The 144,179-nt window shown below is 39.4% G+C and overlaps 1 protein-coding gene and 1 long non-coding RNA gene across 3 annotated transcripts; both read right to left on the bottom strand.

The window, feature by feature from the left end:
* Positions 1 to 53,597: 53,597 nt before the first annotated feature.
* Positions 53,598 to 80,767, bottom strand: LOC118636485. Its single transcript, XR_004960657.1, has 7 exons — positions 80,740 to 80,767; positions 75,390 to 75,546; positions 73,119 to 73,304; positions 66,460 to 66,569; positions 63,484 to 63,583; positions 54,548 to 54,665; positions 53,598 to 53,730 (listed from the first exon to the last, which is right to left on the bottom strand). It is a non-coding gene; the product is annotated as an uncharacterized LOC118636485 (long non-coding RNA).
* Positions 80,768 to 99,435: 18,668 nt separating this feature from the next.
* Positions 99,436 to 105,980, bottom strand: VMA21 (vacuolar ATPase assembly factor VMA21). 2 transcript variants are annotated; one of them, XM_036271003.1, is made up of 3 exons: positions 105,826 to 105,980; positions 101,427 to 101,536; positions 99,436 to 100,865 (listed from the first exon to the last, which is right to left on the bottom strand). In XM_036271003.1, the coding sequence occupies exons 1-3, from the start codon at positions 105,933 to 105,935 to the stop codon at positions 100,723 to 100,725; spliced, it is 363 nt and encodes a 120-aa protein (XP_036126896.1). In that variant the 5' UTR covers positions 105,936 to 105,980; the 3' UTR covers positions 99,436 to 100,722. The 2 variants fall into 2 exon arrangements, with proteins under 2 accessions (XP_036126896.1, XP_036126895.1); XM_036271002.1 differs by lacking the exon at positions 105,826 to 105,980 and adding an exon at positions 105,581 to 105,747.
* Positions 105,981 to 144,179: the final 38,199 nt, after the last annotated feature.

Here is a 144,179-nt window from a genome sequence, read left to right as displayed (position 1 = left end):
AAGCCAGTCAGAGAAAGACAAGCACTTATATGTGGAATCTAACAAACAAAATAAACTCACAAAGTGAAGTGAGACTTGTGGATACATAGAACTAACTGATAGCTGTCAGAGAGGAGGGGATTAAGGGCTGGGTGAGAAGGGTAAACGGATTAAGTAAAGAAAAAAAATAGAAAGACTCATGGACACAGGCAACCCTGTGGTGATTGCCAGAGGGAAGAGGCAGGTGAGCAGAGGTAGAAGAGGGTAAAAAGGGAACAAATGGTGATGGAAGGAGACTTGACTTGGGTTGATAAACACACGATACAATATACAGATGATGTATTGTAGAATTGCATACCTGAAACCTATAAAATTTTATTAAACAATGTCACCCCATAAATTCAATAAAAATAAGTAAATTAAAAAATGTATCTTTTTACATGAGACATGTGCCTAAAGTTTAGTATGCATTTCTGTTCAAATGGATTCAATTGTAAATGTTATGGGGGACAATATTATTGAAAACAACCTATAGCAATTCATTGTGAGAAGATTCTTTCCATAATTAATACATATAAGAAATATTTCTTGTACATCTACTAAGTGTCAGGCACTGCTCCAGGTACTGGAGAACACAGCAGTGAATAGGGCAGACATGAATGAAGCTGGCTTTCTTTAAAGAGTAAAACCACATGAATGTTCATCTGTTTATAAGGTCATGTCTTCAGTGGGTAGGTTCTCTGAGAGTGCATCATACAAGTGCTCTAGAGGTGTTTCTTTGGGACTTGACATTTAGTAAATGTGTTCCACTTTCCAGAATCTTATCCTTTGCTCAATATACCAGAGATTTATAGAGCTTGCCTGCTTTTTTAAAGCTGATAATAGTGTCAGACAACTACAACAAGCAAGGTGCCTGGTACCTTTCTAAGGATACATTTTTTTTTAAAAAATTCAATGACAAATGTAGTAGCACCATTAGTAATATCATTTTGCATTCACATTTTTCAAGATTAAAAAAAAAGTCAAGATGGTTTGAGCTTCAGATCATATCAAGACTTACTAAAGAAGAGTAATTTAATGTTTAAAGTAGGTTATAAAGTACAAAACAGAAAAAAAAAACTGGAATGAGGTCCTGACATAAAAGTAGATAACCTTTTGGATTTTGTTTCATAATAAAGAATAATCAGACCAATACTTGACTATGCAATTTAATTGTACCGATAAATATAGCTATCATTGATTTCTGAAGAGGCTATTGCAAACGGGCTGTCAACTATCTGAGTATGTTTGTTTTGAACACCAACTTTCCTTATCATAAAATCTCTTTTAAAATGAAGAATGTGGAAACAATTTTTCCATTTTCTCTATAATTTTATTGAGTTTTTCAAAGAATAGCATTAATTTTTTTTAAAAAGAGAGAGATTAAGGTGAAGTCCAGCTAAAAGTCCAAACTGCAAAAATGTAACTCCAAAGAAAATATTCTTCATCAACAAAGTCAAGATAATACCAGAAGTTAGAAAAAATTTTAAATTAAATTTATTGGGATGACATTGGTTGATAAGATCAGATAGGTTTCAGTGTACATTTCTATGATAAATGATCTGTACATTGCATTGTGTGCCCACAACCCAAAATCAAATCATCTTTCCTCACCATATATTTGGCCCCCTTTACCTTTACTAACCCTCACTCTCTTCCTTCTGGTAACCACGGTCTGTTGTCTGTGTCTCTGTGTTTCAGTTTTATATCCCACATATGAGTGAAATCAAATAGTTCTTAGCTTTTTCTGACTGATTTATCTTGCTTAGCATAATATTCTCAAGGTTTATCCATGTTGTCGCAAATGGCAGTATTACATCTTTTCTTATGGATGAGTAATATTCCATAGTATATACGTACCACATCTTTTTTTAAAAATTAATCCTCACCCAAGGATATTTTTCCATTGATTTTTAGAGAGAGTGGAAGGGGGGTTGGGGGTGGGGAGAGAGAGAGAGAAAAAAATTGATGTGAGAGAGACACATCGATAGGTTTGCCTCCTGCACACACTCCAACTGGGGCCGGGGTTCAGAGCAGCAACCCCGGTACTTGCCCTTGACCAAGAATCAAACCCACAACCCTCTGTTGGGTGGATCAATACCCTAACCACTAAGCAACACTGGCCAGGGCTGTACCATATCTTATTTAGCCAATCCTCTATCAAAGGACACTTTTGTTGTCTACATGTCTTTGCCACCATGAATAATGCTGCAATGAACATAGGGGTGCATGTATCTTTGCAAATAAATGTTTTCTAGTTTTATTGGGTAAATACTCAGAAGAGGGATTGCTGGGTCATATGGTAACTTTATTTTCAATTTTTTAGAAACTGCCATACTCTTTTCCTTTGTGGCTGTACCAGCTTACATTTCCACCAGCAGTGATTGAGGGTTCCTTTTTCTCCACAATCTCTCCAAGACTTGTTACTACCTGTCTTGATAATAGCCATTATAAAAGGTGTGAGGTGGTAATTTTTTGTAGTTTTGATTTGCATTTGCCTAATAGCTAGTGAAGTTGAACATCTGTTGATATATCCATTGGCCATTTGTATGTCTTCTTGGGAGAGAAGTGTCTGTTTAGGTCCTTTATCCATTTGTTTTGTTTTGTTTTGTTTTGTTTTGTTTTGTTTTGTTTTGTTTTTAATAAAAGTTTATTGATTTCTAGGGAGAATGGAAGGGAGAGGGAGAGAGAGAGAGAGAAACATCACTGTGAGAGCGCAACATTGTTTGATTGTCTCTTGCATGTTCTCTACTGGGGATTAAACCTGCAACCTGGGCATGTGCCTTCAAAAAAATAAATTTAAAAAATTATTTTTCAATTGCAACAAAAAGAATCAAACAGGCAACCTTCCGATTCATGGGATGATGCCCAACCAACTGAGCCACACCGATCAGGGCTACCCACTTTTTAATTGGATTGTTTGTTTGATGTTGAGCTGTATGAGTTCTTTATATATTTGAGATATTAACCCCTTTTTGGAGCTGTTGTTTGAAAATAGCATCTCTCATTCCATTGGTTACCTTTTTGTTTTGTTGGAGTTTCTTTTGCTGTTCAGATGCTTTTTAGTTTGATATAGTCCCATTCATTTATTCTTGCCTTTACTTCCCTTGCATTTGGGGTCAAATTAATAAAATCTCTAAGATCAAGGCACATAATTTATTGTTTTAGGTCTCATTTTTAGGTCTTTGATCCTTTCTGAATTAATTTTTGTACATGGGGACAAACTGTAATCTCGTTTCATTCTTTTGCATCTGGCTTTCCAGTTTTCCCAGCACCATTTATTTAACAGGCTTTACTTTTTTCCATTTTGTGTTTTTGGACCTTTTGTCAAACATCATTTGCCCACATACATGTGATTTTATTTCTGGGCTCTCAGTTCTGTTCAGTTGGTCTGTGTGTCTGTTTTTCTGCCCATGCCATGCTGTTTTTATTATTGTAACTCTGTAGTGTAATTTGAAATCAGGTAGTCCAGTGCTTTACTATATACTAACAATGAAACTTCAGAAAAATAAATTTAAAAAATTATTTTTCAATTGCAACAAAAAGAATAAAATATCAAGGAATAAACTTAACAAAGGATGTGAAGGACTTATATACTGAAAACTACAAAGCATTATTGAAAGAGACTGAACAAGACACAATGAAAGGGAAAGATATTCCATGTTCATGGACTGGAAGAATCAACATAGTTAAAATGGCCATATTACCCAAAGCACTGTACAGATTTAATGCAATTCACATCAAAATCCCAATGTTATATTCTAAAGAAACACAACCAAAGAAAAAAGTAATCATATTGGTATGGAACCACAAAAGACCCTGAATAGGCAAAGCAATCCTGAGTAAAAAGAACAAAGCCAGAAGTATCACACTACTAGACTTCAAATTATTCTACAGAGCTACAATAATCAAAACAGCATGGTATTGGCAGAAAAATGTGTTGCTTACATTTACAGTCAAAATTTCTAACAGTGTCAGTCTACACTTGACTACTTTGCAGAGTAGTAAACAGGTTTTTTAAAAATTATTTAATCTCTACTGCCTTTTTTTTTGTATGTGCCCCTAGTGGGAACTGAACCCAGGACTCTCTGGTCCGCAGGCTGATGCTCCAACCACTGAGCCAAACCGGGCTCCATTGGCCTTCTTGAAGCAGATGGGAGGGCCACTAAAATCCTGTAAATGTAAACATGTAAATGCCTAAGGAGAGAGATGAAGAAGTATGTCTTTGAACAGCAAGGCTAATTCATCAGACATGAGATTTGTGTTTCCATAGGCCATATACACTGAGATTCTCTGCTGGATGGGATCTTGAATTTCAGCTAGCTCAACACCCTCAATTCCTCAGAAGAAAACTATCTTTGAATAGTCAATCAATGCAGAGCAACAAAACAGGCCCTTAGAGTTGAATAAACCTCACTTCAATAAGAGCCAGTATAGGAAGGCAAAATATCTGGGTAAGAGATAGGTAACTCTGACAGCTGGATTATTTTTCTATGTGCCCAAATCAGGACCTTCTTGACCCCTCACTGCCACAATGTGGCAGAGACATTCATTAAACAGTGGATTATAGGTGCAAATGAAGAATGAGGAAGTTAAGCTAAGAGATGTTGCTTTAATATAATAGGTTCTGCCCTGGCCAGTTTGGCTCAGCAGTTAATAAAGTGTTGGCCTGAGGACCAAAGAGTCACAGTTTTGATTCCAGTCAAGGGCATGTACTTTGGTTGCGGTTTAGTCCTGGCCCTGGTGGGGTTGTGTCGGAGGCAAACAACTGATCTCTCTCTCACTCTATTTTGCTCTCTCTCTCTCTCCCTCCCTCTTTCCTTCCCTCCCTCCCACTCTGTCTGAAGATAAATGGAAAAATATCTTCAGGTGAGGGATTTTAAAAAGTATGTATATATGTAATAGCTTCAATGATGTTTTTCCGAGGTATCAGATGCAAGTGAGGAAACGGACAGATTTTTATATTTTCCTGTTTGATTTTAACATTGAGTGATCATAATTATGAGAAGGTTAATGCATCCAGAGATATGAAATGCCAGAAATTTTTAAAAATATCGACACCATGTCAGTCTTTTAAATTGTTAAACATTCTTTAAAACTATAGGGCTTGGTTGCAAATAAACTAAATAATGAACAGTGACATAAAACAGTGGGAGAACTGCAACTTAACTATCTTTACCTCATGACCCAAGGTTCATTGAAAGAAAATAAAACCATAATTCAATCCTCTCTAGATGTAGAAACTAAGACCCAGGGAGGAAAAGGGTTTTGCTCAAGTCAATAGCAGAAACAAGACCGGAACCCAGACCTTTGTGGATGCTAAGTCAGTACTTTGGAAGCCCTGCTGCACCCATAAGTCATCAAAGATCACCTTCTCTTATTAAGGGTGCATGAATTCTAGCACATTACTAATCAAAATTTATTGAGCCATCAATTTCTACAGTAAAAAGGTCAGCTAGATTATCTTTTAAATAAAAGTATTAAAAACACCATTCGAGAGAACATTGCTTATTTGCAATATCTTCTCCTGCTAAGGCTGATTTAGTGGTTAAGCAGAGAGATCTAATGCTATATAAATCTCAACAGTAAATAATTCAAGTTTCAAATCAGAAAAGGTATGAATTCAACTTCTAGATTTGTGTTTCTTTCTCTAATTGTCAATGCAGCCTTTGCTGCCATTTATACAGGGAATAGTGTGTCTTACTTATAAACAAACACACTTTTTGAATTAAATACTACTCAGTTCCCTTCTGCTTTGAAATTTTATTTAAAAATAAAACACAATCAGAATCCACAAGTTTTTCACATTCAGGCAGACATTTATTTTTATTTTTATTTTTATTTTTTTTGCTGAAGTGTTTTTGTTTTTTTTTTTTAATTTATTTGTGGAGGTAGAAAAAATCCACAGAGTTTTGAAATCTGAACTGTAAGTGAAATTCTAAACACTTACAGAAAATATTAAATGTTTGGATGCTGCATGGCATACACTCAAAACTTGTCTGATTTCCCAGGAGCTAATGCAGAGAGCAAATTTCAATCATTTTCTCATTCTGACTCTGGCTTTCCATGTCAGCAAATGTTTTCTGACTGCCCATTCTGAGCAAGGCACTATTACAGATCCAGAGATGAGATGTGGAGTTGGGGTGGGTACAGGAAGGATTGTGAACTGGTAGAGAGACAACTAAACAATGTCTTAGTCCTCCCATCACTTTTGGTCTATAAAGAGTATTAAAGGGACACATGCATCACTCAGGATGACCAATGGAGGGTGGAATTATTCCAGAGCAGAGTTTCAGGAGGGCCCTTCAGAGGATAAGGGACAGAAACATGGGAGAATTTCAGTAGACATACCTGAGAGGGCTGGGAGCAAGAGAATATTCTAGGTGGAGGGAACAGCAAGAGCAATGGCACAGAGATGGGAAAGGGCAGATAAGACAGGGCACTGGCCCTGGCCGGTTTGGCTCAGCAGTTAGAGCGTCGGCCTGCAGTCCCGAGAGACCCGGGTTCGGTTCCCGCTAAGGGCACGTACCTCGGTTGCAGTTTGTCCCTGGCCCTGGTTGGTCGTGCGGGTGGCAGCCACTCGATGTGTCCCTTCACGTCGATGTTTCTCTCTCTCTCTCTTCCTCTCTCTCCCTCCCACTCTATCTGAACAAAAAATGTCCTCGGGTGAGGATAAAAAACAAACAAATAAACAAACAAACAAAAAAACGAGACAGGGCACTGAATGGAAACAAGCCCATAATCTTTGATTTACTGTGTTTGATAGGGGCCATGTATGCCCCCGTGGCATTAAGATAAGCAGGAGGAGAGTGGGAGCAGGGAGAAAGGGGTCAATGGGGGAAAAAGGAGGACATCTGTAATATTTTCAACAATAACAACAACAACAAAAGATAAGGTACAGGCAGCTCACAGTCCAAGGCTGACTTTGTGACTCTAATCCATCTAGTGGCAATGGCTTATGGACTATTATCTAGCTAAGCCCCACTGGAAGTTTCTACCAAAGCTAATAATGAGAACTGAGAGCTACAAGGACCTGGGACAGATGTAGAGCCTTCCTTTGTGTCTGACATGGTACCACAATTCTTGTTTGCTTGGAACTTGGCAAATTCAAAACAGAGCACGCCAAGACAATTTGTTTCATTTTTATGGGCCCCAAAAGAGTGCTGAGGGAACCCTCAAGCTGCAAGCCTCCAAAATAACATTGACTGATTTCAGAATGTGCAAAGATAGAATCTGGAAGTCTGAGGCTGGGAGCTTTAATTATCTACAACTGCTCTCTAAACAAACCCACAGATGTAAACTGGAGAAAACTATTAGAAAAATCAAGAAAAGTTTGTATGGCTAAATCTGTACTATAGGCAATTTTTTAAAATCCTTCCAGAAATTTCTATCTTTCATTTTCCAACTGGGCACAGCTAAAAGCTGCCCTCTTCTACACATGAAGCACAGCTACAAATGCCACAGCAGTAAGGAACAGATCAAAGAAACATTCATCATTCCAATACTGTCAAATGCTTTGTGTGACTGCTTTCATCCACATGCTATTTCCTCAGAAAAACCATCAAAATCTGTGATAATCACACATTGTACATTTGACAGCAGTGGTTCAGATTGGAAACCACTTTCAGACTCTAGCCCTTGGAATCAAAATAAAGGGTCTTTACTATTTTAAAAGAGACCTAGGAGCAGAAACTTGATTCACAAAGACATTGGTTATCCCTTACTACAAATACAGAATTATGTTTATTGATTCATTTATTTTCATTTAACTAGTATGTGTTCTACCCCAGCAACATGAAGAATGGGCTATATAATATTTTAACTTAGATTTATTGAAGTATAATTTCCACACAATAATATGCACCCTTTTTAGTATATAGTTCTTGAATCTATAGATTGCTTTGGGCAGTATGGACATTTTAATGATGTTAATTCTTCCAATCCATGAACAAGGTATATGCTTCCACTTTTTTATATCTTCCTCTATTTCTTTTTCCAAAGACTTGTAGTGTTTTTTGAAGAGGTCCTATACTTCTTTGGTTCAGTTTATTCCTAGGTATCTTAATTTTTTTGCTGCGATAATAAATGGGATTGTCTTTTTTAGTTTCTCTTTCTGTGATTTCATCATTGGTGTATAAGAATGCCATTGATTTCTTGTCCATGTTCATTGTTGATGCATACATACATATAAGTTTTGTGGTTTTTCTCTCCCCCCAACCCCGTCTTCTGAGGATTGTCAGTCTGTTCCCCACTTCCACATTGCTGGGACTACCCCATTCCTCAAACAGTTATGTTCATTATATTCCACAAATAAATGAGATCATGTGATATTTGTCTTTCTCTGCTTGGCTAGTTTCGTTTTAGGATAATACTCACCAGGTCCCTCTATGTCATCTCAAAGGATAAGAGATTTTTTTCTGACAGCTGCATAGTACTCCATTGTGTATATGTACTACTGCTGCTTTTTTTTTATCCATTTGTATACTGATGGACAACAAAGCTGGGAATAGGGCAGGGAGGGGGGGAAGGGGGTATCTGTGGGGGAAAAAGGAGAAACATCTGTAACAAAAATAAATTAAATTATTAAATTTAAAAAAAGAATGCCATTGATTTCTTGACGTTAATTTTGTATCCTGCTACTTTGCCAAATTCATTTATTAAGTCTAGTAGATTTCTGATAGTCTTTAGGGTTTTCTATGTACAATATCAGGCCATCTGCAAATAAAGACATTTCACTTCCTCCTTTCCAATTTGGAACCCCTTTATTTTTTCTTCATGTCTAATCACTGTGGCTAAGACCTCCAGTACTATGTTAAATAAGAGTGGCGAAAGTGGGCATCCCTGTATAGTTCCCGTTCTTAAGGGGAATGCTTTTAGTTTTTGCCCATTGAGTATGATGTTGGCTGTTGGTTTTTCATTTATGGTCTTCATTATATTGAGATATGTTCCCTCTAGTCCCATATTGCTGAGCCTTTTGATAAAAAATGGGTGCTGGATTTTCTCGAATGGTTTTTCAGCATCTATTGTTATGACCATATGGTTTTTATCTTTCCTTTTGTTTATGTGGTGTAACACATTTATTGATTTGTGAATATTGTACAATCCTTGCATGCCTGGGATGAAACCCAATTGGTCATGATGAATAATTTTTTTGATATATTGCTGGATCCGATTTGCTAATATTTTGTTAAGGATTTTGGCATCTGTGTTCATCAGGGATATTGGCCTGTAGTTTTCTTTCTTTGTAGTGTATTTATTCAGTTTTGGAATTAGGATTATGTTGGCCTCATAAAATTAGTTGGGAAGTGTTCCGTCTTCTTGGATTTTTTGGAATAGTTAGAGGAGAATGAGTATTAGATCTTCTTTGAATGTTCTCTAAAACTCCCCCGTGAAGTTATCTGGGCATGGGTTTTTGTTAGCTGGGAGTTTCTTGATTACATCTCCAATTTCCTCTGTTGTTATTGGTCTGTTCAAGTTTTCTATCTCTTCCTGGTACAGTTTTGGGAGGCTGTGGTATCTAGAAATGTGTCCATTTCTCCTAGATTGTTCAATTTGTTGGTGTATAATTATTCATAGTATGTTTTGATGATTCGTTGTATTTCTGTGGTGTCAGTTGTTATTTCTCCTCTTCCATTTTTGATTTTGTTTATTTGGTTTCTCTCTTTTTGTTTCTTTGTTATTCTGGCTAAGGGTCCATCGATCTGGTTTATCTTTTCAAAGAACCAGCTTTTTGTTTCATTGATCTTTTGAATTGTTTTTTAGTCTCTCTGTCGTTTATTTCTGCTCTGACCTTTACTATGTCCTTCCTTTTACTAGGTTTGGGGTTTGTTTTGTTTGTTTGTTTACTTTCTAGTTTTTTAAGTTGTAGGGTTAGAAAGTCAATTGGAATCTTTCTTGTTTCTTGAGGTAGGCCTATAATGCTATGAACTTCCCTCTCAGGACTGCTTTTGCTGTGTCCCACAGACTTTGTGTTGTTGTGTGTTTGTTTTCATTGGTTTCCAGGAAGTTTTCAATTTCTTCTTTGATCTTGTTAGTAACCCATTCATTGTTTAATAACATGCTATTTAGCCTCCAAGTTTTTAAATGTTTTTTTGTGTTTTTATTGTAATTGAGGTCTAGTTTCTTGCCACTGTGATCTGAGAAGATGCTTGATATGATTTCAATCTTCTTGAATTTGTAGAGACTTTCTTTGTGTTCTAACATGTGGTCTATCTTTGAGAATGACCCATGTGCACTTGAGAAGAGTATATTCTACAGCTTTGGGGTGAAATGCTCTATAAATATCAATTAAGTCCAACTTATCTAGTTTGTCTTGTAAGGACTCTATGTCCATGTTAATTTTTTGTCTAGAAGATCTATCCAGTGGTGTCAGTGGTATGTTAAAAGTCACCCACTATGATTGTGTTACTATTGATTTCTCCCTTGAAGTCCTCCAGAAGTTTTTTTTTTAATATGTTTTAGTGCTCCCGTATTTGGTGCATATATGTTTACCAGGGTTATATCCTCTTTTTGGATTGCTCCTTTTAATATTATGTAGTGACCTTCTCTGTCTCTTATTATGGCCCTTGTTTTGAAGTCTGTCTTGTCAGATATGAGCATTGCTACAGCAGCTTTTTTTTTTTTTTTTCATTTCCATTTGCTTGGAAAATTTTTTTCCATCCCTTCACTTTCATCCTGTGTGTTTTGTTGTGAGGTGGGTCTCTTGTAGACAGCATATATGTGGGTCATTTTTTCTTATCCAATAAGCTACTCTATGTCTTTTGATTGGAGCATTTAAGCCATTTACATTTAAGGTAATTACTGATAAATAGTTATTAGTTGTCATTTTACTTTTATGCCTGTTTTCTCTCTCTCTCTTTTTCTTCTTCTTCTTCTTCTTCTTCTTCTTCTTCTTCTTCTTCTTCTTCTTCTTCTTCTTCTTCTTCTTCCTCTTCCTCTTCCTCTTCCTCTTCCTCTTCCTCTTCCTCTTCTTCTTCTTCCAACAGTCCCTTCAGCATTTCTTGGAGTGCTGGTTTGGTGGTGGTAAATTCCTTTAGGTTTGTTTTTTTTTTAATCTGTGAAGCTCTTTATTTCTCCTTCAATTTTGAATGATAGACTTGCTGAATAGAGTAGTCTTGGATTCAGATTCTTGCCTTGCATTACTTTGTACATTTCATGCCACTCTCTTCTGGCTTGCATCATTTCTATTAAGAAATCAGCTGACAGTCTAATGGGAGCTCCCTCATAGGTAACTTTCTGTCTCTTTCTTGCTTCCTTTAAGATTCTTTCTTTGTCTTTAATGTTTGCCATTGTTATTATGATTTGTCTATCTGTGGGTCTTCTGGGGTTCATCTTGCTTGGGACTCTCTGTGTTTCCTGGACTTTTGTGACATTTTCCTTCACCAGGTTAGGGAACTTTTCTGTCATTATTCCTTCAAACAGGTTCTCTATTCCTTTCTCTGATTCTTCTACTTCTGGTATCCCTTTAATGTGAATGTTGTTAGCTTTTGTATTGTCACACAGCTCCCTTAAACTTTCCTCCTGCTTTGTAATTTTTTTTCCCTATTTGCTGCTGTATTTGGATGTTTTTCTCTACTTTGTCTTCTAAGTCGTGGATTCGGTCTTCAGCTTCTTCTAATCTACTATTGGACCTTTCTAAGATATTTTTCATAACCGCTATGTCATTCTTTATTTTTTCTTGATTTTTATGTATAGCTTCTACCTCTTTTTTTAAGCTGAAGTAGTTCCCAATGAGTTCTTCCTAATTCTTATTAAGTTGCTTGTAGTTCTCACCAAATTGTTTGAGCACCCTTAAAATCATTGCTCTGAATTCTTTATCTGACAAGTTGCTGTCTTTCATTTCCTGTAGTTTCTTTTCTGGCAATTCCTCTTTTTCTTTCTTTTGAGTGCTGTTTTTTTGTCTCTCTGTTTTGGACATCTGGTAGCTCTAGATTTGCTGAGGGATGTTTGGATTTGTAGGCAGCTCACTGTATATCAAATAAAGCTACTGTGCCTCCCAGACTGTTTTGTTGCATGTTGCCTTTTGCCTGCTGTGGATTTTGGAGTATTGATTATTGGGGGCTGGTAGTGGTGTGTGCTGGTAGGTGCTGCTGCTGGATTACGTGGGCCCCTCTGGAGCTGAGTTCCCAATTGGTTGCTGGTGCCACTTGTAGCTGTATAGTTCAGGCCCTGCTGGAGCCTCACTCCCTGCCCATACCATGGGCAGCTGGATTGCACAGTCCCTTTGGAGATCGACTCCATGCCTATCTTGTGGGCAACTGGGTCACAGAAGCCTTTCTGGTGCCCCAGTCCCCCACAGGTCCTGTGGGAAGCTGGATTGCTCAGTCCCTTTGGAGACCTGGCTTGATACCCATCTTGTGGGCAGCTGGATTGCACAGCCCTCTCTGGTGCCCCAGCACCCCACAGTTCCCACGGGCAGATGGATCACATGGGTTCTTCTTGCGCTCTGTCTTCCCACCACTCTTGTGGGCAGCTGGGTGGCACAGGCCTCTGTGGAGCCCCAGGTCTTGCCACTGGCGGCTGGGGAGTGCTTCTGCCCCATGGGGCTCAACTCCTGCTCAGCCTTTGCTGTAGTTTTTGAGGATGGCCTCAGCAGCTGGTCTGTGCTTCTGTTGCCTGGGCATGGATGTCTGCTCTCCAGCCTCTGTTGCTGGGGTTATGTCCTGACTCTGATTGGGCTGCTACTATGGGGGATGGTGCTGGGCTCCCAGCCATTTGAGGCTTCTGCAACTGGCACCTTGGCAGCTACACTACTGTTGATACAGGGTGTGCACTGTTCCGATTGTGCCAGGTGCACTGGTTGATTCAGTTTGCTGGGCCCTAGCCACTCCCACTGCCTCCTCCCAGGGAAGATCCAAGATCTTCCAAGATGGTGGGACCTCCCCGCAGCACACTGTGAAGCACCCTGAGGAGCCTCTTACCATAGTAGCTGGCTGCTCCCTGTCCACAGCACAGAAACCTTCTGCTCTGTGTCTCTGCACTGCAGGAGTTTGATTGTCCCCCTTCAGGTCCATTCACACTGTCTCACACACTAGTTCATTCTCTCACACACTCACCCTCCTTCTGGTCCTGCCCACCGCCATCTTTCCATGGGCCACCAAGAATATTTTCAATACCCCTCAAAATTTACTCGTTCCTCTGTGTAGTCAACCCTTACAAAAATCCCCATTTGTTGACAAATAGTGATCTGTTTTCTGTTTCTTTAGTTTTTCTTCTTCCAGAATGTTCTGTAAATGAAATTATGCAATATATAGCCATTTGAGTCTGGCTGTTTTCACTTTGCATAATATATTTGAGATTCATCAATGTGGCTGTGCATATCAATAGTTATTCCTTTTCATTGATGTATAGTATTCAATTGTATGGATGTACCACAATGTGTTTATCCTTTCATTTGGTAAATGCCATTTGAGTTTTATCCCATTTTGAAAGTTATGAATAAAGCCTTTACAAGCATTCACACACAAGGTTTTGTGTGAACATAAGATATCTCAAACTCATCTGGCCAGTGTGGCTCAGTGGATTGAGCATTTTCTCATGGACTGAGAGGTTCCAGTTCAATTTCTGGTCAGGGCACATGTCTGGGTTAAATCAGATCAAGTCACTCTTTTGTTTCCCATTTCATTGAGAGGAAAACTTCAAGCCCTTAAAAAGTTTTGTAAGGCCCTACACTATCTGGTTTCTTTTTCTGTTACCTGTCTGATCTTCTTCTGCCACTTTCCTTGCTCTCTCTGTTTCAGCTACACTGGTTTCCTTGTTGTTCTTCAAACATGTGTTTCTCATTCCCACCTTAGTACCTTTACATTAATGGTTCCCATTTCCTAGAATGCTCTTTCCCCAGAATTCATCAGGTTAACTTCTTCATCTCCTTCAATTATTGGCTTAAATATCATTTTCTCAATGAGGCCTATCCAAACCATCCTATTTAATGTAGCATCCTACCCCAACTTCACCACATTCCATACACTCATATATTGTACTCTCAATCTACCTTACCTTGTTCTACTTTTTCATTTTATAGACATTTATCTCCTTCCAATAAACTATCATAATATTCATGTCTGGATCATGTTTACTTGTCTTCCCCTATAAGAATTTATATTCCAGAAAGGAAGAAGCTTTACTTTATTCATTTATATATTTTAATCACTTAGCACACTCCCTGATGCTCAACAAATATTTGCTGGATGACCAAAAGAACTTCCTCAAGAACAATTTTCTGTGTGCAGTTTACTAATACTCAATTCCATGCTGGTCTTTATAAAGGTCCTCATGAGCTGTAGTAGCCTAAGTGTCATGTGAAGAGGAAATGGGCAATTTGGAGAGCTGGGGAAAGGCAATGCCAAGAATCTACTGTTTCCAAGGTTAGAAGTGAACATCAACGAGGTCTCTGAGTATTACAGTGCCAGGCCCTGGAACATCTGGCTTATCTACATTAAGTTCTATCCTCCATGCTTCAAATAGCAACTCTCTTTAGAACCAATGACTTTTTTGGACTAAAGTGTCAAATGTGTTCCAAGTAATAATAGTAGAAGAGGAAAACTATTCCATATGTACAATGTCTCCAAGGGGACAAGGTAAATACCAGCAAGCCACAACTTGAAAATAACCAAATGAACACTTGGGCTGGGTAATCCAACTGATATCTTACTTGAGATCTCAAAAATATGAGAAGATTCCCACACTAAATAAACCCTCCTGACCATCTACTGGTTGATATAAAAGTATTCTTTCACCCTTGCTGGTTTGGCTCAGCAGTTAGAGTGTTGACCCATGGACCAGAGAGTCCTGAGTTCAGTTCCCACTAAGGGCACATACCTCAGTTTCAGTTTGTCCCCGGCCCCAATTGGAGTCGTGTGGGTGGCAACCACTTGATGTGTCTCTCTCATGTCGATGTTTCTCTCTCTTTCTCCTTCTCTCTTTCCCACTCTATCTGAAGGTAAATGCAAAAAAAATGTCCTTGGGTGAGGATAAAAAAAAAAAAAGTGTTGTTTCAAGGAAAAAAAAAATGACTTTATGCAGTTGGTGATGCTTTCTGGTAAATATTGTGATGTTCTTGAAATTGTCTGCTGCCCAAAAACACAGATCCTGGAATACATAATCAATTAGTATTGATGGAGTGAGCAAATTAAACTCTAGAATCATGGAATTTAGTATATGATGCAGAAATAGCATTAGATTTAAAGAAACAAAACCTGAATTTTATTCTAAATAGTACTATTTATTATCCTTGTGATGCCACATCTTTGACACTCATTTTTCTCACCTGTAAAATAGCATAATGATTCTTGCCCTATCATGCAGAGTTAACTGGAGGAGGAATAAATGAGAGAAAGGATATGAGAGTTATTTGTAAACTTTGAAGCATGGGACACATGTATGTTATCTATTTAGAGCTAACGAGTCATCTAAAGTAATCCTCTTATTAAACAGACAATGGTATTCTGAGACTTACAGAGAGGCAAATGCATAATCAAGGTTACACAAGGAGGCAGTGGTATGGCACAGGCTAGAAACCAGGCCTCTTGACTCACAAGCCCGTTCTCTTTCCATTACACCAGTATTGTTTTGGGTTTCCCTGAAAATGAGGAAGAATGCTAATAGTTTGAGGAGACTAAAGCAACTAGAATGGCTAGAACAGAGTGCCAAAGAGGAAAGATTTTCACAGAGATAGAATTATGAAGATTCACAGAGGAAACCCCTCAAGTATTCAGTAGAGTACTGGTCATCACATAACTATGAGAAAACTAGACAAGGCTAGAGAAAGAACACCCCCCAAAATTAAGAGAATCCATATATATGGAATTATCATAGGGCTGGGAAATATAGTTTCTACAAGCCACACTGGAAACATCATAATTTGCAGTGCATAGCCTAGAGTATTCAGAAAGATATTGGCTCAGTGGTAAAATAAAATAGCTAATTGGAAAATATGATTCTCTGTTTCCTGTGAAACATTTTATTATTATTATTATTAATTATTATTATTTAATTAATTTAGTTATTTTTGTTACAGATATTTTCCCCGCACTGATTCCTACCTCTTCCTCCCCACTCTGTTCCCAGCTTTGTTGTCCATGTCCATTGTTCATGCACACATGTATATAAGTTCTGTGGTTTATCTCTCACCCACCACCCCCTCTTCTGGGGATTGTCAGTCTGTACCCACTTCCACATCTCTGGGACTACCCTATTGCTCAGACTGTTATGTTCATTATATTCCACAAATAAATGAGATCATATGAAACTTGTCTTTCTCTGTTTGGCTTGTTTCACTTGGGATAATACTTTCCAGGTCCCTCCATGTTGTCTCAAAGGATAAGAGATCTTTTTTTCTTACAGCTGCATAGTACTCCATTGTGTATATGTCCCACAGCTTTTTTATCCATTCGTCTACTGATGGACACTTGGGCTGTTTCCAGATCTTAGCTATTGTAAATAGTGCTGCTACGAACATGGGGGTACATATATTCTTTCTGTTTGGTGTTTCAGGCTTCTTAGATATATTCCAAGAAGTGGAATCACTGGGTCAAAAAGGCAGTTCAATTTTTCATTTTTTGAGGAAACACTATATTGTTTTGTATAGTGGCTGCACCAGTCTGCATTCCCACCAGCAGTGTACTAGAGTCCCCTTTTCTCCACATCTTCACCAATGCTTGTTGTTTGATGATTTGTTGATGGCTGTTTGTTGTATGCCTGTTCTTGTGCTAGCAGCAGGCTGTTTTGATTACAGTGGTTTGTAGTAGACCCTGAAATATGGTAATGTAATCTCTCCAACGTTGTTCTTCTTTTTCAAGATTGCTTTGACTATTCGAGGTCTTTTTGGTTTCATAGGAACTTTTGAAGTATTTGTTCTAGTTGTGTGCAGTATATTGTTGGTATTTTGATGGAGATTGCATTGATCTACACATTGCTTTGGGTAGTGTGGACATTTTAATGATGTTAATTCTTCCAATCCATGAACAAGGTATGTGCTTCCACTTTTTTATATTTTCCTCTATTTCTTTTTACAATGACCTGTACTTTTCTGCGAATAGGTACTTTATTTTTTTGGTTAAGTTTATTCCTAGGAATCTTAATTCTTTTGCTGTGATGGTAAATGGGGTTGTTTTCTTCATTTCTCTTTTTGTGAGTTCATCATTGGTGTATAAGAATGCCATTGATTTCTTGACATTAATTTTGTATCCTGCTACTTTGCACAGTACATTTATTAAGTCTAGAAAATTTTTGATGGAGTCCTTGGGGTTTTCTACGTATAGTATTATGTCATCTGCGAATAATGACAGTTTTACTTCCTCCTTTCCAATTTGGATCCCTTTTATTTTTTCTTCCTGTCTGATGTATGTGGCTAAGACTTCCAGTGCTATGTTAAAAGTGGGCATCCTTGCCTTGTTCCTGTTCTTAAGGGAAATGCTTTTAGTTTTTGCCCATTGAGTATGATGTTGGCTGTAGGTCTTTCATATATGGCCTTTAATATGTCTAGATATGACCCTTCTATTCCCAGATTGCTGAGCGTTTTTTTTTTTCAGAAATGGGTGCGCCATTTTGTCGAATGCTTTTTCAGTGTCTATTGATATGATCATATGATTTTTATCTTTCATTTTGTGTATGTGGTGTATCACATTTATTGATTTGCAAATATTGTACCAGCCTTGCATCCTGGGATGAATCTGACTTCGTCATGGTGAATAATTTTTTTGATGTATTGCTGGATCCGATTTGTTAGTATTTTGTTCAGGATTTTGGCATCTATGTTCAACAGGGATATTGGTCTGTAGTGTTCTTTCTTTGTAGTGTCTTTTTCTGGTTTTGGAATTAGAATTATGCTGGCCTCATAAAACGAGTTTGGAAATTTTTTTCCTTCTTGAATTTTTTGAAATTGTTTGAGGAGAATGGGTATTAGTTCTTCTTTGAATGTTTGGTAAAATTCCCCTGTGATGCCGTCCAGGCCTGGGATTTTGTTTGCTGGGAGAGTCTTGATTACATCTTCAATTTCTTTAGTTGTTATTTGTCTGTTCAAGTTTTCTATCTCTTCCTGGTTCAGTTTTGGGAGACTATGTGTTTTTAGAAATGTGTCCATTTTGCTAAGATTGTCAAATTTGTTGCGATTTAATTGTTCATAATATTTGTTAACGATCTGTTGTATTTCTGTGGTGTCAGTTCTTTCTTTTGGTTTCTTGGTGAGTCTAGCTAAGGGTCCATCAATCTTGTTTACCTTTTCAAAGAATCAGCTCTTTGTTTCATTGATCCTTTAATTGTTATTTTGGTCTCTATGTCATTTATTTCCGCTCTGATCTTCACTATTTCCTTCCTTCTACTTGCTGTGGCATTTTCTTTTTGTTTACTTTCTAGTCCTTAAAGCTGTGAGGTTAGATAGTCTATTAGAAATTTTTCTTGCTTCTTGAGGTAGGCCTGTAGTGCTATGAACTTCTCTCTCAGAACTGCTCTTGCTGCAACCCATAGATTTTGTGTAGTTGTGTATTCATTTTCATTGGTTTCCAGGAAGTTTATAATTTCTTCCTTGATCTCCATGGTAACCCATTCATTGTTGAATAATATGCTGTTTAGCCTCTATGTTTTTAATTGTCCATGCATATTCTTGTTGCAATTGATTTCTAGTTTCATGCCATTGTGATCTGAGAAGGTGCTTGATATGATTTCATCTTCTTGAACTTGTAGAGAGTTAGTTTGTGCCCTAACATGTAATCTATCTTTGAGAATGTTCCATGTGCACTTGAGAAGAATGTGAATTCTGCAGTTTTGGCTTTTAATTTTCTGTATATATCCATTAAATCCATTTGATCTAGCGCTTAACTTAGAGTCTGTGTTTCCTTGTTAATTTTTTGTCTAGAAGATCTATGCAGTGATATCAGTGGAGTATTGAAGTCCCCTGTTATGATTGTGTTGCTGTTGATATCTCCTTTAAATTCCTCCAAATGATTTTTAATATGTTGGTGCTCCTATATTGGGTGCATATACGTTTACCAATGTTATATCTTCCTGTTGGATAGATCCTTTCAATATTATGTAGCGGCCTTCTTTGTGTCTTGTTATGGCCTTCATTTTGAAATATACTTTTTCAGATATGAATATTGCTACCCCAGCTTTTTTTTAAATTTTTTTTTTTTGCTGTTTGCTTCACAGATTTTTATTCATCCCTTCACTTTCAACCTATGTGAGTCTTTTGTTGTGAGGTGGGCCTTTTGAAAACATATATGTGAGTCATGATTTCTTATCAGGTCTGCTACTCTGTGTCTTTTTATAAGAGCATTCAACCCATTCACATTTAAGGTGATGATTGATATGTACTTATTAATTGTCATTTTTGTTTGGTGTAGTTCTATTTTTCTTCCTATGTCTTCTACTAATTAGAGCATTCCTTTAGCATATCTTGCAATGCTGGTTTGGTGTTGATATTTTCCCTTAGCCTTTTTTTTTTTTCCGTCTAAGAAGCTCTTTATTTGACCTTTTATTTTGAATGATAGGCTTGCTGGATAGAGTAGTCTTGGATTCACCTCCTTGTTTTTCATGACCTTGATTACTTCTTGCCAGTCTTCTGGCCTGTAATGTTTTTGTTGAGAAGTCAGCTAAGAGCCTTATTGGTTTTTTTTGTAGGTAACCTGTTGCTTATCTCTTGCTGCATTTAGAATTCTCTCATTGACTTTAATTTTTGCATTTTAATTACTATGTGTCTTGGTGTGGGCCTGTTTGGGTTCTTCTTACTTAGAGCTCTCTGTGCTTCTTGAACTTGAATGCCTTCTTCCTTCACCAAATTAGGGAAGTTTTCTGTCACTATTTCTTTGAATATGTTCTCTACCCCTTGCTCATTTTCTTATTTTTCGGGGACTCCTATGATGCGAATATTATTACGTTTCTGGTTGTCCCACAGTTTTCTTAAGCTGTCTTCTTGTTTTTTAATCATTTTTTCCTTTTGGTTTTCTGATTGGTTGATTTTTTTTCTATCCTGTGTTCTAATTCACTGATCCTGTCCTCAGCTTCCTCTACTCTGCTTTTTAGACCTTCCAATGTGTTCTTTATTTCTGATATGTCATTTTTTATTTCTTCTTGGCGGTTTTTAATTTCCAATTGGTTTATTTTCAGCACCTCTATGTCCTTACTCATGCTGTTGAGTTTCCTCAAGATCATGACTCTGAATTCTAGTTCTGTTAACTTGCCTAACTGCTCCACATTGATTTCATCTTCAGTGGAGGTCTCCTGTTCTTTCATTTGGCTTTTGTTTCTGTGTTTCACCATTTTGGCTATTACAGTGGGCTTTGGAGCCTGTCAAATTTTTCCTGTGGGTGTTGGTGTTTTGCTGTTTGTGGCTCCCTCTCCTGGGTTTAGATGAGCAAAGGAGGACCCACGTTAAATACCACTGTCAAGTCTTACTGCAATTTCCACCTTTTCTATGCCTATCTTGTGCACCGCTGGGTCGCTCAGGCGTTTCTGCTGCCCTTGCCACCTCAGGTCCCGTGTGTAAGTGGATTGTACAGTCCCTTTGGGTACCCAGCTCTATGCTTATCTTATGGGCTTGTGGGTTTCACAGGCTTCTCTGGTACTTCAGCACCCCTCATGTCCCATGGGTAACTGTATCACACAGTCCCTGCTGGGTCGCACTGGCCTCTCTGGTGCTTCAGCACCCCCTAGTTCCCATGGGTAACTAGATTTCACAGTCCCTGATGGGTCGCACAGGCCTCTCTGGTGCCCTTGCACGCTTCGGTTTTTACGGGCAGGTAGCTGGATTGCACCAGTCTCTCTAGGGCTCAGGCTTCCCACCTCTCTTGTGGGATGCTGGACCTCACAAGCCTCTGTGGAGTCCCAGGTCCCTCCATTGGCGGCTGGGGAGTGCTGCTTCACAGTGGGGCTCATCTCCTGCTCAGCTTTTGCTGTAGGTTTTGGGAATGTTTCTCTGCTGCTTGGTCTGTTTTTCTGTTGCCTTGGGATGGATGTCTGCTCCTCAGCCTCTGTTGTAGGGGTATATCTTTACTATGATCAGGCTGCTACTGGGGGATGGTGCTGGGCTCCTGGCTGTTTGTGGCTTCCGCAACTGGTACCTTGGCAGCACCTCTACTGTGCACTGGTCTGTGTTGACACAGGGTGTACACTGGTCCGATGGTGGCAGGTGCACTGGTGGGCTCAGGTTTCTGGGCCCTAGCACTTCCATTGCCTCTTCTCAGGGAAAACCAGGCATCTTCCAAAACAGTGGGACCTCCCCGTGGTGCAGTGAGAAGCACTGTGAAGTGCCACTTATCACAGTGGCCAGCTGCTCATGTTCACAGTACAGTGACCTTGTGCTTTGCATCTCTGCACTGCATAAGTTTGGTCATCCACTTTCATATCCACTCACACTCTCTCACACACTAACTCACTCTTGCAGGCATTCACCCTCCCTCCAGTCCTGCCCACCGCCATCTTTCTAAAGTTTATTTTAAAATACCAAGAAAGATCAAACTATTCCAACTAATCTAGTTGTATACCACAAAAAAAGTTAACGAAGAATGCAAAGATATCCAGCACAATCTATAAACTATAGGTAAACTGAATCTAGACATATCAAATGAGCAAGTGGGATTTATCTCAGGAATGCAAAGTTGGTTCAACATCTGAAAAACAATTAATGTAATATGTCCTATCAATAGAATAAAAAGCAAAAGTCACATAGTATTCTCAGTAGATATAGAAAACATTTTACAAAATCCAATACCCTTTTATGACAAAAACACTCAATAAACTAGAAACAGAAGGGAACTTCTTCACCTGGTCATGGGCATCTATGAAAAACCCATAGCTGAGTAGACAAGCCACAGACTGTGAGGCAATATTCACAAAAGATATATCTCATAAAGGATGTTGTTCAAAATATGTTTTAAAAATTCTTAAAGCTCAGCAATAAAACAACCCAATTGAAAAATGGGATAAGAAGCTTAATAGATACCTCACCAAAGAAGATATACAGATGGCAAATAAGCATATAAAAAGATGTTTCACATCATATGTCATTGGAGAACTGCAAATGAAAACAACAATGAGATATCACTACACACCTATTAGAATGACCAAAATCCAAAGCACTGAGAACACCAAATGCTGGCAAGGATGTAGAGCAATGGAAACTCTCATTCACTGTTGCTAGGAATGCAAAATGACACAGCAGGTTTGACAGACAGTTTGGCAGTTTCTTACAAACCTGAACATACTCTTACCGTGCAATCCAGCAATCATACTCCTCGGAATTTACCCAAAGGAGCTGAAAACTTATGTCCACACAAAAACCTGCAAAAGGATGTTTATAGCAGCTTTATCTATTAATTTTTAAACTGTTTTCTTTATTGCCCTGGCTGGTTTTGCTCAGCGGTTAGAGCGTCAGCCTGCGGTCCGGAGAGACCCAGGTTTGGTTTCCAAGGGCACGTACTTCAGTTGCAGTTTGTCCCTGGCCCTGGTTGGCCGTGCTGGTGGCAGCCACTCGATGTGTCCCTTTCACGGCGATATTTCTCTCTCTCTTTCTCTCTTCCTCTCTCTCCCTCTCTATCTGTACAAAAAAAAAAAAAAAAAAAGGAAAAATGTCCTCGGGTAAGGATAAATAGATAAATAAATAAATAAATAAATAAATAAATAAATAAATAAACTGTTTTCTTTATTAATTTTAGAAAGGGAGGGAGAGCGATAGAAACATCGATGAGAGAGAACACCAACTGGTCACCTTCTGCATGCCCCCCCCCCTGGGTATTTGGTCCACAAGCTGGGCCTGTGCCCTGACTGGGAATCAAACCAGCAACCTCTTGGTGCATGGTTCAACCACTGAGCCACACCAGCCAGGCTATAGCAACTTTATAGAAAATTGCCAAAACATGGAAGCAACCCAGATGTCCTTCAATAGGTGAATGGATAAACAACAGTAGTACATACAAACAGTGGTTCAATGAAATATTATTCAGTGCTAAAAAGAATTGAGCAATCAAGCTATGAAAAGACATGAAGGAATCTTCAATGCATAGTGTTAAGTGGGGAGGAAAAAGCCAATCTCAAAAGGCAAAGCAATGGAGACAGAAAAAGATCAGTGGTTACAGAGGTTCATGGGGAGGGAGGGAGAAATTAATAGGTGGAGCACAGGGGATTTTTAGGGCAGTGAAAGTATTCTGTATGGTACTGTAATGGTAAATACATATCATTATACATTTGTCAAAACTCATAGAATGTATAACACTAAGTGTAAACCCTAATGTAAAATATGAACTTTATTTAATGATAATGTTTTGATATTGTCTTATCAATCATAACAAATGTACCACACTAAGGCACATTGTTCATAATAGGGAAAACTGTAAGGGGGAGGAAATAGGTTAGGGCACATATGGGTACTCTTTGTGCTTTCCACTCAATTTTTTATAAACTTAAATCTGCTCTTTAAAAATCTATTATGTTAAAAATACCTTTTATGTTATTTAAAAAATAAAACTCTTAGTAATTATTCTAACAAACTATGTGCCAGTTCTTTATGAAGAAAATCGTAAAACTTTATTAAAAACTCTTTTTAAAGTGCATAAATAAATAAAAAATAAAGTGCATAAATGAAGAAGCATATCATTGTCTTGGATAGGAAAATTCAATATTTTACAAATATCAAATTTGTACCAAACATCTATATATTAAATACAAATCCAATAAAGTTCTCAAGGGTTTTGTGTTTTGTTGTTTTATTTTGCTTTATTTTTGTGGAATACAACAAGCTAATTCTAAAATTTATGCTAAAAATCAAAGGGTCAAAAGTAGCCAAGACATTCCAAAAGAAAATTATCCAGATAGGATAATAAAGTCTGCCAGATATCAATATTCATAGTAATCAATAGAAATAATGTTTTATAAACACTGGGTGCTTATGATTCATTTCTGATAAGAAATAAGGAATTGTAAGATGAGAAAATTGCTACCTGATATTACATTAATACCTAAAAATAATTGTATTTATGTGTTTTTATTACATCTTCCTAATAAGAATAGTTCAAGAGGGAAAACTATAGTAATTAAGATGCTGTGGTATTAGTTCATGGGTAGATAAATAGTCCATAAGAATAGAGTCCAGAAATGCATACATACACAGCATCTTTTTTAAATAATTTTTTATTTTTCAATTACAGTTGATATGCTATATTAGTTTCAGGTGTACCCAGTGATTAGATATTATAAAACTTATTAAGTGATCATCCCCCCAAAATCTCATCCCCATCTGACACCATCCATAGTTATTAGAATTTTTTTAAATCCTCACCTGAGGATAATATTCCCATTGATTTTCAGATAGAGTGGGAGGGATGGAGGAAGGGAAAGAGGAGGATTGGGGGAGAGAGAGAGAGAGAGAGAGAGAACTATGTGAGAGAGACACAGTGATTGGTTGCCTCCCGCAATGACCCAACCAGAGCTGGGATTTGAACCACACACAACCAAGGTACATGGCCTTGACTGGAATCAAACTCGCAACTCTTTGGTCCTCAGGCCAATGCTCTAACCACTGAGCAAAACTGGCCAGGGCAGTTACTAGAATATTATTGACTACATTCCCTGTGTTGTAATTACACTATAACTACTAATTTCTACTTCTAAATCCCTTCACCTTTTTCACCCATTCTCCCAACCTCCACTCCCATCTGCCACTGTCAAAATGTTCTCTGTATCTATGAATCTGTTTCTGATCTGCTTGTTTATTTATTTTGATTTTTAGATTCAATTGTTGATAGATATGTATTTATTGCCATTATATTGTTCATATTTTTTATCTTTTTTTTCTTCTTAAAGAAGATCCTTTAACATTTTGTGTAATACTGGTTTGGGTGTGATAAACTCTTTTAGCTTTTGCTTGTCTGGGAAGGTCTTTATCTGACCTTCAATTCTAAATGATAACTTTACTGGATAGGGTAATCTTGATTGTAGGTGCTTATTTTTTTTTTTTTTTTTTTTTTTTTTTTTTTAGCAGGAGGGAGAGAGGGAGGAAGAGAGAGAGAGAAATATCGATGTGAGAGAGACACATTGAGCAGTTGCCACCCACATGACCCCAACCAAGGCCGGGGACAAACTGCAACCAAGGTACATGCCCTTAGCAGAACCAAACCCTGAACTCTCTGGTCCAAATCATCCAGGGCTGTAGGTCCTTACTTTTAATCACTTTGAATATTTCTTTCCACTCCCTTCTGGCCTGCAAAGTTTCTTTGAGAAATCTGCTGACAGTCTTATGAGAGCTCTCTTACAGGTAACTAATTGCTTTTCTCTTGCTGATTTTATGATTCTCTCTTTGTCTTTAACCTTTTGCATTTTAATTATGATGTGTCTTGGTGTGGGCCTCTTTGGATTCATCTTATTTGCCACTTTCTGTGCTTCCTGGACTTGTATGTCTATTTCTTTCACCAGGTTAGGGAAGTTTTCTGTCATTAGGTTTTTCAAATAGGCTTTCAAATTTTTGTTCCCTCTTTTCTCCTTCCAGCACCCCCATGATGTGAATGTTGGTATGCTTGAAGTTGTCCCAGAGGCTCCTTAGACTATCTTCATATTTTTGGATTCTTTTTTTCTTTTTGCTATTCTGATTGTGTGTGTGTGTGTGTGTGTGTGTTGTTGTTGTTGTTGTTTTTGCTTCTTCATATTCCAATTTTCTGATTTGGTCTTGGTGTCCTCAACTCCACTGTTGATTCTTCATTTCATTTAGTGTATCCTTCATTTCTGACTGGTTATTTATTTATTTATTTTTATGTTGCTGATGTTCTCACTGATTTCCTTAAAATTCTCACTAAGTTCCTTAAAGTTCTCACTAAGTTCCTTGAGCATCCTTATAACCATTGTTTTGAACTCTGTATCTGGTAGTTTGCTTGCTTCCATTTCATTTAGTCCTTTTTCTAGAGATTTCTCATGTTCTTTTATTTGTAACATGTTTCTTTGTCTCCACATTTTGGCTGCTTCTCTGTGTGTGCTTTATGTATCAGGTAGAGCTGCTACGTCTCCCAAACTTAGTAGAGTGGCCTTGTGCCACTCTAGGTGTCCTGTAGGGCCCAGTAGCTCGGCTTCCCCAGACACCTGAGCTAGGCACTCCAGGTGTACCCCTGTGTGGGCTGTGTGCACTATATTATTGCATCTGAGCCTTGGTTTCTGTTGTCATCACTGGGAAGGATTGAGCACCAGCTGTGACTACAGCTGAAGAGCTGCTGTGTAGGACCCCCCTCTATGGAGCAGGACTTGCTTCAGTGGCGCTTTGGTGTTCAAGTCTGCCCCTTGAGTGTGTCTCTTGTGGAGGTGGTAGGGTTGTAATCTGGCATGGTCAGAAGCTGACCACTGGGTGCACCAGCTCTGGGGCCACCCAGGAGGTGCAAAGTCAGTCAGTCACTGCCTGTGCCCTGCGTGGGGCCAGCCAGCATGGGCTCCAGAGAGATCTGCAGGTGGCTGCTACTTGTGTTGGACTTGGAGGTGCCCAGGAGAAGCCAAGCTGTGAACCAAGGTAGGCTGCTGCTAGGGCCTGGACTTTGGCCACTTAGCAAGAGGTATGGGGCATGCTGAGGCCAGCTGCTGCTCGTTTGAGGGGTGTTAGGAAAGTCTGAAGCATGAACCAAGACAGGCCATTCATATGGAAAAGCCACTGGAAACAGGTTAGATGAGTCTGCAAGTTGGGTGGGGCAGGGTCTCAGGGAATCACCAAGGTGAGGCGAACAGTGTGAGCCAGGTTAATAGAGGCTCAGATATGGTATCTGCCTGTCTAGCTCTTTGGTGAGGAGGGCTCAGCAAAGGAACAATGGCCTCAGCCAGCACTATTGTTTGGGAGAGTTCTGCCCCACCCCCCAGCTCTTGTCCTGATGCTAGAGAAGTTAATTCCTCCCTGTATATCCTTGGCTCCTTTCAAGCTGCTGCTCCAGTGGTGGAGCTCAGAGGGAGTGAATCTGAATAAGTCCATGTGTAGGCCATTTAGGAGGAACTGCCAAGGATTCCAGCAGTCTCCCTTTTTCTCATCCTCAATCCCCACTGGTATTTACAGCCCAAAGATATGGGGAATTCTCTTTCTTGCACTGGAAATCTGGGCTGAAGTGTCTGATGTGGGGCTGGGACCCCTCACTCCTCATGGGGGGATATCCACAGCCAAAATATCCATCCCAATTAAAAACCTCCACACGTGGGTGTGGGACCAACCCTTTCTGTGTCTCTGCCTCTCCTACCAGTCTCGATGTGGCTTCTTCTTTAATTCCCTAGTTGTAGGACTTCCATTCAGGACAGCCAAATTTCAGGTGGTTCTGAATGATGGTTGTTCTGTAGTTTAGTTGTAATTTTGATGTGTTTGTGGGAGGAGGTGAGAATCACTTTCACCTATGCCACCATCTTCACCCTCCTCCACACACAGTATCTTGAGTGAAGTTAGAGAAAGATTTTCAGATCATTGAAGATGGACTATAATACAAATGGTTCTGGGAGAACAGTTTATCTATATTGCAAAAAGAAAAGAACATAAAAGAAATAACTACCTCACACCATATGAAAATCACAGGTGGAGTGAAGACAAATGTAAAATGGAAAACTATAAAATATTTAGAAGATTCCATACAGCATTACAACTTTATGACCTCGGATTAAAGAAACAAGTACAAACCAGTAAGAAAAATAATAAACTCAACTACATTAAAGTTAAGAACTTCTGTTTATTAAAAGAAACCTTAAAATGTAATAAAGAGAAACCACATGCTGAAATAAGATATTTAAGTACATAAGGTGATACATAATTAATATCTAGCATACATAAGGAACTTCCAGAAGTCAATAAGAAAATTGTAACCTAAAAAACTGGACAAAAGACACATTTTGAAGGAAATGAACTGTACAGGGTCCATAAACATATAAACATATGCTTTAAATTATTTTATTTTATTTATTTTTAATTAATTAAAATCATTTTAATAAAGAACATATAAAATAATAAAAATGAGATATTTTATACATATCAAATTGACAAAGGTAAAAAAAAATGTAAGAGAATAGTTGTTGACAAGATGTGGGACAGCAAGAACTTGCTTCTAGTGCTTAAAGTAATAAAACAAATACTTTGGAAAAGTTTGGCCTCATCTACTAAAATTGGCCTGCTTTTACTATATAACCCAGCAATTATATTCCTTGGTTTTGTGGGCCCTGAGAAAAAAAAAACATACCTACCAAGAAGGGCTCCTGGTGGTTAATTGTGTTCAAATAATAAAAAACAACAAAAAACAGAAACTAGCAGTCATTCCTGAGCAGGGGCCTTTCACACAGCCAGGCTTCAAAGACAAGCCTGTACTGAACTGCCTGCCTAGTGCATTGAACTGCCTGTCTACATTGTGTTCCTGCCATCTGAATCAGCCTTTATAAGAAGTTCCTGGAATTCTATTTCAACCAATAGGACCAAGACTTCCCCAGTCCAATCTAAGGTGTGCAGCTATAGCCTCATTAACATATTTACCAACCAACCAGAGCAGCTCCATACCTACCAATCAGTGCTTTTTGGACCAATCAAACCATGAGGATTTGGAGTTTTCATTTGCATGAGGACAGACCAATTAGGGACTAGGGGTAGGGACTTCTCTCTAAGTAAGTCAGCTCCCTTCTGGCAGGGGAGTACACTTTCCCTTTCTACCTGAGACTGAGGAAGACTTACTATGGCAGAGCAGGATGGACTGGGGCACATGGAGCAGACCAGAGCTGTCTAGGTGGAGAGGGGCAAGAGAGAGGAGAGAACTACCTCCCAGGAATGCTGTTCCACAGTCAGGCTGCTTTATAAAATGGAGCTAAAACACAGTTGAGCTGTTATACAGCCATGCTGTTTTCACAGCTGTGCTGTATCACAATTGAGCTATTTGCACTAAATAAAGTTCCCTTCTTTATTGCACTTCAAATTGGGGATTCCTGTTGGCAATGAACTGGCATCAACAACCATCTCTTAACAGTTTGGAGAAGCTCTTTATATGTGCACCTAGAGGCATATAAAAGAATAGTCGTTGTAATATTGCTGGAAATGTGTAAAAACCTGAAATAATTACCCAAGTGTCTATTAATAGTTAATAAATTGTGGTATAGTTGTACAGTGAGATACTACACAACCATAAAAATAAATAAATTATAGTTACATGCATCCCACAAAGCTAAATTTCAGAAACATAATGAGCAAAAGAAGCAAGTCACAAGAGAAAATATGAAGAAAACAGGTGATATGGTTCCATTTATATAAGAAACAGGCAACACTAAACAGTCTATGGTTGGGGTACTTAAACAGGAAAACTATAAGGAAAAGCAGGTGAATGATTAACCTAACATTAAGAACAGTGTTTACTTGTAGTCTTTGGGAGATGAAGAATGATGTGATTGGGAAGAGGTTTACAGGAGCTTCCAGGGTATTAGTTAGGTGTTCATTGTATAATTTAAGCTGCACATAAACAATTTACATATTCTTTTGTATGTATTATATGAAAGAAGTATTTAGAACACTTATTCCTGAAAAAGGAATAGAATATATAACAAATATATTTAAAACTTTATTAATCAATACTGAAAAACAAATATATGTTTTATCATTAATTTATTTATTTTTGTTACAGATGTTCCCCTTTTTCACCCACTGACTCCCCCCTCCCCATCTCTCCCCACCCTGTCCCCACCTTTGTTGTCCATGTCCATTGTTCATACATGCATGCATATAAGTTCTGTGGTTTATCACACCCCCCACCCCCTCTTCAGGGGATGGTCAGTCTGTACCACACATCCATCTCCCTGGGACTACTCCGTTCCTCCCACTGTTATGTTTGTTATATTTCACAAATGAGTGAGATCATGCGATATGGGTCTTTTTCTGCCTGGTTTGTTTCGCTTAGGATAATACTTTCCAGGTCCCTCCATGTTGTCTCAAAGGATAAGAGATCCTTCTTTCTTACAGGTGCAGAGTAATCCATTGTGTATAGGTACCACAGCTTTTTTATCCATTCGTCTATTGATGGACACTTGGGCTGTTTCCAGATCTTAGGTATTGTAAATTGTGCTGCTATGAACATGGGGGTACCTATATTCTTTCAGATTGGTGTTTCAGGCTCCTTAGGGTATATTCCTAGAAGTGGGATCACTGGGTCAAAGGGAAGTTCAATTTTTAATATTTTGAGGTAACACCATATTGTTTTCCATAGTGGCTGCACTAGGCTGCATTCCCACCAGTAGTGCACTAGAGTCCCCTTTTCACCACACCCTTGCCAACACTTGTGGTTTGATGATTTGTTGATGGCGGCCATTATGACAGGTGTAAGGTGATACCTCATTGTTGTTTTAATTTGCATCTCTCTGATGATTAGGGATGTTGAGCATTTCTTCATATGTCTCTTAGCCATTTGTATGTCCTGTTTGGAGAGGTGTCTATTTAGTTCCTCTGCCCATTTTTTAATTGGGTTCTTTGTCTTCCTTATGTTGAGTTGAACGAGCACTGTCTATATATTGGAAATTAACCCCTTATCTGATATATCATTGGCAATTATGCTCTCCCATAAAGTGGGTAGCCTTTCCATTTTGATGATTGTATTTTTTGCTATGCAGAAGGTTTTGAGTTTGATGTAGTCCCATGTGTTCATTTTCTCCTTTGTTTCTGTTGCCGTAGGTAATGTATCAGTAAAAATTCTGCTGTGTATGATGTCTGAAATTTTGTTACCTACATTTTCTTCTAGGATATTTATGTGTTCATGAGTAACATTTAAGTCTTTCATCCATTTTGAGTTTATTCTTGTGTATGGTGTAAGTTGATGGTCTAGTTTCATTTTTTTTTGCATGTAGCCGTCCAATTTTCCCAACACCATTTATTAAAGAGGCTGTCTTTACTCCACTGTATGCTCTTGCCACCTTTGTCAAACATTAATTGAGCATATTGCCTTGGGTCCATTTCCGGATCTCTGTTCTGTACCACTGATCTATATGTCTGTTCTTGTGCCAGTACCAGGCTGTTTTGATTACAGTGGCTTTGTAGTATAACCTGAAATCTAGTAATGTGATCCCTCGAACTTTGGTCTTCGTGTTCAAGATTGCTGTGGCTATTCGAGGTCTTTTTTGGTTCCATATGAACTTTTAAAGTATTTGTTCTAGTTCTGTGAAGTATGTCGTTGGTATTTAATGGGGATTGCATTGAATCTATAGATTGCTTTGGGTAATACACACATTTTAATGATGTTGATTCTTCCAATCCATGAACAAGGTAAGTGCTTCCACTTTTTTATATCATCCTCTATTTTTTTGTTCAATAACCTGTAGTTTTCTGTGAAGATGTCCTTTCTTTAGGTAAGTTTTTGCATAGGTATTTTAATTTTTTTGCTGCAATGTTAAATAGGGTTGTTTTATTAGTTTCCCTTTCTGTGAGTTTATCATTGGTATATAAGAAAGCCATTGATTTCTTGACATTAATTTTGTATCCTGCTACTTTGCCAAATTCATTTATTAAGTCTAGTAAGTTTTTGATGGAGTCTGGGGTTTTCTACGTGTAGTATCATATCATCTGTGAATAATGACACTGTCACATCTTCCTTTCCCATTTGTATCCCTTTTATTTTTTCCTCCTGTCTGATTGCTGTGGCTAAGACTTCCAGTACTATGTTAAATAAGAGTGGGCATCCTTGTCTTGTTCCTGTTCTTAAGGGAAATGCTTTTAGTTTTTGCCCATGGAATATGATGTTGGCTGTAGGTCTTTCATATATGGCCTTTATTATATTGAGATATAATCCGTCTATTCCAAGTTTGCTGAGCATTTTTATCAGATGGGTGCTGGATTTAGTCTAATGCTTTTTCAGTGTCTATTGATATGATCATATGATTTTTATCTTTCATTTTGTTTATGTGGTGTATCACATTTATTGATTTGCAAATATTGTATCAGCCTTGCATCCCTAGGGTGAATCCCACTTGGTCATGGTGAATAATTTTTTTGATGTATTGCTGGATCCGATTTGCTTGTATTTTGTTCAGGATTTTGGCATCTAGGTTCATCAGGAATATTAGTTGGTAGTTTTCTTTCTGTGTAGTGTCTTTTTCTGGTTTTGAAATTAGAATGATGCAAGACTCATTAAATGAGATTGGAATTCTTCCTTCTTCTTAAATTTTTTGAAATAGTTTGAGGAGAATGGGTATTAGTTCTTCTTTGAATGTTCGCTAAAATTCCCACATGAAGGTGTCCGGGCCTGGGCTTCTGTTTGCTGGGAGAGTCTTGATTACATCTTCAATTTCTTCTGTTGTTATTGGTCTGTTCAATTTTCGATTCTTTCTGGTTCAGTTTTGGGAGACTATGTTTTTCTAGAAATTGGTCCATTTCACTTAGATTGTCGAATTTGTTGCCGTATCTTTGTTCATAATATTTTTTAACAATCCTTTGTATTTCTGTGGTGTCAGTTATTAGTTCTCCTCTTTCATTTCTGATATTGTGTATTTGGGTTCTCTCTCTTTGTTTCTTGGTGAGTCTACCTAAGGGTCCATCAATCTTGTTTAACTTTTCAAAGAACCAACTCTTTGTTTCATTGATCCTTTGAATTGTTTTTTTGGTCTCCATGTCATTTATTTTTGCTGTGATCTTTACTATTTTCTTCCTTCTACTTGCTCTGGGGTTTTCTTTTCTTTTCTTTTCTTCTTTTTTGCTTTCTAGTTCTTTAAGTTGTGAGGTTAGATTTTCTGTTAGAAATTTTTCTTGTTTCTTGTGGTAGGCCTGTAGTGCTATGAACGTCCCTCTCAGAACTTCTTTTGCTGAATCCCACAGATTTTTTGTTGTTGTGTGTTCATTTTCATTGGTTTCAAGGAAGTTTATAATTTCTTTCTTGATCTCCATCGTAACTGATTCATTGTTCAATAACATGTTATTTTGCCTCCATGTTTTCAAATCTATTTCATGTTCTGGTTGCAGTTTATTTCTACTTGCATGCCATTGTGATCTGAGAAGATGCTTGATATGACTTCAATCTTTTTGAACTTGTAGAGACTTAGTTTGTGTCCTAACATGTTGTGTATTTTTGATAATGTCCCATGTGCACTTAGAAGAATGTGAATTCTGCAGTTTGGGGGTGTAATTCCCTGTAGAGAGCTATTAAATTCATTTGCTTTAGCACTTCATTTATAGTCTGTGTTTCCTTGTAAATTTTTTGTCTAGAAAATCTATCCAGTGATGTCAGAAGTGTGTTGAAGTCCCCTACTATGATTGTATTGCTGTCAGTTTTTCCTTTGAAGCCTGCCAAAAGATTTTTAATATATGTTGCTGCTCCCATATTGGGTGCCTAGGAGTTTACCAAGGTTATATCTTCCTGTTGGATAGATCCTTTCAATATTATGTAGTGGTCTTCTTTGTCTCTAGTTATTGTCTTCATTTTGTAATCTACTCTATCAGATATGAATATTGCTACTCCAACTTTTTTTTGCTTTCTGCTTGCTTGAAAGATTTTTTTCCACCCCTTCACCTTCAACTTATGTGAGTCTTTTTTTGTGAGATGGGTCTCTTGAAAACAATATATATGTGAGTCATGCTTTCTTATTCAGTCAGCTACTCTGTGTCTGTGTCTTTTTATCAGAGCATTCAAACCATTCACATTTTAGGTGATAAATGCTATGTACTTATTTATTGCCATTTTTTTTTTTTTTTTTTTTTTTTAGTGTGGTTCTTTTTTTCTTCCTATTTCTCTTGCTAATTACAGCAGTCCTTAGCATATCTTGCAGTGCTGGTTTGGTGTTAATGTATTTTCTTAGACTTTTTTTGTCTGGAAAGGTTTTTATTTGACCTTCTATTTTGAATGATAGCCTTGCTGGATAGAGTAGTCTTAGACTCAGATCCTTGTTTTTCATGACCTTGATTACATCATGCAACTCCCTTCTGGCCTATAGTGTTTTTGTTGAGAATTCAGCTGAGAGCCTTATGGGGTTTCCTTTTTAGGTCACCTATTGCTTAACTCTTGCTGCCTTCAGGATCTCTCTTTGTCTTTAATTTTTGGCATTTTAATTACTATGTGTCTTGTTGTGGGCCTGTTTGGGTTCTTCTTACGTGGGGCTCTCTGTGCTTCTTCAACTTGAATGCCTTCTTCTTTCACCATGTTATGAAAGTTTTCTGTCATTATTTCTTTAAATATATTCTCTAACCCTTGCCCATTTTCTTCCTCTTTAGGGACTCCTATGCTGCATATGTTATTATGCTTCCAGTTGTCCCACATTTCTCTTAAGCTATCTTCCTGTTTTTTAATCACTTTTTCCTTTTATAATTCTGATTGGTTGAGTTTTTCTACCCTGTCTTCTAATTCACTGATCCGGTCCTCAGTTTCATCTACTTTGGTATTTAGACCTTCCAACGTGTTCTTTATTTCTGATATGTCATTCTTCATTTCTTCTTGTGGTTTTTAATTTTCAACTGGTTGATTTTGAACATTTCTATGTCTTTACTCATGGTGCTCATGTCCTTACACATGCTGTTGAGCTTCCTCAAGATCATGGCTCTAAATTCTATTTCTTTTAAATTGCTTAACTGCTCCACATTTATCTTATTTTTGGTAGAGGTCTCTTGTTTTCTCATTTAGCATTTGTTTCTGTGTTTCACCATTTTGGCTATTACAGTGGGTTTTGGAGACTGCCAAATTTTCTCTGTGGGTGTTAGTGTTCTGCTGTTTGTGGCTCCCTCTACTGTGTTCAAATGATCCTGGGTGGACCCACGTTAAACACCAATGTCAAGTCTTACTTTCCTGGGTAGATTTGCAAGCCCAGGAAAGGTTCAGTTATCCTCTAGCTTTTTCCTGATGGCTGTAGTCTCAGTTACTCAATGCATTAGAATGTAGCCCTGGTGTTCTGCCTAAGAGGATTTCCAGAGGGTGAGATAGATGGTGTTTATTAATGATCCTCACTTTTTATTTCTTTGCTTCAACTGGGAATGGCTGAATCTCTGAGGGGGTGAGGCTGCTCTTTTCCCCACAGCTAGGAGAAGGAGCACACTGGCCAACATCCTTAGTGGCCGCAACTCAGCAAAAACTCTGAGTGCCCTCCAAATCCCGGGAGTCCCCACAGAGTTCCATCCCAGTCTGACCTCCCTCTGCCATAGCCCCCAGGTGAGTGATTGTGGCTATTTTAGTGCTCTGTCCTGGCTCTCTGCGCTGTGGAGCGGGCTTGGTCTTTATTCCCTAGGGCACTGCTGACAGCTAGGACTGCCGCTGTCCGTGGGCTCCCAGCCTGCCACCCACTAGCGCCGCTGCAGATCCTGCCAGTGTCCCTGTCCTGCTCCTCTTCTGTTGCTTTTTTCTGAGGATTTGTCTTTATTTTAGTTGTAATTCCCGTTTGGTCCTGGGAGATTGTCTGTGTAGCCTCTATTCACTCTGCCTTTTTTTTTCATATTCTCTAAGTTTATCTTGTGTGCCACTAGGTCGCATAGGCCTTTCTTGTGCCCCTGCACCCTGCAGGTCCCGTGTGTAATTGGATATTACAGTCCCTATGGGGACCTGGCTCTATGCCTATGTTCTTTGCTGCTGGGTTGCACAGGCCTTTTTTGGTGCTTCAGCACCTCGCAGGTCTTGCATGCAACTGCATGGCACAGTCCTTGCTAGAATGCACAGGCCTCTCTGGTGCTTCAGCACCCCACAAGCTCGTGGTAACTAGATCGTGCAGTCCCTGCTGGGTTGCACAGTCCTCTCTGGTGCTTCAGCACCTCAAAGGTCCTGGGGGCAACTGGATGGCACAGTCCCTGCTGGGTTACCCAGGCCTTTCTGGTGCTTCAGCACTCCACAGGTCCTGGGGTTAAGTGGATTGCACAGTCCCTCCTGGGTGGCACAGGCTTCTTTGGTGCCCCTGATCCCTGAAGTTCCTGAGGGCGGGCAGCTGGATCACACCAGTCTTTCTCGGGCTTGGGCTTCCCACTGCTCTTGTGAGCTACTGGACAGCACAGGACTCTGTGGATCCCCAGGACCCACTGCTGGCGGCTGGGGAGGGCTCAACTCATGCTTAGCTTTTGCTGTAGCTTTTAGGGATGGGTTTCATCTGCTGGGTTTGTGCTTCTGTTGCCTGGGGATGGATTTCTGCTCCCCAGCCTCTGTTGCTGGGCATATATTTCAACTCTAATTGGGCTGCTACTATAGGGGATGGTGCTGGGCTCCGGGCTGTCTGCAGCTTCCGGGACCTGCACCTTGGGAGCTCCATTACTGTGCACCAGTCTATGTTGACACAGAGTGTCCACTCGTCAGATGGTGCCAGGTGTGCTGGTGGGCTCAGGTTGCTGGGCCCTAGCCGCTCCCACTGCCTCCTCCCAGGGAAGACCCGGGATCTTCCAAAATGGTGGGACCTCCCCACAGCGCAGGTAGAAGTGCCCTGAAGGGCTGCTTACCGTGGTAGCTGGATGCTCCATCCATAGCATAGGAACCTTCTGCTCCGTGGCTCTGCACTGCTTGGGTTTGGTAGTACACCTTTCAATCCACTCATACTCTCTCACACACTCACTCACTCTCTCACTCACTCACCCTCCCTCCTGTCATGCCTGCTGCCATCTTTTTTTCTACACAAATATATTTTAAAAATTGTGCAAAAAATAAAAACAAGATTTACAGAAGAGAGAAGCTGAATAAACTGATGAAAATATGTCCAGTCTCACTATTATTCAGGAAAGTGGTATTTTAAAACATACTTCTCCAATTGGTAAATTTTTTAAATCATGATAGTATCCAAATTTTGATTCAAATGTGAGAAATTAGAACTCCCAAGTACTATTGCTCTTTGCGTAAATTGTTATGGCAACTTTGGAGAGCAATTTAGAAATATGTAAAGTTTAATATATGCACATCCTGTAACCCAGAAATAACTCTGTTAGATATATACTCTATAGCAGTGGTCCCTGCTGGGGGGTTCTGAGAATCTTTAAGGGAATCTGCTAGATCAAGAATACTTTCATGATAATATTAGGCATTTTTTTTTTTTCTTATGAGTGTGCAGTGGACTTTTCAAGAAGCTACATGACATATGATATCACAGTAGAGTGAGTGGAAAAACAGGTAGAAAAAGCCAGATGTCTTCTATTAAGCCAGATGTTAAAGAGATTTTCAAAGAAATAAACAATGCCAATATGCTAAATTATTTTTGTTTTGGAAAATAGTTTTTTCATAAAAAATGTTATTTCTAAATGAATAAAGAAATATTTAAATTTTATCAACTTTAATTTCAATTATGTTAAGTAGCAATAGATAGAATCCAAATTAGAAAAGCACTTTGGGATGGTCAATAATCCATGAGTCTCCAGATGACCTCATTCACCAAATGTTTGTTAAGCATCTTCTAGGTGCCAGGCCCTGGATGGGTTTTTTTATGGCACAGAGAGGGCACTCACTTCATAAATGACACACACAAACCCCAGCTCCATTCACCCTGAGGCTCTAGCTGGATCTGGTTGATACCTCCATGGGCAGGTAACCCCACAGAAGCCTCAGATATTTTATCCTAACACTGAAGGATTTGGCTACTTTCCCTTCTTTCACTGCTGAGATATTGGAATTCCCCAGTTGATCCATCATAATGTTAGCACTGTAGTCATCTACCAACCTCAGGGCAGAGAGCCTGGAAAAATTCCAATTAATTCCAGTGGCATCTGTGCTTCTAATTTCATTCAGAGTAGTTGCCAAGGCAAAGGAGAAAAATGGAAACAGACCACATCTGCGCCTATATTTAATTGCCAACCATGCTCAACTAGTTACCACTGCAGAACCTTTGATCTAGATGCTATTCCTTATTAGTCATATATCTCACTCATCTTGGGACCTTTAGATGTGACTTCAGAGAGCTATAGTTATTAAGATTACGGGATTCTTCACAAGCACCAATATAATATCACTGTTGAACTCGTCTGAGCACATTGGCATTGTTAGCTATCTAGAGGACTGTGTGATGCACTCAGAGTTTTTTTAATTCATTCCACAAATGTTTGGTTCATCACACTTTTCTGAAGGTCTCCTGTGTATCAGACTCTGGGAGATGTACTCTATTCAAATAAATCTCAACACATCAGTGGTATTTTCTTCACCCAATCTTTGTATTAGCCCTGATAGTTAATGGCATCATCATTGTACATACTCAGCAATCACTGTTAATGCTAATATTGCTCAGTTGCTGGTGCTATTTGAAAAAGGGAGCCATCATCTATTGGTAATAATGATAAGAAAAACCTGATGTCATTGATGTTGTGTACTGCCTCTTTGTGGAGAAGACTATTTCTCCAAGGTTTTCCTATCTATCCATCAACTATCTATTATCTATCTATCTATCTATCTATCTATCTATCTATCTATCTATCTATCATCTATCCAATCTGCCTATATAACTATAAATGTGTTCTGATAGACACACATATATGAATGTGTGTGCATTTATATGTACATATATGTATGTTGTTCTCTCATTTGATATTCCTAAAAATGGGTATTATACCCGTCATATAGATAAGGAAGGACCTAAAGGCAAACACTTTGGCTAAGTCACTTGTCCAAACTCATAAATTGCCTAAGTGGTGGGTCATGATTTCATGCCCCGTCTTTTCTGACTTCCATAAGCTTTCTTGACATAGTCTTCCAACCCCACCCTATAGCCTTCTCTGACTCCTAATATTTCATGCACTATTATACCTTCATGACTTCAGAGTTCCTCTCTAAAAATTAATTCTTGAGAGCTCTCCCCACCCAAAAGGCTGGTGTCCCATGAAATGAGATTACCCATAATGGGGCTGCATATTAGAAGAAGGCCTTTGCACCCCCAGCTTCCTCTGCCTGTAATACCCTTTGCCCCTTCACCTGGCTAACTCTCACTTATCTGTACTTCAGGTCCCAGCATGGACTCATGTAGATCTTCAGTGTTCTCCCGCACTCCCCAGCCTTTCCCTGTAGCACCCTACTGAATGAGGTATCCATCCTTTGTGTGTCCGTCCTGGTGCCACTGTCATTGTTTACTGCCTGTCATGCCCTAACGGCTTAGGGCTTATCTGCTTTATTTACTATTCATCCCCAGTGTCTGCCACAGGGTTGACACTGAATGAATAAATTGTTGAAAAATAAATGAATGAATATTTGAAAAAAAGAGAAAATGAAAGAGTTCTTAACTGAATGGATTGATATAACATGTCCAGTTTGAAAGATAATATTGTTAAAATGTCAGATCTCTCCAAGTGATCTGTAGATTCAAAGCAATCGCAATAAATATCCCAGAAAACATTTTAGTAGTTATATTAAAGTCAAAAAATAAATTATAAAATTTATATAGATAGATAAAGGAACTAGAATAATAAAAAGGGAAAAGAAAATAAAGAGAGAAAGAAAGAAAGAAAGAAAGAAAGAAAGAAAGAAAGAAAGAAAGAAAGAGAAAGAAAGAAAGAAAGAAAAAGAAAGAAGAAAGAGGAAGGAAGGAAGGAAGGAAGGAAGGAAGGAAGGAAGGAAGGAAAAGAAAGAAAGAAAGAAAGAAAGAAAGAAAGAAAGAGAAAGAAAGAAAGAAAGAAAGAAAGAAAGAAAGAAAGAAAGACAGACAGAAAGAAAGAAAGAAAGAAAGAAAGAAAGAAAGAAAGAAAGAAAGAAAGAAAGAAAGAAAACAAAGTCTAAGGACTGACATTATCTGGTTTCAAGGGACCATGGAACATATACCAAGATAGACTATATCCTAGGCCCTAAGACAAACAGCAACACATTTACAATAATTGAAGCCATACAGAATGTATTCTTTGACCAAAATGGAATCAAACTAGATATGAATAACAGAAAGATAACAGGGAAATCTATGAACACACAGAAGCCAAAAATTAAACTTTAAAAAAAAATTTCTTTTAAAAAATTTTATTTTTGACACTATTAGAGATGTCTCCATCCCCCCCCTCGTTTTTGTCCACCTCCACCCAGCCCCTGCCACTCCTACCCTGGCCTTTACCACTTTGTAGTCTGTCTATGGGCTATATATATATATATATATATATATATATTCTTTGGCTACTCTCTTCACCTTCTTTTATATAGTCCCCCACCCACCCACCTTCCCTCTGATTTTGTCTATCTGTTCCATGTATCTATCCCTCTGGTTCTATTTTGTTTGTCAGTTTATTTTGTTCATTGGATTCCACATATAAGTGAGATCATATGGTATTTATCTTTCTCTGACTGACTTATTTCACTTAGCATAATACCCTCTAGGTCCAACCATGTTGACATAAATGATAAGAGTTCCTTATTTTTTATAGCCACATAATTGATTCATGGGTCAAAAAGAAAGTCTCAGGGAAATAAAAAATATATATACTAAACTGAATGAAAATAAAAATAGAACAGCTGAGCCACTCAGCTCTGCTACCTGTTGCTGGGAGGACTGGTGCCCCGGGTGTGCAAAGCTCTTGTTTTCCTTCCTTCCTTCCTTCCTTCCTTCCTTCCTTCCTTCCTTCCTTCCTTCCTTCCTTGTTTCCTTGCTTGTTTCCTTCCTCCTCCTCTCTCTCTCTCTCTGTCCTTCCTTCCTTCCTTCCTTTAAAAATAAATATGCCCTGGCTGGTTTCGCTCAGTGGTTAGAGCGTCGGCCCTTGGACCAGAGAGTCCCGGGTTCGGTTCCCGCCGGGGGCACGTACCTCAGTTGCAGTTCATTCCAGGTCCCTGTTGGGGTCGTGTGGGTGGCAGCCAGTCGATGTGTCTCATGTTGATGTTCCTCTCTCTCCCTTCCTCCCTCTCTCCCTCCCACTCTATCTGAAGATAAATGCAAAAAGTGTCCTAGACTGAGGATAATATATATATATATATATATAACAGGGGAAGCAGTGCTGAGAGGAAAATTTATACACTAAATGCATATGACAAAAAAGGAAAATTCTCAAATCAATTATCTCAACTCTCACCTAAAGAACCTAGAAAAAAAGAGCAAAATAAACCACAAGCAAGCATAGGAAGGAAATAATAAAGATAAAAGCTATAATTGATGAAATTGAAAACAGGAAAAAGAAAAGAACACAGTGAAAAAACTGTTGCAAAGTTAAATAAAATTAACAAACTCCCAGCAAGACTGACAAAAAATAAATATAAATACAAAACGAAAGTGATCAATATCAGGAAAAAAACAAAGGATATCATAACAGCCCCTTCAGACATCAATATGATAATAAGGGGTTACTAAAGACAACTCTACACACACACATTTGATAATTTAGACAAAATGTACAAGTTCTTAGAAAAACACAACTCATTCAATATAAAACATATAATTTGAATAGTCCTATAACTATTAAATAAATTACATCATAGTTTAAAATCTCCCCCAAAAAGAAATATCCAAGCCTAAATAGTTTCACTGGAAAAATTTTACCATAATATTTAAAGAAGATTTAGCACCAAGGATAAAAATGGCAGTGGAGTGAATGGAAGCTACACAGACCATCTCCCAGGACTAAACTGGAATTACAACGAAAATAAAGACAAATTGTCAGGAGAAAGCAACGGAAAAATAGCTTGGAGGACCATATAACCAGAGACACTGACTCAATCCTGGTAGGATTGCGAAGGTGTGAGAGGAGGGCTAGGAACCCACGGACGGCAAAGGCCTTAGCTGGGAGCAGCAGCCTTAGGTGGGAGCAGCGCCCTCGGGTTAAACTCCCAAGTGGCTACACAGCGCAGAACCAGAACAGAGGTGAAAATAACCACAGCCACTTACCTTGGACTCCGGCAAAGGGAGGGCAGACTGGACTGGAACTGTGTGGGGACACTCGGGATTTGGAGGGCACTCAGAGCTTTGACTGAATTGCGGCCACACGGGACTGTGGTCATCTTACTCCAACCAAGGGCTCTGGGGAGAGGCAGTGGCCCCTCCCTCAGAGATTCAACCCCACCTGGTGGCCATTGAAATGCAAATTGAGACTCATTAACAACCAGCATCTGCCCCAACCTCCAAAAATCCCCTGACCCTGAGCACCTGAGGGAGTTTGTTATTCAACTGACAACCCAAAACTCTTCAAGTAACTGCTACTGATAGTCTCCAGGCAAAAAGGTAGAGGACAACTGTACCATTCCTGGGCAAGAAACTCTAAACAGAAGGGTAAGACTTGACAGTAGTGTTTAACATGGGTCTTCGCTCACTCATCCAAACTCAGGAGATGGAGGCACAAACAGCAGAATAAAAACAACCACAGGGAAAATTTGGCAGGCTCCAAAGCCCGCTGTGATAGCCAAAATGGTGAAACACAGAAACAAAAGCCAAATGAAAGAACAAGAGACCTCTACTGAAAATGAGATAAATGAGGTGCAGTTAAGCAAGTTAATAGAAATAGAATTCAGAGCCATGATCTTGAGGAAGCTCAACAACATGTGTAAGGACATGAGCATCATGAGTAAAGAAATAGAAATGTTGAAAATCAACCAGTTGGAAATTAAAAACCACAAGAAGAAATGAAGAATGACATAGGAGAAATACAGAACACATTAGAAGGTCCAAGTACCACAGTAGAGGAAGCTGAGGACTGGATCAGTGAATTAGAAGACAGGGTAGAAAAACTCAACCAATCAGAAAACCAAAAGGAAAAAACAGGAAGACAGCTTAAGAGAACTGTGGGACAACTCGAAATAATATTTGCATCATAGTAGTCCCTGACAAAGAAGAAAATGAGCAAGTGTTAGAGAATATATTTGAAGAAATAGTGACAGAAAACTTCCCTAATTTGGTGAAGGAAGAAGGCACTCAAATTCAAGAAGCACAGAGAGCCCCAAGAAAGAAGAACCCAAACAGGCCCACACCAAGACACATAGTAATCAAAATGCCAAAAATTAACAACAAAGAGAGAATCCAAAAATTAGCAAGAGATAAGCAACAGGTTACCTACAAAGGAAACCCCATAAGACTCTCAGTTTACTTCTCCACAGAAACACTACAGGCCAGAAGGTAATGGCATGAGGTAATAAAGGTCATGAGAAACAAGAATCTGAATCCAAGACTACTCTATCCAGCAAGGCTTTCATTCATAATAGAAGGTCAAATAAAGAGCTTCCCAGACAAAAAAAAAAAAAAAAAAAAAAGCTAAGGGAATACATTAGCACCAAACCAGCACTGCAAAAAAATGTTAAAAGGACTGCTGTAATTAGCAAGAGAAAAAGAAAGAAAAATATAACCGCACTAAACAAAAATGTCAATAAATAAGTACATATCAATAATCACCTTAAATGTAAATGGATTGAATGCTCTGATAAAAAGACACAGAGTGGCTGACAGGATAAGAAAGCATGACTCATCTGTATGTTGTTTACAAGAGACCCCCCTCACAACAAAAGACTCACATAGGTTGAAAGTGAAGGGATGGGAAAAAATCTTTCAAGCAAACGGAAAGGAAAAAAAAACGTTAGGATAGCAATACTCACATCTGATAAAATAGAGGTCAAAATGAAGGTTATAACTAGAGACAAAGAAGGCCACTACATGATATTGAAAGGATCTATTCAACTGGAAGATATGACCTTGATAAACATATATGCACCCAATATAGGAGCACCAAAATACATTAAAAATCTTCTGGCAGACTTCAAAGGAGAAATCAATAGCAATACAATCATAGCAGGGGACTTCACAACCCCACTGACATCACTGGATAGATCTTCTAGACAAAAAATTAGCAAGGAAACACAGACTCCAAATGAAGCATTAGACCAAATGGATTTAATAGATATCTACAGAGACACCCAAATCTACAGAATTCATATTCTTCTCAAGTGCACATGGGACATTCCAAAGACAGACCACATGTTAGGACACAAACTAAGTCTCTACAAGTTCAAGAAGATTGAAATCATATCAAGCATATTCACAGATCACAATGGCATACAACTAGAAATCAATTGCAACAAGAATATGCAAAGACATTTGAACACATGGAAGCTAAATACCATGTTATTAAACAATGAATGGGTTATGTAGGTGATCAAGGAAGAAATTAAAAACTTTCTGGAAACCAATGAAAATGAACACACAACAATACAAAATCTATGCAATGCAGTGAAAACAGTTCTGAGAGGGAAGTTCATAGCACTACAGGCCTACCTCAAGAAACAAGAAAAATCTCTAATAAAGTATCTAACCTCACAACTTAATGAACTAGAGAGTAAACATAAAGAAAACCCCAGAGCAAGAAGAAGGAAGGAAATAGTAAAGAGGAGAACAGAAATAAATGACATGGAGTGCAAAAAAAATTCAAAGGATAAATGAAACAAAGAGCTAGTTTTTCGAAAAGATAAACAAGATTGATGGACCCTTAGCTAGACTCACCAAGAGACAAAGAGAGAGAACTCAAATACACAAAATCAGAAATAAAAAAGAAGTAACAACTGACACCACAGAAATGCAAAAAATCGTTAACAACTACTATGAACAATTATATGGCAACAAATCCGACAATCTAAACAAGATGGACAAGTTTCTAGAAACACATAGTCTCCCAAAACTGAACCAGGAATAGATAGAAAACTTGAACAGACCAATAAGAACAAAACAAATTGAAGATGTAATCAAGACTCTCGCAGCAAACAAAATCCCAGGCCTGGACGGTTCACAGGGGAATTTTACGGAACAGTCAAAGAAGAACTAATACCAATTCTCCTCAAACAATTTCAAAAAATTCAAGAAGAAGGAAGACAAACTTGTTTTATGAGGCCAGCATAATTCTAATTCCAAAACCAGAAAAAGACACTACAAAGAAAGAACACTACAGGCCGATATCCCTGATGAACATAGATGCCAAAATCCTGAACAAAATACTAGCAAATCGAATCCAGCAATACATTCCAAAAATTATTCACCATGATGAAGTGGGATTCATCCCAGGGATGCAAGGCCGATACAATATTCACAAATAAATAAATGTGATACACCACATAAATAAAATAAAGTAAAAAACCACATGATCATATCAATAGATGCCAAAAAAGCCTACTATAAAATCCAGAATTCATTTCTGATAAAAATGTTATGCAATCTGGGAATAGAGGGGTCATATCTCAACATAATAAAGGCCATGTATGAAAGACCTACAGCCAACATCATACTCAATGGGCAAAAACTAAAAGCATTTCCCTTAAGAACAGGAACAAGGCAAGGATGCCCACTTTCACCATTCTTATTTAACAGAGTACTGGAAATCTTAGCCACAGCAATCAGACAGGAAGAAAAAATAAAAGGGATCCAAATTGGAAAGGAGAAATTGAAACTGTCATTATTCACAGATAACATGATACTATACATAAAAAACCCCAAAGACTCCATCAAAAATTTACGACACTTAATAAATGAATTTGGCAAAGTAGCAGGATACAAAATTAACATCAAGAAATTGATGGCATTCTTATACACCAATGATGAACTCACAGAAATAGAAACTAAGAAAACAATCCCATTTACCATCACGGCAAAAAAAAATTAAGATACCTAGGAAAAAACTTAACCAAAGAAATAAAGGACCTATTCGCAGAGAACTACAGGTCATTGAAAAGAGAAAAAGAGGAAGATATAAAAACGTGGAAGCACATACCTTATTCATGGATTGGAAGAATTAACATCATTAAAATGTCCATATTACCCAAAGCAATCTATAGATTCAATGCAACCCCCATCAAAATACCAACGACATACTTCACAGAACTAGAACAAATACTTCAAAAGTTCATATGGAACCAAAAAAGACCTCAAATAGCCACAGCAATCTTCAAAAAGAAGAACAAAGTTGGAGGGATCACATTACCAGATTTCAGGTTATACTACAAAGCACTGTAATCAAAACAGCCTTGTACTCGCACAAAAACAGGCATATAGACCAGTGGAATAAAACAGAGAACCCGAAAATGGACCCAAGGGTATATACTCAATTAATATTTGACAAAGGTGGCAAGAGTATACAGTGGAGTAAAGACAGGCTCTTTAATAAATGGTGTTGGGAAAATTGGACAGCTACATGCAAAAAAATAAAACTAGACCATCAACTTACACCATACAGAAGAATAAACTCAAAATGGATAAAAGCCTTAAATGTGACTCATGAACACATAAAAATCCTAGAAGAAAATGTAGGCAACAAAATTGCAGACATCATACGCAGCAGGATTTTCACTGATACATCACCTAAGGCAACAGAAACAAAGGAGAAAATGAACACATGGGACTACATCAAACTCAAGAGCTTCTGTACAGCGAAAGATAAAATCATCAAAATGGAAAGGCAACCCACTCTATGGGAGAGCGTAATTGCAATGACATATCTGATAAGGGGTTAATTTCCAACATATATAGAGTGCCCATACAACTCAACAAAAGAAAGACAAAGAACCCGATTGAAAAATGGGCAGAGGAACTAAATAGACACCTCTCCAAACAGGACATACAAATGGCTAAGAGACATATGAAGAAATGCTCAACATCCCTAATCATCAGAGAGATGCAAATTAAAACAACAATGAGGTATCACCTCACACCTGTCAGAAAGGCCTCCATCAACAAATCATCAAACAACAAGTGTTGGCAAGGGTGTGGAGAAAAGGGGACTCTAGTACACTGTTGGTGGGAATGCAGACTGGGGCAGCCACTGTGGAAAACAATATGGTGTTCCCTCAAAAAATTGAAAATTGAACTTCCATTTCATCTAGAGATCCCACTTCTAGGAATATACCCTAAGAAGCCTGAAGCACCAATCAGAAAGAATATATGTACCCCATGTTTGTAGCAGCACCATATTTACAAGAGGTAAGATCTGGAAACAGCCCAAATGCTCATCAGTAGACAAATGGATAAAATAGCTGTGGTATATATACACAATGGAGTACTATGCAGCTGTAAGAAAGAAAGATGTCTTATCCTTTGAGACAACATGCAGGGATCTGGAAAGTATCATTTAAGCGAAACAAGCCAAACAGAGAAATCAAGTATCATATGATCTCACTTATTTGTGGAATATAATGAAGATAACAGTCTGAGGAATGGGGTAGTCCCAGTGACCTGGAAGTGGGGTACAGACTGACAATCCCCAGAAGAGGGGGTTGTGGGGGAGAGATAAATCACAGAAGTTATATGCAAGTGTGCATGAACAATGGACATGTACAACAAAGCTTGGGACAGGGCAGGGAGGATGGGGAGGAGGGAATCAGTGGGGGAAAAAGAAACATCTGTAACAAAAATAAATTAATTATTTAAATAAAAAAAAAGATTTATCGTCAATTCTACACAATGTCTTTCAGAAACTGGAAAAGGAAAAATACTTTTTGATTAACTTTATGAAGCTAATGTTACCATGCTATTAATAAAACAAAGACATTTTAAGACATCTTCAGACTAATATCTTTCATGAGCAGAAACATAAAAGTCTTTAACAAAATAATAGCAGGTTGAATCCAAGAAACATATTAAAAGAATAACGTAATGTGACCAAGTGGTAATACAGTATACCTATGAAGGAGACAGGAAAGGAGAAAAAGAGACATGGAAGAAAAGAAGACAGAATACCATGTCTTTTAAGTCAAGGGAAAACACTTAGGAGAGGAGGTATTAGTCAAGTTTACTGACTATTGCAGAGAACTCAAGGAAGATGAGAAAGGAAATATTGTTGAGTGACAAGGATGTCACTGGCAAAAGCAATATATGAGAAGTGTTGGGAGCACAAGCCAGATTGCAGTGGGTGAGTGAGTGAGTGGGCGTGGCTTTAGGCTAATTTAATTGTTAGAATTGGCCCCTTGAAAAGTTAAGACTAACAATGATTAAGTTAAATTCATACTGTATGGTCAGTGTTTAATTAGATAGTGCTGTAAAGTCTTTGTTAATTATAATGTTAGTATTGCTAAAAAATGATGATTCACTTTTTGTATATTGGGACCTGGGGCCAGTTAAAGCCTTGAAAAGTTAAAAACCTAAGAAGGCGCACAATTATTTCAAATTGATATTAGGCAAATATGCAAAATAAATCCAGTGGAAGGAAGGCCACCTTTTAAACAAATAGTGTTGGAGCAATTGGACAGCCATTGGCAAAAAAATGAACATAGACCAAAAGCTCACACCCGATACAAAAATTAACTCAAAATGAATTTAAAGGTGCAACATAAAATAAAACTGTAAAACTTTTAGAAAAAAGAGGACAAAATCTTTGAAAATTCAGACTAGGCAAAGAGTTCTTACACTTGACACCAGAAGGATGATCTATAAAAGGAAAAATGGATAAATCGGACCTGATCAAATGTAAAACTTTTGCTCTCAAAATCTCATGTGAAGAGGATTAAAAGACAAACTGCAGAATAGAAGAAAATATTTTCAGAGCAAATATCCATCAAAGCACTTGTAACTACACACATGAAAAGCTCTCAAAATTCAACAATAAAAAATAACAAGCAATTTGAAAATTGGCAAAAGACATGAAGCTCTATTTCACCAAAGAAAGTATACAGATTGCAAAAAGCATGTGAAAAGATGCTCAACATCATTAGCCATCAGGGAATGCAAATTATAACCATAATGCGATATCACTGCACACCTATTAGAATGTCTAGAATAAAAATAGTGACACCATCAAATATTGGAGAGGATGTGGAGAAACAGATCACTCATACATTGCTGGTGGGAATGTAAAATGCTGCAACCACTGTGGAAAACTATTTAGCAGTTTCTTATGTTACTGAACATGCAACTTTCACACAACCCATTAACTACACTCTTGGACATTTATTCCACAGACTTGAAAACGAACATTCATACAAAACCCCATACACAAATGTTTATAAAAGCTTTATTTGTAATAATCCCAAACTGGAAACAACCCAGATGTCCTTCAGTGGGTGAACAGATAAACTGAGGCACCAGCCATAATATGGGATTCTAATCACCAGTAACAAGGAAATGAATTAATAATACATACAACAACTTGGATGAATTTCCAGAGAATTGTGCTGGTGAACAAGTCAGCCCTGAAAAGTTACATACTTTATAATTCTATTTATATAACATTATTAAAATGACAACATTACAGAGATTAGAGCAGATTAGTGCTTGCCAGGATTTAGGGACAGAACCAGATTGTAGATACTGGAGGGAGTTGAGTGTGGTATAAAAGGCAATATGAAAAATTCTTGTAGTGATGGAAGTACTGTTCAGCACCCTTTTAAAAAAAATTTTTATTTATTTTTTATTCTCACCTGAGGACATTTTTGCATTTATTTTCAGATAGAGCAGAAGGGAGAGAGGGAGGAAGAGAGAGAGAGAAACATCAACATGAGAGAGGCACATCTAGTGGCTGCCACCCACACAACCCCAACCAGGGCCGGGGACAAATCGCAACCAAGGTACATGCTCTTAGCAGGAACCTAAGCCAGGACTCTCTGGTCCAGGGGCCAACGCTCTAACCGCTGAGCAAAACCGGCCAAGGTGAACTGTTCAGTATCTTGATGTGGTGGTGAACACACGAACTTGCCCAAGGAATAAAATGCTATAGAATTAAACACACACACACGAGCACAAGTAAAACTGGAAAGTATGAATAAGAGCAGAGAATTGCATCCATGTTTTAAAATTATAGTATAATTTTGCAAAGTGTTATCATTGGAGAAACTAGAAAGAGTTTCTGGACAGATCCCTAATAAAAGACCTGTGTATTATTTCCCCAAATTGCATGAGAGTCTACAATGATCTCATTAAAAAATAAAGTCCAAAGAGGCATTAAAGACCTAAATATGAGAAACACAAGGTTAAAGTTTTTAGAAGAAAACAAGGAAGAACATCTTTATGACTTCATGACAAGGAAAGATATATTTTTTTAAAAAGGAAGCACAAACCATAAAGTCAAAGACTGATATACATGTGACTACATTTAAATAAAAATTCTGTGCAGCAAATACCATTTAAAAAGTTGTAAAGACAGCCCTGGCCGGTTTGGGTCAGCGGCTGGAGCGTCGGCCTGCGGTCCAGAGAGACCCGGGTTGGGTTCCCTCTAAGGGCACGTACCTCGGTTGCAGTTTGTCCCTGGCCCTGGTTGGTCGTGCGGGTAGCAGCCACTCAATGTGTTCCTTTCACGTCGATGTTTCTCTCTCTCTCTCTCTCTCTCTCTCTCTCTCTCTCTCTCTCTCTCTCTCTCTCTCTCTTCCTCTCTCTCCCTCCCACTCTATCTGAACAAAAAATGGAAAAATGTCCTCGGGTGAAGATAAGAAAAAAAATTTGTAAAGACAAGCTACAGAGTGCTAGAAAATTATGTGCAGCATAGGTATCTGACAAAGGATTAATATCTAGAATATATAATAATCAAACCAATAAACCTAAAATTTTTTTTATTGACTTTAGAGAGAGAGGAAGGGAGAGGGAGAGATAGATAGAAACATCGATGAGAGAGAACATCAACTGGCCACGTCCTGCATGCCCCCCACTGGGATTGGGCCCATAACCTGGGCATGTGTTCTGACTGGGAATCGTACTGGCAACCTCTTGGTGCGTGGGTCCACGCTCAGCCACTGAGCCACACCAGCTGGGTACATCAATAAATTTTATTTTTATTCTTACCCAAGAACATGTTTCCATTTTTGTTCAGGTAGAGTGGGAGGGAGAGAGAGGAAGAGAGAGAAACAGAAACATCGACGTGAAAGGGACACATCGACACATCGAGTGGCCACCTCCCACACGACCCCAACCGGGGCCAGGGACAAACTGCAACCAAGGTACGTGCCCTTAGTGGGAACCGAACCCGGGTGTCTCTGGACCGCAGGCCAACGCTCCAACTGCTGAGCCAAGTCGGCCAGGGCTCAATAAACTTTTTTAAATAATGGTTTTAAATGACTAAATGATATAAAGAAGCAATACCAGAAGAAAAAACCTGGTCAATGTACATGTTAAAATGTACTCAACCATTCTAGTCATCTGAGAGATGCCTAAACACCACAAGAAACCATTTCACATTAATCAAATTAGCAAAACTTTAAAAGGTCTGACAATATCAGGTGATAGAGAGGAAATGGGACAATTGTCTCATACATTGCTGCTAGTGTGCACTTTAGAGCAAACACTTTAGGAAGCATATTGGCAACATCTGATAAAGTTAAAGATACATATATTTTTTGATCCAGCGGTTTCACTCCCAGATCTATAAATATTTTTTGGTCATGAGTCACACAATGAAACACTTTAAACACATTATATATTTATAAATGAAGCAAAAGTTTTCTACAATATTTTTATCCTGCATGCAAAGCCCTGTGGTATCTTCTATTTTATTCAGTTTCATTTTTTTTTAATGCTCAGCATGATGAATTAATTTGTTTTATAATCCATTAATGCAGTTGTTTTCAATCTTGGCTACATATTACAATCAGCTGGGGAGCTTTTAAATATCTTCATTGCCAAGGCCACAGCCCAAACAAATTAGAATATCTGGGGAGTGTGACTCCAGCCTCAGTAGTTTTTAAAGTTCTCAGGTGATTCCAATGTGTAGTCAAAACTGAGAATCTCTACATTAATGGGTCACAATATATAGTTTGAAAAACACTGCTCTAATTTAGTTAGTACTATTTTGCCAATGTTAGTACTTTGGTTTTAATTATTGTACTATGGGTATGTGATATTCATATTAGGGGAGGCTGAGTAAATGTTATATGGAAACTCTGTACTAATTTTGCAACTTTCTGTAAGTCTAAAACTATTTCAAAATAAAAATGATTTTTAAAAGGTAAACAACTGCCCTAGAGAAAATACTGCACCAGGAAACATGTATGAGAATGTTAGAGCCACAATGTTTGTAAAAGCAAAAAATTGGAAACACCAAAATGTCCACCAACAGAAGAATGCATAAATACACTGTGCCATTTTCCTACAATGGAATAATGTACAGTAGTTTAAAAGCATGAACCAAAAATATATATACCAACATGGATGGATCTCAAGAATAGATAATGAACAAAGCAAGTTGCAGAAGCATAATTTATAGTATGATACCATTTAGTGAGATTTCAAAACATGTGAAACAAGACTATATATTTTTATGAGTATATACATAATGAGTAAAAGAATAGAGAAAGGCACGAAAATGAAAATCACTAAATTCAAAATGGCAATTACCAAGGGAAGGAGGTAAGAGAATGGAATTAGGGTAGGGTGGAGAGGGTACTTCAGTTGCATTTGTACTGTTTAATTACTTAAGCTGAGTGGTGGGTATATAAGCAGTGGCTGTACAATATTACTTTTTTTTTTTCTCATTGGTATGTCTGATGTATTTTATAATAAAAATTAATCCAAATGACTAATAAATCATTAGGCAGGATAGAAAAAAAGAAGGACTGTGTAGAAGCACTGAGTTTGGGAGCAAGTGAGTGGGAGAAGCACACAATTCTTGCTCTCTACCCAACTGGGGCATCTGCCAATGTGCTTGACTATCAATGTGCCAAGAAGGTGATTATGCCACATGAATGCTAAGCCCTTGGGGCTAGCATTTCATTAGTGACTTGAACAAGAGTAAGCTCAGATGACAGCCCAGATCCTCTGATTCCACTTTAGAGACAAATATCTCCTTGTTAGTATGCTCTTGGGGTAGAGCTGAGATTAGAACAAAGAGCACTGGAAACAAAATCGATCTGTGTGATCACCATCATCATTGACCACAAACATTTCTCTAGTAGAGCCCAAGCTCTGGAGCCTAAGGCTGAGACAGTAGTGAGGGAAAGGAAAGTGACATTCTTTATCCTTTTAATAAAGAGTCATCCCCTGCAAGCACTGTGATTAATCAGACTTTCACCATGACCATTCTTGGGTGTAATCACACTGCTGACCTCCATTGCCTAGCTAAAGTCACTCATCATCCTGCTGAGGAAATAAATAACGGAGGTGGTAAAGGAGTTGATTTTGGATCCAGGACTACTTTGAGGAGGTGTCTCAGGCAGTAATCAACAGTTGTGGACACCCAAAGCCAGGGTTCTGAGTGCCTAGGGGCCTCCAGAAGAAAATAAATAAAGAAAGGTGGTAGGTACCACAGATATACCCCATCTACTTCCTAATTTAGTCTCAGGTCCAGGTCTGCTTTCTCCCAGATAGCAGATGGGAAATGCTTCCCAAGCAGAAAGGGTGGATTTTGTCCCCTACTCCATCTTCCCCCGGTAGGTTTCAGGGTCTGGTCGTGGTAAGGTACAATGTGCGAACACCATCCATCCTACTTCCATGCTGCATGGCAGAGCTTCTCCCCTTTCCTTTGTCCCAAACTTTCCCTTGAGAAAGGGAGGCCCATTCTTTACATCTGCCAGGAAAGGCTCGGGCGGGGGCGGGGGGGTGCCTAACCTCAGAAAATTGAGAAGACCCAGTCATGAATGGGGCCATTATGTGAATCCTTGACAGCAAATTGTAATCCCAGATGGGCATCTCTTTGTTCAGGGAATATTGAATAACTAGGGAGATCGTAAGGATAGGGAGGATAGGAGAGATTTAGAAGACTGAGTTTACAGTTTTGGCTACAGATATGGGGAGGAAGGGAAAGTCGCTGAGGATAGGAATTGAAGGAGTTACGGGGCTTGGAAGATCAGTGGGTACCATTTCATGAGACGAAGCAAATTTGGGTGGAATAAGATGATAGTTATTTTTATTTTTTTACTCACCTTTACAGGATGAGTTTGAGGGACAACTGAGTGGCGGTGTCTAAAAAGCAGGTGGTTCTACAGGTCAGGTATTCAGAGTAGAGGTCTAGTCTGGGCATTACCAGCACAAAGATTGTTAACTGGGGAGTAGACAAGGTGCCTAGGATAGAGTGTAAAGAGAAAAGAGGACTGAGCTATCCTGAGGACAGAACAACTTAGTTAACAGAGAGCTCACCTTGCTGCTTCTCTGTAACAGTTCTTTGAAAAAGAGAAAGCAAAAACCTTTGTAAAGAAATGCCAGGATCCCAGTAGAAAATCAACAATAAAATTAATTGATTTAATTTCCAATATGACATCTTTGTTACCACAATTGCTATACATTTTGTAAAAATTCAGGCAGTGGAACTTACTGGAGACAAATTAAACCAGAAAGGTTCTTTAAAGAAGATGCTGTACTTTGATAAAATGAAATTTGTTCCCTAAACCACTTTGAACAACTCTTCATCTCATTTATCAGGATCAAACTTTTCAGACAAAAACCTATTTTGGTCAAGTCTTTAAATACTAGATGGGAAAAGTCTCCTTAACTGATGGGGCTGAAGAGAATAATCAGACAGCAATTTCCTTGGTCCTAGTTGAAAAATTATGATGAGCTGAGTAGAAGTGCTTTCACCAACTATATACCAAACATAATTTCATGTTTAAGCTGCTGATGACAGTAGATATTTCCCATAATAGGCACTCTAACTGCATGAAATAATGAACTGAAAGTAGGTGAGAGGCTATTGATGGACTTACTAAACCTTAGCAATAGCTAAGTGATACTGATTAAGGAGCATTGAGAGAGAGAGAGATCATATGAATAAGTCTTTAGCATTTTAAATTCTTAGAATAGCCCCTCCATCACTGAATTTTACAACCCTTTGTAACTGACAATAATTCATTAAGAGGGGGATTGTGTAAATGGAAAAAGTTACCTATCTCCCAGGTAGGCTCTGGTGATGAATCACTGAGGTAAGTAAAAGTCCTCAAATCCCTTTGATAAAGAGACCCTTTATCACCAGTCTTCTCACTCCTTCCAATTCTAGAACCTGCCTGTTAGGAAGAGACAGAAATGACCTTGGAGACTGAGGCCTAGTAGAATGACTCCTTCCGTAGACTGCTCAGTGGTGGACTCAGAGGTGAAGGTGAAGGGAATTCTGGGGAGGGGGTTGCACAGAAACTAAGAACAGATATATGCCACATTGTCAGCTCCCAGTGAAGGAAATTTTGGGGAAATCTGATTTACCTGTTGTATTAGTTTTCTGAGCCCTTCAAAATAAAAAAAGTGCCCAGGCCAGTTTGGCTCAGTGGTTAGGCCTGCGGACCAGAGAGTCCTGGGTTTGGTTCTCACTAGGGGCACCTACCAAAAAATAAAAAATAAAAAAGTACCACAAACTGGATGATCTAAACAACAGAAATCTTTTGTCTTGGTTCTGAAGTTTAGACATGTGAGATTAAGGTGTGGGCAGGGTTGCTTCCTCCTGAGGGCTGTGAGGGAAGACTTGTTTCAAGACTCTTTCCTTGGCTTATGGATGGCCATCTTTTCCCTGTGTCTTCATATGGTGTTCTACTTATATGTGTATGTGTGTGTATCTATGTTCAATGTTCCCCTTTTACTGGAGTAGGGCCCACACTAAAAAATTCATTTTAACTTAATTACCTCTATGGAAACACTATCTCCAAATATGACATTCTGAGGTACTGGGAGTTTGGATTTCAACATTTTTTGGGTGAGGACACAATTCAATCCATAACATCTGTCAAACATGTAATCTGGTTCCAAAAAAAACACTATTCCCACATTGCCAGACCTCTTGCTGGTAAGGAACTTTGAGGCTTGGACTTATGGACTGAAAGGGCCACAGGGGACCCCAGAAAACAGACAGTTTGACAAGGGATGGGTCCAAATTCACACGTCAGTTCTTCAATTAAGGCAACAACTTTTTCCTAGGAAGTGTCAGAAGCCTCAGGCAGAGAACATGGGGAAGACAGCCAAACGAGTATCATTTCCCAAGGACCAAGCCACAGGGCAAGAGCCATCGCAAAATTCTGCTCTGATGGCAAGTGAGTGGCACTCCTAGCTAAATTTCTTTTTTAATCTTTTTTTCCTATAATTAATTAATTTATTTTTGCTACAGATGTCTCTACTTTTTCCTCCACTGATTTCTCCCTCCCCCTCGCTCCCGACACTATCCCCACCTTTGTTGTCCATGTACATTGTTCATGCATACATATATATAAGTTCTATGATTAATCTCCCTCCCACCCCCTCTTCTGGGGATTGTCAGTCTGTACCCCACTTCCACATCTCTGGGACTACGCCATTCCTCAGACTGTTATGTTCATTATATTCCACAAATAAGTGAGATATATGATACTTGGCTTTCTCTGTTTGGCTTCTTTCACTTAGGATAATACTTTCCAGGTCCCTCCATGTAGTCTCAAAGGATAAGAGATCTTTTTTTCTTAGAGCTGTGTAGTACTCCATTGTGTATATGTACCACTACTTTTTTATCCATTTGTCTACTGATGGACATTTGGGCTGTTTCCAGACCTTAGCTATTATAAATAGTGCTGCTACAAACATATATTCTTTGTGATTGGTGTTTCAGGCTTCTTAGGGTATATTCCTAGAAGTTGGATCACTGAGTCAAATAGAAGTTCAATTTTTAATTTTTTGAGGTAACACCATAGTGTTTTCCATAGTGGCTGCACCAGACTGCATTCTCACCAGCAGTGTACTAGAGTCCCCTTTTCCCCACACCCTCAGCAACACTTGTTTGATGATTTGTTGATGGCGGCCATTCTGACAGGTGTGAGGTGATACTTCATTGTTGTTTTAATTTGCATCTCTCTGATGATTAGTGATGTTGAGCATTTCTTCACATGTCTCTTAGCCATTTGTATGTCCTGCTTGGAGAGGTGTCTATTTAGTTCCTCTGTCCATTTTGTAATTGGGTTCTTTGTCTTCTTTTGTTGAGCTGTATGACCACTCTCTATATATATTGGAAATTAACCCATTGTCTGATATATCATTGGCAATTATGCTCTCCCATACAGTGGGTTGCCTTTCCATTTTGATGATTGTATCGTTGGCTGGGAAGAAGCGTTTGAGTTTGATGTAGTCCCATGTGTTCATTATCTCATTTGTTTCTGTTGCCTTAGGTGATGTATCAGTGAAAAATCTGCTGTGTGTGATGTCTGAAATTTTGTTGCCCACATTTTCTTCTAGGATTTTTATGGATTCATGAGTCACATTTAAGTCTTTTATCCATTTTAAATTTATTCTTGTGTAGGGTGTAAGTTGATGGTCTAGCTTCATTTTTCTGCATGTAGATGTCCAATTTTCCCAGCACCATTTATTAAAGAGGCTGTCCTTACTCCACTGTATGCTCTTGCCACCTTTGTCAAATATTAATTGAGCATTTTGCCTTGGGCCCATTTCTGGGTTCTCTGTTCTCTTCCACTGGTCTATATGCCTGTTCTTGTGCCAGTACCAGGCAGTTTTTATTACAGTGGCTTTGTAGTATAAAAGTCTGAAGTCTGCTCATGTAATCCCTCCAACTTTGTTCTTCTTTTTCAAGATTGCTGTTACTATTCAAGGTCTTTTTGGGTTCCATATGACCTTTTGAAGTATTTGTTCTAGTTCTGGGAAGTACGTTGTTGGTATTTTGATGGGGATTGCATTGAATCTATAGATTGCTTTGAGTAGTATGGACATTTTAATGATGTTAATTCTTCCAATCCATAAACAAGCTATGTGCTTCCACATTTTTATATCTTCCTCTATTTCTCTTTTCAATGACCTGTAGTTCTCTGTGAAAAGTCCTTTATTTCTTTGGTTAAATTTATTCTTAGGTATCTTAATTTCTTTGCCATGATGGTATATGGAATTGTTTTTTTAGTTTATTTTTCTGTGAGTTCATTATTAGTGTATTAGAATGTCATTGATTTCTTGATGTTAATTTTGTATCCTGCTACTTTGTCAAATTCATTTATTAAGTATAGCAAATTTTTGATGGAGTCTTTTGGGTTTTCTACGTATAGTATCATCTCATCTGCGAATAATGACAGTTTCAATTCCTCCTTTTCGATTTGGATCCCCCTTATTATTTCTTCCTGTCTGTTTGGTGTGGCTAAGACTTCCAGTACTATGTTAAATAAGAGTGGCGAAAGTGGTCATCTTGTCTTGTTCCAGTCCTTAAGGGAAATGCTTTTAGTTTTTGCCCATTGAGTATGATGTTGGCTGTAGGCCTTTCATATATGTCCTTTAATATGTGTAGATATGATCCCTCTATTCCCAGATTGCTGAGCATTTTTATCAGAAGTGGGTGCTGGATTTTGTCAAAAGATTTTTCAATGTCTATTGATAAGATCATATGATTTTTATCTTTCATTTTGTTTATGTGGTGTATCACATTTATTGATTTGCAAATATTGTACCAGCCTTGCATCCCTGGGATGAATCCCACTTGGTCATGGTGAATAGTTTTTTTGATGTATTGCAGGATCCAATTTGCTAGTATTTTGTTCAGGATTTTGGCATCTATGTTCATCAGGGATATTGGTCTGCAGTTTTCTTTCTTTGTAGTGTCTTTTCCTGGTTTTGGAATTAGAATTATGCTGGCCTCATAAAACGAGCTTGGAAGTTTTCTTTCTTCTTGAATTTTTTGAAATAGTTTGAGGAGAATGGGTATTAGTTCTTCTTTGAATGTTCGGTAGAATTCCCCCATGAAGCCGTCTGGGCCTTTGTTTGCTGGGAGAGTCTTGATTACATCTTCAATTTCTTTTGTTGCTATTGGACTGTTCAAGTTTTCTATCTCTTCCAAGTCCAGGTTTGGGAGACTTTGTGTTTCTAGAAATTTTTCCATTTCTCTTAGATTGTCAAATTTGTTGCCATATAATTGTTCATAATATTTGTTAATGAACCTTTGTATTTCTATTTTGTCAGATATTATTTCTCCTTTTTCATTTCTGATTTCGTGTATTTGGGTTCTCTCTCTTTGTTTCTTGGTGAGTTAGCTAAGGGTCCATCAATCTTGTTTACGTTTTCAAAGAACCAGCTCTTTGTTTCATTGAAACTTTGAATTGTTTTTTTGGTCTCCATGTCATTTATTTCTGCTCTGATCTTTACTTTTTTATTCCTTATACTTCCTCTGGGGTTTTCTTTTCTTTTTTTTTTTTTTTCTAGTTCTTTAGTTTTGACATTAGATAGTCTATTAGAATTTTTTTGCTTCTTGAGGTAGGCCTGTAGTGCTATGAACTTCCCTCTCAGAACTGTTTTCACTGCATTGCATAGATTTTGTGTTGTTGTGTGTTCATTTTCATGGTTTCTAGGAAGTTTTTAATTTCTTCTTTGATCTCCGTGGTAACCCATTCATTACTCAATAACATGCTATTTAGCCTCCATGTTTTCAAATGTCTTTGCATGTTCTTGTTGCAATTGATTTCTAGTTTTATGCCATTGTGATCTGAGAAGATGCTTGATATAATTTCCATCTTCTTGATCTTGTAGAGACTTAGTTCATGCCTTAACATGTGATCTATCTTTGAGAATGTTCCATGTGCACTTGAGAAGAATGTGAATTCTGCAGTTTTTGGGTGTAATTCTCTGTAGATATCTATTAAATCCATTTGATCTAGCACTTTGTTTAGAGTCTGTGATTCGTTGTTAATTTTTTGTCTAGAAGTTCTATCCAGTGATGTCAGAGGGTATTGAAGACCCCTGCTGTGATTGTATTGCTATTGATTTCTCCTTTGAAGTCCTCCACAAGTTTTTAATATATGTTGGTGCTCCTCTATTGGGTGTATATATGTTTACCAAGGTTATATCTTCCTTTTGGATAGTTCCTTTCAATTTTATGTACTGGCCTTCTTTGTCTCTAGTTATGGCCTTCATTTTGAAATCTATTTTATCAGATATGAGTATTGCTACCCCAGCTTTTTATTTGCTTTCCATTTGCTTGAAAGTTTTTTTTCCATCCTTTCACTTTCAACCTCTGTGAGTCTTTTGTTGTGAGGTGGGTCTCTTGAAAACAACACATATGTAAGTCATGCTTTCTTATCCAGTCAGCCACTCTGTGTCTTTTTATTGGGGCATTCAGTCCATTCACATTAAAATTGAGCCCTGGCCGGTTTGGCTCCGCGGTTAGAGCGTCGGCCTGCGGTCTGGAGAGACCCGGGTTCGGTTCCCGCTAAGGGCACGTACCTCGGTTGCAATTTGTCTCCGGCCCTGGTTGGTCATGTGGATGACAGCCACTCGCTGTGTCTCTTTCACGTCGATGTTTCTCTCTCTCTCTCTCTTCCTCTTTCTCCTTCCCACTCTATCTATACAAAAAATGGAAAAATGTCCTCAGGTGAGGATAAAAAAAAAAGTGATAATTGATATGTACTTATTTATTGCCATTTTTGTTTAGCGTAGTTATATTTTTCTTCCTATTTCTTCTACTAATTACAGCAGTCCTTTTAGCTTATCTTTCAGTACTGGTTTGGTGTTAATGTATTCCCTCACCTTTTTTTTTTGTCTGGAAAGCTCTTTATTTGACCTATTTTGAATGATAGCCTTGCTGGATAGAGTAATCTTGGATTCAGATTCTTGTTTTTCATGACCTTGATTACTTTATGCCACTCCCTTCTGGCCTTAGTGTTTCTGTTGAGAAGTCAGCTGAGAGCCTTATCTGGTTTCCTTTTCAGGTAACCAGTTGCTTATCTCTTGCTGCTTTTAGGGTTCTCTCTTTGTCTTTAATTTTTACCATTTTAATTACTATGTGTCTTGGTGTGGGCCTGTTTGGGTTCTTCTTACTTGGGGCTCTCTGTGCTTCTTGAACTTGAATGCCTTCTTCCTTCACCAAGTTATTAAAGTTTTCTGTCACTATTTCTTTAAGTATATTCTCTAACCCTTACCCATTTTCTTCCTCTTCGGGGACTCCTGTGATGCGAATGTTATTACGTTTTCAGTTGTCCCACAGTTCTCTTAAGTTATCTTCCTGTTTTATAATTGCTTTTTCCTTTTGATTTTCTGATTGGTTGATTTTTTGTACCCTGTTTTCTAATTCCCTGATCTGGTCCTCAGCTTCCTCTACTCTGCTGGTTAGTCCTTCCAGTGTGTTCTTAATTTCTGCTATGTCATTCTTCATTTCCACTTGGTTGGTTTTCAATGTTTCTATATCTTTACTCATGGTGCTATTGTCCTTCCTCGTGCTGTTGAGCTTCCTCAAGATCATGGCTCTGATCTCTACGTCTGTTAATTTGCTTAGCTGCATTTCATTTATCTCATCTTCGATAGAGTTCTCTTGTTCTATCATGTGGGATTTGTTTCTTTGTTTCACCATTTTTGCTATTTCAGTGGGTTTTGGAGCCTACCAAAGTTTCCCTGTGGGTGTTAGTGTTCTGCTGTTTATGGCTCTCTCTGCTGGGTTGGATGAGCCTGGGTGGGCCCACGTTAAACACCACTCTCATGTCTTACTTTCCTGGGTACATTTGAAAGCCCAGGAAGGGTTCATTTACCCTCTAGCTTTTTCCTGGTGGCTAGTAGTCTCAGTTACTCAGTGCCTTGGAATGTAGTCCTGGTGTTCTGCATACAGAGGATTTCCAGAGGTTAGGATAAATGCTGGTTGTTAATAAGCCTCACCTGGGAAAGCCTGAATCTCTTACAGGGGTGGCTGCTGCTTTTCCCCACATCTTGGGGAAGGAGCACACTGGCCACTGGCCTTTGTGGCCGCAACTCAGCAAAAACTCTGAGTGCCCTCCAAATCCTGGGTGTCCCAACAGAGTTCCAGCCCAGTCTGCCTTCCTGCTGCCTTAGCCCCCAGGTGAGTGACTGTGGCTATTTTAGTGCTTGTCCTGCGTCTTTGCGCTGTGGAGCGGGTTTGGGCTTTATTCCCCAAAGTTGCTGCTCACAGCTAAAACTGCTGCTGGCCATGGGCTTCCAGCCTGCCACCCTCTCCTGCCTCCACTGTTCCTACCAGTGTTCCTGGTTATATGTTCCTGTCCTGCTGCTTTTCTGTTTTTTTTTTTGTTTTTTTTTTTTTTTTTTTCTGCGAGGATTTGTCTTTATTTTAGTTGTAATTCCCGTTTGTTCCTGGTAGATCATCTGTGTAGCTTCTATTCACTCCACCTCCATTTTTCACACCCTCTATGCATATCTTGTGAGCACCTGGGTCACAGAGGTCTTTCTGGTGCCCTTGCTCCCTGAATGTCCCACGGGTAACTGGATGGCACAGTCCCTTTGGGGACCTGGCTCTATGCCTATGTTATGGATGGCTGGGTAACACAAGCCTCTCTGGTGCTTCAGCACCCTGCAGGTCCTGAGGGTAACTAGATGGAGCAGTCCTTGCCTGGTTGCACAGTCCTCTCTGGTGCTTCAGCACCCTGTAGGTCCCATAGGTAATTGGATGGCATAGTTCCTGCTGGGTCGCACAGGCCTCTCTGGTGCCCCAGTGCCATGCAGTTCTCGTGGGCTGGCATCTGGATCGCACCAGTCTCTCTTGGGCTCAGCCTTCTCACTGCACTTGTGAACTGCTGGACCACACAGGCCTCTGTGGAGCCCCAGATCCCACTGCTGGAGGCTGGGGTGTGCTGCTGCTCCGTGGGGCTCAACTCCTGCCTAGCTTTTGCTGTAGTTTTTGGGGATGGGTCTCTGCTGCTGGTCTGTGCTTCTGTTGCCTGGGGATGGATGTCTGCTCCCCAGCCTCTGTTGCTGGGGGTATATCTCAACTCTGATTGGGCTGCTACTATGGGGGATGGTGCTGGGCGCCCGGCTGTCTGTGGCTTCCACAACCAGCTCCACTACTATGCACAGGTCTGTGTTGACACAGAGTTCCACTGGTCCGATGGTGCCAGGTGTGCTGGTGGGCTTGGGTGCTGGGCCCTAGCTGCTCCCACTGCCTCCTCCCAGGGAAGCCTGGCTATATTTCTCAATGGTTGTTGTTCCTCTCCCACATCTTCCTCACTGCCCTTATTTATTCCTGGTGTCCATGAGGCCTTATAGTAAGTTCAACTGAAACAGGTTTTTTCCCCTATCCAAGTATACTTTAAATCCATTTCAAAACACAAAGAGATCCCTGACTGGTGTGGGTTAGTTGGTTGAGCATAGTCCCATGCACTGAGAGATTGAAGGTTGGATTCTTTATCAGGGCACATCCTTGGGTTGTGGGCTTGATCCTCAGTAGAGTGTGAGCTTGATCCTCAGTAGAGTGTGAGCAGAAGGCAGGCTATTGATGTTTCTCTCTCTCTCTCTCAAATCAATTTTGAAAAAGATTAAGAAAATAAAAGCTGGAAGACAGGAGGAAATAAAGAGAGGTGACTTAGCTATTACAAAATGCAACGGAAAATTACAGTAACTTGGATGTATACTGAGCTTTCTCTTTTTTTGTTGTTGTTTCAATCCTCATCTGAGGATATTTTTCCATTTTTGTTCAGATAGAGTGGAAAGGAGAGAGAGAAAAACATCAATATGAGAGAGACACATTGACTGGTTGCCTCCTGTACAATCTCAACCACGGCTGGGACGAACTGCAACTGAGGTACGTGCCCTTGATTGAAATCGAACCCAAGGGTCATTGGTCTGCAGGCCAACGTTCTAACTGCTGAGCCAAACTGGCCAGGGTTCTCTTTTAAGAATAAAATGAAGGATTAAATTCATTGCTCAATCTTCATGCAGTTTTCTCTCTCTGAGTTCTGCAGATCAGTTTGTTACCCACTTTTCTTCTTTTTTTCTAAAAAAATTCACGTAACACGAAATTTATCATTTTAACCATTTTTAAGTGTGCAATTCAGTACTGCTACCACCCCTGGATCATTAGTACTGCTGAGTGCTCCCAGAAGCACTATAGCTGAAAAGTTGGGCAGGGATTTTTAGAGTCCAACATACCTTGGCCCAAACCACCGCTCTTCCACATCCTGACTGTATGACCTTGGACAAGCTGCTTGACTTCTTCTCTGACTCTTAATTTCTTCATTTTTTAAATAGGCTATACCTCCCAGGGTATAAATGAGTAAAAATGAGCATCAATGCACATATCACTTAGCACAGAGTAAAAGTTCAGAGTGTCTAATCTTATTAGCGACTCTCTTGCAAGAAATAATAAAATTTAGTCTATTATCTGAGAAATCATTTGTGCCGCCTTTATATTACACAGCTCAGAGAAAAAATACTTCCTTGAATTCTAAGATACATGGAAACTTCCTCTTTCATTACTTAGCCCCTGTTGCTTCTCACTCATCCTTTCCCTACCTCCACAACCCAGCTGTACTTGCCATGTTGATCTCTCTCCCAGTCAACCCTCTAACCTCATAGTTTCTATGGGTCAGGAATTTGGAAGTGTTTATCTGGGTGGTTCTGGCTCAGAGTCTCTCTGTCAATATGTCTTTTGGGAATGCAGTTACCTTAAGGCTTAAATGAAACTGGAGGACCTGCTGCCAGGGTAATGCACTCACGTGGCTGGCAAGTTGGTGCTGGCAGTTGGCAGGAGGCTTCAGTTTTATATACTATGGACCCTCACAGCCATGCTTGGTTGTCCCCCATGACATGGTATTGGCTTCCCCCAGAATAAGTAAACCAAGAAAGAAAGGAAGAAGTGGCTGTGCTGTTTATGACGTACTCCCAGAAGTACATACATTATATATACAATGAAATATTATTGAAATATTTCAATATTTTGACCTTGAAAAAGAAGGAGATCCTGCCACTTGTGACAATATGGATGAACCTGGAGGACATTATGCTAAGTGAAATAAGCTAGTCACAGAAGCACAAATACTGCATGCTCTCATGTATATGTAGAATCTAAAACAGATGAACTTACAGAAGCAGAGACTATAATGATGGTTACGGGAAGCTGGGAAATAGGGGGAAAATGGAGAGCTGTTGGATCAAAGTGTAGTTTCAGTTATGCAAGATGAACAAGTTCTGGAATCTAATGTACAGTAATGTGGCTATAGTTAATACTAGTGTATATATTTTAAGTTTTCTAAGAGGGTAGATCTTAAGTGATCTCACCACACACACATATGCAAAAGGTAACTATATGAGGTGATGGATGTGTAGCTTGCTTGTAATGATATGCACACAATGTATACATAATCAAAACATAAAATTGTGTTCCTTAAATATATGTAATTTTTAATTGTTAATTATACCTCAATACAGTTAAAAAAGAGAAAAAATATCCAAAACGATTTAATTTAATTTATAAAAGAAATAAATACCTGTCACTTCTGGAATATCCCATTGATCTTATAGGACAGCCTTATTTATTATGAGAGAAAACCACACAAAAGTGCGACCATCAGGCAGCGAGGATAATTAAGGCTGTCTTGGAAGCTGACTACTAGAGATATTTTATGTGGCCAGTACTTTGAAATGACTTGGTATCAAGAGTGGGAGAAAATGGGAACTCTCACTACTGGTTGGTATTTAGTCTTAAAACATCTGACCCAGAAATTTTCATTCTAGAAATCTGTCCTAAGGAAATAATTATAGATACACACACAAAAATTAAGTGTAAGGATGTTCATCATAGTTAATAATCATAAATATTTTACAACTTAAATTCCCATAATAATCGGTTAAGTAAATTAAGGTAACCATATAATAGAATATTATGTAGAAGAATATTTAATGACATGAAAAAGTATTCATTGCGTATGGTTAGATTTTTTTAAAAGAAAGCAATTAATCAATTGCTCACTTTTTTAAAAGATTTTTATTTATTTATTTTATTATTTATTTTTTTGTTAACCCTCACCTGAGGATATTTTTCCATTGATTTTTTGATAGAGTCGAAGGTAGGGAGGGAGAGAGAGACTTTGATGTGAAAGAGACACACTGATTGGTTGCCTCCTGAAGGACCCTGACAGGGGTAGGGGATCGAACCTGTAACCCAGGTATGTGCCCTTGACTGGGAATTAAACCTGAAATCTTTCTGTCTGTGGGCTGATGCTCTAACAGCTAAGCCAAACTGGATAGGGCGTGAGAACATTTTTAAAGCATTTTTTTTTTTATCCTCACCCGAGGACATTTTTTTTTTTAACCATATATTTTGTTCAGATAGAGTGAGAGGGGGAGAGAGAGAGAGAAACATTGACATGAAAGGGACACATCGAGTGGTTGCCACCCTCATGACCCAACCAGGGCCGGGGACAAACTGCAACCGAGGTACCTGCCCTTAGCGGGAACCGAACCCAGGTCTCTCTGGACCACAGGCTGACACTCTAACCACTGAGCCAAACGGGCCAGGGCAAGAACATTTTTAAAGCATTTGTATATACACATAGATAGATGATAGACAAAGGATATACTTCAAATGCAAGCAGTGGTTATCGCAATCCTCTGATAAGAAAAAATGAGATATTTTAATTTTTACAAAAATCTCAGCCCAAGCATCACCGCCTCCCAGAAGCTTCGCCTAATCCTGAATTTTGCTGCTCTCATCCTTTAGCCTGAGTTACCTGCTTTCTTCTCATGCATCCAAAGCATCCTGCCCATACCTCCTGTGGTGCACTTTCTAAGTAGCATTGGCCTGCTTGTCTATGCCTCTGTCCTTTCCCTGTCACTAAACTCATATTGTGCCATATTGTGTCCACCTGCATATCCCTGTTGCAATGTACAGGGCCTGGTAAACCACAGACACTCAGTATGGCTTGTTGAATGGAAGTGAGTGGCATTGACTCACCTTTAGACAAGCCAGCTGGTATGGGCTGGATTCCACTACTTCTCTTAAAGCTGTCCTGGGAGCAGCAAGGACATTGAAAATGGTGTGGGATGAGTAGGCTATGCTTCTAGCCCAGACCCTGACAACTTCCTTTGGAATGGCTCCAGAATTGAGTAGAGGCTATTGCACAGTACCTGTTTAGTGGTTCTCGTGCTGTTTGGTTTCACACACAAATTTAACTCTATTTTTGTAGGCTTTAGCTCTGTCCCAGGTTTCATCAAGTAAATGATGGCAGACCAAGCACCTGAATAGAAGTAAAGTTCAACTCAATTCAATTAATAATGTCTTATAAATGTACTGAAAATATCACATGATCCAGTATCTAAGTTGGCTCCTTTACCACCACCCACACAAACAGATTAGATAATGCTATATGGGCAGGCTCTGATATATGACTTCCCAATTCAGCCAAAGCTTCTACATTCCAAACAGTTATGAGCAATTTAATAGCGATAACAACCATTTGGGATAAGAATATATGGCAAATTTGAGTTGTAAATGTCATTTATTTACTGAAAAAAATGGGACATTTAAATCAGGTCTTGAATTATGTTTATATTACTAAAAGGAAAAAAAATATTATTAATGGGGAAGGATGTTTTAAACTTCCAAGCTTCCTTTCTAGAATAAATATCATGAAAGTAACCAAGGACAAAAGGACTACAACTTATTCATGCCTAAGACTAATTCTGACTGGATCCACAGTAACATCAGAGCAAGGAAGTTTCTTAACATTTGAAATGTGGGGCTGGCTAATAGAAAATACCCTTAAGTGGCCAGGAAAATTTTCCTCAGGCAAAGAGGCCAAGAAAAAAGGTGAGTGTGAGGAGATGTCCACAGATCAGCTCAAGAACCCTACCTGGGTTGCGTGGGCCTGGCTTGGAGGACTCAGCTCTGTTATAGCTCTGGTTTGCCTGGGTGACCTCAGGCCTATTCCGGGCCATTTCTGAGACTCTGAGCCCTCTATCACTAGAGTAACTTGGAATGGACCAGTCTCTTTTCCAAGCTCCTCAAGGCCATGAGCTTTCTGGAAAGGTGCTCAAGGGCTGCAGGTGAGTATAATGGGTGTGAAAGAACATCCTTCACCCCCCATACATGTGTGAGTGCACACACACACACACACACACACACACACACACACTTCAGCCAGGGTGGCTGTGCTCATACCACTTTCTCATAATAACCCTACACAATATATTTTAGTAAGAAAAGATGTTCTGTTTAAAAATTTTAAAAACCCCACAACATTAAGAAATGTCTGGACTATTCAGAGCCATGATCTTGAGGAAGCTGAACAGCATGAGTAAGGACATAGAGACAGGGAAAATAAGCCAATTGGAAATTAAAAACCAACAAGAAGAGATAAAAAATGACATATCCGAAATGAAAAACACATTGGAAGGTTTAAAAAGCAGAGTAGGGGAAGCTGAGGACCGGATCAGTGAATTAGAAGACAGGGTAGAAAAAATCAACCAATCAGAAAAACAAAAGGAAAAAACTATTAAAAAACAGGAAAACAGCTTAAGAGAACTATGGGACAACTGGAAACGTAATAATATTCGCATCATAGGAGTCCCCGAAGAAGAAGAAAAGGAGCAAGGGATAGAGAATATATTCAAAAAAATAGTGAGAGAAAACTTCCCTAATTTGGTGAAGGAAGAAGGCATTCAAGTTCAAGAAGCACAGAGAGTCCCAAGTAAGAAGAACCCAAACAGGCCCACACCAAGACACATAGTAATTAAAATGCCACAAATTAAAGACAAAGAGAGAATCCTAAAAGCAGCAAGAGATAAGCAACAGGTTACCTACAAAGGGAACCCCATAAGGCTCTCAGCTGACTTCTCACAAGAAACACTACAGGCCAGAAGAGAATGGCATGAAGTAATCAAAGTCATGAAAAACAAGAATCTGAATCCAAGACTACTCTACCCAGCAAGGCTATCATTCAAAATAGAAGATCAAATAAAGAGCTTCCCAGACAAAAATAGGCTAAGGGAATACATTAGCACCAAACCAGCACTGCAAGAAATGTTAAAAGGACGGCTGTAATTAGCAGTAGAAATGGGAAGAAAAATAGAACCACACTAAACAAAAATGGCAATAAATAAGTACATATCAATAATCACCTTAAACGTAAATGGATTGAATGCTCCCATAAAGAGACACAGAGTAGCTGAATGGATAAGAAAGCATGACTCATCTATATGTTGTTTACAAGAGACCCACCTCTCAACAAAAGACTCACATAGGTTGAAAGTGAAGGGATGGAAAAAAATTTTCCAAGCAAATGGAAAGCAAAAAAAAGCTGGGGTAGCAATTCTCATATCTGATAAAATAGATTTCAAAATGAAGACCATAACTAGAGACAAAGACGGCCACTACATAATATTGAAAGGATCTATTCAACAGGAAGATATAACCTTGATAAACATATATGCACCCAATATAGGAGCACCAAAATATATTAAAAATCTTCTGGAGGACTTCCAAGGAGAAATCGACAACAATACAATCATAGCAGGGGACTTCAACACCCCGTTGACAGCACTGGATAGATCCTCTAGGCAAAAAATTAGCAAGGAAACAGAGACTCTAAATGAAGCACTAGACCAAATGGATTTAATAGATATCTACAGAGAATTACACCCCAAAACTGCAGAATACACATTCTCCTCAAGTGCACATGGGACATTCTCAAAGATAGACCACATGATAGGACACAAACTAAATCTCTACAAGTTCAAGAAGATTGAAATCATATCAAGCATCTTCTCAGATCACAACGGCATGAAACTAGAAATCAATTGCAACAAGAACATGCAAAGACATTTCAACACATGGAGGCTAAATAGCATGTTATTAAACAATGAATGGGTCACCGAGGAGATCAAGGAAGAAATTAAAATCTTCCTGGAAACCAATGAAAACGAACACACGACAACACAAAATCTATGGGATGCAGTGAAAGCAGTTCTGAGAGGGAAGTTCATAGCACTACAGGCCTACCTCAAAAAACAAGAAAAATTTCTAATTGACTGTCTAACCTCACAACTTAAAGAACTAGAGAGTAAACAAAAAGAAAACCCCAGAGCAAGTAGAAGGAAGGAAATAGTAAAGATCAGAGCAGAAATAAATGACATAGAGACCAAAAAAACAATTCAAAGGATCAATGAAACAAAGAGCTGGTTTTTCGAAAAGATAAACAAGATTGATGGACCCTTAGCTAGACTCACCAAGAAACAAAGAGAGAGAACCCAAATACACAAAATCAGAAATGAAAGAGGAGAAGTAACAACCAACACCACGGAAATACAAAAGATCGTTAACAACTACTATGAACAACTATATGGCAACAAATTCGACAATCTAAGCGAAATGGACAAATTTCTAGAAACACACAGTCTCCCAAAACTATTCCCGGAAGAGATAGAAAACTTGAACAGACCAATAACAACTAAGGAAATTGAAGAAGTAATCAAGACTCTCCCAGCAAACAAAAGCCCAGGCCCAGATGGTTTCACGGGGGAGCTTTACCGAACATTCAAAAAAGAACTAACACCCATTCTCCTCAAACTCTTTCAAAAAATTCAAGAAGAAGGAAGACTTCCAAACACGTTCTATGAGGCCAGCATAATTCTAATTCCAAAAGCAGAAAAAGACACTACAAAGAAAGAAAACTACAGGCCAATATCCCTGATGAACATAGACGCCAAAATCCTGAACAAAATATTAGCAAATCGGATCCAGAAATACATCAAAAAAATTATTCACCATGACCACGTGGGATTCATTCCAGGGATGCAAGACTGGTACAATATTCGCAAATAAATAAACGTGATACACCACATAAACAAAATGAAGAATAAAAACCACATGATCATATCAATAGATGCTGAAAAAGCATTCGACAAAATCCAGCATCCATTTCTGATAAAAACGCTCAGCAATGTAGGAATAGAGGGATCATATCTCGACATAATAAAGGCCATATATGAAAGACCTACAGCCAACATCATACTCAATGGACAGAAACTAAAAACATTTCCATTAAGAACAGGAACAAGACAGGGATGTCCACTTTCACCACTCTCATTTAACATTGTACTGGAAGTCTTGGCCACAGCAATCAGACATGAAAAAAAAATAAAAGGGATCCAAATTGGAAAGGAGGAAGTGAAACTGTCATTATTTGCAGACAACATGATATTGTACATAGAAAACCCTAAAGACTCCATCAAAAATCTATTAGACTTAATAAATGAATTTGGCAAAGTAGCAGGATACAAAATTAACGTCAAGAAATCGACGGCATTCTTGTACATCAATGATGAACTCACACAAAGAGAAACTGAAAAAACAATCCCATTTACCATCGCGCCAAAAAAATTACGATACCTAGGAATAAACTTAACCAAAGAAGTAAAGGACCTATTTGCAGAAAACTACAGGTCATTGAAAAAAGAAATAGAGGAAGATATAAAAAAGTGGAAGCACATACCCTGTTCATGGATTGGAAGAATTAACATCATTAAAATGTCCATACTACCCAAAGCAATCTATAGATTCAATGCAATCCCCATCAAAATACCAATGACATATTTCATAGAACTAGAACAAATACTTCAAAAGTTCATATGGAACCAAAAAAGACCCCGAATAGCCACAGCAATCTTGAAAAAGAAGAACAAAATCGGTGGGATCACAATACCAGATATCAGGTTATACTACAAAGTGACTGTAACCAAAACAGCCTGGTACTGGCACAAGAACAGGCATATAGACCAGTGGAACAGAACTGAAAACCCAGAAATGGACCCAAGGCAATACGCTCTAATATTTGACAAAGGTGGCAAAAGCATACACTGGAGTAAAGACAGCCTCTTTAATAAATGGTGTTGGGAAAATTGGACAGCTACATGCAAAAAAATGAAACTAGACCATCAACTTACACCATACACAAAAATAAACTCAAAATGGATAAAAGACTTAAATGTGACCCGTGAATACATAAAAATTCTAGAAGAAAATGTAGGCAACAAAATTTCGGACATCATACGGAGCAGAATTTTCACTGATATATCACCTAAGGCAACAGAAATAAAGGAGAAAATGAACACATGGGACTACATCAAACTAAAAAGCTTCTACACAGCAAAAGAAACAATCATCAAAATGGAAAGGCAACCCACTGTATGGGAGAACATCATTGCCAATGATGTATCAGATAAGGGGTTAATTTCCAATATATATGGAGTGCTCATACAACTCCACAAAAGGAAGACAAAGAACCCAATTAAAAAATGGGCAGAGGAGCTGAATAGACACCTCTCCAAACAGGACATACAAATGGCCAAGAGACATATGAAGAAATGCTCAACATCACTAATCATCAGAGAGATGCAAATTAAAACAACAATGAGGTATCACCTCACATCTCAGAATGGCCGCCATCAACAAATCATCAAACAACAAGTGTTGGCGAGGGTGTGGAGAAAAGAGGACTCTAGTACACTGCTGGTGGGAATGCAGACTGGTGCAGCCGCTATGGAAAACAATATGGTGCTACCTCAAAAAATTAAAAATTGAACTCCCATTTGACCCAGTGATCCCACTGCTGGGAATATACCCTAAGAAGCCTGAAACACCAATCAGGAAGAATATATGTACCCCCATGTTCATAGCAGCAGTATTTACAATAGCTAAGATCTGGAAACAGCCCAAGTGTTCACCAGTAGACGAATGGATAAAAAAGCTGTGGTACATATACACAATGGAGTACTATGCAGCGGTAAGAAAGAAAGATCTCTTATCCTTTGAGACGACATGGAGGGACCTGGAAAGTATTATCCTAAGTGAAAGAAGCCAAGCAGAAAAAGACAAATACCACATGATCTCACTTATATACGGAATATAATGAACATAACAGTCTGAGGAATACAGTAGACCCAGACACATGGAAGTAGGGCACAGACTGACATCCCTCAGAAGAGGGGATGGGGGGTGGGGGGGTGGGAAGAGATAAACCACAGAACTTATATGCATGTATGCATGACCAATGGACATGGACAACTAAGCCGGGGACAGGGTGGAGGGTGGCGTGGGGTGGGGGGTGCCAATGGGGTAAAAAGGTAAAATATCTGTAACAAAAAAAATAAATAAAAATTCATAAAATAAATAAATAAATAAAATAAAAAATAAATTAAAAAAGAAATGTCTGGACTCACTGAGCTCTAAGATTCTTTGGTCTCTTCTGCAGTTTCATTGGTTCCATTACTCAGATAAAAAGTCAGTGAAAATATGGTCAACTAATAAGAATTTGGGTAGCAACTGTTTTTTTTCATTTGATTTTTGGTCTTGTTTGTTTATTTGTTTCTATGCTTCTTTTTGCAATTACCATTTGTCTCCAAGGTTCCCTCGTACAGAACCCAAACAAACTGCCCAGGTAAATGACAGCCTGACATTTTCATATTTCTGATTTACTTAAAGTTAGTTACATTTTCCCCATTGGGAAGATCCATACTTTATTGATAAGAACTTCATATTAATTTTAAAAGTGGATTCAGTGATGTCATAATTTCTCATTTTTTTCATTCCTGAAGCAAATAGCCATTTCCTTGTAGAGAAGGGGGATACACTCCACCAGATAATTACTGTTTTTTTATTATTGAGACAGAAAGACCAATGATAACTTCATTTTTTAGCACATTCCTCTAATTTATAATAAGGAGATTAATAAAATGTTAAAGAATAATGAAAGGGGAGTTATTATATTATAAATCATTCTTTTACTTACTGTTTTGAAGTACTTGGTAAGAAAGAATGTTGGGCTTGGAAAGATGAGATCTCTCTGGAACTTTTGTAGCTCATTCCTAATATTTGGTGCCAGTTATGCATCTTGACTTGGCCTGGCGTGGCAGTGAAGTTCACTTATCAAGTTCACTAGGTAAAGACCTATGTCAGGCCCACTGGGAATCAGTAGCTATGTAGAAGAAAGTATGGGCAAAGAAAAGAGAGGGGCTCCTCTTAGCCAGAAGACATGGATGGGAGGAAAGTTCAGAAAACTGTATTGGGAAGAAATGTTTTCTGCGGAAACAGAAAGTTTGTGGTTTCTTTTAGAGTTCGCTTGAGCAGTGACCAATGGAAATCTTAAGAGAAAGGGTTCTGTTCACCATCTGTGTTTGGCTTGTCTATGTCTGTCTGTTCCCAGGTCTGCAGTTAATAAACATTAGCAATCATCTCAAGAGGCAATTGTGCTGTGGATGGAAAGGTAATGAAATGGGTATAGGCTCCAAGGTGCCTCTATTAGAGGCTCATATTTTTAAATTGTAGTTTTCCATAAAATGTAGACTTTGAGTGAAATCTACGACTTCACAAAGTGGAACATGCTGGCAATGGGAGTAGATTTTCATTTTGTTTGGGTACTTTTCAGAATCAATTTTAAAATAAGCACCATTAATCAGCAAATAAGAGTAATAATCTAAATAAGGTCATCTTGAATTCACCCCTGCAGTGTGCAAAACAATTTACAATTGTAATCTGGCTGGCCTTTGTACAAATCTGCGTGCAACCAGTAGGCATTGTCTCCACTTACCTATGGGGACATTAAGGCACAGAGTGAGTACTGGAATTAGACAAAAGTGTCTCTAAACTTGTGATATACTTTCCTTAATGCTATTGCTTTTTCATGATACATGCTTCTTGAAAATAGAAAAAATAAAAGTGAACCTAATTGTCTCCATCTCGCTTCAATCCCTGGGCACTATCCACCCTTGTATTTCTGACAAGCAAGAAAGAGAAACACAACTCTAAGTAGGAGTTTGTTGATGCCTATTGTTTTTGAAACAAATTGAGCTACCTGTGCCCACCCTTATACATCACCTATCAACCCTCTCTGTGGGTCCTTCTTTCCTTTATATTAATGACATTGCTAGCAAAATCACTGGAGCAAAGAACAAAGTATTTCTCAAAAAAAGCAAAAAAAAAAAAAAAAAAAAAAAACAAGAAAAGAAAAGAAATGGACTGCATTTCAGCTGTTAGTATTAAAACTCAATGCTTGTGTTGTGGGAGGAGTTGGGGTTGGTGACACAGAAGGAGAGTGGCAATGTATTTCAGTAGATCTGCTTTGCTGGCTTTCTGGAAAAACAAACAAACCCAAAAACCAAAAGCCTGCTTGACAGTCTCCTGGCCCCCACTGCCACCAGAAACAGGTGAAATGCTCACTTGTCCTATAACTCAGAGACACAGGCTTGTAGCTAAGCCACAATGTTCACATAGAATGCATACTCCAAGTTCACCTTAGTTCAAAGCCAGTCTTCAAAAGTCCACATTAAGGTACCTTGAATCCCTCTCATTTCTCTTTCTTCCACCATACCCTGTCATGTACAAACCCATTTATTCACTCATTCCTCCTCTTCCTAATCCCTGCAGGTGGGTATTGAGCAAACATTCATTATGTGTCTGTTGAATGCTAGGTGCTATGTTTCCAACTGCTAAAAAGTTTCTCAATATAAAATGAAAAGTGAGTGTCAAAACAAGCTCTTAATTCCAGACATTGTTTCTATACCAGAGGCTCTATTCTCCTGGCACACATTACTGCCCGAACTTACCTTGCCTTGATCTCCTATGGTTTAGATTGGCAGGGCTCCTTCCTATTCTTTCACTATGCCAGGACCATGCACTGTGAAATATAAAGTTATTTACCCCACCCCCTACTCCCCACAAACACCATCACGGAGCAGCCTTCTCTGTCAGATGATCACATCCATGCACAAAAAAAGTTTACTAACACCCAAGCCAGAGGTACAAATGCTGGGCATCTTGGTGGATCAGATAATGCTTCTTTTTATTGGGCCCAAACCTACCTTCCCTGCACCATTTACAAAACCCAGGGAGATGCCAGTTATCAATGCAGCTGTCAATAAGAACATTTGGTACTAAAAGAACATGGTCACTTGCTCCCGTGTAACTCCACATCCAGGAAAATTTGTCAAAGACGTAAGCAAGGGATAGCTTTCTTTGTGTGTTTGTCTTTATTGATATTTCTTTTTCTTTCTTTATAACTCACCTTACTTGCTAGGAGAAGAACACACATAAGACTTAGTCATACCTCATGAGTCATCATTTCGGTGGGAAATCAGCCTTGCTTCACAAAGCAATTTAATAAATTTTGTTATGTGGAAATAAGCTTTTAGAGATGATTCAAAACAATTAAGTGCGATTGTCTAAAAATAAGCAAACAACATAAATTACTGTCTGGTTTTCTTGAATGAAAATATTAAAATAAAAGAAGGACGTTTTAAAATATAAAATAATGTAAAGTTTGCATGTAATATTAAAGAGGTAAAAAAACAAAGTGGAGTCTTAGCTGGGGGTATGCCAAAAGTAAACAAAAGCAAACATGGTGCCCATAAAAGACAAGGCTTAGTTTTAACAGCCCCTTTTTCACCTAGAAGACACATCTTCCATTCCAGCCCTTAGACTTCCCCTCTCTGAATCCCAGTTTTCGCATCTGTAAAATAAGAACGAATTCTATCATACTAATTTCCGAAGATGGTCAAATGAAAAAGTGGGTATGAAAGCACTTTGTAAACTGCAAATGCTGGACCCATACATGACATTGTCCCATTTGTTCATGAATCACTCTATTTCTTCAGAGTAGAAAAATAATATTCTGAATTATAACTCTTTTAAGTAAAAACATTGCCTCTACCTTATTTTCTCAACTCTCTATTACTTGGAAATAGGCAAAACTGTGAGAACCTTGAGACGTGCCCCTTATCTCTACACCAAAACTGAGTCTGTCCATCTCCTGGGATGACAATCCAGTTGTCCAAACCAGGAATCCTGAAGTCCTGCTTAATTCAATTATTTCCTCCAATATCCAGTCCATTATCTCATACTTCAAAATATACCCACAATCCAACCAGCTCCATTCTGTGACATGCCCTTGGTCCAAGTCACCATCATTTCATCATGTCTTTCCTGGATGATGCCACTAGCCACTGGCCTCAAAACTGATCTCTCCATATCCACTCTTGCCCCTTTCAATCCCATATTTTCATTTTTAAGTTTATACTTGGGGCAGGTAATATTGCCTATCCATCTGCTGCTCTATCCCTTCTTTCCTCCTAACTGAAACCTTTCCGTGGACTCAGGAAATCTGGCTACTCCTTCCTTCAGCCCCAGAATGACCATGTGATTCAGTTCTGACCAGTGGGATTTAAGGTGGAATCTGCCAGAAAGTTTCAGGGAAAGAAATCCTCCATGTTAGAAAGTGAAAGACACATGAGGCAAGTCCCCACCCACCCTACTACAATATTTGGACATTGTCATGTGCTTGCAGCTATGGTATCCATAGCTGTGGCAGAGATATGGCTACCTTGAATGTAGCTGGAGAACCACCTAGAGCTCCAACATTATCACACTACTGAATTAACCAATCCTGGCACCACTTAACTTTGGATGCTTTTGTTAAATGGCAGGTGTAAGCAAATATTTTTTAAAGAGCCAGACAGTAAATAGTTTACGCTTTGTGATCCTTCTCTGTCTTAAATCAGCTCTACCCTTGCAGGGCAAGTGTAGGGCCATAGCCAATACTTAAATGAATGGGCAGGACTATGTGCCAATAAAACTTTATTGATGGACACTGAAGTTGGAATTTTATATAATTGTTAAATACCCAAAATATTCTTCTTTTGATTTTTTTCAACCATTTAAAAACATGAAAAAACATTCTCATATAAATACAGGCAAAGGGCCATTGTTTGTCAACACTTGATAGGATAGAAAACAAAAGTACTGTTTCACTTCTTTCTTATTTTCTTACTTGCAGTCAAAAATACTCTAATTGGTATAGTGGCCTCTGTTTTCTACTTAAATTTTTATCTTGAAATATTTAAAACACACTAAAAAGTGCAGAAAATAATATAATAGGCACCTATGTCTCCACTGCCCAGATTTACCCAATGATAATATTTTACTATACTTGCTTCAGATAAATTTTTAAATAAATAAAGCCTTATCAAATAGCTGAATGCCAAATTCTGCTCCCTTCCCCTTCCCCTACAGAAGTACCAGATACCCTGGGGCAGTATGTGTTCTTCTACACACCCTGGTACTTCTAGGCACTTGTGTATCCAAAAAAATATATACCTCATTGTTTTTATGTGTTTTAATACTTCACATAAATGGTATTACACTGCATATAGTCTATTTTCAACTTCCTTCCCTCCCTCAATATTATCCATGTCGATACATGTAGAGTTGCTTCGTTTACTTTTGCTAGTGTGTGAATAAATCACAAATTATCCAGCTGCTCACCAACTAGGGAGCAAGTTGTTTGTTTTTCTATGGTTTCTCTTGAGTCCAAGGAGACTTGCATGAGGGTCTTCACTGAAGCACAGGTTGTATTGGCAAAATTATGGAAACTATCAAAGTATCTGAACACTTCATAAGGGAGTTTTCTAATAGTCCAGGTTTCATCAGGTCCCTCTCCTGTCCAGAACTTTTCACTGGCTCCCTGTTGCCAAATCTCCTGAGCCTTAGTCCTGTGCTTCTGTCTCTACTCTCTGCCCTTGAAGCTCTGCAGCTTTGTTCCAGACATATTGAACTCACTTCCACCACTGGGCCTTGGCACAGCTTTTTCTTTGCTCAAGTATAGCACTCACAAGGCCCTCTGTGTCTTGAGCCTGCTACCTCCCCGGGCCCAGCTCCTCTTACACTTTCCCACTCTGATATCATACTTCCTGCTCTGTCCTGTGCCTGATGTGTCCTTCTCCTAGCTCCAGCCTCACCTCCACTGCCTACTGCCAACCCCTTTGCTTTCCCCACACAGCTAGGTATCACCTCACCTATAAAGCCTCGGGTGAAGTTTTTCAGCCCTAGGGGAACTGACGCCTGTGTGCCTCCAGTACAGCACTTACATATTTCTATTGGAGTACTCCTCACAAGGGAGTACCCCTATGTACTTGCCTTTTCTCCTGTCTAGTCTAGGAGCTGCTTGCATTCAGGCATCATATCCTTCATGCCTCTCTGGCTCCCCCCAACCCCAGACGTGGCACATGGAAGGTACTCACTAAATATGTGATGAATTAATGCCTGGATGAATAAATAAAGTCTGACCACTACTGTATTAGCTTCCAGAAAATGAACTCAAGAATTATGCAGAGTAGGATGTGACTGACAGAATCTAATCTAACTGACTCTTGCATGTGGATCTTTGAAACTTGCAAACACTGCTATTTATAGCCTGAGAAGCTTCACCTTAGCTTGATGATTCAACCAGTTATTGAATTGCCTGGAGTTTTCTTAAAATTTATTTAAATCTATTCTAAAACATGAACAGTTGACTCAATTATCTACTTTTAGTTCAGGCAGGCTTCTTGTGAAGTCATGCAAACTTTTAAAGAGAGAAAATGCCCTGGTCAGTTTTGCTCAGCTGTTAGAGCGTTGGCCTGAGGTCCAGAGAGACCTGGGTTCGGTTCCCGCTAAGGGCACGTACCTCGGTTGCAGTTTGTCCCCAGCCCTGGTTGGGTTGTGCGGGTGGTAGCCAATTGGTGTGTCCCTTTCACATCGATGTTTCTCTCTCTCTTCCTCTCTTTCCCTTCCACTTTATCTGAACAACAACAACAACAAAAAGAAAAAATGTCCTCGGGTGAGGATAAAAAAAAAAAGAAAAAAAAAATAAGGAGAGAAAAAATTGCAACTATTAGGCAATGAATGTTTAAAAAGAATGACCAGACATTGACTTGTAACCTAACTCAGGGATAAAAGGTGATAATCGGTCCCTTATTCATCAGAATGATTACACATTAATGATTTTATTTCCTTTACTTTGAGGAAAACACTTTCTTAGTACTTTATGCCAAAGCATATATGGTGCTTCATGGAGTTATGACACTAACTTTCTTGTGTCTCCTGTGGAAATCAGTTTTGTTGACTTACAAACACAACGTGAATCTAAAAGCACCTTGTTTACTGGAGACAAAGAAGGACCATAGCCCTGGCCAATTTGGCTCAGCGGTTAGAGCGTCGGCCTGCGGTCCGGAGAGACCTGGGTTCGGTTCCCGCTAAGGGCACGTACCTTGGTTGCAGTTTGTCCCCGGCCCTGGTTGGTCGTGCGGGTGGCAGCCACTCGATGTGTCCCGTCACGTCGATGTTTCTCTCTCTCTATCCCTCCCACTCTATCTGTACAAAAAATGGAAAAATATCCTCGGATGAGGATAAAAAAAGAAAAAAAAAAAAAAAAAGGAGAAGGACCATAGAAGTGAATTTTTAAAATACCTTAATTTACCCCTTGGAAATCCCAGAACTTAAACACTGGGACCATTTCAAAAACCAATGTTTTAAATATACTGTATATGTCTTCCTTTATTTTATGTTTCAATTAGAGTTCACATTTAATATTGTTTTGTATTAATTTCTGGTGTACAGCATAATGGTTAGATAATCATATACTTTACAAAGTATTCCCCTGATATTTCCAGTACCCACCTGGCACCATACATAGTTATTACAATATTATTGACTATATTCCTTATGCTGTGCTTTACATTTCTGTGACTATTTTGTAACTATCAATTTGTACTTCTTTAAAAAAATTTTCTTTATTGATTTTTAGAGAGAGAGGGAGAGAGAGATAGAATCATCAATGAGAGAGAGCATCGATTGGCCACCTCCTGCATACCCCTCACTGGGGATTTGGCCCACAATCTAGGCATGTGCCCTGACCGGGAATCAAACCAGTGACCTCCTGGTACATGAGTCGATGCTCAACCACTGAGCCATACCAGCTGGGCCCAATTTGTACTTTTTAAATCTTCCATCTTTTTACCCAGTCTCCAGCCCTCTTCCCTCTGGCAACCATTAGTCTGTTCTCTGTATCTATGAGTCTGTTTCAAGTTTGTCTGTTTGTTTGTTTTAAATATACTATATATTTCTTAAGCAGATGACACAGAATATCATTTAATACTTTCTTGAACATTCAACATTATCCCCAGGAACTCTGTAATACCTGTGGATACCAAGGGGGTCAGCCTCGGAGGTGGAGATAGACGTGTCACTCAGCTTTTCCATGATTTGTTATGTGAGCTTCATTGAGCTACTTCCCCTTTCTGGGCCTCAGGTGTGCAATGAAGATTGACACTAGATGATCATGAGATGTCTGCTGCCCAGCAGTGTGAGGTATATATCAAGTTTTCAAATACACGCAATCTTATGTTAGTATTTTATAAAAGTAATGTGAGCAGTTACATGCAGTACCTTCTAGAATTTGGTAGGCTAGACAAGTGTGGATTAAACACAAATGAAAATTATTATTCTTATTAAATATTGTCATGACTTATATTTTAATCAGACCAGGATATGTTGAAATAATAAGCAAACTGTTTCTAATTATTGGGTCATATTTTTAATACCTGAACTCCTAGATTTTTCTTCCTCCTGATATGCCCATTTGGTAACTGTAAAACAATAATTTCAGATACTCCTATCACTCTGAGTATCCACTTCTACAAGTGTACACACATAATATCCATCCATTGGGAGATTTGTCCATAAATTATGTATGAAAACAATTCCAGAGTGCAAAGCAAGCCCCCTAAAAGCCCCTTCCAATGACGGCAATGACGAATAACAACTGATTCAGTGGAAAATTTCTTTGTGCATTCAAAGCCTGAAGTACTGCCAGAGGTGAAAGAATAAAAAAAATAATATGGTCAGGCTAGAATGAATCCACAGGACTTATTATAGAAGAGGCCCTTTAGCTGGGCAAAGGAAGGGCTTGTTCACCAGGTGAAGTTAATAAAAGACCCTTTGACCAAGATGTCCATAACAAAACTCAGCTAATTTTCTCAGGAAGAATATGTTCCAGTGGTGAGTCACTGCCCTTTTGCTGCAATTATTTTAATGATATGAGATAGAAGAAAAGGTCACAATTTAGATCAATGCCATCTTTGAATGACAGAGTGGGTGAATCATCAAATGAAATTAATGCTGAAGCGTGGTTATGATGTTTGCTGTATTTACTCTCCCCCAGATACACTCAACGTGTATCACATTCAATGAGATATTTCAGGAGAGCTAGTTGCTAGGCTTCAGCCTCACTCAAAGTTCTTTATTTTAGATCAGAAAAGAAATATAAAAAAATTTCAAGATGACAATATTAAATTTACCATGAGGCAATCAAAGGGCTCAGATTTCTATATGTTGACAGGGGCCACTCTAGTGACTGACATAAAATACAAAAATAAAAGAAAGCCAGAGCTGCAAGAACTTTAGAAATCATTTTAGCCATTACCGTTACTTTATAGAAGACACTGAGATTCAGAAAGGTAGTAACTTTTTTTTTTTTTTATCCTCACCCGAGGACATTTTTCCATTTTTTGTTCAGATAGAGTGGGAGGGAGAGAGAGGAAGAGAGAGAGAGAGAGAGAGAAACATCGATGTGAAGGGACACATCGTGTGGCTGCCACCTGCACGACCAGCCAGGGCCGGGGACAAACTGCAACCGAGGTACGTGCCCCTAGCGGGAACCGAACCGGGGTCTCTCCGGACCGCAGGCCGACGCTTTAACTGCTGAGCCAAACCGGCCAGGGCAAGAAAGGTAGTAACTTTTCTAAGATGACACATTTGGTGGCAAGAAATGACAGAATCCAGATCTTCCGTCTCCTTAAGCAATGTTCTTCCCCCAAATTGGGCATTTTTGATTAACATATTTAATTTGTAGACTTTAGATTTTAAAACATGTTTCTTATTACTGGTAATGGGAAGCAGCATTTTTATAATATTTGAAAAGTTTCTGAGGTTTTCAAATTTTATTAAAATATTTATTATAAAGATGTGTTTTAACACCTCACCAAAAGAAGATACAAAAATGACAAACACATATGCCATTAGGGAACTGCAAAAGAAAACAATGAGATACTACACAATTATTAGAGTGGCCAGAATCCAGAACATTGACAACACCAAATGCTGAAGATATGGAGAAGCAGGAACTTGCATTCTTTGCTGGTGGGAATGCAAAATGGTACATCAGGTTTGAAAAACAGTTTGGCAGTTTCTTACAAAAGTAAACATACTCTTATCATAAGATGCATCAATCATACTCCTTCCTTGGTATTTATCCAAAGGAGTTGAAAACTTATGTCCATAGCCCAGCGGGTGTGGCTCAGTGGATTGAGCATCATCTCATGGACTGAGAGGTTCAGATTTGATTTCCAGTCGGGGCACTGCCCAGTTGCAGGCTCGATCCCCAGTAGGGGGCGTACAGAAGGGAGCTGATCGATGTTTCTCTCTCACATGGATGTTTCTCTCTCTCTCTCTCTCTCTCTCTCTCTCTCTCTCTCCCTCTCTCTCTTCAAAAAATCAATAAAAAATATTTTTAAGAAAAGTTCCCCAGGTGATTTAATGTGCAGCTGATTTGAGGACTATTTCAGCTCAAAGTTGAAAAAAAGAGAAAACTTAAGTCCACACCAAAGCCTATACACGGATATTTATAGCACCTTTATCCATAATTTTCAAAACTTGGAAGCAACCAAGATGCTCTCTTTTTTTTTTTCCTTTTTAAACTTACTTTATTATTGAATGTATTACAGGTGTACCCCCATTCTTCCCCCATACACCCCCTCCTCCCTGCTACCTGCTCCCACCTCCCTCCAGCCTTCCCCACACTATTGTCTGTGTTCCTTAGTTATGCATATATGCATATAAGTTATTTGGTTTGGAGCAGACATACATCCCCAGGCAAAAGAAGCACAGACCAGCAGTTGAGACCCATCCCCAAAAACTACAGCAAAAGCTGTGCAGGAATTGAGCCCCACTGGGTAGTAGCACTCCCCAGCTGCCAGAAGCTGGACCTGGGGCTCCACAGAGGCCTGTGTAGTCCAGTAGCCCAAAAGAGCAGTGGGAAGCGAAAGCCCTAGAGATACTGGTATGATCCAGCTGCCGTCCCACAGGAAGTGAAGGATGCAGGGACCACCAGAGAGGCCTGTGCTACCCAGCAGGGACTGTGCTATATCCAGTTACCCGTGGAACCTGTGGGGTGCTGAAGCACCAGAGAGGCCTGTGAGACCCAGCAGAGATGTGAGTTCTAGTTACCTGCGGGACCTGCAGGTTGCTAAAGCCTGTACCACCTAGGAGGGACTGTGCCATCAAATTACCCCCGGGACCGTTGGGGTACTGAAGCACCAGAGAGGACTGTGCAACCCAGCAGGGACTGTGCCATCCAATTACCCGCGGGTCTGCAGGGTGCTAAAGCACTAGAGAGGCCTGTGCTACCCAGGACCTTTAACATGGCCCTAGAGCCCGGTCCCCAAAGGCACTGTGCTATCCAATTACCTGTGGGACCTGCAGGATGCAAAGGCACCAGAGAGGCCTGTGCCACACAGCTGCACACAAGATAGGCTTAGATGATGTGAAAATGGAGGCGGAGTGGATAGAAGCTACATAGATGATCTCCCAGGAACAGACGAGAATTACAGCTGAAATAAATAAAAATCCTCGGAAAAAAAGCAACAGAAAAGCAGCAGGACAGGACCATATACCCAGGGAAACTGGTAGGATCTGCAGAGGCATGAGAGGGTGGTGGGCTGGGGGCCCATGACCAACATCAGTCTTAGCTGTGAGCAGCGCCCTTGGGGAACAAAGACCAAGCCTGCTCCACAGTGCAGAGAGCCATGACAGAGCACTGAAATACCCACAGCCACTCACCTGGAGGCTACAGCAGAGGAAGGGCAGACGGCTGAAACTCTGTGGGGACACCCAGGATTTGGAGAGTACTCAGAGTTTTTGCTGAGTTGCACTCAAAAAGGCCAGTGGCCAGTGTGCTCCTTCCACAAGATGTAGGGGAAAGCAGCAGTGCGCCCCCCCCAACCCCATTGGAGATTCAGCCTTTCCCAGGCGAGGCTCATTAAAAACCAGAATCTATCCCATCTTCTGGAAATCCACTTATACAGAACACCAGGTCTACATTCCAAGGAATTGAGTAACTGAGACTACTAGCCACCAGGAAAAAGCTAGAGGATAACTGAACCTGTCCTGGACTTGCAAATCTACCCAGGAAAGTAAGACTTGCCAGGGGTATTGAACGTGGGCCCACCCAGGCACATGCAAACCCAGTAGAAGGAGCCAGATACAGCAGAACACAAACACTCACAGGGAAAATTTGGCAGGCTCCAAAACCCACTGAGATAGCCAAAATGGTGAAACAAAGAAACAAATCCCAAATGAAAGAACAAGAGAACTCTATCAAAGATGAAATAAATGAATGCAGCTAAGCAAATTATCAAGAGGTAGAGTGCAGAGCCATGATCTTGAGGAAGCACAATAGCATGAGTAAGGACATCAGCACCATGAGTAAAGATATAAAAACATTGAAAACCAACCAAGTGGAAATGAAGAAAGACATAGAAATGAAGAACACATTGAAAGGACTAACTAGCAGAGTAAAGGAAGCTGAGGACCGGATCAGTAAATTGGAGGACAGGGTAGACAAAAATCAACAAATAAAAAAACCGAAAGGAAAAAAACAATTAAAAAACAGGAAGATAGCTTAAGAGAAATGTGGGACAACTGGAAACGTAATAACATTCGCATCATAGGAGTCCCCGAAGAGGAAGAAAACTGGCAAGGGTTAGAGAATATACTTGAAGAAACAGTGACAGAAAACTTTCCTAACTTGGTGAAAGAAGAAGGCATTCAAGATCAAGAAGCACAGAGAGGCCCAAGTAAGAAGAACCCAAACAGGCCTATACCAAGACACATAGTAATTAAAGACAAAGAGAGAATCCTAGAGTCAGCAAGAGATAAGCAACAGGTTACCTGCAAAGGAAACCCCATAAGGCTCTCAGCTGACTGCACAACAGAAACACTACAAGCCAGAAGGGAGTGGCATGAAGTAATAAAGTTCATGAAAAACAAGGATCTCAATCCAAGACTATTGTATCCAGCAAGGCTATCATTCAAAATAGAAGGTCAAATAAAGAGCTTTCCAGACAAAAAAAAAAAAAAAAAAAAAGGCTAAAGGAATATATTATCACCAAACCAGCACTGCAAGATATGCTAAAAGGACTGCTATAATTAGTAGAAGAAATGGGAAGAAAAAAGAACCACACTAAAAAAAAGAAAAACGGCAAGAAATAAGTACATATCAATTATCACCTTAAATGTGAATAGTTTGAATGCTACGATAATAAGACACACAGTAGGTGACTAGATAAGAAAGTATAAGTCACATATATGTTGTTTACAAGAGACCCAACTCAACAACAGACTCACATAGGTTGAAAGTGAAGGGATGGACAAAAATCTTTCAAGCAAACGGAAAGCAACAAAAGCTGGAGTAGCAATACTCATATCTGATAAAGTAGATTTCATAATGAAGGCCATAACTTGGGACAAAAAAGGTCACTACATAATATTGAAAGGATCTATCCAACAGGAAGTTATAACCTTGGTAAACATATATGCACCCAATTTAGGAACACCAACATATATTAAAAATCTTTTGGAGGACTTCAAATGAGAAATCAACAGCAATACAATTATAGCAGGGAACTTCAACACCCCGCTGACATCACTGGATAGATCTTCTAGACAAAAAATTAACAAGGAAACACAGACTCTAAATGAAGCACTAGATCAAATGGATTTAATAGATATCTACAGAGAGTTACACCCCAAAACTGCAGAATTCACATTCTTCTCAAGTGCACATGGGACATTATCAAAAATAAATGATATGTTAGGGCAGAAACTAAGTCTTTACAAGTTCAAGAACATTGAAATCGTATCAAACATCTTCTCAGATCACAATGGCATGCAACTAGAAATCAATTCCAAGAAGAACATGCAAAGACATTCGAAAACATGGAGGCTAAATAGCATATTATTGAACAATGAATGGGTTACCCAGGAGATCAAGGAAGAAATTAAAACTTCCTGGAAACCAATGAAAATGAACACACAATGACACAAAATCTATGGCATGCAGCAAAAGGAGTTCTGAGAGGGAGTTCATAGCACTACAGGCCTACCTCAAGAAGCAAGAAAAATTTCTAACAGAAGATCTAACCTCACAACTTAAAGAACTAGAGAACAAACAAAAAGAAAACCCCAGAGCAAGTAGAAGGAAGAAAATAGTAAAGATCAGAGCAGAAATAAATGACATGGAGACCAAAAAACTATTCAAAGGATCAATGAAACAGGGCTGGATCGTTTAAAAGATATACAACATTGATGGACACCTGGCTAGACTCAGCAAGAAGTAAAGAGATAGAACCCAAATACACAAAATCAGAAATGAAAGAGGAGAAATAATAACTGACACCACAGAAATACAACAGATTGTTACCAAATATTATGAACAATTATACGGCAACAAATGCGACAATCTAAGAGAAATGGACAAATTTCTAGAAACACATAGTCTCCCAAAACTGAACCGGAAAGAGATAGAAAACTTGAACAGACCAATAACAACAGAAGAAATTGAAGATGTAATCAAGAAACTCCCTGCAAACAAAAGCCCAGGCCCAGACTGCTCCAAGGGGAATTTTACTGAACATTCAAAGAAGAAATAATACCAATTCTCCTCAAACTATTTCAAAAAATTCAAGTTGAAGGAAGCCTTCCAAACTCGTTTTATGAGGCCAGCATAACTGTAATTCCAAAACCAGAATAAGACATTACAAAGAAAGAAAACTACAAATATCCCTGATGAACATAGATGCCAAAATCCTGAACAAAATACTAGCAAATCAGATCCTGCAATACATCAAAAAAATTATTCACCATGACGAAGTGGGATTCATCCCAGAGATGCAATGCTGGTACAATATTCGCAAATCAATATATGTTATACACCATATAAACAAAATGAAAGATAAAAATCATATGATCATATCAATAGATGCTGAAAAAGCAGTTGACAATATCCAGCACCCATTTCTGATAAAAACGCTCAGCAATCTGGGAATAGAGGGATCATATCTCAACATAATAAAGGTCATACATGAAAGACCTACAGCCATCATCATACTCAATAGGCAAAAATTAAAAGCATTTACCTTAAGAACAGGAACAAGGAAAGAATGCTCACTTTCACCACTCTTATTTAATATAGCACTGGAAGTCTTAGCTCAGCAATCAGACAGGAGGAAAAAATAAAAGAGATCCAAATGGGAAAGGAGGAAGTAAAACTGTCATTATTTGCAGATGACATGATACGATACGTAGAAAACCCCAAAGACTCCATCAAAAATTTACTAGACTTAATAAATGAATTTGACAAATTAGCAGGATACAAAATTAACATTAAGAAATCGATGGCATTCTTATACACCAATGAGGAACGCACAGAAAGAGAAACTAAAAAAACAATCCCATTTACCATTGCAGGAAAAAAATTAAGATACCTAGGGAAAAACTTAACCAAAGAAATAGAGGAACTATTCGCAGAAAACTACAGGTCCTTGAAAAAAGAAATAATGCAAGATATAAAAAAGTGGAAGCACATACCTTGTTCAGGGATTGGAAGAATTAACATCATTAAAATGTCCATAATACCCAAAGCAATCTATAGATTCAATACAATCCCCATCAAAATACCAACGACATACTTCACAGAACTAGAACAAATACTTCAAAAGTTCATATGGAACCAAAAAAGACCTCAAATAGCCACAGCAATCTTCAAAAAGAAGAACAAAGTTGGAGGGATCACATTACCAGATTTCACGTTATACTGCAAAGCCACTGTAATCAAAACAGCCTGGGACTGGCACAATAACAGGCATATAGACCAGTGGAACAGAACAGAGAACCCAGAAATGGACCCAAGGCAATATGCTCAATTAATATTTGACAAAGGTGGCAAGAGCATACAGTGGAGTTAGGACTGCCTCTTTAATAAATGGTGTTGGGGAAATTGGACAACTACTTGCAAAAAAATTAAACTAGACCATCAACTTACACCATACACGAGAATAAACTCAAAATGGATAAAAAACTTAAATGTGACTTGCGAATCCATAAAAATCCTAGAAGAAAATGTAGGCAACAAAATTTCAGACATCATACGCAGCAGAATTTTCACTGATGCATCACCTAAGACAACAGGAACAAAGGAGAAAATGAATACAGGAGACTACATCAAACTCAAAAGCTTCTGCACAGCAAAAGATACAATCATCAAAATGGAAAGGCAACCCACTCTATGGGAGAGTATAATTGCCAATGACATATCAGATAAGGGGTTAATTTCCAATATATATAGAGTGCTCATACAAGTCAACAAGAGGAAGACAAAGAACCCAATTACAAAATGGGCAGAGGAACTAAATAGATACCTCTCCAAAAAGGATATACAAATGGCTACAAGACATATGAAGAAATGCTCAACATCACTAATCATCAGAGAGATGCAAATTAAAACAACAATGAGGTATCACCTCACACCTGTCAGAATGACCGCCATCAACAAATCATCAAACAAGAAGTGCTGGCAAGAGTGTGGAGAAAAGGGGACTCTAGTGCACTGCTGGTGGGAATGCAGACTGGGGCAGCTACTATGCAAAACACTATGATGTTGCCTCAAAAAATTAAAAATTGAACTTCCATTTGACCAAGTGATCCCACTTCTAGGAATATACCCTAATAAGCCTGAAACATTAATCAGAAAGAATATATGTACCCCCATGTTCATAGCAGCACTATTTACAATCGCTAAGATCTGGAAACAGCCCAAGTGCCCATCAGTAGACGAATGGATAAAAAAGCAGTGGTACATATACACAATGGAGTACTCTGCAGCTGTAAGAAAGAAAGATTTCTTATCCTTTGAGATGACATGGAGGGACCTGGAAAGTATCATTTAAGCGAAACAAGACAAACAGAGGAATCAAGTATCATATGATCTCACTTATTTATGGAATATAATGAACATAACAGTCTGAGGAATGGGGTAGTACCAGTGACCTGGAAATGGGGTACAGATTGACATTTCTCTGAAGAGGGCGTGCTGGGGGAAATATAAACCACAGAACTTATATGTATGTATGCATGAACAATGGACATGGACAACAAAGCTGGGGACAGGATGGGGAGCAAAGGGGAGTGGAGAATCAGTGGGTAAAAAGGAAGAACATCAGTAACAAAAATAAATTAATTAATTTTAAAAAAAGAAACTATTCTGTATTATACTGTAATAAAGGATACATGTCACTATACATTTGTCCAAATCCATGAAATGTACTACAGCAAGAATGAACCCTAATGTAAGCTATGGACTTTGGTTGGTGATAATGTGTCAATGTTGGTTCATTAATTATAACAAATATACTTGTCTGGTAGGGAATGTTGATGGTAGGGGAGGCCAGAGGGAGGGTTAAGCGGGTGTATGGGAACTTTCTATGCTTTACACTCAATTTTGCTGTGAACTTAAAAGTCCGCTAAAAAAAAGTCTATTAAATGTGTTTTTTATTTAGGATCTTATACGACACACAGATTTTGGAATAGGAAGTTCAAACACAGTCCATTGGGCCAATTTACAAGGGCCAGTCTGATAGATTATCTGAAAATACACTAAACAGTTTTTAGAACATGAAAAATAATGACTTTTATTAGTCATTAAAAGGAGGCTGTTAGTATAGAGAGATCTTGTTAAGCACAAAAAAACCACATTACATATTCATAATGAAAATAATTAAATATTCAACATACTAGTGCTTATTTTGTTCAAATAATTACACACATTTTAACATGTGATCAGGCTTCAGGAAGCTTGCTCCTTGATTTCAATGTTACAATTAAAACATCTGTTGTTTCTGATTAGAGGGGCCCTCCTGAAACAGGAATGCCCATAGTCTCTGCTAAATTGAATTGCAGATAATAATAAAGTTATTAGAAGGAGGAGACTGATTATTATTAGTAAAGTCAAAGCCAAATGAAACAGATAACAACATAAAAATTATCACTTGTTATTATGGAATTGCTACAAATTAAAATTTTAAAACCCACTGCATTAGCAGAAAGAATACACACCTTCTAGAATGGAAACTACATCTATTTCTTATATATAAAGAACCATGTGTTTGAATGATATGGAATATAGATAATGAACATTCGGTAGAAAACACTATGTTGAATACAGATATAGGGCTTAATTCTGGAAATCACTCTGCCACCAGTGTGGGGTAAGCCCTTGGCAGGGCTGCACATGCCCCCTAGTACTCCCCCTCCAAAGCAGGCTCAGCTGACTCAGGGGCTCAAGGAAACAGAACGAATATGCTAATGTTAAACTCAACAGAAAGAATGCTAAAAAGGGACACAATATGGAATGACATTTATTCACTCAACACATGTACTGGACATCTGTTCTGTACCAGGCACACAGCAAGGTACTGAGCATACAAGTGTGAGCATAACTGGTTGAATGTTATGCTTGCCTGTATGGAAATGCATGGGTCACTAGAGCTTGTCCAGGTAGAAATTTGAGAGTAGAGTCAGGAGAACCAAATCATGAAACTCCCCTGGAACTCTCTTAAACACATCATTGGGCAGTTGGTGGTCTGAAGAGCCAGTGACCTATCCAGAGAACTGCAATCATGGGGTTCTAGCTTCTAGAGGCTGTTCACATTCTCTAGCTCCTGACTCCCTTCCTCCATCTTGAAAGCTGGAGTCCTTCTCACATCCTACCACTGAGACTTCCTTTTGCACTTCCCTCTTTCACTTTTAAGGACCTGTATTAGTATCATGTGGCAGTCATCATGTATTACAACAAACTTGGTGGTTTAAAACAATGAAAATTTATTTCACAGTTCTGGAAATCAGAAGTCTAAAATCAAGGCATTGGCAAGGCTGTGCTCCCTTCAGAGGCTCTAGGGGAGGATCCTTCCCTGCCTCTTCAGCTTCTGCTGGCCCCAGGTTTCCTTGAGTCAATGGCTGCATCATTCTAGTCTCTACCTTTCTTTACATAGTCTTCTCCTATGTGTGGGTCTGTTTCAAACTCCCTCTGCTTCCACTTATAAGGATATGTATGATTGCATTTAGGTTATCAAGGATTATCAAATATTATACCACCAGGACAATCCAGATAAACTCCTTCTCCCAATCCTTAAATTAATCACAGCTTTTCCAGTATATGGCAATGCTCACTGTTTTGCCATATAAAGTAATATTCACAGATTCTGGGAATTAGTAAGTAAATATATCTTTGGGATATCAGTTTTTAGCCTACTACAAGACCCTTATGATAACATTGGGCCCACCCAGATAATCTTGGATACTCTTTCTCTCTTAAGGTCAGCTAAATAGCAACCTGCATTCCATCTGCACCTTTAATTCTCCTTTACCAGGTCAAGTAACATATTCACAGGTTACAGAGTCAGACATGAACATCTTTGGGGAGTCATTCTGCCTACCACACTGTATAGCATAATTGTCATGGGATAAAATGTGTCCCCACAAAATTCACATGCTAAAGTCCTAACTTGTAGTATCTCAGAATGTGACTGTATTTTGAGAAAGGGTCTATATAGAAGTTATCAAGTGAGGTCATTAGGATGAGGTCTAATTCAGTATGAATGGGGTGCTTATAAGAGTTGGGTAAGACACACAGACACACACAGAGGGACGAGCATGTGATGACACAGTGAGAAAACAGACATCTACAAGTCAAGGAGAGAGGCCTCAGAAGAAATCAACCCTGCCAACACATGGATCTTTGACTTCCAGCCTCTAGAACCATGAAAAATAGATTTCCTGTTGCTTCAGGTACCCAGTCTATGTGTGGTACTTTGTATGACAGCTCAAGCACACTAACACCGTAACCAAGTCAAGGAAGCGACTCTCCCATCATATTCACAGGTTCCATCCAAATCCAAGGGGAGGAGGATACAAAGGTTTGTATACCAGACAGTGGGACTCTTGGAGGTATCTTCAAATTCTACCTACCACAGCTGGCAATCACCACCAAACCCATTTGCCAAGTCAGTTGGAAGAACTGGTTTAACTTCTCTTGCTTATTCCATTTCACTGATTTTTCTGTTCCTTTCCCACTCAGCTTTTAATCTTAATTCTATTGGTTCAAGGTGTGTTGAGAGTGAGGCGTGAGCCTAGTGGAGAATGAGGACTGTGTCTCTAGCTAGAAACAGAAGAAATACTAGGGGAAAAAAAGGTGTAGTGCAGTGAATCTGTTCTACATCCAACTTTTAGGAAAAAGAATATAAAAATGTGAACAGACTTCATTTTTCAAAGCCCCCAAAAGATTTTCATTTTCTACTGTGAATATTTTAAAGCAACAGAATCTGACCATTCAACATTCATTTTTGTTTAAAATAGAGTACATATTTCTGTAGTTTACACATAACTGAGAAAATTAGATTTTGTTTCTACTCTTAATTCTTTCTTTAAAATTTTTTCTTTATTGATATTTAGAGAGAGAGGGAGAGTGTGAGAGAGATAGGGACATCAATGAGCAAGAACATCTATTGGCCACCTCCTGCATGGCCCCACTGGGGATTGGGCCCACAACCTGGGCATGTGCCCGACAGGGAATCAAACCGGCGATCTCTTGGTGCATGGGTCCATGCTCAACCACTGAGTCACACCAGCTGGGTTCTAGTCTTAATTCTTTCTCGTTTTGTGCATAATAGCACAACAGACCTGAACTTGATGATGTTGCTGATCATTGCACAATCACACAACAGAGCACAGGGTGTTACTGGACCCAGGTGCAGGCTGCCTCTTGCCACTAGAGCATTGTCTTCAGGACATGTGTTAAATGAAATTTTAGCTGAATGACTGCAGTTGTTACCTTCTGTGAGACCTCGTTAAACAGGAAAACCCTGGGGGCCATGTCACAAAGAGCATATGCACCTACACTTCTGCTTTGCTGTGTGTAGGCACAGAGCATGCCTCCCATGGGTACCAGTGTTTCCAAAGAATCCAAAATGTGTGGTGAGGAGTGGGAATAAGGAGTGATTGAGAAACAAGGTGTGCTTGGGGCTTCAGAGAAGAATGCAGAGTCCTGGGAACAGAGAGCCACAGGTACAGATGGAAGAATGTGATGACCCTCCAACTGTTTGTCTTCTTCCTGAGGCACAGCTGACAAAATTTGGTACAGAGGGAATGTGCTGGTATCTTGCCACTTACTAGGGGCCAAGCCCTCACACAGCTGTAAGGTCCTCTGGAGGATGGACCTACCTTATCTTGCCATTGACATTTGTTCCATGATCCAAGGTGCATGCCTTCCATCCCTACATTCATATCTATGTCTATATCTATACCTATCTACATATCCATAGCCTCAGTCATATCCATATCTTTACACACAATATATGCAAGTACTTCACATTGCTTTATTCATTTAACAATTAGTTGAGCCCTGCAGATAACACTGCTGGAGCCTCACCAGCATCAAAACCCTCCCTCAGGGTAGCCACCCAGGTGCCTAAATTAACCAGTATAATCCCCAAGTGATTGATTTGGGACTGGGCACTTGTCCATGTATAAACCCACCAATGCTTGGCATTGCCTGACCACAGTGATTGTTTCACGGGTGGGCATGTAACCTGAATTAATCCAGAGTAAAGCCCAGGGGGTTTACTCAGTGGTTGGTAACTGTCTGTGGTGTACTGATGAAGCCTTGGAATGGCTGCAGCTATTTTGTCATCATGAGGGACGGAAGCCTGAAGACTTTGTCAACACATTGAGAAGGACATGCAGAGAAGATTACAGAGAAATGGAGCAAAAACCCTAATTAAACTGTGCCAGTGGATTAGCCCCATCTCTGGCCTTTTCCATTATATAGGCCAGTTTGAACTGCATTTTGTTACTTGCACTTAACTAAAATAAATGCTAGGACTGGGGATTCAGTGGTGAACAAGACAATGCCTAACCTCCTGAGCTTACGTGTCAGTGGAGGGAGGTAGATAAACAAATAAACAAGATAACTTCATTCCATGTTACATGTTGTGAGAAGTGGGGGTCTTGCAACTTTCCATTAGTTGGTCAGGGAAGGGCTCTCTGGGGAGGTGATACAAGAGTTGTGATCTAAAAGGTGAAAAAAAGCCAGCCCTGGAAAGATCTGGAGGAGAGGGCATCAGGCAGAGGGAACAGCCAATGCAAATCTGTGAGGTGGAAGTAAAGATGGGAGGTTTGGGGAACAGAAAGATCCCACAGGATGGCAAATATTGAATAAGGGGGGAGCGAATGAAATGAAGGTAAGTGGCCTTACTTGTAGGCTGTGTATGAAGTTTTGATCTTACTCTGAGCAACACTGGCAGCTATTTGGAGCATTTTGAGTAGAGATATGGCATACCTGATATCATTTTCTTAGATATGTATGTATATATTTACTTGAATTTATTGGGGTGACATTGGTTAAGAAAATTATATAAGTTTCAAGCGTACAACTCTGATACATTATCTGTTATTGTATTGTGTGTTCATCACCCAAAGTCGAGTCTTCTGCCACCATTTATCTCTCATTTACTCTCTTCTACCTTTCCCTCTGGTAATCACCTTAGTTTTCTGTGTCTGGGTTTTATTTTATTTTTCTTCACGCCTTCACCTTTTTCACCCAGCCCTGCAATTCCCTTTCCCTCTGTCAGCTGTCAGTCTGTCCCTATCTATAAATATGTTTCTATTTTGTTAGCTTATTTTGTTCATTATGATCTAATATTTTTAAAGACATCTTCAAGCTGCTTTGTGGTGAAATGACTACAGGAGCAAGAACAGTTAGAGGTGTCAGGTGAGGAGTGAAGCTGGTCCAGACCAAGGTAGTAGTAGTGAAGATGGCAATAAATGGACAGATACAGGGAGTGTAACTTCTAATATTTATTACCTCGGGGCAGCCAGATGCTCTTTTGGAGGGACACATAAACTGAGCCACCAGGGTGTGAGCAATTGCTCTCCACCAGAATCCTGTATTTTCTAACAGTGTTAACCTAAATGCACATTTTTTTAGGCAAAACAGCAGAGTGTATGTGAAATGAAGTGGAAAGATGTAAGCAGTGAGAGAAAAAATATTTGGGGACAGGGGAATTACACTATTAAAAAAGCAGATATGCCTGGGAAACCATTTCTGGTTTGCTCCATTACTTCCTTTACTTTGGTAACCAGATTCACCCAAACTGTGTAAGGGGAAGGAAGGCATCAGGGGGGCAGCATGGCCATTTCTTAGCAAGCCTAAGCTGTTTCTAAGTGGGCTATCCCTTGTACTACAGTTTTCATTTAACATAATTTATTAACAGTGAAGCAAAGTCAATATGAATAGTTAGGGACCCAGTAAAGGTCTCCTGACTTTAAATTTAACCTTCAATAGCATTATACAGGATTCTACCTTTGTCTAATAAAGTGCCTGCTATTTCAGGCCTGCTTTATACAAGTATCTTCAAGTACAACATTAAAAAAAAAAAAATACATACACAATTCTCAATCCCTAGCAGAGGTCCTCAAATTGGCTGTGTCAGATTACAGCCTGTCATAAATATGTTTCCAGGCTCCACCCCCAGAGGTTCTGATTCCGTAGTTCTGGGTTAGGTCTGCGCAGTAAATCCTATAAGATGATTCTAATGGTTTCTAAAAGGTCATTACAAGTCTACTGAGTTCCCTGGATATTTTGTAATCTATTTTTGTATATAAATATAATTGTATATAATCTGTATATTTTGATACCAAGATATCTTTTTTTTGGAAGGAGATAGGATTTATTAATAAGAACTAGCTGAATCCCTCAGAAGTGCAGAAAGGAGCTGGAATGAGTATAATCAACAGGTGGCTAGAGGACAAAGGACAAAGAACACTGGCATGAGGGGTGGCATGCTGGACATCATCAGGAATTGACTACCCCCATTGTTAATTAGCCACAAGTATTTCTCAGTCTCTCTTTTAGAAGTGTTTGAAGCCCATCCACCCCTAAGTGAAAATTTTCAAAAAGCCACAGGGCAAGGAGCTGCTTTCTTTTCGCCACTGCCACACAAATTCTGATGGGCCCATTGCGATGGAGTCTAACCAGCCCTTCCTAAGTACTCCTCAAAGATCCCCATCAGTTTGAGCATTCTGGTCTACATTTATTGCATAAAAGCCTACCCTTAATAGCTCTGTACATATTCTATATGATATAAACAGAGAGTCAAACAAATGTTAAAAAAAACAGAGTTTAATAAAGTTACTATTAATTGAATCAGGACACATCAAAGTGGCATTACGAATACCTTTTTAATGACAACAGATGGTAAATTTATACAAATTACAGGCTAGAAGATAATGAATACAAAATCCATCCAGATAATGGTTTAAAAAGTATCACTTAACAAAAGAAAATCTGATTCAGGTGGCTAAAAAATTCAAGCCCCCCATTTTGATAATTACACAGTTTTCAACATAGAGCATCTAGTCTGCCCCTAGTCAGGGCACTATTGAAGACGACAGCATATTCAATGACTCTAATGATTTAAAGATTCTAACCATTTTAAGCATTGATGTCAAGAAACATCGGGTAAAAGGTTCACTATGCAAAACTCGAACAAGAATATGTGAATGTTCTTTGCAAACTGTAAGGTGCTGTGCAGATGTTGTTAGCTATTGCTATTATTACTGTTCAGTGAGATTTCACTGAACGTGAAAAAAAGGAAGACTAGTCTGTGTAACTGACAAAAATGACTTGTAGAACATCTTAAAAACAACACAGATATTATTTTCAAGTACACATAGCAACAAAACAGGCAAGAAAAGCATGGCCAGGAATGATGGTAACTTTAGGAATTCCAGAATACTTTAATAAATATGTAAGGGTTTAAGCTCTTCACAGATTACATGTAATATTTATCATTAGGCTCCCAAAGTCCCTGAAAATAACTTATTTTCTCAGGTGACCCTTCCCCCTGCCAAAAATAAAAAAAAATATTGTCAAGTTATTAATATGCTGCTTCAGTCCAGCTCTAGCAAAATTTATCTTAAATATGAGTTGAATCTGAATTAATAAAGTTGTACTACTCTGGTGGAGGATGCAGAGTGCTTGACAGCACAGAAATCTGCTGCTGACCTAAGACAAGTGACAAAGTCAGTACCATAGCTGAACCACTTATAAAAAAGGCCAAACAAGTCTACAATTTCACTTGAGCATGAAGCAATAAACATAAACTTGTCTGGAGACAAGAAATACACACTAGATATGGTTAAAATAGGATTTCAATCCTTTATTTCATGTACCTTCAGCTTTCATCTTTCCTTGGGCACTTCTTACTTAACTGTTTTTACTGGTCTCCTTGGGTACTCTAGATGTATACATAAAATTTATGTGAAAATGGAAAATAAATACCAAAAAAGTCAATCAGTTGCCTCTTTTGGCAAAATTTCTGATGAGAGTTTCATGATTAAAACAGTCTAATTATCACAATGTGTTTGTTTCAGTTAGATCTCCAGGAAACATAAGTTTGTTTTGTTTTGAATGAAAGGTTTAAATTTTTTCAGTAACAACTCGAAACTGAACTTTGCTGCTACATATAAAATGGTATCCATTTGAAGAGCTAATAAAATCAAATGCATTCTACAGCAGACTTTTCTATTTTCAGCAGAATGGGGAAAAGAGATTATATTCTGAGGTGGGGGGTGGGCAAAAAGGATGTGCGGTGAGAAGGGTAATGTGTTACAGTAAAAGGAGTTATATCAGTAGTTTGTACTGACATTTCCAGTTACACTTCCTAATTAAGATTATTCATACAATTAGTTTTCAAACGACAGTGAACATATTCCTATCTTAAAACATTTATAAGAGCTCAACTGCAGATTTCCTTTCTATGCATCCTGAAGTATGTACATTGTGCAACAGAAAACCAGTGAACAATAAATCTGTATGTCAAATACCATGCTATTTCAATAGCAGCAAACAAGTTAACAGTTGAAACTTCAGGAAAAAATTAATTGGTTTAAAAACAAGTCTATACTGTAACACTGTCAGCCCTCGTTTATTGCGGTTAATCAGTCCCAGACTCTACCACGATAAATGAATTTCTGCGAAGTAGGATTCTTTATTTATACACAGTCGCCCCCTGCCACTTCCTGCTTCGACTTTTGCCACTGCACTCTATTGCGGTTTTTTTAAATACAGTATAGTGTAGTATTTGAAAAAACCGCGATAGAGCGAAGCCGGGAAAGTCAAAGCGCCAAGTGGCGAGGGACGAACTACACCCCTAAATAACAACACTCGCATCCAAGTCTAAATTTCAATCACTTGATACTTTTTCCAAGAGGAAATTAACAACTGCTTTTGCAGTTTAAATACGTGCAGAAAAATACCCATATCATTATCTACTCAGCAAATTTCTGAAGTCAAACAAACTAATCCAATATTAGACACAAATATTTTACAAATAGCATAATATCTCAAAAGTACAAGGACAACCTTGGCATTATAGAAAAAGAAAATTAGGTGGAAAACAATTCTAAGTACAACAAGGCATCTGAAGTGGGAACCATCTAGAATTATACCACACAATACCCCAGAATCAAACAGGGGTATTCTATACTTTTACATTATATTTGTACAATATTTTACTAAAACTTTAGTCTTTTTTTTTAAAGAAAAACACTTTAGAATAACTGTTTGTAGAAGACATTAAACAACAAACAACAAACAACATTTAACTCTAAGCAAGAATCCAATTCCACATTAAAAAATAGGGGTGAACAAACAAATTTGTAATGGGAAACACTACAGCAAGGTCCATTGTATTAGCAATTAACAGTAACAGAAAATTTGAACAATGAGATACCTACTTGAAAGAATAAATGTAGAATGTGTTTTTTGTTTTTAGAAAATGGCCACTAATCACCCATGTGAATAAAACGCATATAGCTGAGGAAAAGATGCCAGAATTTGAACTTAATCCAAACTCTCAGTGAGTATCCAACTAGCATTAAGAAATGTACACAGGCCCTGACAAGTTTGGCTCAGCGGATAGAGCATCGGCCTGCAGTCCAGAGAGACCTGGGTTCGGTTCCTGCTAAGGGCGCGTAACTCGGTTGCAGTTTGTCCCCGGCTCTAGTTGGTCGTGTGGGTGGCAGCTACTCGATGTGTCCCTTTCAAGTCGATGTTTCTCTCTCTCTCTCTCTCTCTTCCTCTCTCCCCCTCCCACTCTATCTGAACAAAAAATGGAAAAATGTCCTCGGGTGAGGATTTAAAAAAAAGAAAAAAGAAATGTACACAGGATGTAAACCAAAATAGTGGTTATCTCCAAGAAGCAAAATTATAGGGAAATTAAATTTTCTTTCTGTTTTAATATGCAATTTTCCAGGTGTACTTTTAGATTGCATACAAGTAGTAGCAAGTGGCTAGAAAGAACCAACTAAAGATACTAAAACAAAAAACACAGGGTCTTTTTCTATCATAAAGAGCCTCAAGAATTATCTAATTATACATATCTGGGATATAACAGCTCTGATTAAAAAAACTAAACTATAGATCCCAAGGATACTATAAAATCGATAAAAACTATCGATTTTCAGGATTGTTCACACTCCCTAAGTATGCAAAAATAAACATTTAAATGTAAATCCCTATCATATACAGTATTAAAAAAAACAGTAGGAAAAATAACTTTAAAGGGAATTTAGACAAACCTGGTAATTTTTTTTTAAAAACCTGGTAATTAAAGCATAACTTCATTGTTGAGCAAGAGCAAGACAGATTATTCAAGAGTTCGTCTGAAAGCACAGTCTGGCCTGCAAGGGGCCTTTAGGGAGTAGCTAGCTCTGCTTTGCTATTGAGATCCTTCAATAAATCAGTGCGTGTAAAACGGGTGGAATTCAGCCTAGTTTCCCCATGAAATAATGTAATGAAAGATTCCTACTGACTAGGGATTATACTTTATTTGAAATTTCTCAGTGACATTCAGAATAATTCCAGCATTCACAATTAAAGCAATTTTCCATAGGAATTTACAACCCAAAATCCAATGATCTGGTACTTTCATGATAGTTAGGAAAAGTATTTCAGAAAAAATAAAGTTTAGATTTGCTTCACTGTGTACCTATTAATATATCCGGAAAAGTAAAACTAAAACTAAAACCAACTAAAAGACAAAATGCTATGAAACATATTTGTTGTAAAAGAATCAAATTCTTCCCAAAATAATTTGTAATTAAACATATTATTTGTAATGAATTTCATTTTTCCAAATTCTCATTGGCAAATGAGAGGCTTGCACAGTTGAAACGAACAATACAAACCATTGTATTAGAAGGATCAAAATTTACAGTAGTCAAACTTGTTACGCATGACTCCTTTATACAGATTTTAACATGTTCTTTCAATATTATTGAAATAATCAGTATCCCGGATGCATCTTCTATTCTTAAAAAAATTTATTTAATGCTATCAAAAGGTGATGTGTACTTTAATCCTGTTTGCCTTCACGCCACTGTCGTGAGCCTTCATTCCAGGCCACATAGACAAAGAGGGCCAGCACCACGTGGACAGCAACCACTGCAACAATAGCAGCGTAAAAATAGCTGTCCCTATTGGACATCCCAAAGGCGCCTATCAAGAGAAAAAAGTTTTCATTTTATTCCAAAATTTATCACAGTACAAAAAACAAAGCAGATTAATTTTTATTAGCTACATATTTAATTAATCAGGGAATTAAAAAGTGACACTTGGGGTGGTGTTAAAACAAGTATTCATTTAAAGATTTGAATACCTTTTATACATGAAAAACTATTTTGAATGAAAACTGTAATTATCACTTCATCTAAGATCTCTAACACAAAAAAAGGGGACTTTATTTCCTCTTCCTTCCAATGTATGCCACTAAAGGTACATTCCCCCAAATCCTCCTCCTATGTCGGTCAACTTTTGCTCTCAAAAGGATATTAAAAGAAAGGATCTGAAAGCTATTTCATAGAAAACCATAAACAAGTATGTCAAGCTGTAATAATTATGAGTAATGAAAATGAAGCAAGACTCATTATGAGCAACATTATATTTGAAAAGCAAAATAGAAGAAAGAAGCAAACTTAAGAATACTCAGTTTACATTTATAAAGAGGTCATAAAGCACAGAACATTCAATATAGTAATATGTCTATAAAAATAGGATTACCTTCAAAAACATAAGATTTAGTGGTGAAATATAACCCAATAGGTACAGTGATCATTAACACTGTGAAGAATAGGAGAGTCTTCAAGGTAGATGCTAATGAACTTTCATTTCTGGAATAAAGTAAACAAAGAGAAAATCAGAACCTGTATAGCCACTTCCAAACCTTCCTGTGTCTATAAACACTATAAATACTCACAGAGAAGACTCTGGAAACCCTGCTCCTGCCTTGGAAGCAGTGGCCCCAGGAAGAGCAGTCAGGGACTCCAAATTGAAAGATCTTAGAGACCCAGCTGCAGGCCCATCTCCAAGTGATTGTCAGTCAAATTCAGCGAGAAAGAAGTACCAAAGTATGAAAGTAGTTTGTAATCTCCAAAGTGCTATGCAAATGTACACTATAATTACAGAATTTACAATGGAGGTGGCAAGGGAGAAGATACACATAAAACAACTAATGACGAGCTGAACATTGTACAAACAAGGCATGAGAATCTCCAAAGAAAAATCAGTCTAGAGCAATCTGGATGTAGCTGAAGGAAATTACTCAAATTTCTTTAGAATTAAATAGCTCTAGTACCTTTTAGATGGCTTTCACATAACATGGATGCAGTAAAAGTTTGAATGTCAAAGCACTTTCTCTTCACTGAATTCTATTTGTCCACGGACTATTTTAAAAAGAAGAAAATACTCCAATGCAAATAGTTTTGTTCCAGAGTACAATAAAACTATTCTAAAGAATGTAACCAAGTTTTAAAATTATCTACGTAAAAAAAAATATGTCCAACAGACTGCTACTTAAAACATTTACAATATGAAGATTAATATAATAGCATAAACAAAACTGGGTAACATAAAAATGTCTAAGAATAGGAAAATGATTTCTCAAATGATGTACCATCAATATATGGAGATATTAAGAGGAATTCTAACTATTATTCAGAAAATATTCATGTAACAAATTAACAAGGCAAACTACAATGTATTATGTATATCAGGGGTCTGCAAAATAAGGTCTGGGGGTCCACCACCTATCTCTGTGAATAAAGTTTAATTAGGACACAACTTCACCCATCTGTTTATGTATCATCTAAGACTGCTTTAGAGCTAAAAAGGCAGCACTGAGTAGTAGACCATATAGCCCTCAAAACCTAAACTATTTACTATCTGGCCCTTTACAGAATAACTTTGCCAAGCCCTGATGCTCTTTTACTGACTTTTTAATGTTAGCATTTGTCCCATGCATTGTTACAAATGAGCCAACACTACTGAAAGTGAAGCCTTAGCAAGCTTCCAGCAACCCTGAACACCTACACACCACCTGATTAATTATAAAAGCCCAACCCTATAGCTGTAATCATTAGTTTAAGGTCCTTTTCCTCCTTAAATCTAACCAGCCTCAGACTACTTAACACACTTCTAACTTTATGCCCAGAGTCAACACTTGAATTTAATTATCTTTTGGGTAATCCTCAACTAGAGGCTTTAGTTTTTATTTGTATCTTTAGGAAAGAGACAGCTCAGTCTTCAAGGTCCCCCCAAAATAGCCTCTCCTTCGGGCACCTTTCCTGATTACACCCTGCAAAGAGTCACTGCTCTGGGATCCAATCACACTTCATTCATTTATACCTGTTATTACAATACTTGATATGACAGCTTGTCTCCCAGATAGTCCTGCACATCTCTCTGTATCTCTAGAAAACTCAAAGGAATTCTTAAAATTGTATATATAATTAGCAGGAAGGTTTCTGACAGCCCCAAAAGAAAAAGAATATCTCAAGTTTATTTCAATTGTTACAAACTTTTTTGACTGTGCAATCTATCATTAAATAAAAGTTATGAGCACATACCCCATATGACCATTTTGATATTTTAAATAAATTATTTATACACATATTACTAATATAGTCTTTAAAATATAAAACATATGCAAAATTGATACTAAAAAAGATACTAAAATTTATGTAGAAGTTCTAATATTTTCTTTAACATTTAACATTTTAGCATTTTACACTTTGGTGATCACTAAGCTATATATTCCTCATCTAATATGCATGAGCGTCCTTAAACTGTTTCCTAGCAGTAAATGTTTAGAGGAATTTATTGTGTAATCTTCATGAAGAATACAAGTGTCTGAAGTAGTTATATAAAAAACACAAAGTCAGGCCTGGCCAGTTTGGCTCAGCAGCTGGAGTGTAGGCCTGCAGACCAAAAAGTTATGGGTTTGATTCCGGTCAAGGGCATGTACATGGGTTGTGGATTCCCAGCCCTGGTTGGGGTTGTGTGGGAGGCAACCAATTGATGTGTCTCTCTCACATGGATGTTTCTTCCCCTTTCTCTCTCTCCCCCTTCTACTCTATCTGATGATAAAATGAAAAAATATCCTCAGGTGAGGATTAAAAAACAAACAAAAAAAACTCCACAAAGTCAGGATTTGGCCAATTCTTTTGTGGACCCCAACAAAAAAAACTTGACTCTCAGGGTGTTTCTATGGTGAGTTAAATTATGTGTTTTAGGGATGTAAAGTTCAGATTATTTAACCTGATAAAGAAACAAAGCTTAAGAATCTAGAGAAAGAGCTGATTAACTGGTTCTCTCTTTTTTAGATGACCTCTGGCTTTGAAAAAAAGTTTATTATTGAAAAGAAGATATAATAACATAAAAATGTTTTAAAGCAAACAAAATCAGTTCCAATTCCACCACCAACACAATCTTTTCTTTTCTGCATGTTAATGTCTAGCCCCACACACTCCACAATCAACATATCTTAAAAATGTGTAGTTTATCTTCAACTCCTCTTTTCTCTATACCTTAAACTCCAAAAATCTAACTTACTCTGGGTTGTGACCTTACAAATATGGAACTATAAAGTTGCACACAAACTTTTGAAAACTAGCAAACGTCCTCTAGTGCTTAAAGGGCATTTTCCCCCTGGCTTCCAGCCACAGCCCACTGCAGCTGGCAGTTCTGCTGGCTTAAGACAGCTTGGGTACAACCAGTGATTTATTCTTAAACAAAGTAACTGATGGCATTCAATTGATTTGTTCTATGTATCTTTGAGTGTTACTGAAACTTGTTAGAAAAGAACAATGTGGAAGTTCAGAATTAAAGTTGGTCTCACACAAATAATTCAGGATGAACCTTATTGTGTCCCACTCTTAAAACCACTTAGTTTACTCTCTTCATACAAACGGCTGCAGCAAACACCAAGCAGATAATAAAAACCCACACTGACACTGTAAATAGAGCACAAGCTCTAAAGATCACAGGATTTGGGATTAGTGGGCTTGGTCAGCTGCCAGCTTCAACTCTTACTGTGTGGCCTAACTGTGATATTGGGCAAGTCACTTACCCTGAGTCACCTTCCTCTTCTTTAAAATCAGGAAACTAAGTACTTTCTTAATTCTCATAATATCTATAACAAAGCACCTAAGTTGAGCTTGGCACACAGGTCATCATTGAATGGTAGCTAAATCCCTTCCCAACCTCTTGCCTACCAAGGTACCAGTGGCTGGGCTAGTCGGGCATAACCACCTGCTCTCAGACTCCTTCTATTCAGCCACCAGGCCCCATCCTACTAACTCCCCAACGGAAGCAGTCTCACACCAGGGACAGCCTCTACTCTTTCTTTCTTTCTTTCTTTCTTTCTTTCTTTCTTTCTTTCTTTCTTTCTTTCTTTCTTTCTTTCTTCATTCATTCATTCATTCATTCATTCATCCATCCATCAAACACTTATTAAGCCCCGATGATGCAAGCCCTGTAGGGGACAAGGAGATGGAGAAGGCCGAGCTCCTGTACTAAGGGGACACCCTGTATTGGGTAAAGAGACTGCAGACAGGAAGATCGCAGTATAGAGGACAGCGAAAGGAAGTGCTAAGACAAAAGCATAGACTGTAGGCCCGCCAGACTATCCTCCCATGACCCTGGTCCCCTTGTTTCCGAGCGAAGGGCCGGGACCAGGCGTGCAGACGTGCAGGCCCCAACCTGCTTCCCTGCTTTCCCGCTCCCCCACCCTGCAGCTGGGCCCCAAGGGTCCAGAAGTCACACACTTCTCAGGCCTGCCCTTTTGGCTCTGGCCTTCCCTCAGCCCAGCTCCAGGCCCGGGCTGGCTCGCTTCACGCTCGGGGGCCCATCCCTGCCCGACTACCGCTCTGGACTACCTGACGTCGGGCGGCTGCAGCGCGTTTAGCGCTGCTTTATCAAGGCGTTCCATGGCGTTGCCACCCGCAGCAGATCCTCGCAGGCGCACAGGGTTAAACGGCCACCCTTAATTGGCTCCGCCAAAAGCGGTAGCCATAGCCGCGCCGGAAGTGCCGGCGAGCGCCGAGTGGCGGGACGCAGCGCGCAGGCGTGGCGCACTGCGGTGACGCGATAGGAGGCGAGCGCAGGTGTCCACGTGACTTACCGACCAGGGCTCCTTGGCGTGCGCCCCGCCGGGGGCGGCCTGTGGTCAAGGAGCATCCCAGGCGAGTAGCCTAGCCACTCCACATTGAGCCGGGACTTGCCTCGCGGCATGGTTCTTCGGGGCAGGTGGCGCTGTTGCCGCCGCCCCCTGAGCGCCAACGAACACTTCCCGTCCCGTTCCCAAGCCCCTGTCGCAAAGCTGCGGTTGCGAGGCGACTGGAGCAGTTGAGCCTAGAGGAAGGACTACCAGGCGGACTAGTGTGGTGCTTGGCAACCAAGCAGATTCCGACGACAACAGAAATGAAAACAAACAAACAAACAAACAAAGTGCATATTATTCCCCGGACCTTGAGCAAATACCTCAATTATTACCCACAGTGAAAGTCCGGCTTGGGAAGCTGGGCGGAGTTAGTTGAACACTCGACTGAACCATAAAGCTATAGAATGTCAGGGCTGAAAGAGCCCTTGCTCAGAGTAACTGCTCCAGGCTTCACGCTGATAACCCCAAATTCCACTTAAAGTTAAAAATACATTTTCTAGCTGCTTTGAAGGCCTCCAATAAGAAAACAGGGACTCAAATAGTAAGGGACAGATGGGCCACACGGGTGGGCCTGTGCCAACCCCAGGAGAGACATAAACGAAAAAGGTGAGTAAGCCTAGGGTCAGGCGTGAGAAACTTAGGTTGCCACTTGCCACTAATAAGAGGACAGCTCTTACGTGGTCAACTCCTGAAAAGGGCCACTGACCACACATTTATTTTCTGCACTACATGGACACAAAGACCACATCTGAAATCATGACTAAATCAGCAGCTTAAAGCCTTGTTAAGGGCCCTGGACTGGGCAACAGGAAGCCCGAATTTGAGTTCAAACTTAATAATCTCTCAACCTGGCCAATTTGGCTCAGCGGTTAGAGCGTCCGCCTGCAGTCTAGAGAGACCTGGGTTCGGTTCCCGCTAAGGGCGCATACCTCAGTTGCAGTTTGTCCCAGGCACTGGTTGGGTTGTGTGGGTGGCAGTCACTCGATGCGTCCCTTATGTTTCTCTCTCTTCCTCTCTCTCCCTCCTACTCTGTCTGAACAAACAATGGAAAAATGTCCTCAGGTGAGAATAAAAAAATAAAAAAAACTTAATCTCTCTCTGGGCCTCATGTAGACCTTTAGCAGGATAGAGATAAGAACCACATAATGCCAGAACTAGGGCAGACCTAGAGAGACTCTAGCTCTGAGGTTGGCAAATTTGTGGCCATTTGGCCAAATCATACAGCCAGCCTGCCTACCACCTGTTTTTCTTTCTTTTTCTTTTTTTTTTTTTGTCCTCACCTGAGGATATTTTCTAGGTTTATTTTATTTTATTACTATTTTTTTATATTCATTTATTTATTTTTTTAATTTCAGGTATACAATATAATGATTTAATATTTGTATATATTGTGAAATGATCACCACAATCAGTCTAGTTAACATCCATCACCATACATAGTTATACATATTTTTCTTATGAAGAGATCTTTTAAGATTTACTCTCTTACCAACTTTCATATATGCAATACAGTATTATGAACTATTATCACCATGAGGTACATTATAGCCCCATGACTTATTTATTGTATAATTGGAAGTTTGTATTATTTTGACCATCCCTCCATCTCCCACCTTTGGCAACCAATCTGTTCTCTGTATCTATGAGCTTGCTTTTTTTTTGTTAGTGTTTATTTTTTTAAATAATTTATTTTATTTTATTTATTTATTATTAATTTATTTTTGTTAAAGATGTTTCTCCTTTTTCCCCTATTGACACACCCAGTACTGTCCCCCACCCCCAGCATTATTGTCTATGTCCTTGTTTACGCATACATACATATAAGTACTGTGGTTTATCTATTCCCTCACCCCACATGCACCTCCTCAGAGGTTTGTCACTCTACACCACCCTTCTATGTCCCTGGGTCTATTTTGTTCCTCAGCTTGTTTTATTCATTATATTCCACAAATAAGTGAGATCATGTGATACTTGTCTTTCTCTGACTGGCTTATTACGCTTAGGATACTACTCTCCAGGTCCCTCCATGTCATCTCAAAAGATAAGAGATCTTTCTTTCTTACGACTGCATAGTATTCCACGGTGTATATGTACCACAGCTTTTTTATCCATGCATCTATTGATGGACACTTGGGCTGTTTCCAGATCTTGGTGTTTCAGGCTTCTTAGGATGTATTCCTAGAAGTGGGATCATTGGGTCAAATGGAAGTTCAATTTTTAAGTTTTTGAGGTAACACCAAGTCTTCCATAGTGGCTGCACCAGTCTGCATTCCCACCAGCAGTGTACCAGAGTCCCTTTTTTGCCACACCCTGGTCAGCACTTATTGTTTGATGATTTGTTGATGGCAGCCATTCTGACAGATGTGAGGTGATACTTCATTGTTGTTTTAATTTGCATCTCTCTGATGATTAGTGACGTTGAGCATTTTTTCATATGTCTCTTGCTCATTTGTATGTCCTGTTTGGAGAGGTGTTTCTTTAGGTCCTCTGCCCATTTTTTAATTGAGTTCATTGTCTTCCTTTTGTTGAGTTGTATGAGTACTCTATATATTTTGGAAATTAGCTCTTTATTTGATGTATCATTGACAATTATGCTCTTCCATACAGTGGGTTCCCTTTCCATTTTGATGGTTGTCTCTTTTACTGTGCAGAGCTTTTTAGTTTGATGTAGTCGCATGTGTTCATTTTTTTCCTTTGTTTCTATTGCCTTTGGCATTATATCAGTGAAAATTCTGCTGCGTGTGATGTCTGAAAGTTTGTTGCCTACATTATCTTCTAGGATTTTTATGGATTAACGAGTCAATTTAAGTCTTTTATCCATTTTGAGTTTATTCTTGTGTATGGTGTAAGTTGGTGGTCTAACTTAATTTTTTTGCATGTAGCTGTCCAATTTTTCCAACACCATTTATTGAAGAGGCTGTCTTGCCTCCACTGTATGCTCTTGCCACCTTTGTCAAATATTAATTGAGCATATTGCCTTGGGTCCATTTCTGGGTTCTCTGTTCTGTTCCACTGGTCTATATGCCTGTTCTTGTGCCAGTACCAGGCTGTTTTGATTACAGTGGCTTTGTAGTATAACCTGATATCCAATATTGTGACCTCTCCTACTTTGTTCTTCTTTTTCAAGATTGCTGTAGCATTTCAGGGTCTTTTTTGGTTCCATATAAACTTTCGGAGTATTTGTTCTAGTTCTGTGAGATATGTCATAGGTATTTTGATGGGGATTACATTGAATTTATACATTGCTTTGGGTAGTATGGACATTTTAATGATGTTAATTCTTCCAATCTATGAATAAAGTGTATGCTTTCACTTTTTTATATCTTCCTCGATTTCTTTTCAATGATCTGTAGTTTTCTGCAAATAGGTCCATTACTTCTTTAAGTTTATTCCTAGGTATCTTAATTCTTTTGCAGCAATGGCAAATGGGATTGGTTTTTTAGTTTCTCTTTCATTGAGTTTGTTGTAGGTGTACAAAATGCAGTCAATTTCTTGACGTTAATTTTGTATCCTACTATTCTGCCAAACTCATTTATTAAATCTAGTAAGTTTTTGATGTAGTCTTTAGGGTTTTCTATGTACAGTATCATGTCATCTGCAAATAATGACAGTTTCACTTTCTCCTTTCCAATTTGGATTTCTTTTATTTTTTAAAATGTCTAATAGCTGTGGCTAAGACTTCCAGTACTGTGTTAAATAAGATTGGTGAGAGTGGGCATCCCTGTCTTGTTCCTGTTCTTAAGGGAAATGCTTTTAGTTTTTACCCACTGAGTAGGATGTTGGCTGTAGGTTTTTCATATATGGCTTTTATTATATCAAGATATGACATCTTTATTCCCACATTGCTGAGTGTTTTTATAAGAAATGGGTGCTGGATATTGTTGAATGTGTTTTTAGCATATATTGATAATGATCATATGGTTTTAATCTTTCATTTTGTTTATGTGGTGCATCACATTTATTGATTTGTGGATATTGTACTGTCTCTGCATCTTTTGGCCATGATGAATAATTTTTTAATGTATTGCTGGATTCCAATTTGCTAATATTTTGTTAAGGATTTTGTCATCTGTGTTCATCAAGGATATTGGCCTGTAGTTTTCTTTCTTTGTAGTGTATTTATCTGGTTTTGGAATTAGAATTATGTTGGCCTCATGAAATGAGTTTGGAGGTCTTCCGTCTTCTGGGATTTTGGGGAATAATATGAGCTGAATGACTGTTAGATCTTCTTTGAATGTTCAGTAAAACTCCCCCGCGAAGCCGTGTTCACTTGAGAAGAATGTATATTATGCAGCTTTGGGGTGAAATGTTCTGTAAATATCAATTAAGTCCAGTTGACCTAGTTGGTCATTTAAGGACTCTGTGTCCCTGTTAATTTTTAGTCTAGAAGATTTATCCAGTGGTGTCAGTGGGGTGTTAAAGTCACCCACTGTGGTTGTATTGCTATTAATCTTTCCTGAGAAGTCCTCCAGAAGTTTTAAACATATTTTGGTGCTCCAGTGTTTGGTGCTTATATGTTAACCAGGGTTATATCTTTTTGTTCGATTATTCCTTTTAATATTAGGTAGTGACCTTCTTTGTCTCTTATTATGACCCTTGTTTTGAAGTCTATCTTATCAGATATGAGTATTGTTACACCAGCTTGTTTTTCATTTCCATTTGCCTGGAAAATTTTTTTCCATCCCTTCGCTTTCATCCTGTGTGAGTCTCTTGTTGTGAGGTGGGTCTCTTGTAGACAGCATATGTATGGGTTTGATTGGGGCATTTAAGCCATTTACATGTAAGGTTACTATTTTTTTATTTTAAGTTATATATTTTTTTTTAATTTATTTTTTTATTAATTAATTTTTGTTACACATGTTTCTCCTTTTCCCTCCACTGATTCCTCCCTCCCCCTCCCTACATGCCCTGTCCCCAGGTTGTTGTCCATGTCCACTGTTCATGCATACATGCATATAAGTTCTGTGGTTAACCCCCTCTTCTGGGGATTGTCAGTCTGTACCCCACTTCCACGTCTCTGGGACTACCCCATTTCTCTGACTGTTATGTTCATTATATTCCACAAATAACTGAGATCATTTGATACTTGTCTTTTGTCTGTTTCACTTAGGATGTTACTTTCCAGGTCCCTCCATGTAGTCTCAAAGGATAAGAGATCTTTCTTTCTTACAGCTGCGTAGTACTCCATTGTGTATATGTACCACTGCTTTTTTATCCACTCGTCTACTGATGGACACTTGGGCTATTTCCAATCTTAGCTATTGTAAACAGTGCTCCTACAAACATGGGGCTACATATATTCTTTCTGATTGGTGTTTCAGGCTTCTTAGGGTATATTCCTAGAAGTGGGATCACTGGGTCAAATGGAAGTTCAATTTTTAATTTTTTGAGGTAAAACCATATTGTTTTGCATAGGGGCTGCACCAGGCTGCATTCCCAACAGCAGTGTACTAGAGTTCCCTTTTCTCCACACCCTTGCCAACACTTGTTGTTTGATGATTTGTTGACGGAGGCCATTCAGACAGGTATGAGGTGAAAACTCATCGTTGTTTTAATTTGCATCTCTCTGATGATTAGTGATGATGAGAATTTATTCATATGTCTCTTGGCCATTTGTATGTCCTGTTTGGAGAGGTGTCTATTTAGTTCCTCTGCCCATTTTTAAATTGGGTTCTTTGTCTTCCTTTTGTTGAGTTGTATGAGCACTCTATATATATTGGAAATTAACCCCTTATCTGATATATCATTGGCAATTATGCTCTGCCATACAGTGGGTATCCTTTCCGTTTTGATGATTGTATCTTTTGCTGTGCAGAAGCTTTTGAGTTTGATGTAGTTCCATGTGTTCATTTTCTCCTTTGTTTCTATTGCCTTAAGTGATGTATCAGTGAAAATTCTGCTGCGTACGATGTCTGAAATTATGTTGCCTACAGTTTCTTCTAGGATTTTTATGGATTCATGAGTCACATTTAAGTCTTTTATCCATTTTGAGTTTATTCTTGTGTAGGGTGTAAGTTGATGGTCTAGTTTCATTTTTCCGCATGTAGCTGTCCAGTTTTCTCAACACCATTTATTAAAGAGGCTGTCCTTACTCCACTATATGCTCTTGCCAACTTTGTCAAATATTAATTGAGCATATTGCCTTGGGTCCATTTCTGGGGTCTCTGTTCTGTTCCACTGGTCTACATGCCTGTTCTTGTGCCAGTACCAGGCTGTTTTGATTACAGTGGCTTTGTAGTATAACCTGAAATCTGGTAATGTGATCCCTCCAACTTTGTTCTTCTTTTTGAAGATTGCTATGGCTATTTGAGGACTTTTTTGGTTTCCTATAAACTTTTGAAGTATTTGTTCTAATTCTGTGAATTATGCCGTTGGTATTTTGATGGGATTGCATTGAATCTATAGATTGCTTTGGGTAGTATGGACATTTTTTTTTTAAATACTCACTTGAGGACATTTTTTAATTTTTGATTTTTCAGATAGAGCGGGAGGAAGAGAGAGAGAGAGAGAGAGAGAGAGAGAGAGAGAGAGAGATCAACCTGAAAGGGACACATCAAGTGGCTGCCATCCACACAACCCAACCAGGGCCGGGGACAAACTGCAACCGAGGTACATGCCTTTTCCAACCAGGGCCAGGGACAAACTGCAACCGAGGTACATGCCCTTCCCAACCAGGGCCGGGGACAAACTGCAACCGAGGTACATGCCCTTAGCGGGAACCGAACCCGGGTATCTCTGGACCACAGGCTGATGCTCTAACCACTGAGCAAAACCGGCCAAGGCTGTAAGGACATTTTAATGATGTTAATTCTTCCAACCCATGAACAGGGTATGTGCTTCCACTTTTTTATATCTTCCTCTATTTCTTTTTTCAATGACCTTAATTTTCTACGAATAGGGCCTTTATTCCTTTGGTTAAGTTCATTCCTAATTATCTTAATTTTTTTGCCGCAATGGTAAATGGGACTGTTTTCTTAGTGTTTCTTTCTGTGAGTTCATCATTACTGTATAAGAATGCCATCAATTTCTTGATGTTAATTTTGTATCCTGCTACTTTGCCAAATATATTTCTTAAGTCTAGTAGATTTTTGATGGAGTCTTTGTGGTTTTCTACGTATAGTATCATGTCATCTGAGAATAATGAGAGTTTCTCTTCCTCCCTTCCAATTTGGATCGCTTTTATTTTTTCTTCCAGTCTGATTGCTGTGGCTAAGACTTCCAGTACTATATTAAATAAGGGTGGCGAAAATGGACATCCCTGTCTTGTTCTCGTTCTTAAGGGAAATGTTTTTAGTTTTTGCCCATTGAGTATGTTGGCTGTAGGTTTCTCATATATGGCCTTTATTATGTCGAGATATGATCCCTCTATTCCCACATTGCTGAGCGTTTTAATCAGAAATTAATGCTGGATTTTTTCTGCATCTATTGATTTAATCATGTGGTTTATATTCTTCATTTTGTTTATGTGGTGTATCACGTTTATTGATTTGGGAATATTGTACCAGCCTAGCATCCCTGGGACGAATCCCATTTGGTCATGGTGAATAATTTTTTTGATTTGTTGCTGGATCCGATTTGCTAATATTTTGTTCAGGGTTTTGGTGTCTATGTTCATCAGAGATATTGGCCTGTAGTTTTCTTTCCCTGTAGTGTCTTTTTCTGGTTTTGGAAATAGAATTATGCTGTCTTCATAAAACTAGTTTGGAAATCCTTCTTCTTGAATTTTTTGAAATAGTTTGAGGAAAATGGGTGTTCTTCTTTGAATGTTCGGTAAATCTCCCCCGGGAAGCCATCTGGGCCTGGGCTTTTGTTTGCTGGGAGAGTCTTGATTACATCTTCAATTTCATCTGTTGTTATTGGTCTGTTCAAGTTTTCTATCTCTTCCTGGTCCAGTTTTGGGAGACTATGTGTTTCTAGAATTTGTCCATTTTGCTTTGATTGTCGAATTTTTTCTCATAGAATTATTCATAGTAGTTGTTAACGATCTTTTGTATTTCTGTGGTGTCAGTTTTTACTTCTCTTTCATTTCTGATTTAGTGTATTTGGGTTCTCTCTCTTTGTTTCTTGGTGAGTCTAGCTAAGGGTCCATCAATCTTGTTAATTTTTTCAAGAAACTAGCTCTATGTTTCATTGATTTTTTGAATTGTTTTTTTTGGACTCTATGTCGTTTATTTCTGCTCTGATCTTTACTATTTCCTTCCTTCTACTTGCTCTGGGGGTTTGTTTTTGTTTGCTCTCTACTTCTTTAAGTTGTGAGGTTAGATAGTTTATTAGAGATTTTTTTTTCTTTGAGGTAGGCCTGTAGTGCTATGAACTTCCCTCTCAGACCTGCTTTTGCTGCATCCCATAGATTTTGTGTTGTTCTGTGTTCATTTTCATTGGTTTCTAAGAAGTTTTTAATTTCTTTCCTGATATCCTCGGTAACCCATTCATTGTTTTAACATGCTCTTTACACTCCATGTGTTCAAATGTCTTTGCATGTTCTTGTTGCAATTCATTTCTAGCTCCATGCCATTGTGATCTGAGAAGATGCTTGATATGATTTCAGTCTTCTTAAACTTGTAGAGACTTAGTTTGTGTCCTAACATGTGGTCTATCTTTGAGCATTTCCCATGTGCACTTGAGAAGAATGTGAATTCTGTAGTTTTGGGGTGTAATTCTCTGTAGAGATTTATTAAATCCATTTGGTCTAGTGCTTCATTTAGAGTCTCTATTTTCTTGCTAATTTTTTGTCTAGCGGCTCTATCCAGTGTTGTCAGCGGAGAGTAGAAGTCCCCTGTTATGATTGTATTGCTATAGATTTCTCCTTTGAAGTTCTCCAGAAGATTTTTAATACATTTTGGTGCTCCTGTATTGGGTGCATATATGTTTTTCAAGGTTATATCTTCCTGTTGGATACATCCTTTCAATATTATGCAGTGGCCTTTTTCTTTCGAGTTATGGCCTTCATTTTGAAATCTGTTTTATTAAATATGAGTATTACTACCTCAGCTCTTTTTCCCTTTCCATTTGCTTGGAAGATTTTTTTCTATCCCTTTACTTTCAACCTATGAGAGTTTTTTGTTGTGAGGTGTGTCTCTTGTAAACAACATATAGATGAGTCATGCTTTTTTATCCAATTAGCTACTTTGTGTCTTTTTATGGGAGCATTCAGTCCATTTACATTTAAGGTGATTATTGATATGTACTTATTTATTGCCATTTTTGTTTAGTGTGGTTTTGTTTTTCTTCCTGTTTCTCCTACTAATTACAGCAGTCCTTTTAACATTTCTTGCAGTGCTGATTTGGTGCTAATGTATTCCCTTAGCCTATTTTCGTCTGGGAAGCTCTGTAGTACACATTCTATTTTGAATTATAGCTTTGCTGGGGAGAGTAATCTTGGATTCAGATCCTTGTTTTTCATGACCTTGATTACCTCATGCCATTCCCTTCAGTCTTGTAGTGTTTCTGTGGAGAAGTCAGCTGAGAGTCTTATGGGGTTTCCTTTGTAGGTAACCTGTTGCTTATCTCTTACTGCATTTAGGATTCTCTCTTTGTCTTTAATTTTTGGCATTTTGATTACTATGTTTCTTGGTGTGGGCCTGTTTGGGTTCTTCTTACTTGGGGTTCTCTGTGCTTCCTGAACTTGAATGTCTTCTTCCTTCACCAAATTAGGAAGTTTTCTGTCACTATTTTTTTCAAATATATTTTCTAACCCTTGCTCATTTTCTTCTTCTTTGGGGATTCCTATGATGCGAATGTTATTACGTTTCCAGTTCTTCCACAGTTCTCTTTCTGCTTTTTAATTGTTTTTTCCTTTTGGTTTTTTGATTGGTAGATTTTTTTCTACCCTATCTTCTAATTCACTGATCTGTTCCTCAGCTTCCTCTACTCTGCTATTTAGACTTTCCAATGTGTTTTTTAATTCTGATATGTCATTCTTCATTTCTTATTGGTGGTTATTAATTTCCAACTGGTTGATTTTCAACATTTCTATGTCTTTACTCATGGTGCTCATGTCCTTACACATGCTGTTGAGCTTCCTCAAGATCATGGCTCTGAATTCTAGTTCTGTTAACTTGCTTAACTCAACCTCATTCATCTCATCTTCGGTAGAGGTCTCCTGTTCTTTCATTTGGCTTTTGTTTATGTGTTTCAGTATTTTGGCTATCAAAGTGGGCTTTGGAGTCTGCCAAATTTTCCCTGTAGATGTTGGTGTTCTACTGTTTGTGGCTCCCTCTCTTGGGTTTGGTTGAGGCAGGGAGGACATATTATAAACACCACTGTCAAGTCTTACTTTTCTGGTTAGAGTTGCTAGCCCAGGGAATGGTAGTTATCGTCTAACTTTTTGCCTGGAGGCTATTAGTAGAGGTCACCTGAAGAACCTTGGGTTCTGAGTTGCCTGAAAAACTCCCTTAGGTGCTCAGTGTAAGAGGATTTCCTGAGAGTGGGGCTGATGCTGGTTGTTATTGGGCCTCAATTAGCATTTCATTGGCAATGGGGTGGGGTTGAATCTTCGAGGAAGGGGCCGCCACCCCTCTCCAGGGCCCTGGGAAGGAGTAAGATGACCACAGTCCTGCGTGGCTGCAACTCAGCAAAATCTCTGAGCTCCCTTCAAATCCTTAGTGTCCCCACACAGTTCCAGTCCAGTTTGCCCTCCCTCTGCCAGAGTCTAAGGTGAGTGGCTGCTGCTAATTTAGCCTCTGTCCCGGCTCTGCACTGTGGAGCTGCTTGGGACTTTAACCCAAGGGTGCCACTTCCAGCTAAGGGTGCTTCTCCCAGCTAAGGCCATTGCTCCCAGGTGGCCGAGGCTGTGGCAACTCCCAGCTGAGGGTGTAGCCCATAGCCGAGGTCGCAGGTCGCAGCTGAGGTCACAGGTCCCTGTTGAGCCCGCCGGTCTTAGCCGAGGGCACAGCTCCCAGCTGAGGCCGCAGGTCCCAGCCGAGGCTGCAGGTCCCAGCCAAGGCCAAAGGTCCCCGCCAAGGGCACAGGTCCCAGCCAAGCCTGCATGTCCCAGCCAAGGCCGAAGGTCCCAGCTGAGGGCACAGATCCAAGAAGAGGCCGCAGGTCCCAACAGAGGATGCAGGTCCCAGCCGATGCTGAAGATCCCAGCCGAGGCCGCAGTTCCCAGCTGAGCCTGCAGGTCCCAGCCGAGGCCAAAGGTACCAGCTGTGGTTGCAGGTCCCAACCGAGGGCGCAGCTGCCAGCCGAGGCCACAGGCCCAGCTGAGACAGCTGCAGGTCCCAGCCCAGGCCTCTAAGGACTGTGGGCTCCCGGCCCCCTCTCGTGTCTTCGCAAGCCTACCAGGATTGAATCAGTGTCCCTGATTATGTGGTTCTCCAAGCAGCTTTTCGGTTGCTTTTTCCTGATGATTTGTCTTTATTTTCATTGTAATTCCAGTTTGGTCCTGGGAGATGGTCTGTGTAGCTTCCATTCACTCTGCCACCATTTTCCTAAATTTATTTTTTGATCTCCATGGTAACCCATTCATTGTTCAATAATATGCTATTTAGCCTCCATGTTTTCAAATGTCTTTGCATGTTCTTGTGCAATTGATTTCTAGTTTCATGCCACTGTGATCTGAGAAGATGCTTGATATGATTTCCATCTTCTTGAACTTGTAGAGACTTAGTTTGTGTCCAAACATGTGGTCCATCTTTGAGAACGTTCCATGTGCACTAGAGAAGAATGTGAATTCTGCGGTTTTCGGGTGTAATTCTCTGTAGATATCTATTAAATCCATTTGATCTAGCACTTTGTTTAGTGTCTGTGTTTCCTTGTTAATTTTTTGTCTAGAAGATCTATCCAGGGATGTCAGTGGGGTATTGAAGACCCCTGCTATGATTGTGTTGCTGTTGATTTTTCCTTTGAAGTCCTCCAAATGATTTTAATATATGTTGGTGCTCCTGTATTGGGTGCATATATGTTTACCAAGGTTATATCTTCCTGTTGGATAGATTCTTTCACTTTTATGTAGTGGCCTTCTTTGTCTCTAGTTTTGGCCTTCATTTTGAAATCTAATTTATCAGGTATGAGTATTGCTACCCCAGCTTTTTTTTTTTTTTTTTTTTTTTTTTGCTTTCTGTTTGCTTGAATGATTTTATTCCATCCCTTCCCTTTCAATCTATGTGAGTCTTTTGTTGTGAGGTGGGACTCTTGAAAACAACATATATGTGAGTCATGCTTTCTTATCCAGTCAGCTACTCTGTGTCTTATTATAGAAGCATTTAAACAATTCACATTTAAGGTGATAATTGATATGTACTTATTTATTGCCATTTTTGTTTAGTGTGGTTCTATTTTCCTATTTCTTCTACTAATTACAGCAGTCTTTTTAGCATAACTTGCAGTGTTGGTTTGGTGTTAATATATCCCCTTAGCCTTTTTATTTATTTTTTGTCTGATAAGCTCTTTATTTGACCTTCTATTTTGAATGATAGCCTTGCGGGATAGAGTAGTCTTGGATTCAGATTCTTCTTTTAATGACCTTGATTACTTTATGCCGCTCCCTTCTGGCCTGTAATGTGTCCATTGAGAAGTCAGCCTTATGTTTTATTTATTTTTGTAGGTAACCTGTTGCTTATCTCTTGCTGCCTTTTGGATTCTCTCTTTGTCTTTAATTTTATTTACTATGTGTCTTGGTGTGGGCCTGTTTGGGTTCTTTTTACTTGGGGCTCTCTGTGCTTCTTGAACTTGAATGCTTTCTTCCTTCACCAAGTTGGAACGTTTTCTGTTATTATTTCTTCAAATATATTCTCTAACCCTTGCCCATTTTCTTCCTGTTTGGAGAGTCCTATGATGCGAATGTTATTATGTTTCCAGTTGTCTCACAGTTCTCTTAAGCTATCTTCCTGTTTTTTAATTATTTTTTCCTTTTGGTTTTCTGATTTGTTGATTTTTTTCTACCCTGTCCTCCAATTCACTGATCTGGTCTTCAGCTTTCTCTACTCTGCCTGTTAGTCCTTTCAATGTGTTCTTAATTTCTGCTATGTCATTCTTCATTTCCACTTGGTTGGTTTTCAATGTTTCTATATTTTTACTGAAGGTGCTGATGTCCTTACTCATGCTATTGTGCTTCCTCAAGATCATTGCTCTGAACTCTACCTCTGATAATTTGCTTATCTGCATTTCATTTATTTCTTCTTCGATAGAGTTCTCTTGTTCTTTCATTTGGGATTTGTTTCTTTGTTTCACCATTTTGGCTATCGCAGTGGTTTTTAGAGCCTGCCAAATTTTCCCTGTGGGTGTTGGTGTTCTGCTGTTTGTGGCTCCCTCTATTGGGTTTAGATGGCCTGGTTGGGCCCACGTTAAACACCACTGTCAAATCTTACTTTCCTAGGTAGATTTGCAAGCCCAGGAAAGGTTCAGTTATCCTCTAGCTTTTTCCTGGTGGGTAGTAGTCTCAGTTACTCAGTGCCTTGGAAGGAAGACCTGGTATTCTGCATAAGAGGATTTCCAGAGGGTGGGATAGATGCTGTTTATTAATAATCCTCAATTTGCATTTCTTTGCTCAGAAAGGCTGAATCTCTGAAGGGAGGAGAGGTGCTGCTTTTTCCCACAGGTCTGGGAAGTAGTACAGTGACCACTGTCCTTTGTGAGCGAAACTCAGCAAAATCTCTGAGTGCCCTCCAAATCCTGGATGTTCCCACAGAGTACCTGCCCAGTCTGCCCTCCCTATGCCATAGCCCCTGGTTAGCAGCTGTAGCTATTTTAGCACTCTGTCCTGGCTCTCTGGGCTATGGAGAGTGCTTGGTGTTATTCCTCAAGGGTGCTCCTTACAGCTAAAACTTCTGCTGGCTGTCGGCTCCCTGATCACCACCCTCTCGAGCCTCTGCAGATTCCACTAGTGTCCCTGGTTATATGGCCCTGTCCTGCTGCTTTTCTGTTGCTTTTTTTTTCTGAGAATTTGTCTTTATGTTAGTTTTAATTTCCATTTGGTCCTGGGAGATCGTCTGTGTAGCTTCTATTCACTCTGCCTCCATTTTCACATCCTTTATGCCTATCTTGTGTGCAGCTGGGTTGCATAGGCCTTTCTGGTGTCCTTGCACACTGCAGGTCTTGCAGGTAACTGGATCTCACTGTCCCTTTAGGGACCTGGCTCAGGTCAGCACTTTATATTTTCTTTTTAGTAGCCTGTGTGACAAGTTGCATGATAATTTAGACAAGATCCATTCATAAATGATATTTGATGTGGGGCAAAATGCCTGGCTAATCTCAATTATATATTTTTGTTTAAAAAAATAAACAAAAACTCTCATACCTCTTTTTTCTATCTGACTTCTACACTCTACTCATATTTACCATGAGCTCACCTAGGTGGAGATCAAACTTTTAGAATAAACTCAGAAGCTGTAAGAGAAAGAAAGAAATTAGCCAGCACTTTGGCCCCTCAACAAAGTCCTGAAACCTCCTACCTGCAACAGCTGCTATATAACTAGAGGCCGGTGAAGCTCAAACAGAGCCATTACCATTGGAATGAAATGGCATGTCAGACAACTGTAAGTAGTGCCTCCCTCTTTCTTTGAGAATCCGAAAATAATTTTCAGATGGAAAGAGCATCAGTGGCCCTTTCATTTCAGTTGAGAAAACGAAAATCTAAGGATGGGAAATGACTTGCCCCAAATTCACTGGATCAGTGAAAGGATTAGGAAATTTGGAGTGCCTAATTCTCAGTCTAGTGTTTTCTTAACCATATTGTTTTAAATCTTGGTTCCATAACCCAATGATATGGAAAGTATACACCAAAGTCAGTTTGGCAAAACCCCCCATTTTGCTTTGCTGAATCACTTCACCATGACACCCCACCCACAGTCCCCCTTTGGGTGGCTGGCAGTAGGGTAGGATGGAAACAGCCATGCTTAAAACACCAACTGGTATTTTCTGAAGCTGATGCTTTCACAATCTGGCATATTAAAAGCTAAGCTATGTCCAGTCAGCATGACTCAGTGGGTTGAGCATTGTCTCATGCATCAAGAGGTCACCATTTTGGTTCCTAGTCAGGGCACATACCTGGATTTCAGGCTCAATCCCTGGTAGGGAATGCACAGGAAGCAACCAATAGATGTTTCTCTCATTGATGTTTCTATCTCTCCCCCTTTCCATTTCTTTCTATCTAAAAATCAATGAAAAATATATATAGTTTAAAAAACTAAGCCATGAGGAAAATAGAAATAAGATTCTCCATATAATTAATACAACTCATGCTTAAAAAATGAGAGAGATGGACTTCCGGCCAAGATGGCGGTGTAGGTTAATGCAGTATCGTGTCCTCCCACAACCACATCAAAGTTACAACTAAACTACAGAACAACCATCATTCAAAACTGCCTGAAATCAACCTGAATGGAAGTCCTACAACTACAAAATTAAAGCAGCAGCCACATTCAGACTGGTAGGAGGGGTGGAGGCACGAGGGGTGGAGGCGTGACAGGCTGGCCCCACACCCATGTGTGGGTGATACAAGTCAGGAAGACACCTCAGCAGGAAAGGTCCTCCCTGAGGACTGAGGGGTCCCCATCCAACACCAGGTGCCCCGCTCAGGGTTCCAGTGACAGGAAGAGATGTCCCCATAACTTCTGGCTGGATAAACCATCAGGAACTGAGACTCAGGGAAGCTGATGCGGCCAGAGCCCCAGGCAGCTCCTTAAAGGGCCTGCACATGGACTTATCGGACTCTCTCTCTCTAAGCTCAGAGGGGAGGCAGCTCGAGGGGCACCAGAGACATACAGGGAAGAACTGAGCTGTTTGGCACTGGAGCGAGGGCTGGAGAGGGGGCTTTTTCCGGGACAAACGTGTTGTAAGAGGCCTTTGTTCCTTTGGTGAGCCCTTCCCTGGGGCAGCAGACAACTGCCATACCTGGGACTCCAGCAACCTGGCTCACACCGGTAGCCTGGTGATTCCCTGAGGCCCCGCCCCACCCAACTTTCAGGCCCACCCAAGCTGTTGCCACTTGCTTAACCATAGGATTGGCCTGTCTTGGATCCTGATTCAGGTATTCCTAAATTCTCTCAAACGAGCAGCATCTGGTCTCAGCTAGCCCCATATCGCTTGTTAAGTAATACACAGAAACAAACACAGGGAGGCAGCCAAAATGAGGAGACAAAGAAACAGGTCCCAACTGAAAGAACAGAACAAAACCCCCAAAAAAGAACTAAGCGAAATGGAGATAAGCAACCTAACATATGCTGAGTTCAAAATACTGCTTATAAGGATGCTCAATGAACTTAGTGAGAACCTCAGTGAACTTAGTGAGGGCCTCAAGAGCATAAAAAAGGACCAGTCAGAAATGATGGATGCACAGTCAGAAATGAAGGAGGCATTAACTGAAATAAAGAATAATTTACACAGATTCAATATTAGAGTACGTAAATCCAAGAAGCAAACCATCGATTTGAAATATAAGGAAGCAAAAAAAAAAAAAAAAAAATGCCCAATGAGAACAACAAAAAGAAAAAAGAATCCAAAAAAATGAGGATAGTGTAAGGAGCCTCTGGGACAACTTCAAGCATGCCAACATTTGCATCTTGGGGGTGCCAGAAGGAGAAGAGTGAGAACAAGAAATCGAAAACCTGTTTGAAACAATAATGCAGAAAACTTTCCTAACTTGGTGAAGGAAACAGACATACAAGTCCAGGAAGCACAGAGAGTCCCAAACAAGATGAACCCCAAGAGGCCCACACCAAGACACATCATCATCAAAATGCAAAAGGTTCAAGACAAAGAGAGAATCTTAAAAGCAGCAAGAGAAAGGCAGCTAGTTACCTACAAGGGAGTTCCCATAAGGCTGTCAGCTGATTTCTCAAAAGAAACTTTGCAGGCCAGAAGGGTGTTGCAAGAAACATTCACAGTGATGAAAAGCAAGAACCTACAACCAAGATTACTTTATCCTACAAAGCTGTCATTTAGAATCGATGGCCATATAAAGAGTTTCCCAGACAAGAAAAAGTTAAAGGAGTTCATCACCACCAAACCATTATTATATGAAATGATGAAGGGTCATTTTGAAGAAAAAGATGAAATATATGAACAAACAAAATGGCAATGAATACATATCTATCAACAATGGCATCTACAAACAAAATGAACAAAAACATTCTCATAGATACAGAGAACATTTTGTTGGTGGCCAAATGGGAGGGGTGTTGGGGGAATGTGTGAAAAAGGTGAAAGGATTAAGAAGTATAAATTCATTGCTAGACTGACAAACCTCAAAGGGAAAGGGTTTGGGTGGTGGGAAGAAATAAACCAAAGAACTTATATGGATAACCAATGGACACATATAATAGTGTGGAAAAAGGCGGGAGGGGGGCGGGAGTGGGGTGTAGGGGGTCAATGGAGGAAAAATGAGGAACATTGCAATACATTCTACATTCAAAAATAAAGATTTAAAAATAAATGAATAAATAAAAAATGAGAGAGACGGAACTAAAAAAAATCCCATTTACCATCGCAGCAAAAAAATTAAGATACCTAGCAATAAACTTAACCAAAGAAATAAAGGAACTATTCGCAGAAAACTACAGGTCATTGAAAAAAGAAATAATGCAAGATATAAAAAAGTGGAAGCACAAACCTTGTTCATGATCGGAAGAATCAACATCATTAAAATGTCCATACTACCCAAAGCAATCTATAGATTCAATGAAATCCCCATCAAAATACCAATGACATACTTCACAGAACTAGAACATATACTCCAAAGTTTATATGGAACCAAAAAAGATTCCAAATAGCCACAGCAATCTTGAAAAAGAAGAACAAATTTGGAGGGATCACATTACCAGATTTCAGGTTATACTACAAAGCCACTGTAATCAAAACAGCCTGGTACTGGCACAAGAATAGGCACATAGACATGTGGAACAGGACAGAGAATGCAGAAATGGACCCAAGGCAATATGCTCAATTAATATTTGACAAAGGTGGCAAGAGCATACAGTGGAGTAAGGAGAACCTGTTTAATAAATGTTGTTGGGAAAATTGGACAGCTACATGCAAAAAAAAAAATGAAACTAGACCATCAACTTACACCATACAGAAGAATAAACTCAAAATGGATAAAAGACTTAAATGTGACTCATGAATCCATAGAATTCCTAGAAGAAAATGTAGGCAACGAAATTTCAGACATCATATGTAGCAGAATTTTCACTGATACATCACCTAAGGCAACAAAAACAAAGGAGAAAATGAACACATGGGACTACATCAAACTCAAAAGCTTCTGCACAGCAAAAGATACAATCATCAAAATGGAAAGGCTACCCACTGTATGGGAGAGCGTAATTGCCTATGAGATATCAGATAATGGGTTAACTTCCAATATGTAGAGAATGGTTATGCCACTCAACAAAAGGAAGACAGAGAACTCAATTACAAAATGGGCAGAGGAAATAAATAGACTCCTCTCCAAACAGGAAATACAAATGGCTAAGAGACATATAAAGAGATGCTGAACATACTAATCATCACAGAGATGCAAATTAAAACAACAATGTGGTGTCACCTGTCACGTGTCAGAATGGCCCCCATCAACAAATCATCGAACAAGTGTTGTTGAGGGTGTGGAGAAAAGGGGACTTTAGTAGGCTGCTGGTGGGAATGCAACTGGTGCAGCCACTATGCAAAACAATATGATGTTGCCTCGAAAAATTAAAAATTGAACTTCCATTTGACCCAGTGATCTCACTTCTAGGAATATACCCTAAGAAGCCTGAAACACCAATCAGAAAGAATATATGTCCCCCCATGTTCACAGAAGCACTATTTACAATGGCTAAGATCTGGAAACAGCCCAAGTGTCCATCAGTAGATGAATGGATAAAAAAGCCATGGTATATATACATAATGGAGTACTATGCAGCTGTAAGAAAGAAAGAGCTCTTATCCTTTGAGACGACATAGAGGGACCTGGAAAGTATCCTAAGTGAAACAAGCCAAGCAGAGAAAGACAAATATCACATGATCTCACTTATTTGTGGAATATAACGAACATAACAGTCTGAGGAACGGAGTAGTCCCAGAGACGTGAAAGTGGGGTACAGACTGACAATCCCCTGAAGAGGTGGTAGAGGGGAGAGATAAACCACAGAACTTATATGCATGTATGTATGAACAATGAACATGGACAACAAAGGTGGGGACAGGGTGTGGAGGGAGGGGGAGAGGGAATCAGTGATTGAAAGAGGGAAATTATCTGTAACAAAAGTAAATTAAATAAAGAAATAAAGAAATATATAAGTAAATAAATAAATAAAACGAGAGAGATGGAAACTCTGGCTTCTTTATAATGTTGGGTGTGATGTTCTTTTTTCCCCTTTAAAAATGCAAATTGGTAAAATATGGATCCTGGTGAAAAACCTTATTTACATTTCTTGAAAAAAATATAAATAAGGAGTTTGGGCTGGAGGTAATTTTCATAAAAAATTTTATTCATTAGGACCCTCAGGCAATGAAATGCAAGTTTTACTCAAGGAGAGAATTTTTTCTTGAATCTATTTTTTCATCTTCGTTGCCTCAGGCCACCATCATTGCCCAAAAGCATATGTTTGGTCCTTCTTTTTACAAAGCCTATTCACAATCCTTACAATTTATTTATCATCACCATTTCATAGATGGAAAGCCTGAGGCAAAGGAAAATTTGGAAGTTGAGTGAAGACCTCACAAGGCCCTTTATTTCCTGACTCTCAACCATTGCCCTAAAATTTACATCAGACTACCTTTCCCAGCTCTATCTTCCGGAGAGCTAAGTTAGCATTTTAGAGGTAATGAAGGGACTTGCTAATGGAGTCTGGGAATGCTTGGGGTCCATGGCTTAAGATTATTCTCGCCCACCTGACCCCCAAAAATCTGGAGCCTAGAAGTTAAGACCTGTAATGCATCTAAGTAGAGCACATGGACCTTCTGGCAAACCAAAAGTAGTTGCTGGGGAGCAGTAACCAGGCCCTTACCATCTGCCCAGCATGATGCAGGGTCAGTCGGGGTCTTGAATCACATGGTTTTTTATGGTCAGAGGAACCCTGGCCCATGACATGTGGCAGGGTCCCAGTTGCCAACACCGAGGTGAAGGAACCTGGACCGAGTGCTTTCCAGATGGGCTTGCCACTGTACGTTGTGCTACAGGAAGTGATACTGGGCAAGGAAACCCTGAGGACTAATATGATAGGATCACACCCCAAGTTATACACACATTGTGTTCAAACAAGGGCTGGGATCAGAGTAGACTCATGACCAGTTGGTTGAATGAAGAGAGTGCCAGAATCCAGAGAGTGAGACTGGGTCTCCACCAGACCCCGAGGTTCGGAAATGGCCCATCGCTGAGCTTGTGGGCCAGGGGCCAAGACCTCTGGGCCTGGTTTCCAGATGGTCTTTCAGAGAGCTATGTAGGTGGGGTGAGGAAGAGGCAGACTTGGGTGAGCTGAGGCCCCTAACGTCCTAGCACCTGGTGAAATCTGAGTCTCCAAGTGCTCCCAACCTAAGGAAGCTGGCACACCTTGTCCTACCAATATTCTTTGATTAAAATTAATTTGTTGAGTGTCATCCCGAGCACAACCAAAAGGTTGCTCTTTGGATTCCCCATCAGTGCCCATGCCCGGGTTATGGGCTATATCCCTGGTGGCGAGTGTGCAGGAGGCAGATGATCGATGTTCCACTCCCAGATCTTTTCACATTGATGATTCCCTTTCTCTCTCCCTCTCTCTTCCCCTCTCTCTGAAAAAAGAAATATATTCATTTAAAAAAAATTAATACATAATAGATGAATGACTGAGTAAGCAAGAGTAATCCAAAAGAAATCCCAAAGTTCTAGCAGCATCACAGTGTAAAAGAGTATTAAATTTTGTTTGGTGTTGGTTTTTTTTTTTTTTTTCTTGTTCTGTTTTTATTTCTTTTTTCATGATTGGTTTGAAAAAGTTAGAAACATCAGAGAAAGGAAAAATGCAGCAACGTTGAATAACTGAAACCCAAGAAAACAAGACATAGATGGGCTGCTTGTTTGGGCATCATAGAAAGATAGTAAAAAATGAAGAAAGCCGTGTGTGGCATTGGCCTTCCTAGCTGAAGGTCCCAGGCTGTTCTTCCAACACTTTCCATGGCCTTCCAGGAGTAGCAGAGTGAGAGGCACACACTCCAGTGTGTGTAACTGTACATGAGTGTGGGTGTCTGCATGTGTGTGTTTGTGTACATCACTGGGGAAACACAATTAAAAACTAAATCTCCTAGTACAGGAAAACTCTTCACAAAAGTAGAAGAGAAACAGAACCATTTTATCACTGAATAGGCATGAAACCAGAATATGCTGTGCATCACAAGCAACCTCCTGAAGAGACTGCAACAACAGAAATCTCATATAGCTAAGTGAATACAAGCCATTACATTTGGTAGGTTAAACGATTCTGAGTCAGGTAACTGCCTAAAATAGGCCCATCTACTCCCAAGAAACTGGGAAATAGGACATTATCTGCTTTGGTGATTACATTACAAGGATTTGGCTCCCAGGCCCTTGAGGAAACTTTGCTGAGTTTTGAGACTGGTAAGAGGCTTACTTAGCCACTGAAAAGATTTATAGACATTTGAAAAGGACAGAGAAAGAAATTCTAAAAGAAAAGAGATGGAAGTAGCTTCTTCTCTTATTTTTCAATGAGGAGAATTAAGCCTCTTATTTTAAATTTGAATTTGCTTTTATAATATTTGTTAAAGGCCAAGAATTGTGTGTGTGTGTGTGTGTGTGTGTGTGTTGCGTGTGCCTGTGCATGTGCATGTGCATACATACTTATGAGTGTTCGCTGCCAGACAACACCCCATGTGGCCTCACCATACTCACCTCTCCAGTGTGCTCTCCTCTCCTCTACATTTGCCCCCCACTCCTTGTACCCTCCAAACCCCTCCGCCCCAAACACATTGGACAACTTTGTTGGACATCCAAAACATGTTGATCATTAATTGACCTGTGCTATGACCCCACTTGAAGTACCATCGTCCTCATTTCTGCCACCCCCCAAATGACATCTCTCCTTTTAGTATCTCCTGTGGCACTTTTGGCCTACATGAAAGTTTGTGATCTCTTATTTTTCCTTTATATACTGTTGGGGGTTCTAGTGTCTCCTACTAGACAGTACACTAATGGGGGAGAGGAGAACATGTCCGGTGGCTTTTTCATCTCTGTACTGCCATAGCACATGGCCTTGAAAATGTACCCTCAGTTAGAGCTGCACTGAGAATCCTACTATGGCCACTTCTCTGTGCCCTCCCACCCTCTTCTGTTTCTCTGCTCCCTAAACTCTACTATGAGAATATTAAAGCTAGAAGAAAAGGATTTCCAAGATCTGTTTCCAAAGTGATTCTCATAAGAGTCCTTGGAGTGCAGAGCTGATCTAGTACACTCAAAATGCATAAGGGCCAAGCTTCATTGCTCCTCACCTTGTCTCCCACTCTCCAGGCTCCCAGTACCCCATTGTAAAAAGCCCTAGGGAATCTAGATTGTTTTGCAAAGAACTATGTCCAGCACCCCCTTGTGGTGGACAAGCTGGTACTTCACGCCTGAGGAAGTAAAGAGGCAGTAAGAAAGGAGCAGGCTTCTTGGAGAGGCTGTCCAGACAGACTGCCCAGGGTCTTTGTCAACCAAGAACGCCAAAGTTTGTGCCACAAAATAGCTGCTGTTTTGTGATTTGGCTAAGTTATGTGCTCGGTTTTCTGATTCCAGGTTAGGCTGAGATGTGACTGCATGAGAATAGTAGTTAAAAGTTCTGTTCTGGAAAGTTTTATACCAAGAAGGTAGCCTGGCAGCCACCTGCCACCCACTTTACCTTGGGAGCATCACCTTCATTTTGGTGCCTTATGCTTCATTTGCATACATGGCACTGGCATCTGGCTTTCCACATGTTTGAGGGCCTGGTCAAGGCAGCCATCATTCCCTACCTGTCCTGTCAAAAAAGCTGTGAGCCCCACCAGACAAATGAGAACAAATATTGCCCTGGGAATGAATGGGACAGTGGAGACTCACATCATCACAGAGGAAATCCTTCCTAGAACTGCCAAGTGGTCATCTAATGTCTATTCTTCCTCCAGAAAAAATTGACTCAGTGTCTCCAAGACAGCTAACTTGTTTTTCTAGCCTCCATAAGTAGCTTGTCAATGGCAGAGATCAGTGTAACTATCCCCTTTCCTGTTTTGAATTCTGGTGTCCATTAACCTTGCCAACACTTGTTGATGACCACAGGTCAGTGTTCCTTTGTGGGCATTTTTTAAACTCATCTGGAAATGGTTTGTTATGAAGATCTGATGACCAAGTGGGTGTAGTAGTCACATGATAAACTGCAAAGTCATGATGTGGAACAGGAGAAAAAACTGGACTGGGGATAAAAAGATCTGGGGATCAGGTGTGACTGTCCGGGACTCCTGTGTGCTCTTGAGCAAGTCTCTCCACTTCCCCATCTGTCAATGTCAGAATAAGATGTGGGTGGGACTAGAGGAATCTCTAATGGCCTTTCTGGGATAAGTAAAAACAAAAAACAAAAGAAGGTAACAGTTGGAGAACTGTCTGTTTGTGAGAACATAAATGATTTTCTAAGAGCCAAAATATTTCTTTCCACTTTACAATCTCAATGCGACCCATGTGGTCATCTTTGTTGTACTGGCAGCTTTGTGATCTTCTGCAAAAGGAAGATTTCCAGGATGAAACACAGAAAGCTGCTTCAAAGAAATGGGAGCAGAGAGAATATGGTGAACAGCAAGCCCTGCACATGGGTGTCACCTGAGGAAAGGCTGCAGGAGCAGGCTACATAGCACAAAGTAGAGAAAAATGAGAAGAGCTGTCTTTGGATGTTTGAAGAGATGAAATTAATAGTGAGTACAAAGCAAAGGGAGCTGAAGAACTAAGATCCAAGGGCAGAAGCTATGGATAGTTTGCTTTCTCCCATTCTAAGGAGTGGCTTTCTATCTGTTAGAGTATCAGAGCTGCTGGAGGAAGGCATCTGTCCCCTTGGTGGGCTGTCTCCCTGGGGTAGAGGTTAAGGTGGAGAGCAGATTGCCTTTCAATGACTAGTCCCTTCCTTCCCAAATCAGATTATTTGTGTTCTCTGAGCCGTGGTGAGATCAGGCATATTTTTTATAGCACCTAGTACACATTTGTGTACACATTTGGGCTTAGCTGAATGAGTGAATGAATCACTCTTTCTTCATATAATAGGGAAGGCCTGTGATGGAGTGTTATCTTTGGCCCCTGACACTTGGGTAATGATGGCAATCCACAGTAAAGCATGTTTTCATGTAAATATCAATTAAGTCTGCATAGTGGTTGTCAAACAGTGGGTCCCTGACAAAAGCCAGTGCACCAACCTGGAAACATTTTTATAGCAATCATTTTCCTACAGAACTCATAGCTTCAAAAGGAGGGCATTCAAATACTTTCCTAGATTGCTGCAGCTGGAAGGAACTTTCAAGATCACAGAATTCAACCCTTTCATTGCCCAGATGGCAAAGCTGAGGTACCAGTCGAGGTGGGTGAGAGGAGGGGAGTGCCTTCCCTGGCACAAGGCCTGGCACACGGTAGGAACCTACCAGAGCCTTGCTACCTGCCTGATTGACAGTGAGCCAAGCAGAGTCATGACAGAGTGTGGAGAGAAATCAGCCTTTGCTACCACCTAGGCGAGATGGCAGGACCCACAATAGATGCAGGAGTGGCTGGAGGTAAGAAAGTGATATAGTCAGGAGCTAGAAATAAGACTGTGTGGTCAAAAAGGGAGAAAGCAGGAAAGGGTGAGTAAAAAAGAAAAAAAGGAGAGAAGTCCAGTTGGGCAAGATCACCTTTTGGGTCCTTGTGATATGACGTGACTAAGAATACCTGCCCATACTTCCCTCAGGTATAATGTGGAAGCTCAAAGAAAAACATCATCCCTAAACATGAGGGTGACAGCAAACACTGAAAAGGTCCCACAGGTCAGCCACTTGTGGCAAACCCTAGGCACCCCTTCCCTGGCTGTCAAACAGGGCCCACAAAGATTGATCTCCATTGTGCATGTGGAACATTTCTTCTGGGGATGCCCTGTCCCAAATTTACACTTCCAAGAGCCTTTCTGAATCTCTGATTTTCCTTTTACATAGATTTTCTTCTCACAGACATCTTTTAAAAGCCTGTCTATACTTAATAGTTCAACTAAAATGCCACTTCTCTTGTTTTTTTAATTAATTAATTTCTTTTTGTGACAGATGTTTCTCCTTTCCCCCCTACTGATTCCTCCCTTCCCCTCCCTCCTTGCCCTGCCCCAGCTTTGTTCTCCATGTCCATTGTTCATGCATACATGCATATAAGTTATGTGGTTTATCTCTCCCCCACCACCCCCTCTACTGGGGATTGTCAGTCTGTACCCCACTTCGACGTCTCTGGGATTACCCCATCCTCAGATTGTTATCTTCATTATACTTCACAAATAAGTGAGATTATATAATATTTGTCTTTCTCTGTGTGGCTTGTTTCACTTAGGATAATACTTACCAGGGCCCGCTATGTTGTCTCAAAAAATAAGAGATCTTTCTTTCTTACAGCTGCATAGTACTCCATTGTTTAGATGTACCACTACTTTTTTATCCATTCATCTACTGATGGATATTTGGGCTGTTTCCAGATCTTAGCTATTGTAAATTGCACTGCTATGAACATGGGGATATATATATTCTTTTGGATTGGTATTTCAGGCTCCTTAGGGTATATTCCTAGAAGTGGGATCACTGGGTCAAATGGAAGTTCAATTTTTAATTTTTTGAGGTAACACCATATTGTTTTGCATAGTGGCTGCACCAGTCTGCATTCCCACCAGCAGTGTACTACAGTCACCTTTTCTCCACACCCTCACCAACACTTGTTTGGTAATTTGTTGATGGTGACGATTCTGATAGGTGTGAGGTGATACCTCATTGTTGTTTTAATTTGCATCTCTCTGATGATTAGTGAGGTTGAGCATTTCTTCATATTTCTCCTAGCCATTTGTATGTCTTGTTTGGAGAGGAATCTATTTAGTTCCTCTGCCCATTTTTAATTGGGTTCCTTGTCTTCCTTTTGTTGAGTTGTATGAGCACTCTCTATATATTGAAAATTAACCCCTTATCTGATATGTCATTGGCAATTATGCTCTCCCATAGAGTGGGTTGCCTTTCCATTTTGATGATTGTATCTTTTGGTGTGTAGAAGCTTTTGAGTTTGATGTAGTCCCATGTGTTCATTTTCTCCTTTGTTTCTGTTGCCTCAGGTGATGTATCAGTGAAAATTCTGCTGCGTATGATGTCTGAAATTTTGTTGCCTACATTTTCTTCTAGGAATTGCATGGATTCATGAGTCACATTTAAGTCTTTTATCCATTTTGAGTTTATTCTTGAGTAGGGTGTAAGTTGATGGTCTAGTTTCATTTTTCTGCATGTAGCTGTCCAATTTTCCCACCACCATTTATTAAAGATGCTGTCCTTACTCCACTTTATGCTCTTGCCACCTTTGTCAAATATTAATTGAGCATACTGCCTTGGGTCCATTTTCGGGTTCTCTGTTCTGTTACACTGGTCTATATGCCTGTTCTTGTGTCAGTTCCAGTCTGTTTTGATTACAGTGGCTTTGTAGTATAACCTGAAATCTGGTAATGTGATCCCTCCTACTTTCTTTTTTTTTTTTTTTCAAGATTTCTGTGGCTATTTGAGGTCTTTTTTGGTTCCATATGAACTTTTGACGTTTTGTTCTAGTTCTGTGAAGTATATCATTGGTATTTTGATAGGGATTGCATTGAATCTATTGATTGCTTTGGGTAGTATAGACATTTTAATGATGTTAAATATTCCAATGCATGAACAAGGTATGTGCTTTCACTTTTTTATATCTTCCTCTTTCTTTGTTCAATGACCTGTAGTTTTCTGCAAATAGGTCCTCTATAACTTTGGTTAAGTTTATTCCTAGGTATCTTAACTTTTTTGCCGCAATGGTAAATGGGACTGTTTTCTTAGTTTCTCTTTCTGTGAGTTCATCATTGGTGTATAAGAATGCCATCAATTTCTTGATGTTAATTTTGTATCCTTCTACTTTGCCAAATTCATTTATTAAGTCTAGTAAATTTTTGATGGATTTTTTTGGGTTTTTTACATATAGTATTATGTCATCTGCGAATAATGATAGTTTCACTTCCTTTTTTCCAATTTGGATCCCTTTTATTTTTTCGTCCTGTCTGATTGCTGTGGCTAAGATTTCCAGTACTATGTTAAATAAGATTGGCAAAAGAGGGCATCCTTGCCTTGTGTTTGTTCTTAAGGGAACTGCTTAATTTTTTTCCCATTAAGTACGATGTTGGCTGTAGGTCTTTCATATATGGGCTTTATTATGTCTAGATATGATCCCTCTATTCCCAGATTACTGAGCATTTTTATCAGAAATGGGTGCTGGATTTTGTCAAATGCTTTTTCAGCATCTATTGATCTAATCATATAATTTTTATACTTTATTTTGTTTATGTGGTGTATCACATTTATTGATTTGTGAATATTGTACCAGACTTGCATCCCTGGGATGAAACCCACTTGGTCAGCGTGAATAGTTTTTTTGATGTATTGCTGGATTCTATTTGCTAGTATTTTGTTCAGAATTTTAGCATCTATGTTCATCCAGGGATATTGGCCTGTAGTTTTCTTTCTTTGTAGTGTCTTTTTCTGGCTTTGCAATTATAATGGTGCTGGCCTCATAAAATGAGTTTGGAAGTCTTTCCTATTCTTGAATTTTTTTAATAATTTGAGGGGAATGGATATTAGTTCTCCTTTGAATGTTCAGTAATATTCCCATGTGAAGCTGTCCGGCCTGGACTTTTGATTGCTGGGAGAGTCTTGATTGCATCTTCAATTTATTTTGTTATTATTGGTTTGTTTAAGTTTTCTATCCTTCCTGGTCCAGTTTTGGGAGACTATGTGTTTCTAGAAATTTGTCCATTTTCCTTAGATTGTCGAATTTGTTGCTGTATAATAGTTTGTAATATCTGTTCACAATCCTTTGTATTTCTGTCGTGTCAGTTATTATTTCTCCTCTTTCATTTCTGATTTTGTGTATTTGGGTTCTCTCTCTATGTTTCTTGGTGAGTCTAGCTAAGGGTCCATCAACCTCTTTATCTTTTCAAAGAACCAACTCTGTTTCATTGATCTTTTGAATTGTTTTTTGGTCTCTATGTTATTTATTTCTGCTCTGATCTTTACTATTTCCTTCCTTTTACTTGCTCTGGGGTTTTCTTTCTGTTTGCTTTCTAGTTCATTAACTTTTGATGTTAGGTAGTTTATTAGTGATTTTTCTCGATTCTTGAGGTAGCCCTGTAGTGCTATGAACTTCCCTCTAAGAACTGCTTTTGCTGGATCCCAGAGATTTTGTGTTGTTGTGTGTTCATTTTCATTCGTTTTCAGGAATTTTAAAGTTTTGAAATTTCTTTGATTTCTATGGTAACCCATTCATTGTTTAATAACATGCTATTTTCACTCCATGTTTTCAAATGTCTTTGCATGTTATTGTTGCAATTGATTTCTAGTTTCATGCCATTGTGATCTGAAAAGATGCTTGATATGATTTCAGTCTTCTTGAACTTGTTGAGACTTAGTTTGTGCCCTAACATGGGGTCTATCATTGACAATGTTCCATGTGCACTTGAGAAGAATGTGAATTCTGCAGTTTTGGGGTGTAATTCTCTGTAGATATCTATTAAATCCATTTGATCAGTGCTTCGTTTAGAGTCTGTGTTTCCGTGTTAATTTTTTGTCTAGAAGTTCTGTCCAGTGATGTCAGAGGGTATTGAAGACCCCTGCTGTGATTGTATTGCTGTTGGTATCCTCTTTGAAGCCCCACAAACAATTTTTAATAAATGTTGGTGCTCCTAAATTGGGTGCATATATGTTTACCAAGGTTATATCTTCCTGTTGGTTAGATACTTTCAATATTATGTAGTGGCCTACTTTGTCCCTAATTATGGCCTTCATTTTGAAATCTACTTTATCAGATATGAATATTGTTACCCTAGCTGATTTTTGCTCTCCATTCGCTTGAAAGAATTTTTCCCATCCCTTCACTTTCAACCTATGTGAGTCTGTTGTGCCGCGGGTGTCCTGTAAATAACATATTTGTGATTCATGCTTTCTTATTCAGTCAGCTACAGTGTGTCTTTTTATTGGAGCATTCAAACCACTCACATTTAAGGTGATAAGTGATATGTACTTATTTATTGCCATTTTTGTTTAATGTGGTTCTATTTTTCTTTTTTTATTTCTTCTACTAATTACAGCAGTCCTATTAGAATATCTTGCAGTGCTGGTTCAGTTGAATATATTCCCTTAACCTTTTTTTTTTTTTTTTTTTCTGGAAAGCTCTTTATCTGACCTTTTATTTTGAATCATAGCCTTGCTGGATACAATAGTCTTGGATTGAGATCCTTGTTTTTTATGACCTTGATTGCTTCATGACTCTCCCTTCTGTCCTGTAGTGTTTCTGTTGTGAAGTCAGCTGAGAGCCTTATGGTTCTTCCTTTGTATGTAACCTTTGTTTATGTTTTGCTGCCTTTAGGATTCTCTGTTTGTCTTTAATTTGGGCATTTTCATTACTACATATCTTGATGTGTTCTTCTTACTTGGGGCTCTCTGTGCTTCTTGAACTTGAATGCCTTCTTCCTTCACCAAGTTAGGAAAGTTTTCTGTCACCATTTCTTCAAATATATTCTCTAACCTATAACCATTTTCTCCCTCTTCAGTGACTCCTATGACATGAATGTTATTACGTTTCCAGTTGTCCCACAGTTCTCTTATGCTATCTTCCTGCTTTTAATTTTTTTGTTTTCTGATTGGTTGATTTTTTTCTACCCTGTCTTCCAATTCACTGATCTGGTCCTTAGCTTCCTCTACTCTGCTGTTTAGTATTTCCAATGTGTTCTTAATTTCTCCTATGTCATTCTTCATTTACACTTGGTTGGTTTTCAATGTTTCTATATCTTTACTCATTGTGCTGATGTCCTTACTCATGCTCTTGAGCTTTCTCAAGATCATGGCTCTGAACTCTACCTCTGATAATTTGCTTAGCTGCATTTCATTTATCTCATCTTTGATAGAGTTCTCTTGTTCTTTCATTTGGGATTTGTTTCTTTGGTTCACCATTTTGGCTCTCTCAGTGGGTTTTGGAGCCTACCTAATTTTCCCTGTAGGTGTTGGTGTTCTGACGTTTGTGGCTCCATATACTGGGTTTGGATCAGCCTGGGTGGGCCCATGCTAAACACCACTGTCAAGTTTTACTTTCCTAGGCAGATTTGTAAGCCCAGGAAAGGTTCAGTTATCATCTAGCTTTTTCCTGGTGGCTAGTAGTCTCAGTTACTCAATGCCTTAAAATATAGCCCTGCTGTTCTCCAGAAGAGGATTTCTAAAGGCTGAGATAGATGCTATTTATTAATGAGCCTCAATTTGTATTTCTTCGCCTCACCTGGGCAAGGCTGAATCTCAGAGGTGGGGGGGGGGGCGCTGCTGTTTTTCCCCACAGCTCAGGGAAGGAGCACACTGGCCACTGTTGTTTGTGGCTGCAACTCAGCAAATACTCTGAATGCCCTTTAAATCCCAGTGTCCCCACAGAGTTCCAGCCCAGTCTGCCCTCTCTCTGCCTTAGCCCTCAGGTGAGTGGCTGTGGGTATTTTTGTGCTCTGTCCAGCTCTCTGTGCTCTGGAACAGGCGTGGTCTTTATTCTCCAAGGTCGCTGATCACAGCTAAGACTGCTGTTGTCCATGGGCTCCCAGCCCACCACTTCCTCGTGCCTTCGCAGAGCCTACCAGTGTACCTGGTTAGATGGTCCTGTCCTGCTGCTTTTCTGTTGCTTTTTTTTTTTTTGAGGATTTGTCTTTACTTTAGCTATAATTCCCTTTGTTCCTGGGAGATTGTCTGCATAGCCTCTATTCATTCCGCCTCCATTTTCACATCTCCTAAGCTTATCTTGTGCACAGCTGGTTCGCACAGGCCTTTCTGGTGTCCCCACACCCTGCAGGTCCTGCGGGTAACTGGATCACACAGTCCCCTTGGGGACCTGGCTCTATGCCTATGTTATGGGCTGCTGGGTTGTACAGGCCTCTCTGTTGCTTCAGCACCCCACAGACCCCAGGCGTAACTAGATGGCACAGTCCCTGCTGGGTTGCACAGGCCTCTCTGGTGCCCCAGCACCCTGCAGTTACTGTGGGCGGGCAGCTAGATTGCACCAGTTCCTCTTGAGCTCTGGCTTCCTACTGCTCTTGTGAGCTACTGGACCGCACAGGCCTCTGTGAAGCCCTAGGTCCTGCCCCTGGCAGCTGGGGAGTGCTGCTGCCCGGGGGGTCACTCCTGCTTAGCTTTTGCTGTAGTTTTGGGGGATGGGTCTCAGCTGCTTGTCTGTGCCTCTGTTGCCTGGGGATGGTTATCTGCCCCCAGCCTCTGTTGCTGGGGGTATATCTGGACTCTGATCAGGCTGCTACTATGGGGGATGGCGCTGGGCTCCTGGCTGTCTGAGGTTTCCGTGACAGGCACCTTGGGAGCTCCACTACTGTGCACAGGTCTGTGTTGACACAGAGTGTCCACTGATCCAATGATACCAGGTACTCTGGTGGGCTCAGGTTGCTGGGCCCTTGCCGCTTCCACTGCCTCCTCCCAGAGAAGACCCAGGATCTTCCAAAATGGTGGGACCTCCACGCAGTGCAGGGAGAAGTGCCCTGAAGGAACACTTATCGCGGTAGCCAGCTGCTCCTGTCCACAGCACAAGAACCTTTTGCTCTGCGTCTCTGCACTGCTCTGGTTTGGTTGTCCACCTACATGTTCACTCACACTCTCTCACACACTCGCTCAGTCTTTCACACACTCACCCTCCCTCCGGTCCTGCCCATCGCCATCTTCAAGAATCTTTTTTTTTGTTAATCCTCACCCCAGGATATTTTTTTCAATTGATTTTTAGAGAGTGGAAGGCAAGGAAGGAGAGGGGGCAAGAAATAGAGAGAGAGAGAGAGAAAGAGAGAGAAATCCATTGCCTCTTGCACGCACCCCGACCAGGACCAAGGCAGGGGGTTGAATCTGCAACCCAGGTACACTCCCTTAACTGGGAATCAAACCTGCGACCCTTCGGTGCACAGGCCGATGCTCTAACAACTGATCAACACTGGCCAGGGCGAAAATGCCACTTCTTACACAAAGCAGTTGAAATGCCCAAGCCCTAGATCTTCATCCCTTTAACCCTAGTTGTCTCCTTCTTCAGCCCTCATCTCATCCTCCTTTGTATCAGTGGTAGCATATCCTGTTTCTTTCCCTTACCCATACCTTCCCTCCCATTGTTCATTTATTGAGTTCATGGAAGTTATTTCATACATATTTGCGGCTCCTCTAGACCCTTGTATTACAGGTACTCAGAAAGAATTTATGGCCCAGTCGAATGCCCAGAGGAAAGAATGACTGAAGAGGGCGTTTACTGCCTAACTGTACCCACTTCATGAAGCAGTGTTCCCTCTCCAACATTGCCCAGAGGAAAGAAGGGGAGGAAGGAATGGAAAGGGTAGAAGAAGGAGAATTGAAGGCAAGAAAAAAGGAAGAAAAGGAGGGAGGGAGGAAGAATAAATGAATTAAAGGACAAAAGAAGAATAGAAAGAAGGGACAGAGTAAGGGAGGGAGGACTGTTGAGAAAAAAAAAGTTTTTTCTTGTCCTCAAGGCTTCCTGGAGAAAGACACATGGGGTGGTGGTGGCAGTGGTGGTTGAATAGCACACCAGATTCTCCACCTGAGGGGGAAACACGTCACAGTTCTATTCATTAATTCAATTATTTATTCACTTATGGAGTGCCTACTATGTGCATGGCACTGTTTTGCTTTTGGTGGTATGCCCTAGTAGATAAGTGTAGGCCTCGTTCAAATCCCAATTCCATCACTTACTAGCTATATGACTTTGGAAAAGTTACTTAACTTTTCTGTGCCTCAGTTTCTTTATCTGTAAATTGGGGATCATAATGGTATTTTTCTTATAGGTCCTTATAGAGATTAAATAATTTAATTGATACCAAGTGCTTTCAATAGTGCTTGGCACATAAGTTCTATATACACATTGGCAATTATTTTGGGCACTGAGGATATATACATCAGTGAACAAAACTGACAAGTCAAATACTTTCCCTTACCGAGCTTAAATTCTAGTGGAGGGAGATGAAAAATTAATAGCAACAGCAAATAAAACCCTACAAAAAACAAAACAGCAAAAAAAAAAAAAAAAAAAAAAAGCATGCTAGGAGGTGATAACGGATGTGAGGAGACAGAGTGCAGGGAAGGGAAGTTGAGAGTAGGCAGGGGAATCTGGGATTTTAGCAGTGATTGTAATTGTGGGCCTCATCGAGAGACCCCTATGCTGACTGTGCCAGCTTGAACCTGCAGCTCACTGTCTTTCTTCTGACACAATGAAGGTACCCAAGGTTGCCTGTATTCAGGAGCATCTTTCAAGGACAGGAGACAATCCTTCACAGGAAACTCTCATAGAACAGATGTGGCCTTGAGGGTGAGAAGCTATTTGCTGTTGAGTTAGAGAAGGTGCAGAAGTTGGCAATGGCAAGGGCCTTGGCCAGCACAGCAGGATTAACACTTCTGGTCAAGTCTGGCAGCCACTGGGCCTCTGTGGAGCAAATGTGACACTTGCAGCTGGAACAGAGGTGGCTGGGGGAACCAAAGTTCTTCAGAGGTCCTGGAGCCAGAAGATTGGTTCAGTCTTGTCGCCCCATGGACCTGCATCATTTTTTTCCTAAGCTGGACTTCCTCTTACCTGAGAAGCCTGGTGGAACATACTGGGAATGCCCTGACTTTTTAATGATACATGAGGTACAGAGGGTTTTTATGTGGGACATTTAGAGACAGTCTTTTCTGGATTTCTTGGGGGAATGACTCCAGAAAGACCTCTACAATCCTGGTGTATTGTGAGGGTGGGGTTTCTTGTGAGAGTCCTTCCAATCTGCATCCCTGAAACCCCAATCACTCAAAGGCTATCCTCACAAGTCACTTCGCAAATCCCAAGTCTCTTTGATTTGGGACTCAACACCACCCCCTCATTCTGTTCCAATGATGCTTGTGGTGACTCAAGTGGTAGTTCTTTCACTTTTGGATTCTGTCCCTGTAATTGGATTGGAAATTCCCCAAGATCATGGACATTTGGAGGAGGTGACAAATTCTACAGGAAACATATATTCAACCATTTATTTAATAAACATTTATTGAGCACCTGCTAAGTGTCATGCATTGTTCTCAGCCCCTGGGAAACATCAGTGAACAAAACAGACTGAAGTTATTTTTTTATAGAGCTCATATTCTAGTGGGACAAATAGACAACAAACATAATACATATATAAGACAATTTTGAGCAGTCATATCTACCATGAAGAAGAAATAAAGCAGAGTAAAAGGAATGAAAGTGATGGGTGCCTTTTCAGTTGTGATAGACAGAGAACGCTTCTCAGATGGTGACGTTTAAGCCAAATCTGAATGACACTATGAGACAAATCATGTCCCAGGCAAAGAGAATAGTGAGGAAACAGCAAGTACAAGGACTCTGAGACAGAAATATGCTAGTGCAGTTCTGTCACTTCACTAATGCAGAAATTAAAGTCAAAATAGGTAAAGTGTCTTTTCTAAGACTATATATTGAGAAATAAATGAATGAATTAGAGATTTGGACATTCATGGATGACCACTATTAATATTTGTATGTATTTATTTTCAGATATATAAACATATACACATGTGTATGTATATGTGTGTGTGTGAATAAGCACACTTTTTCCTGAAAACTTTTTTTTCACTAACTATATACAAGAACAATTTTCAATGTTCATAAATATTGATCTACATTATCATTTTCTTCAACTTAGCATTTGTACTAGTTTGAAATGTCTTTTTGTTTATTGAGGTATAATTTACTTACAGTAACATTGAGTTTTTCATGTGTACAGTTTATGAATTTTTTACAAATTTTTACAGTTGTATAATCATCATCGTAATAAGAAAGTAAATTTTTCCATTATCTCAAACAGTTTTCTCATGCTCCTTTTAGTCAAACTGCCTCCTCCCACCTCCAGATCAAATCCCTGGCAGCCAATGCTCTGATTTCTGTCCCAAAAGTTTTAATTTTTCCATAATATCAAATAAATGGAATCATATAGTATGTAGACTAGCTACTTCACATAGAATAATGCCTTTGAGATTCATTCACATTGTTATATGTCAGTAATTTATTATTTTTATTGCTGAATATCATTCCATGATTTGTTTATCCATTACTAGTTGAGCGACACTTGGGTTGTTTCCAGCTTTTAGTGATCACAAGTAAAGCTGTAATAAACATCTACATACAGATATTTTTTCTTAATGGGCATGTCTTTATTGCTCTTAGGTAAATGTTTAGGTGTGTGACTGCTAGGCTGTAGGGTAAAGGTGTATTTTAACTTCATAAGAAACTGTCAAACTGTTTTCCAAAGTGGCTGTGTCATTTTGCATTCCCACCAGCAAAGTGTAAATAGTTTAGCCACTCCATACTCACACTGTCATTTCTTTCTTTTTTATTGTTGAAAGTATTACAGATGTCCTCTCTTTTTCTCCCACTGACCTCCTCTTCACCATCCTCACACCCCTTCTTCTTTCCCCAACCTAATGTCTGTGTTCATTGGTTATGCATATATGCATATAAGTTCTTTGGTTTATTTCTTACCTTTCTTTTAAAAAATTTTCAGCACTTGAATAAGAATGCAGTGTTATTTCATTGTTGTTTTAATTTGCTTTTTCTTTAATGACCAATGATGGTGAGCATCTTTTTATGTGCTTATTTGCCACTCCTATTTCCTCTTTGGTGAAGTGTGAGTTCAATTATTTTGCCCATTTTCTATTAGACTGTTTGCTTACTGCTTAGCTATATGAATTTTCTAGGACTGCTGTAACAAATTACCACACACTTCACAGCTCAAAACAACAGAAATAAATTAACTTACAGTTCTGGAAGCCAGAGTCTGCACCAAGTCTCATAGGGTGTCAGACAACGTGTCAAAGTGTCAGCAGAGTTGCTTCCTTCTGGAGGCTCCAGGGGCAAATCCATTGCACCTTACAGCTTTGATAGCTGATGGTATTCCTTGACTTGTGACCACATCATTCCAATCTCTTCCTTGGTGGTCACAATGCCTTCTCTTCTGTAGCCAAATCTCTCTCTGCCTCACTCTTGTTAGGACACTTGTGATTACATTTAGGACCCATCCAGATAATGCAGGAAAATCTCTCCATCTCAATATCCTTAGTTTAATCACAACTACAAAGTTGCTTTTTGTTATATAAGGTAATATTCATAAGTTCCAGATTTAGGAACTGGATAACTTTGGGGGGGGGCATTATTCAGGCTACCACATAAACTTAGAGAATTCTTCATCAATATTGATTCACTGTTCTTTATCAGATAAGTGCTTTGCAAATACTTCCTCCCTGTTTGAGGCCTGTCTTTTAATTTTCTTAAGAATATCTCTTGGAGGAGAGAAAAAATGGCGGCGGAGTGAATGGAAGCTACACAGACCATCTCCCAGAACCAAACTGGAATTACAACAAAAATAAAGACAAATTGTTAGGAAGGGGCAACCGAAAGGCAGCTTGGAGGACCACATAACCAGGGACACTGACTCAATCCTGGTACGCTTGTGAGGACGTGAGAGGGGGCCGAGAGCCCACGGACCACAGCGGCCTGAGCTGGGACCTGCTGCAGCCTCGGCTGGGTCCTGCGGCCTCGGCTGGGTGCTATGCCCTCAGCTGGGTCCAGCGGCCATGGCTGGGTCCAGCGACCTCAGCCAGGTCCTGCAACCTTGGCTGGGTCCTGCAACATCGGCTGGGGCAGGCGGTCTTGGCTGGAAGCTGCATCCTTGGTTAGGTCCTGTGGCCTCGGCTAGGACCAGCAGCTGCCTCGGCTGGGTCCTGCGGCTGCCTCAGCTGGGTGCTACACACTCAGCTGGGTCCTGAAACCTTGGCTGGGTGCTACGCCCTTGGTTGGGACCAGCTGCCTCAGCAGGAAGCTGTGGCCTCAGCTGGGTCCTGTGGCCTCGGCTGGGACCAGCAGCTGCCTCGGCTGTGTCCTGCGACCTCAGCTGGGTGCTACCCCTCGGCTGGGGCCACAGCCTCGACTGCCCATAACTGGGAGCAGCGCCCTAGGGTTAAAGTCCCCGGCAGTTCCATGACGCACAGCCTGGGAAGAGGCTAAATTGGCAGCAGCCACTCACTTTGGGCTCTGGCGGAGGGAAGGCAGACTGGACTAGAACTGTGTGGGGACACTCGGGATTTGGAGGGTGCTCAGAGCTTTTGCTGAGTGCAGCCACGCAGGACTGTGGTCATCCTACTTCTTCCCAGAGTCCTGGGGAGAGGTAGTGGCCCCTCCCTCGGAGATTCAACCACACCCGGTGGCCGTTGACATGCTAATTGAGGCCCATTAACAACCAGCATCTGCCCCACCCTCAGAAAATCCTCTTATACTGAGCACCTGAGGGAGTTTTTCAGTCAACTCAGAAACCAAGGTTCTTCAGGTGACCTCTACTAATAGCCTCCAGGCAAAAAAAGCTAGAGGATAACTACCATTCCCTGGGCTAGCAACTCTAACCAGGAAAGTTAAGACTTGACAGTGGTATTTAAAGCTGCTACTCCCAACCTCATCCAAACCCAGGAGAGGGAGCCACAAACAGCAGAACACCAACACCCACAGGGAAAATTTGGCAGACTCCAAATCCCACTGTGATAGCCAAAATGGTGAAAAACAGAAACAAAAGCCAAATGACAGAACAAGAGACCTGTACTGAAGAGGAGATAAATGAAGTGCAGTTAAGCAAGTTAACAGAACTAGAATTCAGAGCCATGATCTTGAGGAAGCTCAACAGCATGTGTAAGGACATGAGCACCATGAGTAAAGACATAGACATGTTGAAAATCAATCAGTTGGAAATTAAAAACCACGAACAAGAAATGAAGAATGACATATCAGAAATAAAAAACACATTGGAAAGACTAAATAGCAGAGTAGAGGAAGCTGAGTAATGGATCAGTAAATCAGAAGATAGGGTAGAAAAAATCAACCAATCAGAAAACCAAAAGGAAAAAAATGATTTAAAAACAGGAAGACAGCTAAAGGGAACTGTGGGATAATGGGAAATGTAATAATATTCACATCATAGGAGTCCCCGAAGAAGAAATAAATGATCAAGGGTTACAGCATATATTCAAAGAAATAGTGACAGAAAACTTGCCTAATTTGGTGAAGGAAAAAGACATTCAAGTTCAAGAAGCACAGAGAGCCCCAAGTAAGAAGA

The sequence above is a fragment of the Molossus molossus genome, unplaced genomic scaffold, assembly GCF_014108415.1.
Source record: "Molossus molossus isolate mMolMol1 unplaced genomic scaffold, mMolMol1.p scaffold_m16_p_2, whole genome shotgun sequence".
Classification (NCBI taxonomy): Eukaryota; Metazoa; Chordata; class Mammalia; order Chiroptera; family Molossidae; genus Molossus; species Molossus molossus.
This window is presented reverse-complemented; position numbering and strand designations above follow the sequence as displayed.

Coding starts and splice junctions, on each gene's coding strand:
- VMA21 (XM_036271003.1), bottom strand. CDS start 105,935: ATGCCGCGAGGCAAGTCCCGGCTCAATGTGGAGTGGCTAGGCTACTCG. Junction 101,537..105,825: donor ACGCCAAGGAGCCCTGGTCG/GTAAGTCACGTG, acceptor ACTTTATTCCAG/AAATGAAAGTTCATTAGCAT. Junction 100,866..101,426: donor TAAATCTTATGTTTTTGAAG/GTAATCCTATTT, acceptor TTCTCTTGATAG/GCGCCTTTGGGATGTCCAAT.